We start from the raw sequence: 128,714 nt of genomic DNA on the forward strand, positions 1-128,714 counted from the left end.
TTTCTAGCGTTTCCACTCAGTTTATGTGAAAATGCACATACATATATGTAATTTTAGATTATTAGATTCCTTACATCACTCTGTGGCAGCGTGTCTGTATCTACATTTATGTTCAGACGGAGTGTTTTCCCTCCTTCACTTCAACATCATGTTTTATTACTAGCAGCTGTTCAGAGACCACAGAGCTGCAATAATGATGATGTGTGTGTGTGTCGCCATGGCAACCACAGTCCTGCACTGAGGAGGAGGAAACAACGCAACGTACAAACACTAAAGATGTGGTCGCTGTGTGTGTGTGTGTAATCTGATCCTGGAAAATGAGTTCATGAAGAAGAAGTTTGGTTGAGTCACTTGGTTTCCTCACACGGCAACATGCTAACGTCACATCTAACGTACTAACAGGGTGACTAAATGGGTACTGAGCTGTTTCATCATAAACCAGCTGAGTCATGGAGGAACATTGGGAACACTGGGAACATTGGGAACACTGGGAACATTGGGAACACTCGGGATATTGGGAACATTGGGAGCACTGGGAACACTGGGAGCACTGGGAACATTGGGAACACTGGGAACACTGGGAACACTGGGAACACTGGGAACATTGGGAACACTGGGAACATTGGGAACACTGGGAACATTGGGAACACTGGGAACACTGGGAACATTGAGAACACTGGGAACACTGGGAACACTGGGATACTCCGTTAGTTCAAGATAAAGCTCAACATTTATGGAAGTTTTTATTGGACTTTATTAGTTGTAACTCACAGAAGACATTCCACAAATGTGTACCATGATCTGCAAATATTTCACTATCCACAAACATGTATTTTTGTATTTGTGTTGTGTGAAGTCACATTCACAAAAATACAGGGCGATTTGCAAATACGCATAACTTACTCTGTAAATACGTATTTTAAGGTTTACATGTAAAGTGATATCTACACATTTGTGCATCTATTTTGCATTTGCAGATCGCTTCCTATGCATTTGTGGGCCACATGACATTTGTAACTTTCCTCCTGTTTGTTTACAGAATTTGTCTGATTGTTACCGCAAAAGATCTGTTGATAATAGTTGTAATCCACAGAAGATGATTCACAATATGTAATATGATTTGAATATATAATATAACTCAACAAATATGGAATATTTCATTAGATAAAAACATGTTGGAAACATCTTCTAACATTTAGTGTTGACTTTTGGATTTTACAACTCTCTGGAGTTATTGGAAATGTTTGGATCACAGAGTCTGAAACAATCCTACGCAGCCACCACTGGAATCTAATTCTACTAGTAGTATAAAACTAATAATGTTAGTCTGATCTTTATCTGACGCTGGACACAAATACCAGCTTCAACGGAATCTTTTTAGATAGTTTTGCTGTTAGCTAATAAAAAACAAAACGTAATTCAGACAGGCTAGTAGCTTTTCTTTGAGACTGACTACACACACACACACACACACACACACACACACACACACACTCTGGTCTGTGTTCCTGTTTATTGAGTTTCAGCGGCTACCTCACTTCCTTCCTGTCAGACTCCATTTCCTGACGACACACACACACATACAGATGTTTTCCTGTTCTTTATAAATGACCACAGTGTTCCCTCACACATACACACACACACACACACACACACACACACACACACACACACACACACACACATTTATATAATAAAGGTGTTTGCAGGTACCCAGAAGTGTGAAACACTCCCTGTGACAGAACACAGTAAATATGAAGCTACAGCCAGCAGCCAGTTAGCTTAGCTTAGCATAAATACTGGAAACAGAGGGAAACTGCTAGCCTAGCGCTGTCCAAAGGGAACACAAATCCACCAGCTCCATATTTATTGTACCGTTAGTCAGATAAACTCAGAGAGGTCAGAGGTCAAACAACTTCTTATAACATCACGTCTCCGTGGAAACCAACTCCACACTAATACCTCAGCATTTACGTTATATATTGTTCCTATTTTTAATGTTTGTCCTTGTTTATATTGTTCCTGTTTTTATATTTCCTTCTATTTCAATTGTTCATATTTTGTTTCACTTTTGTTTTGCTTTTGCACCGTGTTGTATCTTGCTTCTTGTTTTTTACTGATGCTTTTTGTTTTTTGTCCTATCCCCTTTGCTGCTGTACACTGCAACTTTTCCCACTGTGGGACAAATACAGGAATATCTGATCTTATCTTATCTTATGTTGAGTTTCTACAACTTCCAAGTAAAATGTTTTCACAAACATCGAACCTGAAGGAGGAGCTGGACAAACTGGATGTGGAATCAATTGATCGATCGATCAATCAATCAATCAATCAATCAAAGATTCACTGAGACACAAATCACCAGATAAAGATCAAAATTATTTTATTCAGCACCAAACAGATTTCACCTTTGACAAAAACAAAGTCATCTTTATCTCCTCAGCTAGCTACTTCAGCCTCTGTAACAATATACATGTATTAATCGCTTTGTGTTGCCAAAGTGTGAACAGATTGTAACGTGTAGCTAACGCAGCAAAATACTGTCAGAGAGGATAACGTCAGCTAATTCATCCAGACTCCAGGACGATCTGGATGGTAAATTAACTAGCTTGCCGTTTGCAAATGATTTTATCAGCTAACGTTACGAAGCAACCAACGCCAGATCCATGCAACGCAGCTAAGTCACAGCTAGCTGGCAAGCTTGCTCTTTGCAAATTACTTTATTAGCTAATGTTTCAGAAACCTTCGCCGGGTTTCAGAATCCATCAGCTTGAAGGGTTTTGATTTAAAATGATCCACCTTGTTGAAATGTCTTAAAACACTCTTATTCAACTTAAAAACATTAAAAGAAAAACCTTTAAAAGAAGAAAAACACTTTATGTGTAAAAAGAGTTCACAGATGAAATGAAGACACAATAACAGGAAGCTGATCTGAACACATTAATAAAGTTTGTTCAAGATGCACCGAGGAAACCAAAATCCAGATGAATGATCATTTATTATCTTCTGCACACGAGATAATAAAATATCTTTAGGACTCTACAGAGCCTCCATAGTGACGACATTAGTTCTCTAGATTGAGTGTCTCATATTTCATCTTCGCTATGGAGGGAAAATAAATGACTCTTTGAAGTGAAGTGATAACGTTTACACACAAATAAAGCAGTTTGAAATGTTGAACACCTGAAGAGAGAAGGACCAGCAGCACCACTAGCTGCTACCACCTGATGACAGGAGGCAGCGACATGTTAAATATCTGAAAGCCTCCAGCTGTTTTCACCCAGATGGGTTCACCTGGACCGGTTCTGGTCGTACCTGCAGGGAGCAGAAACCACATCAAGTTAATGTGATATGTTCCTTTCAGCGGTTAAACTGTGATACAGAACATTACAACACTTTTGTTAACATCAGATTATTCATTTTAGTGCAAAGAAATTCAAACGTCTTTCACGTTTTCACTGCAGTTTTCCACAGAACGGTCAACGACGTGTTTTCTGAGTGTTTTAAACGCCTCCTCTGTTACGTCTGAGGATCTTTCTCTTTGTTGATAAACGGTAACTTGAACACTCACTGTGTGACGCAGTCTGGGATCTGCACATGCTCGGTAGGGACGAAGTGAGAAAGATCCTGGAGGCTGTCGACAAACTGGAGCTTCCTGCTGAACTTAGAGCTGAGGGAGAGGAGGAGGAGGAAGAGGAGGAGGAGGAGGAGGAGGAGGAGGAGGAAGAGGAGGAGGAGGAGGAGGAGGAGGACGAGGAGGAGGAGGACGAAGAGGAGGAGGAGGAGGAAGATAGTTAGTTTGGCTTCTGGGTTTGTACCATAGACTGTAAATTAAGATGGCCAACATGATAGCTCCCCAAAAGTGAAGCTAGAACATCTGGATCGCCCCCTGGAGGCTGGTTGCAGTATAGCTCATAAACCCCGCCCCCCTCCATGTTAGTGGATGGGACAAACTAAAAAGTCAAAGTTTTTCTGTCATTTTAGATAGTTCTTATCATGCTGACGCTAACGTAGCAGACCTGATGAAAGGTTTGATGATGGTGATGAGGGCCTTGATGTACCAGGTGGGATGAACCACGTAGAAACCCTTCAGGTTCTTCCTCAACCTGCACACACACACAAACGGCCATTATCACACTGTAAGGGTTCAACCAGGCCGTCCCCCAGGGGCCAAACAGGAAGTGAGACAGGAAGTGATCTAGACGTGGTCAGGTGTGTGACAGAAGAACGTATATTGATAAGAAGTGAAAGTCGTTAGTTCGTTCCATATCAACATCGGCGCCCAGCAGCAGAGCTACGCTTCCGCCATTTTTGACTGAAAGCAACTACCAGACGCAGTAAAACGTCCGCCTACAAAGAGACGTACAAAAGTAAAACTAAATTATTTCTATTCTATTGTCACATTTTACTGAAATGACCTGAGTTGAACAATAAAATATTATAAATATACTAAGAGTTTTCAGTCCAAAATGACGGCAGCGGCTGTGGAGTTTCATCTCTTTGCTTCTAGCCAGATATCAGCTTCACTTCAAACAACACACCTTTCCTCCTTTCCTTGTTTCCTCCTTTCCTTCCTTCCTTCTTTCGTCCTTTCCGCCTTTCCTTCTTTCCTCATTTTCTTCTTTCCCTCTTTACTCCTTTTTTTCTTTCCTTCTTTCCTCATTTCCTCATTTCCTTCTTTCCTCCTTTACTTTTTCCTCATTTCCTCCGTTCCTTGTTCCCTAATCACTTCAACAACACACCTTTCCTCCTTTCCTCCTTCCCTTCTTTCCTCCGTTCCTCCTTTCCTCCTTTCCTTCTTTCCTCCTTTCCTTGTTTCCCTCCTCCTGAGCTCAGTGATGAAGATGAGTTCTTCCTGCGCTACACTCAGAAACGTTAAATAAACTGAACATATTAATATTCATTAATATTCATTAAGGGGTTAACCAGACATTGAACTGAGGTTTATAAACACTCAGTAACCACTTTATTAGGTACACCTGTACAATCTAATGAATCCAGAACTCATCATGAAGTTTAAATTCATTTCTCTGTTTCTTACTGAGGTCCTAGTTAGCGGAGCTGTTGTACTGTATACTGAGACGGTTCACAGTGAAGATCTGACGCCTCCTACAGGAAGACGACTGGAACAACACCTGACCACCGTGACTTCCTGTCAGAGAGTGAACAGAGAGTTTACCTGCGGTCGATGGTGGTGTAACACTCCCTCAGCCAGCCGATTCCTGGGAGTTTTTCTTTCTGACCTCCAGCACAGAGATACACCATCACATAGTTTTCTGCCACCATCAGATCCAGAGTTCCCACTGCGTACCTGCAGACAGACAGACAGACAGACATCACGACTTTTAATCATCTAGAACAACAGCTAGACGTCGTCAACAAGCAGCTCAGAGCCTGTTAGAGAGCTACGGAGCTAAAAGACTGAAGCTTACGCTAACAGGTTCCAGGTAACAAGTCAGATGTTGGCAAACCAAACGCTATCTCAGCTAACCAAAGCCTGAGCTCTGATAAAGCATCATCAAGGACACATGTGCTAACGTTAGCATGTAACCCCACAAGATAACGTAGCTAGAATAATGACATGCTAACACTAAAGGGTCAAAGGTCACAGATGATAAACTGTTTACCTGAACAGGTTATCCATCACATACTGGTAATTCTCCAGACTATTCTGCGGCAGGTAACAGGAAGAAAACACGATGATGTCATTCATACCGCCTCCATAGTAACCTGAGAGATGACAGACAGAGGAGGTACATCAGGTAACCGTGACCACCAGGTGAAGCGTCAGACAGGTGAGTGGGGAGAGGAAGGCCGAGGGGAAGTCGTCTGACACCGTCGACTCGCTGCGACCTGGAGAAGGTCAACGTTATTCACCGAAACACAACAACTACTACTATTATTATTATTATTATTATTAATGTGTTACCTAGAGACAGGCTGAGAGCCGGAGCCACCAGGACTTTCTTCTTCTTTGGTCGTGACAAGGCCAGACTGCTGGGAAGAGCTGCAGACAGGAAGTGAGGTCACACACATTCAGTCTGGCTACAGGAAGAGCAGCGGGCTTTGAAGCCGGTTTGACGTAGCGGTCAAACGGTGGAATTACAACTTCACATTTATACCTTACCTCCCAAACAAACACTGCACTACTAAACAGTGAGCCAACTCTTTTCCAATGACAGTAGCTCGCACTAGCTCCACCAGATGATGTCATACGCTAATTTGTGTATTGGTGACGTCATTGCGCATTCATTTGCGTAAAGCTTAGAGATTGTTTGGGTTACAATGAGGGACTGTGATTACTCTGAATCTTATATATAACAATATATATTTATATTATTATTGCAGACGGATAAACCCATAGATAAACTGTATCTATGGATAAACCAAGCATAGAATGAAAACTAGGTGCTCTTTTTAAAAGACTATTCTGGTTGTTTATCTTCATTCTGCTGTTCTACCACTTCTGAATCATCATGTTTCTTTCATAAAAAATCCTTATTGTTTTACTTTTTTGGTAATTTTAATATTTTATCCTTGTTTTAAAAAATATATATTTTTTAGTTTTTATCTGGATTTTTTTTAGCATTATTATATTTTACAATTTTGTATTTTTTTGTATTATTTGATCATTTCAAATTTTTTGTTGGATTGTATTATTTTTATTTATGTCATATTTTCATAATTATTTTTTAATGTATTTTTTATTTTAATATCTTATTCTTCAAATATTAGATTCCATTATTATTATTATTATTGTTATTATTTTTATTATTATTATTATTATTATTATTATTATTTTACCACCCACAATTCTGCCCACTGTGTACATCTGTCACAGGCTGATAGGACTAACTGAAATATGACATAACTATAAATTGTAATAGACAGCCTGTATCGATAAATTTGACTCTCAAAAATAAAATCATGTCATTAAACGATCCTGTTACAACTTTACATCACAGCAGAGTATAGAGTTCATTTAACCAAATTAAAGGGTTAATATTCAGTAGTAAACTCTCTCTCTGTACCTGGTCTGTCTCCGGGTTGGTGGTCTGTACCTGGTCTGTCTCCGGGGTGGTGGTCTGTACCTGGTCTGTCTCCGGGCTGGTGGTCTGTACCTGGTCTGTCTCCGGTCGGCGTCGAGGATTTCTGCTCTGAGACAAACTCGTCCTCAACAGCTCCTGAAGACAGGAAGTCAGAGAGGACACTGAGAGAGAAGAAGAAGAATAGGAGGAGGAGGAGGAGGAGGGGGAGCTGCTCTGGGTACATGAACACATTCATGTTTACAATAACCTGACAGATGTAGTTTAACTCTTTCTGTAGTTAAATGTGAAACAGAAGATCCATATGACGGAGATTTAAACTGCTGACTCATCATAACTACAAAAAATTAAAGACAAAAATATCTTAAACATACATTAAGAAAACATTATTATTTACTTACTTATTTTATTATTATGTATTATGTATTATTATTATGTATTATTTTGTATTATTATATCACATTTATTATTATCATGTAATATTTATTATTATTATTAATATGTATTATTATTATTATTATTATTAGACTGTAGCTCAGCAGGTGACAGCGTTACCTGTCTGGGGGTCAGACTCGTCCTCTGGTTGACCTGCTGGGAGACAAACAGAAGACATGAAGAAGACGGACGGAGTTTCACGTGAAGAAAAGATGACGATGGACTCGTCTTCCTCACCGTCCTCTTCTTCTTCTTCTGTCTCGTCCTTGTCTAACAGAAAGAGACGAGCGTCAACAGAAAGCTCCAGAAAGCAAAACTAACAAATAGAAACAGATAGAATACGATAGAAAATAGAATATTTAATAATGAATATCAGAAATCAGTTTAACCAACTAAACGCTGATAAAAGCAGCGATAATAAATGACTTCCTGTCTGGAGGGAACAGTTTGGTACCTCTCTGATCATCAGGAGCCGTGCTGGTAGTTAAAGTAGTACTAGCAGCTGCAGTAGTAGTCGTAGTCGTAGTATTAGCAGGACTGGTAGTATCAGTAGTAGTAGTTGGTGACCTGCACACAGAAACACTGTGAGACATTTACAGACTGAATGAATCCAGTGACACTATTTACTATTTAGTACTGCACTCAAGTACACGGTGGTCCGAGAGACTTCAGCGCGTGGGCTAGCGTAACGTAAGTTAAGTGCATTATGGGATAATGTACAGCGAGTCGGTCATTGTCGTTACTCCCTCGACAATACGTGCGTAAACGCGAGGTTGAAGTCCAATGAAAAAGCCCTGAGTAATAGATTTATCACAGCGTGCTGTTGATCTTTATCCAATCACAATCAACCGCCTAAGTCGCCTAATTCAGATGAAATCAAACATTGCGTCCTGAAAACATGTTATTTAGTAGCTTAAACAGTATGTGAGATATTTTAATATGTCTGAAACCTCAGTGTGAAACCAATAGTATTACATAGAAACATTACCGTATGCAACTGCACACTACGGCGGCATAAATATCCCACAATGCAATGCGGTAGTGACGACAACGTTCATAACAGACGTTGACGGACGGCTCTGTAACGTCAATAATGCATCGATTTAACTGTAAGTATCAGATTTCACTTTGCTGGGTGTAATATATATTTTATATTAATTCAGACATTTTGGTCACATGAGGTTGGTTACCATGGTTACATGTCTCCAACCTGCGAGGAGGCTCTCAGGAAGTGACGACGCAAATTTCTGCTGCTGCTGTTTATTCACACTAAAGTATGTTGAGCAATAGTACACATATTGAGTATTTAGTAGTACATAGTATGAGATTTGGTACGAAGTCCAAGTGATAAACTGTGAGTGGATGACCTCTTGACCTCTGACCTGGAGGTGTCTTCCTCTTGTTCTTCCTCTCTGGACTCCATGTTGGTCCTGCTGACAATATGCTGAAAGGTTATTATGGGATTTTTTCCCCCAATGATGCCAAAAACATTCTGCCTGCTGAAGGTTTAAGGGAAAATCTTTGAGATTATTAACTTTAAATAAACACAGAACATGATTTTTTTTTCACGTTAAATGAATTAATTCTATTAATGTATAACTTATATAACATGTAAAATGCAGCCTGCTGTTTACTTCTGTCAACGTTTTTCTGAAACATTTTAATTGGGTGAGTACTTCCCTTCATACATGAGGATTTATAGGTTGTTGTTGTTTTTTTTAATAATACTTTATTTCAAAAGTTCAATACAGTATATTCATATACATGTTCAGATTTTTCATTACAATTCTGCAAATATATTTTACAGTATAAAAATAAAATAAATTATACAAAAAATAAAATGAAAGGAAAAGATGAATAAAAAAAATCAGGGTCTGTTAAACAACTGGAATACATTTAAAATCATTTTTGAGTTTTAAGTTTTCAATCATAGTCAAATACGTTTTAAAATCTTTAAAAATAAAAAAAATAAAAAAATAAAATATAATTTTAGATAATAATCAAATTAATTATGTAAATCTCATCTGCCGAGAAAACTGGGTTTGTTGACAGTAATATCTCAATCTTTGTTAGTATGATATGTTTCTCAAAATGTTTTGAGAAGTTCTGTAAATTAAAGAATGAAAACAATCTACAAACACGTGTTCAATAATCTGATTTCTCGTATCAGACGGTCAAATAACTCCTAACTGAAGTCGACCGTCCACATATACGTTTGGCTCCGTGTGTTTAAACTTGAGTTAGTCGTGGTTGTGTATTCAGCTCTTATCTCAGAGAGTCGAGGTTACAGAAGGAGACGGAGACGTCGAACACAAACTGATCTCCGACGACACGATAAAGATTTAAAAAGAAAAGGTTAAAGACTCACAGCAGCTCTGCTCTCTCTGGAAGCTCGCTCACACTCAGCCAGGTGAGGTGAGACAGGTGAGACAGGTGAGACGAGTTCAGGACAAACAGCCGAGATCACTGCCGCTCACCTGGAGACTCGCCTGGTGACATCACAGCGACGTGTTAATGAGTTTACGAGAGGACTCTACCACCTCACCTGTCCGTCTCTCTCTCTCTGTGTGCTCTGAGACAACAGGACGGCAGAGGTGTGGCGTGTTACCGCGGCGAGGGCCCGACCCTGTTACCACGGCGATTATGACTGTACAAGCAGGGGTGGGAACAGCAGCGTGCATGCCCCTACCTGCCTGAGTACACACCTGTGTGATGAGTCTTTACTTCCCTGCTGTGTTTGTGTATTCGGAGGTTAACGGGTTAAAAACTCAGTTTGAGAGATTCTGATTGTTGCTGACGAGTTGAGTCGAGTTTTATTCCGACTGACTTTGGGCCCGACGGGGTTTGTGACTTCACAGAGCAACAGGATGAACATGTCTGCCGTCACGCTAGCAGCTCCGAGGCTGCACGTTAAGGGTTAATGTGTCAGATGTGGCCTGAAGTTTAATTTAAATCATTAAAATAAAAAACATTATCAGCAGGATGTGATGTTGTGTCACGGAATAAACAACTGTTTGTGTCAACGGTGTGTTGTGTTGCAGAGATTTCTACTGAAATGAGCATGCTAACCAGCTAGCATGCTAACCAGCTAGCCTCGGCCCGTCCTGTCTTGTAATACCATTTGTACCTCTGAGAGGTGATAGTGAGTCACTGTAGCGTCCAGTGTGACCTCAGTCCACCAAACATCAGACCGTCACATTTTAGTGAACTACCCGTTCACTAAAAGTCAAGCTCCGCCCCCTTTTGGGGGACAGAAAAATGAAGATCTCATAGTCTTCAATCTGACGTATGTTTGGATTGTCATTTTGTAATATATATATATATATATATATATATATATATATATATATATATATAAGTGTAACAGACCGCAGAGAGCGGATCCTCCCGGCCGTCCAATCAGAGCTGCTCTTCCTCCACGGCGTGCGTGTGCACGTGCGCGTTGAGCGCCGCCTTCCACCTGAAGCGGAGCTGGCACTGGGAGCACTGGTAGGGTTTCTCTCCAGTGTGGATCCTCATGTGCTCCACCATCTTGTCCTTCCTGCTGAAGCACTTACTGCAGTCGATGCAGCGGTGCGGCCGCTCGCCGCTGTGCGACTGCATGTGTCTCTGCAGGTGATTGGCCGACACCAGGCGCAGGCCGCAGAGCGCGCAGGCGTGGCGTTTACTGTCTCCCGTGTGCGTCCTCAGGTGTAGCACGAGGCGTCCTCGCTCCCTGTAGCTGCGGCCGCAATCCCTGCATTTGAAAGGACGCTCGCCGCTGTGGACGCGCATGTGGCTGCTCAGGTGCTCCTTCCTCTTGTAGCACTTCCCGCACTCCACGCACTGGTGGCGCCGCTCGCCCGTGTGCGTCAGCATGTGGCGCTGCAGGTGGCTCTTGGCGCAGAAGCTGAGGCTGCAGAGCTGACAGGTGAAGGGCCTCTCGCCCGTGTGCGTCCTCATGTGCTCCGCCAGCGCCTGCCGCTGCAGGAAACATTTCCCGCACTCGTGGCAGCAGAACGGCCGCTCGCCGCTGTGCGTCTTCAGGTGTGCCGACAGGATGGCTTTACTCTTAAAGCGTTTGTCGCAGTTGAAGCAGCCGAACGGTTTCTCACCCGTGTGCGTCCTCTGATGGATCCGCAGTCTACACGGCCGGTCGAAGCTCTTCGGACACTCGTCACACTGATGCTCCTTCTTCGCTTTAGCGTCCGGCGCCGGAGCTTTCGGCTCGTCGGACGGTTTTCTTCGTCTCCCTCTGCGGCTCCGTGGCGACGGCGGTTTTGGACCGGGTTCTGGATCCTGACGCGGGTCTTTATCACCATAGTCTCCATCCTCTTCCTCCACCTTCACCTTCGTCTTCTCGCAGAGCTGCTGCTCACAGGTGCCGCCCGCAAGGGATTCTGGGTGATCAACCCTCTGCTCCTCTGAATGGAAACAAAAGGAAACATGAAGTAAAGGATCTGAATACTGCTACTTCTTACTTGTAACAAAGTATTTTCACAGTGAGGTATTAGTACTTTTACTGAAGTAAGGGATCTGAGTACTTCTACTTCTTCCTTGTAAAGGAGTATTTTCATAATGAGGTACTAGCACTTTTACTGAAGTAAAGGATCTGAATACTTCTACTTCTACCTTATAACAGAGTATTTTCACAGTGTGGTAAGTTACTAGTACTTTTACAGAGGTGAATACATCTTCAACTGCTACTTATAACAGAGTATTTTCACAATGGGGTATTAGTACTTTTACTCAGGTAAAGGATCTGAATACTTCTACTTCTTACTTGTAACGAAGTATTTTCATAGTGAGGTATTAGTACTTTTACTGAAGTAAAGGATTAGAATACTTCTACTTCTTCCTTGTAACAGAGTATTTTATATATATATATATTATAAGTTACTAGTACTTATACTGCAGTAAAGGACCTGAGTACTTCAGTCTGGTATTTGATGACAGTAGTTTGAGGTACTTGTGGCTCCATCGTGTCATATTTAATGTACTGATGTACCTCGTTGTGATTCTGGAGGTATAAATACATGAATCCTGTGATCTCACCTGTCTCTGTCTCTGTCTCTGTCTGTCCTCCAGCTCGTCTCCTAGGCGACGGCTCCTGTCCAACATCTGGTTCGTGTTTCATGTTCTCAGTCGGTCACCAGGACAACCACCGGGAGGACCACCGACCGGCTGTCCGGAGAGACAACCGCTGACAACATGCTAACATGCTAACAAACATCCGTTTGTTTACTTCCGGGAAACACCTTCACAATAAAACGATGACCGACGTGTTTTGTGTTTGAAATTGACGTTTTAATAAAACATAGTAAACTAAATAAGGACTGAATTTCATAAACTATTCTGTAGAAAGAACACAAAACAAATACGATACATAAACAATTACAAAAACTATACGTTTTTAATGGAAAATGCCTTCTGTTGGATAAAAATAGAAAACAGTAGAATCTTATGTTTATAATATTTGTTGCAGTATTTTAATTATCAAAATGTTCCCTTTTTGTAGAGCAAAGACGAATTTTTCTTGTTTTCTTTTGACGCACAACACACTGCTAACCTTTTATTTTGGAGGGAACATTGTCTTCATATACTTCCGGTAATATTTCAAATTAAAACTGAACTTATTAAGACGTTTTTACTTCTTTAAAACTGAATTAATTCTGAATTATGGTGAATTTTTTTTCTCTTAAAAACCTCTTAAACTGTGGAGATAAACAATTATAACCCCCTATAGTCAGAACTACTAATTTATCCATTAATTAACCCCAAAGGTGCTCTGATAGTGATTCACTGTAACTGTCACATACAGTATATGTCATAAAATGTAGCAAACATAAAATTACAAATAAATGTAGCCATTAATTTATTGATAAAATATGACATAAATTGATATTTCTATGTTTAATTTGCTTCTTTATTTATTTTTGTATTAATTCCCTTATTTATTTACTCTTCTGTTTAATTTTCCCTTTTATTTATTTATGTATTTATTCATTTTATTAATTTTTAAATTAATTAATACATTTAAAAAAAATCTATTTTATATTATTTTTTCGGGTTTTGCCTTTATTTGACAGAGATAGTGATAGTCATGAAAAGGGGCCGTTGTTGCTGCATGGCCTGTTTCCGGTGGCATCAGAACCTAAATTAAAAATGTAATAAATATATAAATAAATAAAAGGGAAAATAAAACGGAAGAGTAAATAAAGAAGCAAATTAAAACAGAAATATCAATTTGTCACATTTTATCAATTAATTAATGGCTACATTTATTTTTAATATTATTTTTGTTGCATTTAATGACATATTTAATTATGTATTGGGTAATTTATTTAAAAAATGTTTTTATTTTGGCAGTTCCATCCTCCATACCCAGATATATGTAAAATTCATATTTCATATTTTAACTCCACAGAACCTTAGCATTTAATGTACAAATTCAACTTTAATCTGGGAAATTATCTTTAGACTGATCAGTGAGCTGAAGACTCAATACAAGAATGATGAACGATCAATTAAAAACATGAAAATTACATGATTTTATTAGTTTTACAATCACGTTGTTAAATATCAGAATCAATAAACTGATCAGCAGATGATTGTTTTGGTCGTCCAGAGGAGTTTTAATCTTCATCTCTTTGTCCGTTTCAACTGTCTGATAATAAAACAAAGAATCAAAACTAAAATCTGAAGAACATCAACAGATCATCTTCACTCAAGGGCCACTTACTAGTTCCTACCGGAGCTTCATGCTGTTTTTAATGTTTTATTAAAGCTCTGAATTGTTTTTGTGTATGAGATGTGATAAACCTTCCTCACCTTGAATCCTCTTCATCACCACGTTTTCTGGACGGCTGGGTGTTTCTCACTAGTGGAAAGTAACTAAGTACATTTACTCAATTACTATACCTTTTTTTCTTTTCTTCTTTTTTAAAAAATATTATTTCTTTTTTACTCAAGTATTATTTTGAGGCACTTGTACTTTACTTGAGTATTTCCATTTTCTGTTACCTCATACGTCTCCCCCACTACATCTCAGAGGGAAATGTTGTACTTTTTACTGCACTACATTTATCTGAGAGTAACTAGTTACTTTTCCGAACCAGATTTTACTTGATACATGATAATCCTATAAAATATAATACTTTTTAAAAACTGTAATCAGTGGCTCCCAACCTTGTGACCTCTTACTTGTGACCTCTTACAAAAGGCCCAAAGACGTCAAATGATCCAATATTTTAACAAAAAAAATCAATGATTTGTCCAAAACTATGAATCAGAACTTCGTTTCTTCTTCTTCTCTCCCTTTAATCATCTGACGACCCCTCAAGTTTCTCTGGTGACCCTGTGGAGGGGTCCGACCCCTAGGTTGGGAACCACTGGACTAGCTCTTTACTACTGCTCCTCCTCTCTACTGCTCCTGCTCCTCCTCCTCCTCCTCCTCCCGCTCCATCCTCCTGAACTTCTCCAGTAGCGCCTCCTGGTTGAAGCCACCGTCCAGCAGGCAGCCTTCCACCAAACAGTTCCTTGGTGCCGACGGCGTCATCCTGGAGTCCTCCTCCAGGTTCCCACAATCCTCTGCTCCCAGCTGCACCTGCAGCCGCCGGCGGTGGTGACGAGGGTCGTCTCTGCTGACAGGAAACGTGTCACAGGTCGTCACTTCCGATTGGTCGAGCTGCTCCTCTAACTCCCGCCTCTCAGACAGGAAGTGGTTGAGGACAGGAAGGAGCTTTCTGCGAGAGGCCAGAGCGTTGCCCTGGTGATAAGCCAGGATGTCCTTATATGGGCTGATGACAGGTGAGAGGCAGAGGGAGGGGCTCTGGCTGTTCAAGAGGGCGTGGCTAATCTGGAGGCGGAGCAGATGATGATTTATCAGAGTGATGACGACCATGCAATGCTAATCACAACCTTGATGCTAATGCTACATTTAAATCTAAAACACATTCTTAATTTTAATCTTAATCTTAGTCTCAATCCTAATCCAGTTCCAGTCCAAATATTAACCCCACATTTTTATACTTACTTTAAGCTTCTGTTCCTGATAAAAAACCTAATCCCCATTTTCAATCGAATTCCTATCCTAAATGTTATTGTAATCCAAACACTAATCCTAATCCCACTCAATCGTCATCCCAGTCCATCGTAAACCTAATCCTAGTCTTAATCCCTCTTTATTGGTACTTACAAAATGTATTCCAGTCCAACTATAAACCTAATCCAAATGTTTACCCTAATCTTAATTTTAATCCCAGTCCTTATCAAAATCTTGATCATAATTTTATTTTGAATACCAGATCCAAAATCGTATCCAGATCAAACATTCAAATCTCTTTCCGGATATCAATTATAATCCCAAATTTATTCCGAATCAAAATGCTAATCTTCATTTTAAATCTAATCCTAGTCCGAAATGATCGCAGCCACCACGCCTACCTCTTGCCTGTACTGCGAGCTGAAGCTGTAGACCGCCAACTGCCTGACGGGCTCGTCTGATTGGTCATTGAAGGAGATCGTCATGGCGACCACAGCGTCCAGCCTGCGCGCGTGACAGACGTGGCAGAGCTCCTGCTGCAGATCCGTCCTGCGTAAAAACAACTAGAGGCAGAGACGACAACTCGTGAAACTACAACTCCCAGCATGCACCACTGTCCTGCTCTATAGCTTCCTTTCCTGTTAGTAACCATGGTGACATGTTTAGTGGGCGGAGCGTTAAGTGGAGGCAGAACACGTTAGTTAACTCTGGCTAGCAAGTATTGTTGAGTTAGTTTATCTATGAAATGACTGAATATAAAGGAACAGGTCATGTTATTGAGTTAAAATTATGAGAATATAACTACACTATTGTGAGGTTGTATAGTTTTACACTACACATTATTAATACACTACAATTATGATTATACCACAGACACTGAGCTCATTAATATTAATGAGTTGATTTTTACATCCAGACTCATGTAGATGCTGCTGACAGCGACTCTCACGTCGCCGACGGCAACCAGCTTCATGTCCTTCAGGAGGATCTGCTCTGTGGACAGACCTGAGAGATACACACACACACACACACACACACACACACACACACACACACACACACACACACACAAACACTAGTTTTATTTCCATCATAAATAACACCTACACTGTCTGATGTGTTAACTCTCTGATTCGTCGTCTGTTTACCTGACAGGTCAAACTTGGCTGAGCGCAGGGAGGTGTGAAGAGCACTGCTGTGTGGCAGGTCAGGGAACTGCGTCTGCAGCAGTCGGACCATCTGACGGTCTTTGACCGTCCACGTACCGACACTGTCCATCACCATCACACCTGCAGGGGGGGATATACAGGACACATTCACACCTGCAGGGAGGACACATTTTGTATTTGTTTGATGACTGTGGGGTACTGCTGACTGTACAACAAATTGCCCCTAGGGGGATAATAAAGTTTTCCTTGACCTTGACCTTGACATACTGGAGACACATTCATACCTGTAGGGAGGACATACAGGAGACACATTCATACCTGTAGGGAGGACATACAGGAGACACATTCATACCTGCAGGGAGCACACACAGAAGACAGATTCACACCTGCAGGGAGAACATACAGGGGATAGATTCCCACCTGCAGGGAAGACATACAAGACAAACTTTCACACCTGCAGGGAGGACATACAAGACAAACATACACACCTGCAGGGAGGACATACATGAGACACGGTCACACCTGCAAGGAGGACACATAGAAGACAGATTCACACCTCACATTGTGTGAATGTGTCTCACCGTACAGCAGCAGAGCCAGTTGTCTGTCCAGGATATCAGGCGCTCTGGACAGAATCCGCTCCGTTACCAAGGTGGCGCAGCATCCCACCGTCTCCACGGCGACAGGACAGGAGAAGGAGGCGGTCCTCTGATGGTGGTCGATGACCTCCACCACCGCGCCCTGCAGGACGCTGTCGGTACTGAAGAACAGGAAGTAACCCTTCAGGTTAAAGTGATCGGTTCATGTTTAGATTGTGGTGTTGTGATGTTTCACACCTTGGCAGGACGTCCTGGTCCACCAGGGTCAGCGCCAGCCTCCTGTCACCATGGAGACGCGCCAGATCCACCTCGTCTCTGAACACCAGGGTCTCCGTGGCGACGCCGGACTCCCTCAGCAGCAGGAGGACATCGGCTCGCAGGTGGAGCTGAGACCGAGGAACGTTGAGAACCGGAAGAACCACAGAACCGCCTGGAAGACCAGACGACGTCTGAGAGAAAGAGGTATGATGTCACACTGTCTGTCCAATCACGGTGGTATCCTAGCAACCACTTTCTTCTTCTGTCTATATGAAAAGCTCTTACCCTGGACAGGAAGTAGGCCATCGCCAACGACGACACCACAGAGTCCAGGTCACATGACTCACTGCCCAGGACAACGTGGACTCTCTGGTTGCCACGGAAACTGGTCTTGAGGGAGGAGTTACATCAAAACCACTATCAGGTGACATTACAACTGCTATAAATACTGTGACTGTTTTAACGTTGTTCTGTCTTACTCTCGTAATCTGTGAAGCTCTTTGAACTGTATCTGTATGAAATATGCTATACTAATAAAGTTTGATTGATTGATTGATAGTAAAGATAAAGTTTTATTCGATTTGTTTCTATTCAGTTTATACCACGCATATTTACGTTGATATATTTACGTTGATATATTTACGTTTCATTTTACTTTGGAAATATTGCTTAATGTTTATTTAGAATAATAATAATACATGTTATTTGGTGGCGCCTTTCAGGACACCCAAGGACACCTTACAAAGATCAAATTAAACATAGACAGATAAAAACAACCGGACATGACAGAGACACATTTATGCAGACACGTATGATGAACTGATAGACACACTACAGAGAATAGGCCAGTTTGAACAGGTGAGTTTTGAGGAGGGATTTGAATGATGTAATAGTGTCAGACTGCCGGATGTGTGGGAAGGACACGACTCTTATTTTGTGGTTGAATGTGCAACCTGATATCAAGCTGTTCACTGTTTACCTGAAACCTGCAATCAGTTGAGGATAAACAGGACAGGAAGCAAATATTGACAGAGAGACGGACAGAGAGACGGACAGACAGGGTCTACGACTCTGTATGGAGAGTTTTAAATCTGTGTTTTCATTTTGTCACAAGCTGTTTCAGGCTGAATCATGAAGCGGACGTGAACTGTGTCAGCTGTCTCAGTGACCTTCAGACCTGCAGAACCAAAATCAAACGTTCAAATATTTGGATTTGATATGTGACATTAAAGTAAAGAGGACGCAGCTCTTCAGCCCGGTGTAAAGGTCTGTGACGACTCCCGAGAGCTCAGCATTAACACAGCTCTGGGGTGAAAAATGAAAGTCTCTTATGGATAAATAAATAATACTAGAAAATGCATTTCCTGCTGAAAATGCGTGGGAATGCTGACAGATGAAATTAATAGCAAAGCATTGCTGAAAATACAGAAATCAAAGGTGTTGCACTGATGAAAAACTGAGGAGCTGAAAGCTGAACTACATTACCCAAAAAAAAGCTGCCTGTATTCAGAAATTGTGCGTTTGAAACAAGCCGTCAGGATTTCTGTCCACTTGTGATGTCACAAATATACAATATTTACACCATTACACGGTTTTAAAAGTAAACATTGTAAATGTGTCCCAGTTTATTTCCTGTTGCAGTGTATGTGAATGACATCAGCTGACAGGAAGTAAACATGGACCCAAACGGTTGCCTAACTAATTCCGTTGAAATGCACTAAAACGGAGCGTATCAGACAGACGGTAAATACATGTATATTCAGACAGACAGTACGAGAAAAATAAAGTTTTTTTTTTTAACATTGCAGCATGTAAACATGTTCTAGTAGAAACACAAAATATAAGTATGAACCTGAAAATGAGCACGATATGGGACCTTTAAAAATATTAACATTAAAACAAACCGAGTCAACTTTCATATTCACTCTGACAATGTGAGTCTTTAGATTAGAAATACCATGTCAGTCTATTTATGTCTACTGTTGGAAATATATCATGAAGAATAATATGGCAATGCTTAAACTATTATGTTACGAGGTCATTGGGTTGAAGATGTTTAGACTAAGAATTATAATATGAATATTGTGGCGCCTGAGGGACTTCTCGTGCAGAGTCACAAGGGTGGGACGTCATAAACATATTTTTGTGTAGATAGAACAGTCTCAAGGATACAGCCTTAGGGAAGAAACAGATAGGGGGGGAGAGGACAGAATGATATGAACAGTAGACAGCGTTGTTTAAGGATGGAGTCAGATAAGAAGAAGGTCACATTGACATTGTGGAAAAGTACTAAGACTGATCAAAACTCTGCCCCTCCTTTCGAACAATGTTTATGGCTGTGTATAAAAGGCAAATGTGAAGAACAGCTCGGGGTTCATTCACTGCGAACTGATCACGGTATTACATGGTATCAGGGACACATTGATGAATCCAGAATTCTGTAATAACTCTGTGCAACTTTGATGAATATATATACGGAATAAATTGATACTAATTTTAACATAATTTGCAATCTTTTATGATTTTAACTCTGAGCTTGCAGCTGCCTAGAAGATAAACCAACACGCATGAAGGTGACGATTTCCCTGAGGGAAATTCCTTCAATTTGGTGACCCCGACGTGATCTTCGGAAAGAGCGAAGAGCGAGCCAGAGACCGGACAACTCAGTGAGAGAGAGATAAGGGTACCCTGACTACAAGGCAAAAAGGTAAGCAGAACCTGTTAAAACAAAATCTGCATATTGGCATAGGATCTAAATTTATCTCTCTGGCTGAGTTTGAAGCATCTCTGTTTGACTTTTGATAAATCAAGTTGCATAGTTATAAGGATCTGGGATCCGCTAATGATCTGGGATCTTAGTTAAAAGGATCTGGGATCCGCTAATGATCTGGGATCTTAGTTAAAAGGATCTGGGATACTATATAGTGTTTGGAACACTAATAAAAAGGATCTGGGATCCGCTAATGATCTGGGATCTTAGTTAAAAGGATCTGGGATCCTATATAGTGTTTGGAACACTAATAAAAAGGATCTGGGATCCGCTAATGATCTGGGATCTTAGTTAAAAGCGTTTGGAATGCTGCGCTTGGAGCGCTAGAGTAGTGCGCTTGGAGCGCTAGTTTAGTAACGTCTGGGACGTTAGAGTTTAGTAAAAATAGCGCTTGGAGCGCCTGTATGAGTGTACATTAATAACTAGTATTCAGAGGAAAATTAAAACTTACTGTTGATACTGGGCCAACATCGCTGGAACATCAAAGTGTCCAGTAGAAGCTTATGTTGGTAGAATCACAGCGAGGGGCATAGCGACCCATTTACTCTGAATCTAGTTACTGTCATAAACTGAATAAACCTGTGTGAAATAGTACTGGACAAGAATGGATGGAGAATTTGACAAAGATTGGGAGGAGAAAGGCGGTTGTAACAAAAGTGGGTTAACCTTCGGCCAACAGTGGGCGAAAGTAAGATTACATTCATACGGCATCTGTACAGGGGGATAGAGCGCTGTTGTGGGAATGAAGAAAGTGATTCTCCCACTTCGAGGGTGGTTGTGACAGACGTGGCAACAGGGCAGGTGTTAGACGACCACTGTAGAATCCACGGCTAGCACAATACGGTACCAAGGATGTTCAGGGAACTCAGAGGGATAACATCAATAATAATAATAATAATTATAATATTGCTATCTTTTTTCTTTTGATCCAGTGGACTGATCACCCACTGGAAGAAAAAGAAAAAAGAGGGGGGGAAAGAGTAACTAGAAGTAAGACCTTACTGGAGATAAAGGTACAACCACCTGTAGAAATCTCAAAGCAAAAATCTTGATAAAAAAGATTATTTCTTTCTTTTATTTATTTTTATTAAAAAATTATTTCCCTTCCTTAGTCCATGACCCCTAAATAAAAAGTACATTGATATTGAAGAGATCTTGAAAACTATTTTTTAAAATAGATGCAAATCATAGTAAACTCAAAGGATTGTGATAATCCACCTCAATTAATGTCGCCTAAACATCAAAGATATGACCACCAAATACAGTAAACAGTAAAAGGTATTTGACCAACTTGACGTGTGGGTTAACGAGTGTGGATTTCTAAGCACTGGCAGTTTTAGCATAAGACAGCTCCAAGCTTTAAAAAAAAAAAAAAAAAAAGTAGAAAAACGGTGGAACAAAGCGGTATTTTTACAAAAAAGAAAGCCCAAAAAGACGTTGAGAACCAAGCAAAAACTTTAGCTAAAATAAACGACATTTATCTTGCATCCGTAACTAAATTAGGACATCAATGGCCAGTAAAAAAAAAAAAAAGAGACTAAAAAAAAAAAGAACCAAATAAAACCCCGGACGGATGTTTTATTGTACAGTATGTTGATGACTTGCTCATAGCAGCACCCTCGGCCGAGGTGTGTCTGTCTCTGACGCATGCTCTTTTGTTAAGACTATATAGTTGTGGCTATAAGGTCTCTAAAGAAAAACTCCAGTGTTGCAGAGCGCAGGTATCATTCCTGGGAGGGATAATTACAGCCAAAGGCACTGCCATGTCACCTGCACACAGAGAGTCGATGTTGCACCACCCAAAACCACTAGTGAAACTCTCACCCAGTCCTAGCGCACCCCCACCACCAAACCCACATACTAGCCAGCCACCACATTACATGTCCCTCCATCAGCAGTACCCACCTGGCCCACATCCCAACCCCCCTCCTTATCCTCCTCCTACCCCTAGTCCGGTACCAACCCCACAGGACAGTGATTATACAAACAAAGTTATGGCACCATTGTTTCAAGTGTTAGGTGGTACTTTGGAACTTTAACCCCTACGCTACCTCCTTCGGTAATGATATTAGACAAAAGTATCCCATACCAGCGGGTAAGCTCCACAGCTTGGTGTTTAAGATTAAGAACGGGGAGAGTGGACGCACGTTCATAGAAAGAGCAAAGACAGAGTGGGTGGGGGCTACGAGGGTGAACCCAGATAAAGAATCACAGCAGCCTCTGTTCAGAATAGCTCTGTTAAAACATGCTCCGGAAGGAGTTAAAAGAAAGATACCCAGATGGCTCAAATTTTAACACCAGCTCCAGCCCCGCCACAGAATCCTTATCCACTGCAGGGCCCGCCACAGGCTATATATCAACCCCAGTATCATGTTCCTTACCAAGCTGCCCCATATCAGCAGCCCCCTTATCATGAAGGCCGGAATAGAAGCAGAGGGAGAGGAGGAGGCAGGGGGAGGGGGTATGCCCAACCAAGAGGAGGCAGTTGTTACATCTGCGGAAGCCCGGATCACTGGGCACGTGACTGTCCTCAGAAACAACAACAGAAGATAAGAGGGCCTCCACAGCAGTCATATCAGCCAACAATACAGACTCCACCAAACCAACAGCTAGCTCCAATGCAGGCATACAGCGGATACTCTGTGCAGGGACCTCCACCTGGTCCATATACACCAGGGATGTTCCCATAGGGGTGCCCGACGGAGATGGAGGGGCAGGGGCTGGCAGAGCCCTGTCTCCAGTTGACAGTGAACGGAAAGCGAAGATGGTTCATGGTGGATACGGGAGCACGTTACTCCACCTTAGCTGAACCTATGTGTTCCCTTTCCTCTCACTATGTTTCCGTTTTGGGATTTTCCGACACTGAACAAAGACTGCCTTTTACTGTTCCCCTTCCTGACCTCGGTTACAGACCATACTATTTGAAGGTTAATGCTCTTGTGTCAGCTCTCTCCTATACAGGTGACAAACCTGTCACCCCTGTCACAGAGGACGTTCCAGCACCTGAAGGCCCCCCGGAACACCTTTGGTTGAAGGTGTTAAAGAGGAAGTGGTCGGAGCCACGGTGGACGGGGCCTCATAGAGTGACAGCGAGGACAACAACGGCAGTACAACTTGAAGGGAAAGGCGGAGTTTGGTGGCACTTGACCCAGTGCAGCTCAACAAAACATCCAAAACCAACGGCAGACTTCATCAGCGGAGGGGTGGACAACCCAGATGAACCGGACCAAGGAACAGCACCAGGGGTAGATGCAAGCATCTCTGCAGGGACACCAGACAAGAGCGCAGAAGAAGACACGTAAACACGTAAACATTGAAGCGTGACTAATGACTGAATTTTTTGTTTTCTATACTGAATTTTTTGTTTTCTATATATATCACTGTAAAAAATATTTTTGAGCTGTATGAGACACAATTAAGGGACGGAAGGTTTCAAGGTCTTGCCTGTTTTACAGATAAAACACGGCTTAAAAGTAAGAAAAAGGTGACTCAGTGAAAGTCTTATATGTTATATGTTGTATTAATTATTGCTTTATATATCACGGTAACAATAGCTTATTTTTTATTCATCTTCGGGTAGAGGAGTAGGGTTATCAGGACATTAATCATGGGATGGGTAAATAAAGCCCTAGTGGTATTGGGCTCAATACTACTAGTGGGTCTTATTCTATATTTTCTAGACTTCTTACCAAGACAAGCGAGCAAACAGGTAACCAACCAGACACACCCCAATCACACTTTGACCAGAACAAAACGAGACATACCTCAACGTAGAACTAAAAGATCGAGTCAATGTACTTCTAAAGAATTAGAATTAACATATACATTTGGTAGCAACACCAGCTATCAGATAGATTTATGCGACATTATTGATTGCGGGGGGTCTGATAGGGGCCTTCAATGGCGTGGTTATGATTTGTACACATGCTCATTCCACAGCCGATACAGATGGTGTCCGACATGGGATACGGTGTGGGCCTATACAGGATCACACTGGAATCCTGGTAGGAAGTGTCCAGCTAATCGTCTCTGCATGTTCTCCCATTTTTCTGTTATGAGAGGTCAAATACAGTCTGGCCTACCGCGAGAGCATCGGGACACTCAATCAAACAACAAAAATAACCCTCTGCTGTTCACTATTAAAAATCTTAGACAAAACCCACTGAGGGGAGGGGATTGCGGATCCAACGACACAGGACGTATAATAATAGGGGTAGATCAATCAGGAACTGATAAAATGGGGGTAATTAGATTCAAATTCTTACCGGAACCAAAACCAAAACAAAGTCAAACGTCCACCGCAACCTCAGTAACCCCCACAGCACTCACCTCAACACAAACCCCAGAACAGACCGATCCACGAGTAATAAAAATAGATTTTTAACTACAAATGACATCATACGTATAGCCACGGGATATGGGGATAGAAACATCTGGCTTGATTGGATGACGTTTACTGCAAAGCAATACAATGCAGGTAATTGTTTTGCCTGCTCAACTGCACGACCCACTCTATTTATGGTACCCGGACCGATACATATGGACGACCCAGAGGGGTGGGAATGCATGCAACAACTTATAACATCCGGATCAAATATAACCGACACATGTACTAGACTAGACAAAATATATCCACCCCTAAGGAAAGACATCCAGCCACCAATGTTTACTATAAGAAAAGGGGACTATGTATGTTTTAATAGAACAGGCAAAATTAGTGTAACAAAGGGAACCGCTAAGTGGTGTAATGTATCCTACGATGTAACAGGAAATGAAATTTCCAATAACTGGACTCAGGGCCGAGGTGATCTTTTCTGGTATTGTGGAGATAAAATCTTAAGAGTCACGTTACCAGCCAATTGGTCGGGAGTGTGCTCATTAGTCCGGTTGGCAGTACCTATGACTATCATAGGATTAGATAAAAGACAAAATATACGCCAAAAGAGGAGTTTTGACACCTCTGCAAATAATCCCACATACATAGATGCTATTGGTGTACCTCGGGGAGTGCCAAATGAGTTTAAATTAGCTGATCAAATAGCTGCAGGATTTGAAAACTTGCCCCTGGTGTCCGCTTTGTTTCCTATCACACCCAGTAAAAATGTTGACCGCATTAACTACATCCACTATAATGTTCTCCGTTTGACTAATTTAACCCGTGATGCAATTGCCGGACTAGCTGAACAAATGGCTCCTACGTCACTGATGGTGATCCAAAATAGAATGGCATTAGATATGCTGCTGGCAGAGAAAGGCGGTGTATGCTCAATGTTCCAAGACTCATGTTGTATTTTCATCCCCAACAATACAGCACCTGACGGGACAGTGACCAAAGCATTAGAAGGACTTAGGACATTATCTGACAAAATGCATGAGGATTCTGGTATTGACAGCCCGATAAATGATTGGTTAGACCGTACTTTTGGGAAATGGAAGTCTATGATAGTTTCTCTGTTTTCCTCTATCCTCGTTGCCATTGCATGCCTGATATTATGTGGTTGTTGTTGCATTCCATGTATTCGTCATCTCAGCGAGAGAGTAATAATTACTGCTATAGAAAAGAGACAACCTGACAACCCACCTGCTTATCAGATGAGCATGCACACAGCGGAAGAAGGGGTAGAAAGGCTTAATTTAGAGTACCGTGACACAGACCCAGATTCAGAGGGTGGTAAGGGCTTGAACCTCATGTGATATATTTCTGTGAAGTGAACTTAGACAAGTTCAAAAGAGGGTCTGTTGGAAATATATCATGAAGAATAATATGGCAATGCTTAAACTATTATGTTACGAGGTCATTGGGTTGAAGATGTTTAGACTAAGAATTATAATATGAATATTGTGGCGCCTGAGGGACTTCTCGTGCAGAGTCACAAGGGTGGGACGTCATAAACATATTTTTGTGTAGATAGAACAGTCTCAAGGATACAGCCTTAGGGAAGAAACAGATAGGGGGGGAGAGGACAGAATGATATGAACAGTAGACAGCGTTGTTTAAGGATGGAGTCAGATAAGAAGAAGGTCACATTGACATTGTGGAAAAGTACTAAGACTGATCAAAACTCTGCCCCTCCTTTCGAACAATGTTTATGGCTGTGTATAAAAGGCAAATGTGAAGAACAGCTCGGGGTTCATTCACTGCGAACTGATCACGGTATTACATGGTATCAGGGACACATTGATGAATCCAGAATTCTGTAATAACTCTGTGCAACTTTGATGAATATATATACGGAATAAATTGATACTAATTTTAACATAATTTGCAATCTTTTATGATTTTAACTCTGAGCTTGCAGCTGCCTAGAAGATAAACCAACACGCATGAAGGTGACGATTTCCCTGAGGGAAATTCCTTCACTACACACACACACACACACACACACTTTTGCTGCAGCGCTGCTCGCCTTCAGGAATTCATCCATGTTTGTTTGTTGTTTGTTTGTTTTCCTCAAAGATCCACAGTCAGTCAGATCAGTAGAGTCTCAGCTGACTGATCTGAGGACAGTAACATCCACTGTCAAATTAAAACAACAGCATTTCATTGTTTGACCTATCAAAATAAAACCCTTGCAACAGGAGGTTGCCTTCTTTTAAGGAGGAACTTCTCTCAGCAGTCTTTAATGTGATGTTATGAGATGTTGTATCTGATAGAAACCACAAATTTTATGACAAATTCTACTATATTCTATTCTTTACTACAAATGTCTTTGTCATATAACAATTACACAGTCCACACATCAATTTAATTTAATTAAATTTAAAAGTCCTGCCAGACAGTTTATTGTCTTTTCTTAACAGCTGAGATATGTGACTTTCTGTACAAAAGATAAGAAAAGATACAACCTTTATTTATTTTGGAGGAAGTCTTTGTACCCATGATTCTATATATAAATATATTTATATTCATATGTATATATACTAAAATAAAATAGAAAATATAAAGGTAAAAGTAGCAAAAATTAAATAATGGAGTGTACAAACGATGATGCAATACATTACAGGCTATAGGACCTTTCTGAGATTTGTTTCAAATGTGAAGTGCATTACAAATAAAATGTATTATTATTATTATTATTACTAATATTATAGAAAGAATAAAACTGTGAGAAAGCTGCTACTGTTTTATATACTGTTAAAAGGATATTTTACTGTATTACAAATGTCACAAACTACAAGCATAAAAATATGTATTGTTATACAAATATAATATAAGTAGTAAAGGAAATAATATGATGATGAATATTATTATTATTATTATTAATAATAATAATGGTGTAATTATTGGTGTAATTATTATTATTATTAATAATAATAATAATAATAATAATAATAATAATAGATAAATAGGTTAAATGGAACATCTCATTTTAACAAAGACAATTCATTTTCTCAGCATTCAACAAAACAAAAGAAATCCAATGAGCCTCAGTCCATGTTGTTTTTTTGTCAGTACAACAAAATGGACAAAATGATTTATACAGACTGAAAATTAAACCCAGAGGACATTAAACGGTGTCATTAAACTGTCTTTAGAAGATTTAAATATTGAAGTCTGAATGTAGTGCACAAACCTTAATTAAATAAAAATGTATGAATAAATGCATTTTATTTATTAAATAAACGTATTCATTTAATTATTTCATTATTTATTATCCCAATAATATTCCTCATAAAATAACTTCTTTTGTCATTCATTTCTGCTCCCGTGTGATCAAATTTGTTGTAATAACGTTACAGATGTGAACGTATGCTCCTATTATAATCAGAATTATTAAAATTATTATTAATATTTTCATTGCACCTTACTGATCATCTTTATTGCTTGTATTTTGTTTTATTTGTACTCTATATAGTTGCACTCTTTCCCACTTTGTAACACAACTGCAGAACAATAACTTCTGTTGGGATAAATAAAGTTTTATCTTAACTTAAAAATAAGAACTTTTGTTGTAATTTTAAAATTATGTTAGTTTAGATCTTTCTTCCATTTTTGTTATTGTTTTTTTTCTCCTGGAGTTGTGGGGAGGTCCTTTATGTATAAGCCTGTGACTTATTGACCTCTCCTGACACATTTCTTGTTTTTTTTCATTGACTGGATTTTGAGCAGTTTTATATATGTGCAAATAAATCAATCAAATTAAATTAAAATTATTATACGTATTATTATAATTAATATAAGAAATGCAGTATGATAATTAAAGATGAATATTTAGTGTGAACTTCACAGTTCCTCCTTAAAAACTGTGTTTACTTTATATCTCACATTAAAAGGGTGTGTTTAATAATACCGCTCGCCCCGGGTAGGCGGGGACTACTGGCAGGCAGGACGGAGCGTAGAACCGCCCGTTAAAGTTGACCGCGGTGATTAAATCTAACACACCAGACTGTGCTGAAGGTGCAACAGAGATAAAGGTAAAGAAAGTTGTTTCCAACTCATTTAAACTATATTTCTGATCTAAATATGGCTTTTTCGTTCGATATAATAAATATATAAAAGTTATAAAGTAATTAGACAAAACTTGTCAGTAAATTAAACTCTCAAAATGTGATGAAAAGCACAAAATGCTGCACCTGATAATTATCTCTCACTGACGCCAAACTCCATTCAAATTACTGCTCATTCCTGTTGCAAAACAACGTTCTGTGGAGTAACGGCAAGACTAACAGCTGCTGACTAAACGTTACAAAAAGTTGATATTTATTATGCTTAAAATGCTCTGATTTTTATATAACATGTACGCCGAATTTATCCGTGTCCCATAACGAAGACGGAAAGTGAAAAAAGTAACGCTCCCGATGGTGTTTAATTGCGCTGGTAAGCAAATTCTTCTTAAATTGCCATATTTGTAATGGGAGTTCTGCGTGGTGGTGGTTACCGAACATTGTGGGTTCGCGTTAAGTAACTGACTGCACCTGATAATTATCCTGCACTAACGCCAAACTCCATTCAAATTACTGCTCATTTCTGTTGCTCGAATACTTCACGACTTATACCGCTTTTTGAACAAAACAACAAACTGTCGAGTAACTGCAGGGCTAACTGAGCTGCTGTCAAAACGTTACAAAAAGTTGATATTTGTGTTAAATACGCTCTGCTTTTTATATAACATGTACGCCGAAGTCATCAATGCCCCATAACGAGGACGAAAGGATAAAACAAAATAACGCAAACAATTGTTTAATTGTTCTGGTAAGCAGATTCTTCTTAAATTGTCATATTTGTGATGGGAGTTCTGCGTGGAACACAGTGTTGCTAGCTAGCTGTGTGTTAGCTAACGTAAACAACATAACAAACATATAAAGAACCACAGTGTCAACTCTAGTTGTTTATTTATCTTGTTTGTATAACACGTTTGTGATGTGACACGGCTGGAAAAGAGGTTGTATTTTATTGTGTTTTATTTGTAAAACAATAACTTCTGAGATAGCTAGCTAGCTAAGTTGCTAACGGCTAACACAATAGTGATGTGTCGGTTACGAACGAGCCGGTTCTTTGAGCCGGCTCTTTTAAGTGAACGGTAAGAGCCGGCTCTTTTGGCTGGCGGTCAGTCAGGGTGCAAATCAAATTAAGGCAAGATAAAAAAGAATAAGATAAAATAAAGTAAAATAAATATAAATAGGTAGATAGATAGAAGTAAAAGAATGATGGATAAAAAGATGATGTTTTAAAAGAGAATGATGGATAAAAAAGGATGATGTGGTTGTGTGTGGACTGTAACTGGAGTTAAATGTGATCATGGGTATATATTGGTGGTAACTTGATAGTTATGGTGGTTTGTTTTGGAGTATTATGGAGAGGGGTGTTCTGGTGACCGGATGTGACGTCGACGGGCTTGTTGTGTTCCGGTGGGCGTGGCCTCCTGATGCTCTGCTCATAGGATGTAAACAGCATGCTAGCAGCTAGCAGATAGCATGCTCCTTCAGCAGACTCACTCAGCGCAGATTACACACACACACCGGGGCCGGTAAGCTGCTTCTCATCCAACCGAATGTTTGCTCTGATGTGAAGGAGCAGGTCAGGGTCGTATCTCAGAGCGGAGTTTGTCTCTTTGTGGAACAACAGCTAAGTTACGTCAGGCTAGCTAGCTAGCTAGCTCAGTGAGTGTAAAGCTGCTTAATGCTGAGCTGTCAGCCATCAGCAGCTGCAGGTCTCTGTCCAGGTTTCTGCTGATGTGCATGTTGTTATGAAGGTCTGCTGTCGGCAGGAAGTAACACACAGTCACATTATGGAGTTATTATCACTGAGAAACATCTTTAATCAGACTGTGGTTTGTTATCTGACTGAAGGGGAAACTTGTTTAGCTGACTAATGACCGTCCTCAGTGACTCTCTGTGCTGTTTACTCCTCAGTGACTCTCTGTGCTGTTTACTCCTCAGTGACTCTCCGTGCTGTTTACTCCTCAGTGACTCTCTGGGCTGTTTACTCCTCAGTGACTCTCTGGGCTGTTTACTCCTCAGTGACTCTCTGGGCTGTTTACTCCTCAGTGACTGCTCTCTGGGCTGTTTACTCCTCAGTGACTCTCTGAGCTGTTTACTCCTCAGTGACTCTCTGTGCTGTTTACTCCTCAGTGACTCTCCGTGCTGTTTACTCCTCAGTGACTCTCCGTGCTGTTTACTCCTCAGTGACTCTCTGGGCTGTTTACTCCTCAGTGACTCTCTGGGCTGTTTACTCCTCAGTGACTCTCTGGGCTGTTTACTCCTCAGTGACTCTCTGGGCTGTTTACTCCTCAGTGACTGCTCTCTGGGCTGTTTAAGATAAGATAAGATGAACCTTTATTAATCCCTGGAGTGAAACACAGGAGAGGTAAAGGTATACAAAAATGATAAAAACAATAAATAGAGATGTAAAAGATACAGAGTGAATGGTGAACATAGTGTGTACAGTGACACTGAGTACAAATATAATATCAATATCATGTGCAATACTACTTTTTACATTCTCATGTGCAATATCACTGTTCATTGTGTGCAATACTACTTATTTTTCTGTTTGTTAGCTTACCTTAGCTTTTTTATTTTACTTATCTTATCTTTTTTACTCATTTTACTAAATGTATCTTGCTTAATTGTTATTCTATTAAATAGTACTTTTTATTTTATACACTTGAACTTGTTGTAATTGTTGTATTTTTGAGCAATCTCTGGCACAAGAATTTCCTTCGGGATTAATAAAGTTCTATCTTATCTTATGTACAATAAATAAATGTAATATGTACATATGTGCAGTCTATAAAGTGGTAAATAGGATGTATAGTGTAAAGTAAGTGTAAAGTGCGCCAGTGGTTAGAGTCCATGATGGTTGCAGATATAGTGCATGTTTAAAGTTCTTAAAGTCCTCATAGCTCTCATATGGGGGTCAGCCTTGGTTGTGGAGCCTGATGGCCTGATGGCTACCAGCATGAAGGACTGACCCAGGCGCTTTGTGTTGTTATTCCTCAGTCACTCCATCTGGTGAACTCTCACACATCTTCACACTTGTTTTCCCTCCCTGTGTTCTCATATTAATAGCTGAGATGAAGTTCTTGTTCTCCAGCAGTCAGATAAGGTGTGGCAAGGTCACCTGACAGCATCAGTATGACATCAGTCAGTCCTGATGTACTAATGATGATAACAACACTTATATTACACCCAGTGGAGGAATGTAAGGGAGGACATTTACTCAAGTACTCTGTACGTAGGAACACATTTGAGGTACTTGTACTGTGCTAGGGGTGTAAGAAAATATATATATATATCGTGATATTATGTTTTGTGATACTATATCGATTTTATATAGTTGTATATAAAAAGTTAGTTTATATAGTTTACATGCAAAGATGAACTCTCACTCAATACTTTATTTCAATGGCAAAGAGATGCACCATCTTAGTGTATGAGCCCTCTCAAAGTAGTCCTGATGATGTCATAGGGATGTTATAGTGATGTCATCTGAGACTACATGTGCCTCACATACCGTCTGTGTTACACACTGGAGGGAAAGAATATAGATGCAAAGAGACAAAACTGTTTTTTTTTTAACAACAGCTGCTGCCGCTATTTTGGACTGAAAAGGCTTATTACATTTATAACATTTTATTTTTCAACACAGGCCATTTCAGTAGAATATGACAATAGAATTGAAATAATTTAGTTTTACTTTTGTACATCACTTTGTAGGCGAACATTTTACTGTTGTCTGGTAGTCGCTTTCAGTCCAGAATGGCGGAAGCGTAGCTCTGCTGCTTGGCGCTGATGTTGTAATGGAACAAACTATTTCACTTCTTATCAATATACGTTCTTCGGTGGAGTTTGAAAGACGTGGCAGGGAAGCTCTAATTAAAGACACTCTCCAGGTGCATTAGGGGAAATGTAGGATCCAGTGTTTTTGGACTAAAAGTCTGTTTTTAAACTTTAGATATGAGCTCTGATCTGTGAGTAATGTTTTTAATATAAATCATTTCTGAAGTAATTGATTTTATTGATCTAGTTAATCACAGTATTGATTAGGATGACAAACATGATGTCACCTGACAGACGGACGCCATCTTTAATGACTCGTCCTTGTTTGTTTGTTTCTCCTCAGCTCTGACAGAAAGTCTGTTGACGCTCTGCTGACGGAAGAAGAAGAAGAGAAAATCCTCCGTCCCTGTCGCTCCTGCTGACGGACAGCAAAGACTTTCTATCTGACGGTTTGACTCTTCTTCCTCCTGCTCGCTACGTCTTGTCAGCAGGACAGAAGAAGAAGAAGGAGGAGTTTTTGCCTTTAAGTTTTCTCTTAATATATATTTAATTCATGACAACGGACTTATCTATACGTCATGTTCAGTCTCAGATAGATAGGTGCGTTTCAGTCGGTCCCCGTGGCGGCCATGTTGGGGCCAGGCCTCCGTCTTACATCAACACGTTGAAGTCTGTGACCACGGTGTTTTTCCCATGACAGCTTCAGTATCTTGATTTCTTTTTTCTACGCTTGTTATTCGTGTTTATAAGGAGTTTGTGACCTCGTTTCTTCATCGCCGACCGATTAGCCGATCATGGCGGAGTCCAGCTCGGCAGCGCCTGCAGCAGAAGATCTGCTGATCGAACCGTCTGTCCCCGTAGAGAGCATCTCCAAAGAACTGATCGTAACCACGGTGACGGAGGGGTCACCCGACGTCGGAGCTGAGGTCCCGAGCAGCAACGGCGCCTCCGACAGTCCTCTTCCCGCCAAAGTCCAGAAGGATGAGGAGGCCACGCCCACCCCGCCAGATTCGTCCTCGCTGTCGTCTGAAAACGGGACGATAACCGCCGTCACCACAGAAGAAGAATCTCTGTCGGTTCTACTCAGACACATCAAGACTGAAGGAGGAAGAAGAGAGCCAGGTAAGAGTCAGACCAGGTCCAAGATCAACTGGACCCCATCTCTGGTCTCTGGACCTGGAGGAGAGCTCCTCTGTGGTCTCTGGTCTCTGATGTGAGTCTGCAGGTCTAGACCTGGACCTGGAGGAGAGCTCCTCTGTGGTCTCTGATGTGATTTGTGTCTGCAGGTCTGGACCTGGACCTGGAGGAGAGCTCCTCCGTGGCGACGGCGGGCGGCTCAGACGACCAGCGGGAATCCTCCGACTCAGCGTCCTTCTCAATCCCCAGCCTGGAGCTCTCAGACGGGGTCACGGCCGCAGGAAACTCCCTGGACGTGGAGGACGGCCTGTCCTCGTCCTACTCCGCTCTGGGTGTGGAGGGCTGCTCGCCGTCCGTCGAGGTCCCGAGTCTGAAGGACGAGGAGACGCTGGGAGCTGCTGGTGAGTCTTTGGGTTCAGGGTGAAGCTAACAATCACACACACTCTGGTAAACATGTGAGGATGTTTTTAATCTCCCAACCAGAGTTCTGCTAGAAAAGAGTTGATTTATATGATGAAGCTGTTTCAGACGGTTATCTTTAAATCCAAACTGAACCTGCGACTCAACCTGTTATTAAACTCTGAACATTTAAGAAATAAATAGAAATAAATAAAGATAAATGTAAAGCAAAGCAGTGATACGACACACTGCTGATGTTTTCAATGAATTCTAGATTTTCTTTTCTAAACATTAACTAGCAGATCTCCATTTGTTATTTTTAAAGATATCGGGAAAGTTGACAGATTTAACATTTCATTCCGAACCTTCCTAAGCACAAAAGACAGCCTGTGATGGTATGGTAGATCCTTTACTGTAGTAAAGGATCTGAATACTTCTACTCTCTGTATCTGTATATGTGACTGTAGTTGTCCTCCTGTCCACAGGGGGCGCTGTGGCTGCAGCTGCTCCTCCTGCTGCTGCTGCCGCCTCCACCTCTACAGCTGCTGCTGCTGCTGCTGCTCCGGAGGCCGGGCCGTCCATGCCGGCGTACTACCTGGTCAAGTGGATCACCTGGAAGGAGAAGAAGACTCCCATCATCACTCAGAGTGAGAACGGACCCTGCCCCCTGCTGGCCATCATGAACACGCTGTTCCTCCGCTGGAAGGTAAAAAACACTGTCATGTGTATCTTTAAGGGGGGGGGAATCGATTCACTTATGCATCACAATTTTTTATTTTACGATATTGAAATTTATTTTTTTTAATGCCAGAGTTGACCTTTTTGCTTCATTTGAGTCTATGTGGAGGTAGAAGGAAGTTACCGCTTTTATTGTTGTAGTCTGAGTAATGTGACGTCATATCCGTTCCGTATCCGTCAACCAAAACAAACCAAAGTGAGCCGAAACTAGAAAAGTATAAAACGTTGGAGGGTCAGTGTGGATACGACCTGCACCCTCACATCTTAAATCCAGAGTGGTAAACACTACACATCCAGTAAAGGATGGAAACACTTTGGGTATTACTTGGTATTACTACCTTTACTGTAGTAAAAGTACTTCCTCCCCCGCTGTCAGAAACATGTTGTTGAGTGAAGGAGTCGTCCCCTTCCTGTTGTTTCAGGTTTTTATTTACTAAAATCTTTTTGTGTTTTCAGGCTAAACTTCCTGCTCAGACTGAAGTCGTCACCACGGAGGACCTGATGGCTCACCTGGGTAAGATCTGTCAGCCAATCAGCTGCTGACTTCACCGGTCAGTCAGACACACAGAGGAGTCTTTATTCTAAACAAATATCACATTTTATTTTGTCTTTTTAAATTTCATCATGAATGTCGATGCATTACAGATATCAATATGTAAATTATGAAAGTTAATTATTCTCAAGGTCCACTTATTGGCTTTTTGTGGAGCATTTCTGATATATCTCCAAAACACCTTTTATCTCCTTTTTTGATAACAATAAAAAACAATACATTAAAAAAACAGTATTTTTGACTAGATATGATTTCAGTAGGACTAGACTAGTTTTCTTCCTGTTAAAATTAAAGTTAAAGGTGCTATTTTCATAATCCTGTGTGTTTGTTGTGCAGGAGAGTGTGTGTTGTCTGTTACACCCAGAGAGAAGGCCGATGGGATGGAGCTCAACTTCCAACAGGTAAACACACACGCACACACACACACACACACACACACACACACACAGCCACACACACACACACAGCCTCACAGGAAACCAGGGGACTTTCAAAATAAATTTCAGGCAGGAAATCTGAAACGTGTTCACCTGCAGAGTCAAACTTCAGCATGAAAACTGACTGTGTGTGTGTGTGTGTGTGTGTGTGTGTGTGTGTGTGTGTGTGTGTGTGCGTTTCAGAACATGAGTGATGCCATGGCGGTGCTTCCCAAGCTGTCCACAGGTCTGGACGTTAACGTACGTTTCACCGGAGTGACAGACTTTGAATACACACCTGAGTGTATCGTGTTCGACCTGCTGGACATCCCGCTGTACCACGGCTGGCTGGTCGACCCACAGGTAAACTCCCCCACCCCCTTCTCTCCGTCTCTGAAACGTTTCTCCGATATTGTAGCTCGCGAGAGCCTCGACTCTCAGTTTGTCATCTCTAATGTCTGCGACATCTGGATTCTGGCATCCAACAACACAGCAAGATGACATTTTAGATGTGTAATTTTAGCCCACTGCTAGTGTTAGCCTCCAGTCTTTCCTTTGTTTAGCCTCTAGCTAACACCGTGACCTCATCATGACGTCATCACTAAAAGGGTCTATGTGGGATTGAATCAAAATAATGATGCAGCAGAGTTTTCTGTGAGAGCATTTTAAACGTCAATATCGCAGTTGATCATGTTCATTTAATTGTGGGAAACCAGTTCTAGGTAATGAAGTTGTTAGTTAATGTCTGCTGTTTGTTGAGTCGTCTTCTGTGCACTAGTTTGTCTTGCTCAAGCCACGATCAGGTTGTCAGTTAACCTGTAATTAAGTAGATCTGTTTTAATGTTTACTGTGTGGTCAGAGTCCAGAGATGGTGGCCTCGGTGGGGAAACTGAGTTACAACCAGCTGGTGGAGAAAATCATCGACTACAAACACTCAGCTGACAGCAGCCGAGTCAGTGAAGGTAACGCACGCATACAAACATACATATACACACATATATGAACACACTCTGCAGTATTTGAGGTAGTATTTGTGTGCATCCCCCGCAGGTCTGGTGGCGGAGCAGTTCCTGGAGTCGACGGCGACCCAGCTGTCGTATCATGGTCTGTGTGAACTCAACACGACGGCCAAAGAGGGAGAAATCTCTGTGTTCTTCAGAAACAACCACTTCAGTACCATGATCAAACACAAGGTGGAGCCACCCTCTCTAAAAACACCTTTAGTTCCCTTAATCAATACTAGACAACCTCTACCTGTTAATAAAGTTATGTTCTCTCTCTCTCTCAGGGTCACCTGTACCTGTTGTTAATAAAGTTATGTTCTCTCTCTCAGGGTCACCTGTACCTGTTGGTGACCGATCAGGGCTTCCTTCAGGAGGAGGGTCTGGTCTGGGAGTCTCTTCATAACGTCGAGGGAGACGGAAACTTCTGCGACTCCGACTTCAGACTGTGTCATCCTCCTCAGAGAGCTCCGCCCACCACCAACCTGCCGCCCAGCGCCCAGGAGCAGCAGAGACAGATAGACCAGGTGAGACAGGTAGACTCCTCCTCCATCTCCTCTCTCCTCCCTCCAACAATTTCCTATTGATAGAAAAGGGGCAGAAGCCCTGAGCTATCAAACCAAGCTCACGAATTTACGAGTACGAGTAGACCAGGTGAGACAGATAGACCAGGTGAGACGGGTAGATCAGGTTAGACGGGTAGACCAGGTTAGACGGGTAGACCAGGTTAGACGGGTAGACCAGGTTAGACGGGTAGACCAGGTGAGATTGGTGGTGATTGATCTTCTTCTTTGTTGGTGTTAGGACTACCTGGTGGCGGTGTCCCTGCAGCAGCAGCAGGGCGGGGCCCCGGGGCCCCTCAGTGACCTGGAGTTGGCCCGACAGCTCCAACAGGAGGAATACCAGCAACAGCAGCAACTCCAGCAACAGCAGCAACAACAGCAGCAACAGCAGCAACCAGGATCAGTGCCGGCAGCGCAGCAGGTACAACTACACAGTAGTAGTAGTAGTAGTAGTACTCAGAAGTACTAGTACCACACTGGACATGTTTCTGAAGCTCATGCTGTGGTGATGTCATTGTGTTGTTAAAGGTCAGAGGTCAGGGGTCACAGCAGGGCGGAGCCAGGAGAAGAGAGAAGGACTCAGACTGTGTTGTCCTATAGACTCTTCATCATCATCTACCAACCCCGAGTCGAGGAGGTCACACTCACGTGCACACACGCACACACGCACACGCACACGCACACGCACACACACTCAGCTCGATGCCAAACCCCAGTGCTTTGTTAAAAACAGTTTGTTTCAGACGTGATTCCAGGTTTTTGGAAAGTTTGTAAAAATGTAAGAAATTACTGTTGAGTCTGGTGGAACACGCCGGTACCGCTGTCTGGTACCGCCGTCCGGTACCGCCGTCTGGTACCGCTGTCTGGTACCGCCGTCCGGTACCGCCGTCCGGTACCGCCGTCCGGTACCGCCGTCTGGTAACGGGCTGTAACTAACGAGCTGTTACTAATGGCTTTATTAACGGTCAATAAATAACTTACTACATGCTTTATTGATCAGCTATAAACCATTAAATAATAACTTTTTGGATCACCAGGGTGTGAAAAATAGTCGAGTTTAGAGCTGAAACGATTTAGAAAAATAATCTGAATAATTGATTAAATCATTTCAATCGTTTTACAAGCAAAATTAGTGATAATTAGCAAGTAACCTATTTGAAATTTCTTTGGAATTACAGCCAAATTACCCCGATATTTACCTCAAAACATATAGAAAATTACTTAATTATAAACAAGCATTTAATAATCATATTACGCTATTTCCCAATAGCTGGTAATTTATTTAATACATTTAATAATATAATAATACATTTAAATTTATTCGGTAAATAACTTGTTTTAAATGTCTTACAAACCTCCCTGAATCATGACATTAGCTATCAGGTTAGAGCAGCGCACAGCCGCTTCTCAAGCTCTAAGGGCCCTATTTTAACCATTATATACTACTTTAGCATATAATTATTAAATAATGTTTAGAATAAAGTAATTTTCGATAAATGTTGAGGTAAATATCGGGGTAATTTGTCAGTAATTCCAAAGAAATGTCAAATAGGTTACTTGATAATTATCACCTAATTACTATGATATTTGCGTACCTGTGTTACCCTCCGTTTTCAGCTTCTTCAATGTGAAGATTTGATGCTTAAATAAGAAGTCATTCTTGAAATAATAAAGAGTTTGTTTTGTGGTTTTAAGTGATAATAAATATTTAAACAAAGGTCAAACTGTTTATTGGATTTCTATCTGATGAACTAAAGAGTTAAAATGACAAAGTAAATGTCATACTGGAGAACAAACTGCAGCCAAAAGCTGATTATGTCTTATAACGGATCTATTTATTGACCATTAATAAAGCTGTTTTTAGATGCAGCTGATTAGAGAGTGGTATATCTTAAAACAATGAAGGGAATCCGGTGGAAAGTCTGTTAATTTAATATGTATTTTATGTAAAATCTCTGTTCTGATGGGACGAGTTTCACCACAAGAGGTCACGTTACGGGTTCAGGACTGAGCTCCGCTGGTGAAATCGATCCTGTTTCAATAATCCGCTTCACTGCAGATGAAACTAAACTTTAAACCAGGAGGTCGGCAGGAGTTAAAATCCAGAAATGAGTCGATACAAAAGTCCGGTCAGATTTCCACTGATTTGTTTCCCAGAAGGATTTTTAATAAATGCAGAAAATTAGCTCTGAAACAATAAAGTTTTAATGTTTAATCCTCACCTGAAGGTTTTCAAGCTGTCGGCTGCTTATTGAAAATAATAATAACACTAATAGTAATAGGTAATGATACAAACAGCTGAGTAAATTTCCCTTTATTGAACTCTGTAGTACCGACAACAGGACGTTCTTGACAGAAAATCTCTGAAACAGACAGTTATCGTAGTTTTAGAAATAAACATGCAAATTTATGAGTGAAAACTTGGATATTCTCTGAGATTAACGTTGTAAATTTACGAGTAAAAACTCGGATAACTACTCGTTGTTGTAGTTTTAGACTACATGAACTTTTTACTTACACTACGATAATAATTACACGTCACTCCAAATCATTTAAATGTGTGTGTGTTAATTACAGCAAAGTATATTTCCTTCATTGTGACAGCAAAACAACACTTTTCTCTAAAGTTTTGCATCGCCGAAAGCATCAATATTTAATATCAAAATCCAACATCATCCACTAAAGAAATAAATTACAGAAATAAATGAACAAAGTGATGATTTAAGTCACCAAACATCTGATGACGGAAAGAAAATTGATGCATTCGCTGCCAACTTCTCCTCCTCTGTTCACTGCAGAGCTTATTCTCTGCATTTATCTCTTGTATGGAAGCCCGAACCTGACAGGAAAATAAAGAAAAAAGTAGATGAAATGACAAAAATAAAAATACTTTTTATTCTCCCCCCCCTCCTCAAGTCAACATTTTGACTCATTAAGTCACAAATATGAAATAAAAAAGTAAAAAATGTTGATATTTTTATTTTGTATTTATGACTGAGTGCCTCAAAATGATGATTGAGAAAGTTGAATTTACTCACTATCTCGTAATTTTGTCCTAAACAACCTTTTAACTCATATAGTCATAAATATGAAATAAAAAATGTTAAATTAAAAAGTTAAATTTACTGTCTCATAATTTTGATTTACTACGTCATAACTCTGACTCTGAATCTCTGATCATTTTTGATTTAATTACTCAAACATTTGTATTTACATCTCATATTTTTGACACAATAATTCAAAAGTTTGACTTCTTATCTCACATTTATGATTTAAGTATCTCGTCTTTTTCTGAGTAAGAGAAATAATAATTTAATTTTCACCAAATAACTCGAAATATAACTTTTTATTTTAGATTTCATTTAATTTTTGCCGTTCCTTACATCTATTTTAGTCTTTTCCGGGCGTTACTGGGCCTCCGTACATATTAAAACCTGTTGTGGGAACAAACCTGAGGAACTGTCTTGGATCACTTCGTCATTCTGGTCTGTCGGGATTTAAACAAGACAAACTGAACTAAAAGCACATTTTGGACTAAAACCATGTTGTAACTCTGCTGATGAGCAGAAGTTTAATTAATTCTGAGACCTGGTTTTAAGTTTTTTGGTTTCAAAGTGAATCAAAAACTTCTGTAAGATTCAGGATCACAGAGTCCTGATTTAAAGCCACGTTAACGTCTTAAACTGAGTAATGAAAGTGTTTTCTCTAATCAGACCGTGTTGCTGAGGAACATTTAGCACTTAAACTTTCCCATCATGCCTCTCTGAGTGTTTTTCGGGGCGTCGACGGTACTTCCTGTTGTCCTCCGGTGTTTTTAAACGTGTCTGGCTGTCGGACCGCTGCCACGCTCTGTTAAAGCTTTGTATTTAATTTGTCATGATGTCAAATTATCAGTAAAAACAAAATCAAACTCTGGTGTTGACTCATTTCTTTCCTTGTATATTTGTATATTTGTTTGTTGTTGTTGTTTACATAACATTTAAAACATTGTATGGAAGCAAAAAATTTATAAAATCTTTAAAAAATTGAAAAAACTAAAATAATCTTGTCAAAATTAGGAGATAGAGTTAAATGTTCATATTATATAATGTGTGTATATATATATATATGTATATTTAAGTCTTAGCATATCATTGATTTATACATTATTTATATTTAAATTAGATTCCTTAAGACTTACAAAAAATATAATTTTGAATTAGTCATTAGTCGAAGTCTGATTTAGTATCCTATAATTTATACGTTCAAAATAAAACTTTTTTAATTAGTGTTAATTTATAGTTTAAAAGTCACAAATTTGACTTAATATCTCATAAATTTACAGGATCTTGCAAACAACGATCTCCCGCAGCTGCCCGTGGGAGGTCCGTTATTAAAGGGTTAAAAAGTTGCAGTCTTACAAAGTCAGAATTATGTCTTAGTTTCTTAAAATGTACTTAAAAAGTCAACATTTATAATGAAGAAAAAAATCATATATTTTACAATGGCGTTAGGGCTATCGTAGGTAAAAAATTATAATATTGCGTTGGAGGGGGGTAAAATTCTGCGAAAAAAAACAGCACATTTTTTGAGATGTCGTAATTTTACGGGAAATTTTTTTTCAAATTTATGAGTAAAAACTTGGCTATTCCCTGAGATTAATGTCATAAATTTACGAGAAAAAACAAAAATTTACGATTAAAAACTTTGATATTCTCTGTGATTAAAGTCGTAAATTTACGAGTTTTTCGTGGAATATTACCTCTTATTGGTGTAAAGGCTTCTGTAATTGTGGTACATTTGTCTGAATAAAAGGTGTGAATAGTTCCTTCAGCATCCAGTCAGAAGATCATCCGTATGAAGTCACTCTGTCACACCTGCTGAGACTCACCTGTGTGGAAACACACCTGTATAAAAGGTAAATCTACACTTGTCTGGAACATTTGTCTTTATTCTGCCAACAGAATGACGTATAAACTGTGTTTTCACAGGCTGACGGATGATAACACACCTGAGGACGGAGAGACTCACCTAGATGACCTCAGACGCTGTGATGATGTCACAACTAATTCAACAGATAAATCTGTAAAAACTCTGATACATCCTCTGAAATTAAAGTCGTAATTTATGAGAAAAAACTCACAAATTTACAGGTAAAAACTTGGATATTATCTGTTATTGAAGTTGTAAATTTATGGGGAAAAAAACTCACAAATTGATGCGTTAACACTCTAATTTTCTCTGAGATTAAAGTGGTACATTTACGAGAAAAAACTCACAAATTTATGATTCCTCAGGTTTTTTAGTTTCATATGATACCAGTATCTTAACTCTAACTTTAAAAGCTGAGTCACTACGACCTAAAAATCACAAGTTGCGTTAACACGTTATCGTGTTAACTTTGACAGCCCTACACAAAATAGTTGCTTATAAATTTCCGGTTGATTTTCTGATTGATTAATTGACTGATTGATTAATTGACTGGTTGATTAATTGACTGGTTGATTAATTGACTGATTGATTAATTGACTGGTTGATTAATTGACTGATTGACTGATTGACTATTCGTTGCAGCTCCGTCCCAGAATTCTTCAAATCATGAAGCACAAACACTCAAACTGCAGCCGACATGAGAACCAGGTTTCAGGTTTATTGGATGAGTTTCATGCAGTTTAGTACGAACATGTGACGGTTTGTTTTATACACGAATGAAAGCTTGAGCAGACACATGAGCAACAACAACAACAACAACAACTGGTGCTGAATCTCCACGACGACGCTGACGGATCTGACCTCCGACCTTCAGCCGCCGGCGAGATTCAGCCGCCAGCGGCGAAACAGAGCGAGTGAATCTGAACAAAGTTTCTGCTTTTACCTTAAAGGGAGCAGATTTACATTCTGAGTCTATAGGAGGAGGAGGAGGAGCAGGAGGAGCAGACGGAGCAGACAACAGAGATGTTCATTAAGTTAAGTGACAATGTGTTCCTCTTCTCTTACTAAACAGGATATAAAGAAATAATAGTTTTATGGAGAAAACTCGATAGTTCAATTTGTTGTTTTTTCTGTGAGCAGGAAGTTTTTCACTTTATTCACCAGAGAAAACAAACTGGAGACATCTTGATATTATCACTTTTCTTATCTCGTTAGTACAAGATTCATATCTCAAAATTACAAAAAACTAATATTTCATCTCATGAGATTAAAGATATTAATTACAAAATCCTTATCTTAGATTTCTTTTAATTAACATCTAATTATGACAACCTCGTAATTGTGTGTCTTAGAATTAAAATAGAATATTAATTAAGTCTGAATTAATTATGAAATTAAATATAATTAAAAAGAAAGTTAACTCTCAAGAATGAAATTGTCATCTCATAATTATAAGTAATTATTATTAATTAACAGATCTTTATACAATGATATATATAAATAATCTTTTTTTTTCTTTATCTCATGATTACAGATATTTCATATTTCATCTCATAATAAAATTAAAAGATTAATTACAAAATCCTTCTCAGTTTTTTCCTCTTAATTATGTAATTATGACTTTCTTATGTTGTAATTATGACACTCATTAAGATTTCATAATGAATAAGATGTGTATCATTGAATTATGAAGAAAAGATCTCATAATTGCATAAAACAATCTTATAATTACGAGATCTATATCGTATTAATCTGAAAATATTTCATAACGACAGGATTCCTATTAATTATTTAATTGAAAATTACAGAATTTTTGTCTCATAATTATGAAGAAATAATCTTGTAATTACCAGATCTTTATCTCATTAGATATTTCATATTTCATCTCAAAAAATTAAATTAAAAGATATTAATTACAAAATCCTCATCTCAGATTTCTTTTACTGATCATGTAATTATGACTTTCTTATGTCGTAATTGTGAAATTCTCATATAATTGCGAGGAAATATATCTCATAATTACCAGATTTGTATCTCACAAGTACGCAAAAATGTCTCATAATTGTGGAATTATGTCACGATTCTGAGATTTGTATCTCATAATTACAAGACAAAAGATCTCATGATTGTTGTATAATTAATTACCCTCTAATTATGAAATTCAAACATAATCATGAGATGCTACCTCGTAATTACGAGTCTCCGTATTTTTTGTCTTTGGTGAATGCGCTTATGTTGAACTTTGACCTGCAATTTTCACTGTACTTCAAATTAGTAATTATTGATGTATTAAAAAACAGAGGAATCATTTATTTTAATTATTAATTTTGCGTTGCATTAATAGAAACGAGAGAGTAGTAGTAGAGGGTTTAGACTCCACCTCGATAAATAACTGATTTTAATCCTTTTCCTGCTCCAGCTTTAATTGAAATTCTTAATTGACTTATTGGTCGGCTCTGCGTCGTCGCCCTCCGGCCTCCTCGTGAGATGAAGCTGTTTATTAAACCCCAGAATTCACACTGAAATCCAAAGCGGGTCCATGTTGGTTATTTTTCTTCACACAGTGAAAAATAAAGTTTGTCTCACGTGACGTTAGCATCGTTAGCATCGTGAAGCCCCCCCCCCGTGCTGCTTTAATGGATTTAATGTTAAATGTTTGGTACCAACTAAAGTTAAAAACATGGAGGAATCTTTTACAAATGACAGAAAACATTTTCATTCAGAATAAATGCACTTTAAGAGTTTTTCACATTGAAATTCTTGAATGTGTTTCGAGCTGATGGAAGGAAGAAAGAAGGCAATGAAAGGTTTATAGTAGTAGAGACGAGTTTCAACAGACGCAGCGCTTTCCTCTCCGTGTTCACCAGACTTCACTCAGAAAAACAACCATTTTAGCAGCTATTATTATTTTAGAAGGCATTTTGGCCTTTTTTATTTAACGGTTAACGGTGGAAAACAAATAGAGACGATATCAAGCGATACTTGAATTTTAAAAAGTCAGTTTAGCTCTCCGAAATGTTTCTATTACGACTACTTGTAAATACAAATAAACGTGATTCCCATCTGGACTGATGCAGGAGAGGAAGACATTTAAAGTGTTAAAACTCGTCCCTGAAGCGGTTAAACGTCGGATATAAAAGCACTTCTCAGGTCCGAGACCCCTTCGGTTGCATTGATAAGAGTTTGTACCTTCTGTACATCTCAAGGCATCTATTTCCCTCACAGGAAAACTAACTCCTCGTTCATTTACATACGTACATATTCACAAATGAAAAGAACAAGAAAGAGTATTTGCTATTTAAGTTGCTTATCTGGTAAACATTAGTCACAGCTGCATCTTTGTCAAGCGCGATGGCGTATAAGGTAGCGGGCTACCGGGTAGCGGGCTACCGGGTAGCGGGCTACCGGGTAGCGGGCTATCGGGTAGCGGGCGGTAACATGATGCTGCTTTTACAATAACAGATCTGTGCTTCTCCTTCAATAGTGGTCAAAACACACAAAAACAACTGTACAGATGTTAATGACGTAACGCCAAATATTGGCTTTATCCCAGTGAGAAGCGTTAACAATATCTTTACAATTATATGGTATACTTTATGAAATTTAAATTTCCAACAAAACAAAACTAAAATTAAATTAAAATAAGCAAAAAGTTAAACGAAATTATGGTAGAAAAAATGATATAACAGTAAATGTTTTATGTAGCTAACTAGCTTGTTGACCTGACCTGTTTTAGTCTTAAATCCTCTAAAATGGAGTATTTTAATCCAAAGTGTGATTCCAAGTACACAAAAAATACCTGATCTCACTTCTCGAAGAGAAAAAAACAGCCGTATTTTCATGTAAAAGCTAAATATGTTCATACTCAGGTGTAATTCACTGGAATAAAGCCATTGGAAGTGTTACCAACATTAATTACAACATCATTATAAGTGTTAAAAGTACGGACAAGAAGCCATTTGCTCGTCAATACTGAGAAAAACATTTGTTTTAGTGGACTGTTATTATATAAAAAAAAAACATTCACATATTTAGGAAATTGATCTCCTCATAAAGAAAAATAAACTTTCCGTCAAACAGAAATTTAGAGTCTCTCGCTTCTCATTCAGCCAATCCGCCGAGCCGCCTCTCCTGATTGGCCGGAGTTAATCACAGGAATGTATCTCTGGGGGCCAATCGGGAAGGAAGAGCGCCGAGCGTTCGTTAAATATGCAAATATAATCGTTAACAGACACGTAACTGTAACACATTAATTCAGCTCAGAGTTATACACAGATGTCCAGTTAGTGGAACATGGATGAGGTCGTTGCATAAATCTGTTGCAAAGGAATCGTTTCGCTGCTCGGCAGCCATTTCGGCTCAAAAAGAGGGCAGGAAACCGTTCAAGTAAGGTGTCCGGAACAAAACGGCTAATCTAAACCGGTCCGTGTAAATGTTCCGTTTTAATTCAACACTGTAGAGTTTTGTTATCGTTAGCATCTTTAACGTGTAGTGAACGGAAACTCAACAACAAAATTACAGTTTTCTGAAATTCAACACGGACCGTTCTTAAAACTGAAACTACACAGAAGAAAATTCAAATTATTAAGTGACAAACATGCAGATTAAATAAAACTGATAAACTGACACGTCAAATTTTAATCGGTTTTCTTTTTTCACCAGACACTCATCACGTTTGCGAAACGTTTCAGACAGTTTGTGAAAGTCATAAGTCGTCATACATCCTGTTTTTAAAAGTCATGAAAAATCTGAAAATTTAGGAAAGCAGCGATTAGCACTACACAATAAATCTTATTAAAATAGCGATTTATAGGTCCATTAAATCACTTTCGACAAAAACATTGTTCTTGTTATAAAAACTAGAGATGTTCCAATACCATTTTTTCCTCCCCGATACAGATTCCGATACCTGAACTTGCGGTATCGGCCGATACCGAGTACCGATCCTATACTAGCGTAATAAAAAAATGTCTAGTTATTATTATTATTTATTACATGGCTTTGTTGAATACTCAATTCAGATTGGTCAATCATGGCGTTCTACGGTGGGTTATTTCTTTAACAGGCCGTTGCTATGTACAACAGACCGTTGCTATGTATAACAGACCGTTGCTATGGGCGCAGTTCTGATGTCGGACTCTGGCGGACCGTTTTTGTGTCAAATTATTGATTTCTTCAGTAAGTACCCGTGTAATAAGCGTGATAATGTACAGCTAGCGGGTCATTATTGTGGAATAAACCCCGACCGGCTCGCTGTACATTATCCCTGACTTAACAGTGGTGATAAACCACCTGCAATCGGTTCTTCTTCGCTGCTCTAAAACGGTAGTTGCCAGTGGAAACCATGATACCGCCAGGGCGACAGCGTAGTGAACGCTGCTGTTTTGGAGCGGTCGAGAAGAATTGGTTTCCGGTTAAACATTATTTTTTTCTGGGTTAATAAATTATGGTATCGGATCGGCACGTAGACTTGCGTACTCGCCGATAGCCGATCACGAATTTTGGGCAGTATTGGACGAATAATGGTATCGGCATCGGAACAACTCTACTTAAAATAGGATCACCTTTGTCTTTAGATTCAGAATTGTTGACGATAGCATGCTAACATTAGCATGCTAACACTCTTGTTAGCCGCTATTGGATGTTATCACGCAGACTATGTACGTAATATGTTTACCTTTTTAGGCTGGAATTATAGTTGTGTGAAAAGACCCTCCAACTCTGTGCAAAAAGTAAAAATGATATTCATGTTTGTACAAAAAGTCACACTAATGTTGACGAACACCGAGCACGTTGGCCTACATGCATGTTCCAGCATTTAGCATACCGTTAGCATGCACGCTGACAGTTAGCAAGTTGACGTGCTAATACTTAGCATGCTTTAACAGCTGAGGCTAACGAGGATTCAGCCGTCGGTTTCTCGTCATGAGAACAAAATATTGGATGGATTTTATTGGACATATCAAACCAATATTTTAGAAATATTTCACTTCCTCAGTCGTGTTGCTTTTTTAAAATCAGATACAGTCGTGATAAATGTCTGGTGAAAACAATTAAAACTAAACACGTCAAGGAATTCGTCGAGGAGTGATATTATCTCACTCTTTTCGTTCATTTTTTACCGTTTTGTCTTTTTCTCTGAACATCCAGAGAGTGAAGAGAACAACACGGAGTTCATGTTGTGCTTCTCTACGTAGTGTTTTCTGTTCTTTAAGAACAACCAAACGTACAGACGACAGAACCGACTGTCAAACACATTTTCTTCTTTCATCAAGAGAAGTATTGTGTATTGTAGGGTTGGACTGATTTTAATTTTATTAAAATATTCCAGCTGCTGTCAAACTTCAACCAAATTGATTTGAATTTTAAGATATAAATGTAATGGTATATATGCTTTTCTGATTTAACATTACAATTACAAAATAAAATGACTTGATTTGTTTAACTAACGGTGAACTCAAAATTATCACCTGGCATCCCATAGTTATGAGAAAATGCTCATAATAACAGAATCTCATAGTTATGTTCTGATCATTTCTGCAGTTTTCTGTGATTTTTTTTAAACGTTTTTAAATGTTTCACAAGAAAATTCAACAGAAAAGATCCGTAATTATGAGATGTTGTAGTTTTTATGGGCGTTTCTGTTAAATCTTCTTGTGAAAAACTTGATATTTTCTCATAATTATGAGGATTTTTTTTTTTTTAAATGCAATGTTCTTCCGTAGTCCCGAATAAAATTAATTAATCAACTTTAATTTTAGCTTTTTTTTTTTTCATGCTTTCAAATCTGGAGCTTATTAAAATCAAAATAATATTTGTCAATATTTCTGCGTGGCCAGATCAAGTGACGGAGCTTTCACCTTTAAAATTACTATAAAAAAATAATTTACTAAAAATTTAAAGACTGAAACTGCCGATCGAATATGAGGAAGAAGCTCTATATTCTATTGTTCAGTTAACTGATGAAGCTTTTGGTCTATAAAATGTCAAAATAATGATAAATAATTGTCACATCTTCAAGTGTTTTCGTCTGATCAGCAGCTGAAAATCCAAATTAAGTTTCACAGATGTGAAACTGTTCCCTGCAAAGTTTAACTCCATAAATGACTCGATTCATTTATCGACATCAAATTATAACTTCTGTCCTTCAACAAAAAGCTTGAAGAACAGCTGAGCTCGAGCGTGCTCTGGTTCAGAGTAGAATCCAGTAGAATCCAATAATAGAAGTCTGATAGTTATTTAATTAAATGTGTCTCAGGATGAACCAGATTCTGATGCTTCCAGCCTGTGTTTCTTCTTTCTGTGTTTCTCTTCCAGGTGGGATTTTTCAGAGGATGTAAAACGCTGAACTTTCCCAGCTGCCCATGAATGTAGCAGGACAAATCAGAGATCACGTAAAATCTAATCAGCTGATCGGCGCACCGATCACATTCAAAACTTAGAAACTTCGTTATGAAAACAGAACGGAGGTTGACGAGAGAATCCAGTAAATCACATCAGCGCCACGGTTGAACGAAATTTAAATCCTCCGACTCCTGCGAAGATACGAAGACGTCTGCCGGATCCAAACAAAAGCAGCTGGTTAACGTTCAAACATCGGCGTCGGTGGTCACATGATGCCGTTGGTGACGTACTGGAAGGAGTCGTAGAGTTTGGTGGTGATGGAGCGCATGGATCCGTCCACCAGCTGCTCCACCAACAGCTGCAGCTGCTCCTCCGTCAGAGACATGTGGAAACGCTCCTTCAGACCGCGGATGGTGCTGGAGCCGTGGAAGCAGGCGAGGTGGGAACCTGGAGGAGGACATAAAACATCTGTTTGAGGAGGAAACATCTGTACGAGGAGGAAACATCTGTACGAGGAGGAAACGTTGGTAAGTTGGTTGACATTTTTATGACATATACTGTGACTTTTTTAATGTCTTTTATGATGACAGGAAACGGCACGAGGAAAAATGTGGGTCTGAATAGGAAATGCTGTTACGTTTGTTGACATTTTCATTATAAACTACGCTACAACTTTTTTAATGTCTTATTTGATGACGGGAAATGTTGGTACGAGGAGGAAACAAAACAAACGAGAGAAAAAATCGGCACGAGAAAAAAGTGTCGGTCTGAAGAGGCAACGTTGGTAAGTTGGTTGACATTATATACTATGACTTTTTTTCATATTTTCGACATACTGACGTATTTTCGTGAAATTTTTCGACCCATTATAATACGATTTTTGTCATAAAAACTTTCAATGATTTGTTTTTGTATTTTTCGACAATTTTTCGTAAGTTGGTTAGCATTTTTATGACATACTATACTGTGACTTTTTTCATATTTTCGTAATACTAAACTGACTGATTTTCAGGAAATTTTACGACATAATATACTATGACTTTCTTTCGGCATAGCATATTATGTCGAAATATTTCAAGAAAAAAAAGTCATAGTATAGCATGTTGAAAGATTTAGAGAAAGTCATAGTATATGTCGAAAAATTCCACGAAAAAGTCACAGTATAGTATGTCATGAAGAAGAAAATAAGTCATAGTATAGTACGTCACAAAAACTAAAAACAGTCAGTGTGACAAGGAAAAGTCGGTACAAGGTGTGAACGTCAGTCTCTTACCTTGTTGCATGATCTCCACTATCTGCAGAACCTTCTCCATGTGTTTCCTGGCAGCGATGAGACCCTGAAGCATCAACATCTTATAGTAGATAAACATGTCTCCGTCCAGACCTCCCATCACCTGAAACACACATTCATTTCATTCAGTCATTTAACAGACAGACGGACATAATCATCATCATCAGACCCCGACGTTAGGAAGCAACAATTCAGAAGAAACCAAGAAACCAAACGTTTACTCACATCGACAAACTCTGATGTGAGTTTGAAGGCCGACGTCTCGAAGCCGAGGTTACGAGGAGAGCTGGAGAGGATGAAGCCGAAGTCGATGTGGATGATGTGACCTTCAGAGTCCAGCAGGATGTTCCCGTTATGTCTGCGGACATCAGGACTGTTAGGCTAGCTTAGCACAAAGACTGTTGGCCTAGGTCTATCAGAAGAGACAACATGAGCAGGTTTTTGGTCTGTAGCGTCTTCACACTGAAACTGGGACTAAATAAAGTTACTCAAAGACTAAATACTGTGTTTTTGTGTGTGTGTTTTGTTGATGAACTCTATTCTCCCTATTTGTATACTAACTGCTAAAAAATGGAGTGGACCGACAGACATCCCGGCGCTAACACGGCTAATAATCCACCTTCCAACAACTGCAGCATCAGGTGTGTCTCACCTGTCTTTGACCTGCAGCAGGTAACAGATGAGGCTGTATCCGGCGCAGCTCTGGACGAAGTTCCTCTGAGCGGTGAGGAAAGCTTCGGTGGTGAAGCTGCCGTGTTCCTGCAGGAAGTAGTCGAGCAGCGACAGCTGACTCTGTTTACGCACCTGACGGAGGAAACACAAAACGACATCATCAGCGCTCTGACGTATAACATGACGTGAAACTTTAATCATCTCCTGACTTTGTGTTTCAGTACGACAGTCATTTTTTGATGGAAAATATAAATAATGCCAGTGGTTTTAAATGCAGTATAAATAAAACTACTAAATAAACCATATGATGATTATTTTGTAAGCTGCTGTGAAGTCCTAAAATAAATGCATAAATACAGTAAAAAAAAATATAAAATAAAAAAAATACAAAAAATAAATAAATAAATACTAAATTAAATATATACATTTAAAAATAAATATAAAAGAAAATAAAAATGCAAAAATAAATAAATAAATGCATAAAAACATACTTTTATAAATATAAAATAAAATAAAATAAAAATGCAAAAATAAATAAATGCATAAACATAAAAAAAAAATATAAAAGAAATAAAAGAAAAATGCAAAAATAAATTAATATATAAATACATTTAAAAAAAAAAATACATAAATAAATAAGGGGATTAATACAAAGATAAATAAATAAAGAAGCAAATTAAAACAGAAATTTGTGTCACATTTTGTCAATTAATTATTTGCTACATTTAATGATATTTATTTATTTATCAAGTCATTTATTCATTTATTTTTTATTTTGGCAGGTTCCCGCCTCCATAGAGGAAGACCATGTGATATGGTTGAAAGCTCCAGGACAGCTACTAAATAATAATTTAGTAATAATTGTTCTACTAGTTGCTGCTTTCAACGGCAAGAATGAACTTTCAATCTAACTAATTTATTCAGATTAATTAATTAATTAAATAAATACAGGGGCACCAATACATCAAATTATGTCGTAAATTTTATTTATAAGTTATAAATATTATATTATAATATTATATACTTATAAGTTTTCTTTTTTGGATATTGGTTTGTAATTTACAGGACGGATATGCAAAAGCATAAAATATTTATTAATGATAATAATAGTAATTTTAATGAACTTTAGGTTTTATAAACTCTTCATATGTTCTGTCTGTAAAAATCGTAATTAAGCTCTCAGATAAATGTAGTGAAGTAAAAAGACTCAAGTAAAGTAACTCCCATTTGTACTCGAGTAAATGTACTTAGTTACCTGGTGCAGAGAGACGGCGTTCAGGACGGGCTCGATCATCCCGGTGTCTGATGACATCACCAGGATCTTATACGGTTTGATCCACAGAGGAACTCTCTCCTGCTGCCAGATCGACTGAAACACACAGCCAAGGTTCACTGATCAACTTCCTGTCATCAATACATTATCAATACATTATCAATTTCTTCCAGCTGTCTGATCCATTTGAACCAGTTTAAGAAAAGTACCTTTAGTTTGATTCTTATTTACTATCTGTCAGAGTATTAATAATTATATTGAAATCAATATATATATGAGATTCACTGGAGTCAAAAAATGAGATAACAGCTACTGAGATCTGCTCAGCTAGCTGACCTTTATGCTAAGATAGCTAACCTTATGCTAAGATGTGTGCGGGTACCTGCAGCTGTCGGAGGACCTGATAGGCCAGCAGCTCCTGTCTCAGGTCGTCTCCACACTTCACGATGACCGACAGCAGCCGCCAGTTCAGCATGTGACCGTACGGCGAGCCTTCTCTGATCCTCCTGGAGGGACACACATTACAGATACACGATCAGCCATAACATCAAGACCACTGAGAGGTGAAGAGAATAACATGGATTATCTCGTTACCATGGCACCTGGCGATGTATTAGACAGCAAGTGGACATTTTGAACTTTGTGTTGGAAGCAGAAAAAATGGGCCAGCGTAAGGATGTGAGCGACTTTGACAAGAGCCAGATTGTGATGGCTAGACGACTGGGTCAGAGCATCTCCAGAACTGCAGCTCTTGTGGGATGTTCCCGGTCTGCAGTGGTCAGACTAAAGCACCAAAAGTGGTCCAAGGAAGGAAAACCGGTGTACCGGCGACAGGGTCAGACCCGGACTCATATAAAAAACACAGCTGACGGACATCTGACTGGTTCTGGACTCACCTGACTTTCTCCTCCCAGGGTTCTTTGAGAGCGACGGCTGACGGGTCCTCTGGGTCTCTCCTGAACGAGGTCGGAGTGTGAGCGAGGTTCTCCGACAGACGACGTCTGGAGAACCAAAAACACAGAGAATCAGTTTTTGAAAGGCTAAATGACAACATATACGGACTGAGGCAGAATATTTCGTTGGATAAAAACATGTCGTGACTTTGGGAAATAATTAAAATCTGTAACCGTGTACCTGATGTCTCCGGCCGCGATGAAAACCGGCTCTTTGCTCTCCAGACTTGTGATGCTGTCAACTGAAAACTGACTGATGTTGTCAGAGCTGCTGGTCTGAGTCTCCACCTGCAACACAAACATTAACACTTTAGATTTCACACTACTGTATATCATGTTAATATATTACGGTATCATATTTCCATATATCATCATTTTCCTACATTCTCTCCGTCTCACCCCCACCTGCAGCTGTCCGATGTCGTCGGTGGCCCACGCCTCGTCGTCGTTGTCGTAGTTCGGGACGGTGGAGAAACTTCCTGCTCTGTGCTCCGATGTCATCCCGCTGCCGCCGTTAGCGTTAGCCGCGGTGACGCCGCCGCCACAGTCCAGGTTCTCCGCGGAGCGAGCCGTGCGGATCCTCGTCTCCGGGATCCGAACGGGAACCGGAGAAGTCTCGAAGCTCTCGCACTCCAAAACTTCCACGTAGATGATGTACGGAGCCTGAGGAGGAAGGGGTTAAATTGTCAGAATAACAACTAGTACTGCTGCCAGGCGTTGTGCTAAGCTAGGGTAACCACGTCCTGGACCTGTCTATGTACTGGACACAGAGATTTGAAACATCTGGGACTAACTGGATGTCATTAAACGCCTCACTGCTCCTGTAGTAGTGACGTGTTCGGCCCAGCTGTGGTTACCTGTCTCAGGTGTGTTGGGTGTTACCTTGTCTTTGGAGTTGAGCACCACAGCCTGAGTGTGTGGGATCCTGCAGACGTGGTGCTGGTGCTCGGCGGTGGGCAGCCACACTCGGGCCGGCAGCTTGTGGTTGAGCAGCGACAGCTCCGAGATCAGCCGCTGGGTCTTCTGCTCTTTGGTGGGCAGCGTCGCCAAACGCTTCCCGATGCAGAGCAGAGACTTCACCAGCTCCCTCTGAGGACGCAGACGATCCGGCTGAAACACAAAGAAACAGAACATCAGAATATTATAAAAAGTATAAAGCCGTTCACATCTAGAGCTGCAACAATCAGTCGATCAACAGAAGATTTATTTATTTTGATAATCGATTAGTTTCATCAATTTTTCAAGCAAAAATAGGCTAACAATTTCCACCTGCTTCCAGTCTTTGTGCTAAGCTAGGCTAACAGTTTCCACCTGCTTCCAGTCTTTGTGCTAAGCTAGGCTAACAGTTTCCACCTGCTTCCAGTCTTTGTGCTAAGCTAGGCTAACAGTTTCCACCTGCTTCCAGTCTTTGTGCTAAGCTAGGCTAACAGTGATTAAAGACTCATTTTCATGTCGTCACATGAGCGAGCAGCTTTCAGCATCACATGGTTTAAATCCTCCTCCTGGTCCCTCCTGGTCCCTACTGGTCCTACTGGTCCCTACTGGTCCCTACCGGTCCCTCCCGGTCCCTACCGGTCCCTCCTCGTCCCTCCCCGCCCCAGAACCAGGTCTAGGGAGAAGGAGGGACACATGGAAACGCTTCAGAGACGTTTTGGAAGGATATCAAAGACAGGACAGATGTTTACATGACCCAGATTCTGCAGAACCCTCCAGATGTTACAGTTTAAATCCAGCTGAGTCAGACGACAGTTTAATAATCAGATTCACTTTTAATATTCTAAACAACATTTTAACTCTGAAACAGACCGACGGGTGAAAGACAGGAGATTAATCTGCAATGATATTAATACATTTGAATAATTGTTTTAGTCATTTCTTTGTTACATGATATTAAACTGAATATATTTCAGCTTCAGATCGCCGATCAGACAGAACAACGTGTTTAAAAGACGTCACATTGAACTGTGGTTCATTATAAAGGACAGTTTCACTGTTTTATGACATTTTACAGACAAAACAACTGATCCTCCCTTCTTCCCTTCCCTCCTCCTCCTCCTGCTGCTGCTGCTTCCTCCCTCCTTGTCCTCCTCCTCCTTCCTTCCTTCCTTCTTCCCTTCCCTCCTGCTGCTTCCTCCCTCCTTGTCCTTCTCCTCCTTCCTTCCTTCCTCCCTTCCCTCCTCCTCTTGCTTCCTCCCTCCTTTTCTTCTCCCTTCCCTCCTCCTCCTGCTTCCTTCTTCCTTTCTCCCTTCCTGCTTCCTCCCTCCTTGTTCTCCTCCTCCTTCCTTCCTTCCTCCATTCCCTCTTCCTATATCTCCTTTACTTTCTCCCTTTCCTCCTCCTCCTGCCTTCTTTCCTTCCTCCTCCTCCTCCCTTCCGCACTTCTTTCCTCCTCCTGCTTCCTTCTTTCTTCCCTTCCTCCTCCTCCTCCTCCTCTTTCCTTCCTTCTTTCCTTCCTCCTCCTCTTTCCTTACTCTTCCTCCCTCTCCTTCCTCATCATCTTACTTCCTCCATTCCTTCCTCCCTCTTCCTCCTCCTTCCTTCCTTCTTTCCTTCCTCCTCCCTCTCTTCCTTCTTTCCTCCCTCCACCTCCTCCTTGAGATACACTTTTATTATCTCAAACTGAATTTTTCTGAGCTGCATATTCAGCGTTATCAGTCTTTCTCTGGATAATAACTAAACTTAACATCACAGCTTTTCTTTTCATGGTTGGAGAGATTTGGTTTATCGGGAGGTCAGAAGTTCAGCATCATAAAATAACTTTTATTATCGTCTCCGTCTTCAGTCGCTCTGCTGTGTTATAGTTTTTCCAGAGGAGGATCTCTGACTTCTACTAAAATAGAATTAAGTGGAAAATATGAGGAACAGGAAAAGAATAAAAACAGAAGAGAGGATTGCAGTTTTCTCTCTCCTCCATCTCTCCCTCCATCTCTCCTCCATCTCTCTCTCTCTTCTTTTTCATTGTCTGTTTCAGAGTTTTCTGTTTTTGCGCAGGAGGAACCAAACGTGGCTCTCAGCCAATCACATCGCACTGTGCCTCTGGCTCCCGGCCAATGGAGAGCCTCTGCTGCATGTGACCGGACCGCCGGCCAAGAATGTGAAAACACACACTCAGAAAAACACACTCAGAAAGTAGGTTAAGATTTCTCTTTTTCACAAAACAAATAATCTCCAGCCGTCTTCCAGACTCACAAACTGGGAACCGGTTTACACTCCGCCTCTCTTCTCAAACTACAACAACTAAACAACAACAACAACAACAACAACAACCAGTTCTGTTTGGTTCTGTTTGGTTCTGTTTGGTTCTGTTTGGTTCTGTTCAGCCGTGACAGATCAGACTACAGACAAACCAACATAAAGATGTTTTAGGGCCCTTTCACACCTGCTTTGTTTGGTCCGAACCAAAATTACAGATATCAGACGTGAACCAAACATCCGAATTTTGGTCCGACGAAAAGAGGTGGTCTTGGTCCGGATCAAACTGAACCATGGTTCGGTTCGGTTTGGTTCTGTTCTAGTGTGGAAACATTTCTTTTGGATGGTTCTGAATTTCAGACCAATTACAGGAAGTTCTGTCAGGGTGGGTGACGACGACAATGACAACAGGACTTAAGCGATGACGACAACGACAACAGGACGTAGGCGACGACGACAACAACATGACATAGGCAACGACGACAACGACGATAGGAGGTAGGTGACGACGACAATGATGACAAGACTTAAGCAATGACGACAACGACAACAGCACATAGGCGACGACGACAACAACGATAGGAGGTAGGCGACGACAGTACGTAGGTGACGACGACAAGACGTAGGCGATGACGACAATGATGACAAGACTTAGGCGGCCATGACAGGACGCAGACGATGACGACAGTACGTAGGCAGCAACAACGTAGGCGTAGGAATGTCATGTAGAGTTGTTTGGTGCAGTTCCATCATTGCAACGTGAAACCAAAACTAACCAGATCAAATGAATTCAGTTTAAGAAAAACGTGAACCTTGGTTCAGAGTGTTTGACAGTAAGGAAGGAGCTTTAACCTGACGACTAAGTAAATACACCAGACAACACACTGAACCACTGCTCAGTAACCACTGGAGCTCTGGAGGGAGACGACCGCACAAATCCAACCAGAACCGCAACCGTCACGTGTTTGTGTACCAAAACAAACATGGATGCCAACCAGCAGCTTGTTTATGCAAAAACATTTGTGCTGAAAAGGAGGTAAAACTGTGATCACGATGGTAACCAGCTGATGTTCAGCAGGTATAATGTTCACCAGGTTAGTTTAGCGTGCTAGCATGCTAACATTTTCTTGAACTAATTAACTAACTAATTAGCAGTAAACACAAAGTACAGCCGGAGTCAGAGCATCACCACGGTCATTACAGTTCATCCTGAGGTGATAACAGCGAGCAGAGGCTCTGCTGTAAACAGGTTTTTTCTGTGTTTAAACAGGTGATGAATGCAGACAGATCAGGAGTCTCATCTCGTGTAACGAACAGACGTCAAAACAGATTCAGTTTCTGACAGAATGACGTAATAAAGAAAAGAAACGCAACGTGACCGAAAGAAAACAAAGAGGCAAACCGAAGGTACGATGAGATAAGATCAGAAAGAAAAGGAGGCTTCAGAGAAAAACATCCTCCAATAATGTGGTCACCAAGAGTATTTAAATACACTTTACACTATATATATATATATATATTTAAATACACTTTACACTATATATATATATATATAGTGTAAAGTGTATTTAAATATATATATATATATATATATATATATATATATATATATATACACACACATACACACACTTTACACTATATATATATATATATATATATATATATATATATAAATACACTTTACACTATATATATATATATATATATATATATATATATATATATATATATATATATATATATATATTTAAATACACTTTACACTATATATATATATATATATATATATATATATATATAAATACACTTTACACTATATATACATATATATAGTGTAAAGTGTATTTAAATATATATATACTGTATATACTAGGGCTGTCAATTGATTAAAATATTTAATCGTGATTAATCGTTGAATCACGATTAATCATTGTTATAACACCCAACTCTTCCCTTTTTTGGCGTCATCACACCAATGAGACAAATAACAAAATAAAAGTCTGGTCCTTACCTCCTCATGGAGAGCTTCCACTTTGGGGTTACTTCCTGTCCGCCGGAGGCCGGAGCCGGGGCCGCTGCTTGCCGTGGTGGCATCTGACTTGGATCTCTGGTGGGTCCTCCTGGACGGGGAAACAAACACCTCGGCCTCCCCCGGTACGGGGCTGTCCGGGGCGGGCGTGGAAAAGGAGGGGGCGGACTCCATGTTGCTACTGTTGTGCCTCCGATGGCAGCGGCGGTGGGACGGCGAGGACACGGGGCTGTCGGAAACAGAAACTGCTCTGTGAGCGTCCGACGGAGGAGCGGAAGGTTTGAGTTCGTCGGACAGGATGAGTTTTCGGAGTTTGCTTCCTCTGGAGTGACGCTGGGTGGAGATGTGCATGTCGGAGGAGTACGCGCCCAACAGCCACGCCGTCAGCAGAGAGAAGGTTATACCGCCTCTACACCGGTGGATCTGAGACACACAGAGACTTTAGATTAAAGATCAATACACAAAATGTCACAAACGTTTTCAGATAGGGCTGGGCGATATCACCAAAATATAAATTCTCCAACGCACCAACATGGTGGCGGCTTTACGTTTCCTTTAAGGGCCAGACCCCCAATGATACAAACACAGTCAACTAGCGTTACCCAGAAGACCTCAGACTCACCAGGTATGGTCTGATGGCGTCCCCCACCTCCGTGTCCATGTGCACGTACATGTTGAGCAGCTGCGGCAGGTAGAAGTCCACCTCGCTGTCGGGGAAGCTGAAGAGGCGGTTCCCGATGTACGCCTGCACCCCCGGCTCCTTGGACTTGTACAGGTAGGAGATCGCCATGGAAACGTCAAACAGCTTGGACTCGAACAGGCGCAGCAACCACGACTGTTTAGATGATGACGATGATGACGCCGACAGCAGCGAAGAAGGCTCCGGCCGGGCTGAGGGAGGCGGGTCACGCTGGGAAGTACCGCCTTGTTTTTCTTCATCCTTCCCAGAACTCCCCTCCTCCTCATCCTCATCTTCTTCTTTGATGGAGCTGGTGTCCGGGCTGATCCACGCTGGACTGGAGGACTCCGTTACGTCTGGGTAGTGTTGTAGCTGTTGCTGTTGTTGTTGTTGTTGTTGGTTGTCAACTTGTTGTTCAGGCACTTCCCTGTTCTGCAGCTTGACCTTAAGAAGAACTTCCTGGCAGGCCTTCAGAGCGACTTCTGGGTCGATCACTGGAAACAGAAAACAAGGAGAGGTCAGATTAATCGAAGCCAGAAAAATTACAAAAGATAAAGCAAAAACGTCCTGCTGGCGTCCCGTAGAAGATGCAGTGTTCACTACAACCCATAACGCCAACAAACAACAAACTGACTTAGCTATTCATAAGGTCTTTGCACACCAAGTCAATATGATATAGCGTAAACGACGTCACGTAAAACAACGTTACACAAAACGTCACATAAAACAAGGTCACGTAAAACAATGAAAACAACCCGTCTGGTTACCTTGGTCGACGCCCAAGTCCATCTCCATGGCGTCCTCAGAGATGACGTCCAGCAGGGGGCTGGGGCCTCGCGGGTCGCCGCCGCACGACGTGCCGCTGCTGCCGATGCCCTCGCTGCTGCCGAGGCTGCCGGTGCTGCCGATGCTGCCGCTGGGGCTGGAGCTGCGGGGGCTGGCGCTGGGGGAGGACGGCTGCTCGCTGTGGGGGGGCGGGGGCAGCTGCAGCTGGGGGCGGGGGTGATGATGATGGTGATGATGATGATGATGGTGGTGGTGGACGGGGCAGTCAGAGGAGCTCTCAGAACAAGAGGAAGATGATGAAGAGGAGGAGGAAGAGGAGGCACTGGAGGGGGAGGAGGGGCAGGAGAAGGTGGTGGGGGAGGAGGAGGCAGGTGGGGGGGGCGCGGCTGCATGGGAGGGGCTATGGTGGAGCGGCAGCAGAGCCGGGGACAAGGACACCTCGGCGTCGGCCATTTTGGAAGAGCAGGCCTACAGAAAGAGAACATTTTGCATCAGTTACGTGCTAAGCTAACAGTTTCCACCTGCTTCCAGTCTTTATGCTAAGCTAAGCTAACAGTTTCCACCTGCTTCCAGTCTTTATGCTAAGCTAAGCTAACAGTTTCCACCTGCTTCCAGTCTTTGTGCTAAGCTAGGCTAACAGTTTCCACCTGCTTCGTCTTTATGCTAAGCTAGGCTAACAGTTTCCACCTGCTTCCAGTCTTTATGCTAAGCTAGGCTAACAGTTTCCACCTGCTTCGTCTTTATGCTAAGCTAGGCTAACAGTTTCCACCTGCTTCCAGTCTTTATGCTAAGCTAGGCTAACAGTTTCCACCTGCTTCGTCTTTATGCTAAGCTAGGCTAACAGTTTCCACCTGCTTCCAGTCTTTATGCTAAGCTAGGCTAACAGTTTCCACCTGCTTCGTCTTTATGCTAAGCTAAGCTAACAGTTTCCACCTGCTTCCAGTCTTTATGCTAAGCTAAGCTAACAGTTTCCACCTGCTTCGTCTTTATGCTAAGCTAAGCTAACAGTTTCCACCTGCTTCCAGTCTTTATGCTAAGCTAGGCTAACAGTTTCCACCTGCTTCCAGTCTTTATGCTAAGCTAGGCTAACAGTTTCCACCTGCTTCGTCTTTATGCTAAGCTAAGCTAACAGTTTCCACCTGCTTCCAGTCTTTATGCTAAGCTAAGCTAACAGTTTCCACCTGCTTCGTCTTTATGCTAAGCTAAGCTAACAGTTTCCACCTGCTTCCAGTCTTTATGCTAAGCTAGGCTAACAGTTTCCACCTGCTTCCAGTCTTTATGCTAAGCTAGGCTAACAGTTTCCACCTGCTTCGTCTTTATGCTAAGCTAAGCTAACAGTTTCCACCTGCTTCCAGTCTTTATGCTAAGCTAAGCTAACAGTTTCCACCTGCTTCCAGTCTTTATGCTAAGCTAGGCTAACAGTTTCCACCTGCTTCCAGTCTTTATGCTAAGCTAGGCTAACAGTTTCCACCTGCTTCGTCTTTATGCTAAGCTAGGCTAACAGACAGTTATGTGATGAAGGTCCGTCTTTACTCGTGTTTCATTCCTGATGTTTGAAAACACTAATGTGTGTTGTTGTTGTTTGTGCGTCTGCATCATCCGAGCGTGTTAGAATGATCATGTGACTTGGCCTCCCACACACACGCGCACACACACACACACACACGCACGCACGCACACACACCAGTGTGTTATGTAATGTCCTCCTGCTGCACACCAACCTGTCATCATCACAGCGTTTGTATATCCGACGTCTCCAATCACAAACCTTCAACACTAACGTACATTTGTTATCTGTTGATGCCACTGGAGGAGCGCTTGTTTTGTTGTAACGCACGTCCCTGCTGATGCAAACGCATCCGAATCACTGCCTGCGTCCAGGTCCTGATATTAACACAAACAATCCGGCAGCCCTGCTGTAGTTTTACTATTAATCTTTCATATGAGGTGTGAATGAGGCTCATTCTGAGACGAGGGAAACCTCCTGTTGTGTTCGTGACATTAGTGTTCGTGACGCAGGTGATCTGCATCATCAGTGTGAGGAGGAAGAGGAGGAAGAGGAGGCGTCTGTGCTTCTGTTTCTATTTTTATTTCCCCATCAGGATCAGCCTCTCCTCCTCACAGAGTCCACGTTTCCTCTGGTTTCACCGACCAGCAGCTGATCCGGTTTCTGTCTGACCTCCTGACACTGAACTCTTGTTTCCATGACGATGCTTTTAAAAAATGATGCTGCGTTTCCGTGACGATGCCTCCTCACTCATCTCTCTTATTCCAAACAAAATAAACTGCTTCCAGTCTTTGTGCTAAGCTAGGCTAAACAGGACAGGAAGGTGATGAAAAATTGTAATCTGAAAAGTAACTAAAGCTGTCAGATAAATGTAGTGTAGTAAAAAGTACAATATTACCTCTGAGGTGTAGTGGAGTAGAAGTATAAAGTAGCATGGAAAGAAAACAATCAAGTAAAGTACAAGTACCTTGAATGTGTACCCGAGTACAGTACTTGAGTAAATGTACTAATATGAATTGTGAGAAAAACTTCAGATCATGAACGTGTTTTACTCCTGATGACATCATCATCAGCTACATGTGATCTGATCACACACAGCTGAGCATGATGTCATCACGCAGCAGTGTGTGTGTGTGTGTGTGTGTGTGATGTTTTCCAGATGTGAGGCGTGGGCGGAGGACGACTTAACTCTCCTCCTCGACGCACTTTAGTATTTCCATTTTATACTACTATATACTTCTACCGTACTCAGAGGTAAATATTGTACTTTTTACTCCACGCCATTTATTTAATAACTTTAGTTACTTTACAGATTCGGATTATTTAAACTAAATATAATCAACTAATAAATTCTTTACATCAGTAACATTTTGAATGCAGGACTTTGAGTATTTGTACACTGTTGCATTGATAACCAAGGACTTCTTCCACCTCTGATCAGCTGTTTGACCTTTGACCCTTCTGATCAGTGATGATCAATAGAAACAAACAGATGATTAAGTGTTTGACCTTTAACCTGTTGATCACTGATGATCAATAGAAACAAACGGCTGATAAAGTATTTGACCTTCAACCCAGTTTTATTAACACAGGAACAGGAAGTGATTTACAGCGGAGCGACTCCGGTCCACTCGGTGGTGGTGATGCACTGAACCAAACAAACACAGGTTTCACACCGGTTTCGTACACCGAACCGGACCAGACTGATAAAAACAGAAATCCACCCCGAACTCTGCTGGGGATCAATAAAGACTCATTTTTATCTCATCTCTAATCTCACAGTAACACACCCGAATCTCACACCCAGCTGTCAGGAGGGGGAGTTGCATTGTGGGTAAAGTAGGCACCAGGTTAAGATGATATATCTGGTTCTGCTGCGTCGATTTACATCTTTTTATTCATAACAGTTTTATTTGTTTTGGTGCAACAAATGAAAAAAACATGAAGTAAAGAGACGCATGCACTCGCACAGGTTCAGATTTCAGTTGATTAAAAGTTTCCCTAAAGTCGAGACTGTTTGTTCCTCTTCTGTTGAACCTGATCGCTCTGTAAAACAAACTTTTCTTTATATTATTATTATCAGTAGTATTATGTTATTATTAGCATTTGTGTTTTATTATTATTATTATTATTATTATTATTATTAATAATAATAATATTAATAATAATAATTAAAATACTATTGATATTATTACTATTATTATTATTATTATCTATATCATATATTTCTCTCACAGAATTTTGTTTTTGGGAGTGTGGAGGAGATTTTAGTTCAAATCAAACAGTTAGAGACTCAGTATATCTAAAATCCTGTCTACAAATTGTCCTCCCATTTTAATGTTTTTACTTTAGTTACTATTATTTATTTATTTATATTAACTCCTGGCATGTTTTGTGTTTTATGTTACTTTTTTTTTTACTTTCATTTTATGATTGTTTCGTTTTATTTATCCTTTTATTTCCTTCATATGTACTGTTTACCAATTTAAATAAAGTCTATTATTAAAAAAAATTCAAAGAAATATGAAAACAACAAATGTTTGTAATATCTTCAACGTTTAAGTGAAATTTAGACTTATTAATGCCTATTTTTTATTGTACATTTAGTTATTAATCAATTAAATGCTCTATTACTATTTACGTGACTCTTGTGGTCCTCCATACTAATGTCACTCTGAATACTGACACTTTTGACAAAACTATTAAAATATCTATATATACATATATATTTATATATATGTATATATATATATATATATATATATACACACATATATATATATATATATATATAGATAGATAAATATATATGTATATATATACATATATACATATATATATAGATAAATATATGTATATATATGTATATATATAAAATTAATAAAAAGCAGTAGTATTATAAAATACTTCAGTACAAGAGGAGTTAACTGTCAGTGTGAGTGAGTGTGATTTAAGAGTATATTCTCTAGTGAGCAGCAGAGCCGCTCCCTCCTGATGAAAACAAGCCGGAGGAAGGAGGAGGAGAGCCGGACTGCAGCAGGCCCTCAGCCCGCACCCCGCAGCCCGGCTCTCAGCTCCGGAACACCCGGAGGACAACACGGCCGGCTAACAGATACCTTAGCCGGGTACAAACAAACAGAAGCCCGGAGCAGAAGCAGCCCTACCCTAACCCTACCCGGTCCACCTACCCGGTCTCTGAAGCGGCTTCACTCCGGTTTAAAGGTCCCGAGTCTCGGGCTCTGATCCGGGTCTGGTCCCGGGAGTTTCCGGGTTGAATCGAGGCCTCTGATCCAGGGTTCAGTCCGGGTCTGTAGTCCTGGTTCTGGTCCAGGGGTTCAGGCTGTGGAGTGGTCCATCAGGTCCTGGTTCTGAGGCCTGGTGGTTCGGCTCGGCTTGGTTCGGTTGGGCTCGACTCTAACTCCTCTACAGCAGCTGTGACGCAACATCCGTCAAGACAGCCGCAGTCCAGAACGACGACACATCCGGTTCATACTTACACAATAAAAGCATGACGACAACGGAAATAATATGAATTTGAAACGGTTTGCATCATATGAATATATGTAAATGGATGAATTTTTTTTTTTATTCTTTTAATTCTTTTAATAATTATAAAATATTATAAAATGTAAGTACAATTAAAATTATTTTAATTATTTAAAAATAACACATTTAAATACATTTAAAAGACAAAAGAAAATATGAGATTAATATTATATATGTATATATATATATACACATGAATGAAAATGAAAGCAGAAAATAATATGAATTTGAAGGCGTATTTTATGTTTTATTATTTATGTTAAAAAATAAATTTAAAAAAGCAAGCAAGTATGAGATTCATATTATATATACACACACACACACACACACACATATATAAATATACATACATATATTTATATGCATGCATATATATATGTATGTAAAATACAAACGGAAATTAATATGAATTGTTTGCACAATATAACTAAATGGATTTTTTAAAGAATTATTTATTATTTTTTTCAGTTTGTTATTTATGTTTAAAAATACATTTAAAAAAGACAAGAAAATATGAGATTCATATTATATATATATATATTCACATATATAAATAAACATACATATACATAAATAATTTATAAATGGTAAATTGACTGAATTGTTAATTCAACTTTAATATTTATTTTAATGTTTACAAACAACTAAATAATAGTTAATTATGTTAACTAATTATTAGAAATGATATAACTTATTGTTGCACACATACAATTTTATATACTATGTTATCAGTATTTTTGAATGATTAGGAAATTATTTGTAAACTTTAAAGAATTGTCTGTAAAACATATATAAACATCATATAGATGTTTATTTGTAACACTTTGTTAATGGTTAATATTTGGTTTGTAAATTCTCTTGCATTTTAACCTCACTAATTTCACATTTTCACTAAGCTTTTATTTTGAAGACGGTAACTCGTCATTTCCGGTTTCACTTCAGTTAACTTGATGGGAGCAGCTGGTTTTGGTTCTGTTTCCGTTTGGACCAAAATATTTGGATGGTCCACCCACTCGTTTCTTCATTGGAATGATTTCCTGAACAAATACTTGATATTAGAATAAGTTTAACTTCCTCCTTCAGTAAATAAACACTGCGTTTCCTTTAAAAACATTTTCTGTTTAATCTTAATTCTGAAATATTTACCTCATCTTGTGGATTTAGTAAATATTTTTATTATAAAACTGTGTACTCTTCCATAACTGACTCTCATTCAAAACAAACTACAATATAGATTATTATAGACAACTGTGACTTCATGTCTCTGTTACTATGTGTATTTATGTTTATATTATCATCTTATTTGCTGATTGTTTATGTATGTTTGAAAATACATATTTATATATGTATTATTTATATTATTTTGCCCATACTGTGGTTTATGTGATAATTCTGCTCTTCATTTTACTCTTCATTTATTCATGTTTTAACTTTATTCTTTATTTGTTTTGAAAATGTGTCTTTGTTTGTCTTGTTTCGAGGTTATGAAAATGGATGATATGCACACTTCTGTATTCGGTATTTCACACTGAATGGATTGCTGAAGTTATGTTGTTGATGAAAAAGGAAAATTAATTAAACTATTTTTTTATCATTTGTAATTTCCTCAGTTTGTGAAGCCTTCCGTTTTCTTTGAACCCAAACCAGTAAAAATACTCTAAAATACGACGGAGTATTAGGGTCACATTGAATTTGAGATTTCGAGAATAAAGTCATAACTTTACAACTTTTTCCTCTTAAACTTATGACTTTATTCTCATAATATTACGACTTTTTTCTTGTAAACTTATGACTTTATTCTCGTAATATTACGATTTCATTTTCGAAATCCCCCGATTTTTTTTTTTCCCTCAATGTGGCCCTATAATACTCTGTCCTAACTAAATGAAAAGAAAACAAGAAAAGAAAAATGGAAAGAGAAAGACAGTGGAAAAAATGAAAGAAAGGGAAAAGAAAGCAAAAAAAAAATACAGGAAGTGAAAGACAGAAATGAAAATAAAAGCAGAGGAGGAAGGAAAAGTAAAAGGGGAAACTGAGAGAAAAGAAGCGTTTTGAACTGATTCTGTTTTCTGCCAGTGAACGTCACGTCCTTTATTCCAGTCAGTCAGCGTAGGAAAATAGATTCACATTAATGTTCTGGCTTCTGTCCTCCGTCACTTTTCTGTTTCTCTTCACAACAAACAAACAAAAAACAAAAAAATAAAGAAAACAGGCTCCATGAAAACAGAGTGGGGTCGGAGCAAAACTCACACAGGTAAAGTAAAGGTGCATTTCACTGATTATTATTGTGGCTTTCAAACCAAAGGGCGAACATTTTGGACCGAAGTCGACTCCCCCACCTTCCATATTTAATATAAAGGAGTAAAGTGCAAAAAACACAAAAGCCAGCCGATTACAAGGAAATAAAAATAAACGTTAATAATATACAAAAACAGACAGTCACAGGAGAAACCATGCAGGAAGCCGACCGCGTCTTCCACAAAGCAAAGATACTTTTAAAAGATCTTCATAGCAACAGTAATAATAATAATAATAATAAAATCTGCACATCAACAAGCTGTACAACTGTAAGAAATAGCAAAGACAGACGTCAACAACAAGAACAAAAAGGACAAATCAACAACAAGAAAGACTTTTTAGATTTAGAAACTTGATTGTGATTCTCTCATTTGTAAACAGAAAATGGCAGCATGAAGCTCTAAATGTTTGATGTCAGAAAGCCACTCAGGTTCTCGACCGGTGAGGACTTCATTACCCAGAGTTCTTGAATTCAGGAAATGAAATCATAAAAACTCTGAGTGGGTCTAGAAGGAAGGGCACAAACCGCGAAATCTGATTTGAGATTTGCAAAATCTGTCACGAGACTCGCTACGCGATGATCTATCCTAACCTTAACTATGTCGCGAGAGTTTTCCTGGTTTGGGGGCTCCCTTCTAGCCACTACCCTCTGAGTGGGTCTCTGACAGGAAAATGGGCTACTTTCAGGTTAGACTGGGAGTTAACCATCATCATCATCATCATCATCATCATCATCACAATAACTGCAGTGTTTGACAAGGATCAGCTCGTTCGTACAAACGTCTCGTCATCTCGTCACTTTAACTGTCGATTCACCTTCAAAACAACTCATCAGACTGCACCAACTAATTTAATTAAACTTTCTTTTAAGAGGTTTTCTTTGTTACTTTGAGAAGAAATAATCGTTATCTAGTGATCATTAATCAACGGAAACAGAATTGAGTCTTCTTTCTTTATATGTTGGCGAGTCTTCTGTATTTTGAACTCTTCAGTCGTTCACACGTTGGCGTCACCTGAGGGTCTCTACAGCCAAATCAATCAAGTTGATTTGATTAATTTGTCTGTAACGACTATCTCTTGGCCTCAGTGACCCTCAACCCAAAGGAGGTTCAAATGTCTGACACTCCCAACCTTAAGAACAGAGGATTTAAGGTGTCTTAAGCTCCGTTTCCACCGCAGGAACTTTCCCCCAGGACTAGCAACCTTTCGTTGCGTTTCCACCGCAGTTTCAGGGACATTTTCCAGGGACCTTTTACCCCCCAAAAAGGCTCATTGTGGTGTAGTACTTTCTGAAAGTACCAGAACTTTGGAGTTTGCGGAGATGACCGCTGCTGATTGGGAAAACACACAGCGTCGCTGCTTCAACAGCTTTAACTTGTGCACCGCTTCATTCATAAACAAGGAAGTACTCTAATATCGATTTAGTAAAAGACAAAACCTAACGTCTCATGTCATGTCGTTTTTTCAAAGGGGGGTTTTCATATTAGATACGATTGATTCGTACCGTGCCCGAGTACGGTTGCCCCCCCTCGCCACTCCCCTGCGGCTCAGCTTTCACATTAGTAAACTTGTTCCGTACCCGAGTACACTTGCGTCATCATCCACGTGTATTTGTTTATGTCGAGATCAGCTGTTTTCGGGGCGGGGCATCGTAAGACACGTGACGGAAACAAAAAAAAACCCACCAAAACCATCGTCGTTAGTCTTTCCAACAATCACCAACTCTGTTTTGGTTGAAATAAACTCTTATTTCACAGTTTGATGTGAAAATATACCGAGTACATAAAACTTACCGAGTATATAATTATAACCGTACCCGAGTACACATGAACCATACTCCATACCACCTTTCAATTGGACTCGAGTACGGATCGACAAACCGTGCCCGAGTACGGTACGGAGCGTTCACACTAATCAAACAAACTGGACTTTGGGGTTAAGTATACCCGGCTTGAGTCCCTTATGTGAAAGCACCCTAAAAGTCCCAGGAACTTTTGGTGGAAACCCGGCTTTATAGAATAAAACAACAAGTCTTAGTACCTCTAGAGGTCTCTTGACCTGGACGACTGGCACTCACTGTACTTGTACTACCTGTATACTTCTTCTAAGCTGAGAATAAAAAACTTTCAGTAAACTATTTTGTTGGATAAAATCTTTGATGAGTCTTGTGGTTGAACTGAAAGTGAAAGAGCGACACTTAAAATCTGGTCTGTGCGTCATTTTAACTTAAATCATGTTAATGTAACTTCATGATGACGTGAGATCAAACAAAGGTACAACAATTGAATCAGTAAGTTCAAAGTGACGTATAAACACCACCAGCAAATCCAGTACAGGAAGTGACATCAGAGGACGTTGTGTCATTGAGTCTGATCCTTCGAGGTCAACGCACCGCTACCCGAATCCCGATCCTTTAATCTTTGATTATCTGACCCGTTTCTGTTTTGTTTATTTGAGCCACAGGGCTTCACAGTGAAAGATTCCCACAACCACCTCCACCTCCAAACCCGGATTCCTAATGCAGGTCAAAACTGGACCAAACTGGACTTTTCCTGCTGTCACTCACTGGTTCTGAACCATTTCTCAAACTCCTTTTAGATCTGAACTGTCACAGTTCTTTTAAACATCTGGATTTTTTTACTCAGATTCTGCAGGGAACTCCAGCCAAGTCAGCCCGGGAGGTGGACCAAACTGGGGCTTCATAACATCCTTGACTTCCCATAAACGATCGTTCTGATTCCTTTTGGATCTTCAGCTGTACTGCAGATCTTCCAGGCGTCTTCCATAAATACATGTCCAGTTCACCCAGTTAAAAGGCCAAACTGGAACTCCGTGGGGCTTCATGCCGTCTCTGTCTTCCCATGAACAATTTCTTGGTCTCTTTTTGGATTATGACTTCCAGAGTGCTGCCGACCTTCCAGGCTTTTTCCACACATATTCCGAAGAAAACTCCACCTGGCCCAGTCATTCCAGTTTAATGGCCACTGGAGAATCTTGCGTTCATGGACTTCCTCTAATCTCCAATTTATTTTAGCACTTATCTTTCACGGTGCAGCTGAACTTCCAGACTTTTCCCAAACTTCCCCGTGGGTATGGAACTCCACACGTCCAGTTAGCTGTCCAAAGTCCCATCTTTGACTTCCACAGAGCGGCTCATCTTTCAGGCTCCTTCCAAACATCTACACGGTCCAGGTATATATCCAGGTAGCCCAGTTCACCCAGATAAAGAGCAAAACTGGGCCTCACCGGGGTTTCATGTCATTCATGACTTCCCTTGAGGCTTTCTTCAAACTCCTATATGATGCAGATTTCCACAAAGCTGCTGGACTTCAAGTCACTTTCCAACCAGTGTCCACAGGAATCATTACATGTCCAGTTGGCCCAGTTAGTGGACCAAACTGAGGCTTCCTCCAATCCCTGACTTGCATTGAACCATTTCTTGAACTCCTTTTAGTTCTCTTTCACATCTTTTCATGTCCGGAACGTTTCCAAACTTATTTCATATTTCCAGTTTGCCCAGTTTAGCCCAGCAGGTCCTGCAGAGGGAACCTCAGGTTTCACTCTGAACCTTTGACATAAACTCTAGATTCCCAACAAGACGTTAAACGCATTACTTCACTTGGATCTCGGGGCTGAGAAACATCAGGTTTCTGTAATGTCACACCTCACTGTAACTTTTCAAACAAATTGTGGATATTTGTTTGAAATTATAAATCCAGTTGATGACAGGGCAACTTGTTGCACAACCAGGCAGGCAACTTTGCCCCAAGAGTTACTCTCCCTCCTTTGCCCCTGCAGTGGTAAGGCCTCAGTATGCTTCAAACTAAGTTCTTATTGGCTGTTCAAGGTCAACAAGTTTCATGTAAAGACCTGAGTCAATATCAACAAGTCCCAAGTCAAGAACAAGTCTCAAGTCAAGACCCGAATCAAGAGCAACAAGTTCCACGTCAAGTACAAGTTACAAGTCAAAACCAACAAGTCAAGATTCAAAGTCAAGAGTCAAGTTCAAACAAAGTGCTAGTCTTATCATCCAACAGCACCTTAGACCATCTTTTCAATATTGGAATTAATAATAAATTTAACTCCCAAGTCAAAAACAAGTCCCTTACCAAATACCAAGTCAAGACAAAAAGTCCAACATCAAGAGATCCAAGAAGTCCAAGTGAAGTCACCAGTCATGACTTGAGTCCACCCTTATGCTATTGCCTTTTGACGAGGTCACAGGTCATACGAATATTTGAGGGATACTGATGCCTTTACAGAAATGTTTCCTGTTGCTGTCGCCCATCAAGTGAAATGTTGCTTTAAACGTCTAGTTTAGTATAATCTCTTCACATCCCTCCAGTTACTGCAACCGTAATATAACAGTGTTTCCCTCTGTATTCACACTGCTAAACAATTTAAACAAGGATTATTATTCTGACCAGTAAAAAATAAATCTGACGCCGCTCAGAGCAAGTGCAAGCATGAAGCAGAAAGTTACAGAAATACTTGTCAATGTATTGTCTCAATGCATATAACAATAAATTCATAATATACAACGACTTTCTGTTGTTTTTAACTTTTTAACAGTGCAACTTTTCATTTGTTTCAGTCCTGTCTGTAAAAGGCTGAGATCGAGATAGTCTAAATGTTTTTCTACATGTTGGCACTTCACTTTAGTGATAAAAAAAATTACATATTAGCATCATTAGTGCTTCTTCTAATTATAAACTATGGGTGAGTGCTGTAAGCTAGGCTGCACTCACTTCATGGCAAAGGACAAGTGCTTACTTTCCCATCATGCAACAGGTATCGTTTTAACAGTCAGAAATCTTTTCGGCGTCCCTTTAAACGACCTGAAGCTCTCGTTGCCACAGGACGGAGGGAGACACACTCACACCTGTATTCACACCTTGATGTGTGAGCGTCGACACAAAAACTGCTTTTTTTTTTTTTTTTTTACAAATCTGTGATCACAGGATGGCAAACAGCGAGGGGTGGACGGCAGCGCCGCCAAGCCCTGCGGTTTGTAGCACCAACGATGAAGAAAAAGACGCCCTCACACGGAGCGAGAGGCAGTTTGGCAAAAAGGTGAAGAACCAATGTCAGCAATGTGGCGTTACCATGACGACGGAGGGTCAAACTCCTCCACCAACAAAGAAGAAAAGGAGGTTCAACAGGTTTGAATCGTAAAGGGTTTAGAAGCAAAGAGACAAAACTCTGGTGTCTTTTGACAACAGCTGCTGCCGCCATTTTGGACTGATCACATTTATTATATTTAATATATTTTATTGTTCAACACATACATTTCAGTAGAATATGACAATAGAATAGAACTAATTTTGTTTTATTTTTGTACGGCACTTTGTAGGCGGACGTTTAACTGGCATCTAGTAGTCGCTTTCAGTCCAAAATGGCGGAATTTTCTGGAAGAGCCCGGAATTAGATTTAGATAGAAAAACGCATTAAATTCATAAAAAACAGCTTGTGTTTGGACTACGGCTGTCAAAATTAACGCAAATTCGTTTTAACTTCACTAATGTCTTTAACACATTACCGCAACTTGTGATTTTTAGGTTGTAACCATGTCGTACTAGCCTGTCGCGAAGGAGGTTAAATAACGCTCCAAACTAAATTTTGGCGAGGAAAAACTGTCATGTCCATTTTCAAAGGGGTCCCTTGACCTCTGACCTCCAGATATGTGAATGAAAATGGGTTCCATGGGTACCCACGAGTCTCCCCTTTACAGACATGACCACTTTATGATAATCACATGCAGTTTGGGGCAAGTCATAGTCAAGTCAACACACTGACACACTGACAGCTGTTGTTGCCTGTTGGGCTTCAGTTTACCATGTTATGATTTGAGCATATTGTTTTATGCTAAATGCAGTACCTGTGAGGGTTTCTGGACAATATCTGTCATTGTTTTGTGTTGTTAATTGATTTGCAATAATAAATATATACATAAATTTGCATAAAGCAGCATATTTTTCCACTCCCAAGTTGATACGAGTATTAAATACTTATACCATAAAAAACAGCTTGTGTTTGGACATCAGGTTGTCTAAGCACTCTTTCCTACAGCGAAAAGAAGTGTTGAGTTCTACTTTGAAGAAGAAAACCCGTCAACCTCATCTCAAAAACATCTCCAAGCTTGAACTCAAGCGTCACTTCCCAAAAACCTTCAAGGCAACGAGAAAGTCAACGATAGAGATAAAAGAATATCTGAGATCAGGACTTCAGACGTGGTAACGTCACATTGCTGACAGACGGTGCTTCAGTGGTGATCGAGAGGAGGTGGTCGAAGAGTTAGTGCAAAGGGCGCATGGCAACATACAACAACAGCTAAGCTAAGCTAGCAGGCTAATCATATAGACTCAGTGCTACAGAAGCTAACTTTCTGCAAATATCCCTCATTAATACATCATCTCTTACTGCATTTCCTACTGCATGTCTCCGTGGCAGGTAACTTTGTGCTTTGCTCTTTGTGCCTGAGCTGTAGCCGTTTTGTTCAACAGGAAAGGACAAACTTCTACCTGTAATTCTGTGGCCGTGAAGGCTGCGTTCAGACGCCGCATATCATCGTTTCTTCACTGACATTTGTGTCCCGGAGGCGAATGAAGCGGGAGACTTTTTTTTTTTGGCCAAGTACGTGCTAATGTCAGTCACATAGGTTTGGTTTTTCACTCTCAAGTCGAGGGCAGATGACAAAAATGAAAAATCTTAAAAACACCGTCGGGTCTCGTTGTGGTCGGTCGGGCTGCGTCTTCGCGGCACTGACTCACTGACGAGTGTTGAATGCCGTCAAAGTTGTCAGCTTGTTGACTTATTCTTTGACTCCTGATTTAAGTAATCGTTTATCAGTTTTATGCTGTATTTCATTAGATAAAGTCCTTGTGCTGCTGTTTGTATTCGGACAAATTCAACGTTTGAGTAGTTTGGCTTCTTTAGGGGCGGCGATATCATGATATACATTTTTCTATCAGAGATTTTGTGGGAAATGTTTAAGATATTACTGAGCAAGATTTATTTATGCATCAGGTATTTTAGAACAAACATGCCCGTCTGGTTTGTTTGTAAGTCCATTCATTTAAGTGTATTATATCAAAATATATACTGATATTTTGATATATGAAATTATAAAAATGACAAAGGATTGTCACTCATCCCCATTTGTATAGAAATATGTCATAAAAAGTTTAGTTTCAGTACACATTGGTACCTCTCAAATGTATATGTATGAATTTGCAGACTCAAATTAGTTTTTGTGTTTTCTTAAATCTTTGAATAATCTTCCATATTTCTGATCCTACAGTGTTGTTACAGAGGAGCTTCTTCCGCTAACAAACTAAGATTTAATCTGTCAAGTTTCTCTGAATTAATTATTTACATCTGATCATCTAAAATGGCTTCTGCACTAGTATAGAAATATTTAAAATGACAACCGACGGGAAAACAGGCCTTTAAATTACAAACATAGCTGCCGCCCACCACAGACTTTGACCCGACATAAAGTGTTTTTGATCCATTTTAAACAATTTCATTAATAAACTCAGTGAATTATAATGAAACGAGTTTCAGACCGAATGATAGATGTTCTGATATTGAACCTCGACTAAAATAAATAATTGAATTTCATGTGAACGCGGCTCGTTTTACACAATATTTCTGGGCGATGGGGTAGTTAATGAGGGCATTGATATTTGTCACACACACACACACACACACACACACAATCAGAAATATCTACGAAACCAACACGAACACAACAAACCAAAGAACAGAGGAACTCTTTAAAGAGCAGAGCAGAGCCGAGCTTCGATTCAGGACTTCATCTTCACCTCCACAACACTCTTACAGGCTTCAAAACATCCTGTTTTATTGCTACGATGGAGTATTAGGGCCACACTGAGGAACAATAAATAAACCTGAGATTTCTAGAAAAAAGTCGTAATATTATGGGAATAAAGTCATAATCTTATAAAGTAGTAATTTGACGTGTTATTTTAGAGGGGAAATAGCGTGAAAATGAGGAACGTGGAGCATCTTGTAAAGTTATACTTTAGTTTAGGTTTAGGCTTTGGCTTTATACTTCATCTTTCGCACATCAGCACCACATTATCATCAGTATCAGGACCTTGAAAAGATTGAGCAAAAACTGTTTATTCTGAAGAAAGAATCACACGGACCTGATGAGGAAACTGCCTCTTTTGTGGAGGAGGAAATTAATTTGTATTCTCGAAATCTCAGATATTTTCTTCCCTTAACGTGCCTAATACTATATAGTCTATATATAGTCATACTATATAGTCGTATTTTGCCCTACAGTTGCAAATGTTTTTTTTTTTCTACATCTACATGGCGTGAAGTGAAGGTGAATCGAGGCTGAGCTCCGTTAAAGAGGTCATTTGTTTCATATTTAGCACAAAGAGCCTTTACAAGGCTCTGACCCGTAGTACCTTCTGTATCCATCCACCAGGCTGAAGTCCGTCTGGAGCCTGATTCCGTACTGTGTACATGTCTCCTTCCCCTCTTCCTCTTTTCTTACCCTCCTTCCTTTACATCACGCTTTTCTTTTATCTGTTTATATTCTACGATAAATTGACTGATCCCGAAGCAGCGGAAGCGACGCAGTAGACGACCAAACCTCAGCACAGTAAATGAGAAGTCTGGAGATGAAGGATGCGAGGAGGCGAGGAAGGATGGATGGAAGGAAGGAAGGAAGGAAGGAAGGAAGGAAGGAAGGAAGGAAGGAAGGAAGGAAGAGGTTTGATTTGAGGCCCGGCCACCTGAGGAGTCGTTCTTCTGGTTTCCAGTCGACACACAGACAGACGGACGGACATGCAGATAAAGAATCGCTGGTTTCTAACAGCGTCTGTTAACAAGTGCAATGAGAGCCGATGGAAGGACGGCGCGTCGAGGTTCTGGCTTCATTTATCCTCCTCGATTGGCTCTCTGCTGGCGCCAATCTGGGATTTCCACCAATAAGGAAGAGGAAAGGTAAAGGGGGCGGGGCTTTGTTGCAGGTGAGGTAAAAGCTGAGTGATAAAAAAGACGAGGAGGAAGAAAGCTAGTGTCCCTCTCTCTTTGAGGAGGAAGTGCTCTCTCCCGTCTCCTCCTCCTCGCCCTTCATCACGGTGATGGAGCAGACAGAGGAGGAGGAGGTGCTCTCTCCCACCTCCTCCTCCTCCTCTCGCTTCGCCACGGTGATGGAGCAGATGGAGGAGGAGGCAGGAGCAGCGGAGGTGGAAGGCAGCGGCGGGTTGACGTGCAGCTCTACCGGCGTCAACGTGATCTCCACCTCACCCCGCTCCTCGTGCAGCGTGGGCAGAGGAAGAGGTGGAGGGTGGAGGTGCGGCGCCGGCGGAGGAGCGGCGTTGCTGTTGTTATTGCTCGGCCGCGGAGCTTTCTGGATGACTTCCACCATCGGGGTCCGTCCCGCCGCCGCCGCCAGCTCCCAGCTGGGGTTGCCTGGGCTCTGGAACAGCAGCAGCGGCCTGCCGTGGCGGTCCGGCTCCACCGCCCCGCCTGGCTGACAATGCACCACCACCCCGCGGTGCTCCATCAGCCGGTGACCCGGGTCCGACACCGCCGGCAGCTGACTCAGAACCAGCCCCGGCTGGTCCTGGATCACCAGCTCCAGCACCGGCTGCGAGGAGGACGAGGAAGAAGCTTTCTGGATGACGCCGCCGGTCAAGGAGGTGATGATGGAAGGGTGGGAGGGCGGCGCAGGAGGCGGGGGCTTGGGAGAAAGAGCAGCAGGAGGAGGAGGAGGAAGGGCATCCTCCGGCCGAGGTTTTCTTGGTCGTCCACGTTTCCGTTTCACCGGAGGAGCAGCAGACACGCCCACAGAGCCGCCGCCTGGCGCCACCACCTCCAGGGGGCGCTTGATGGCGTTCCCTCGTGCTTTCTGGACCACCGAGGTGGGGGCCGCAAGGGCGTGCTGCTGCTGCTGAGGAGGAGGAGGTTGAGGTGGCTGCAGCGGGGCGATCTTCTCCCGCTCGTACGACAGACAGCCCTGAGGCAAGATCATCACCGGAACAGGCCCGCCCTGCTGCTGGGGCAGCGTCGCCATGGCAATGACCTTCACCCCACCGCCGCTGGCGGCGGCGGCGGCAGCTGGGCCTCCGGGTCCAGACGCCACACCGACACCTGAGGCGTCTTTGGGAGCCAGCGAGGGCGGAGAGGAGCGGACGGAGAGCTGGGTCTTATCAGGGATGGAGCTCCGAGGGAGGATTCTGGGTAACTGCTTCATGAAGGCTTCCACCTGCAGCACAGGTAGTCACGTTACTGATTGATCTGATCAATAGCCCTCTTTTCTGTTAGTAGTGGAGGCAGACTAATTCTCTGAACACGTTAGTTAATGCTGGCTAGCAAGTATTGTTGGCTTGTTTTTTTAACAATGGCTGAAGAAAATACTAGTTTCTCTCAATATGTGCCGTCACTCACTCTCCAGGATCACCAGTGTTAGTTGAGAAAGTTAACATTAACCAACGGGACCAGATTAGCCGACCCCTACGCCGCTGGAGACTACTTCAGGAGTAGTAGACGGCTGGCTAACGTTAGTTAGCTAGCTAGCTTGTCCTTAGACTGACATGCATGACAGCATGACGGAATTAGCAGGCTAAGCTAGCTAAGTAGTCAGCCGGGCAGGTGGCCAACGGCAGCGCTGTAAAGATAAATTGAGGGTGTATAAATCTTTGGATGCCTATAGTTAACTATCCTTCAGTAAAGTCAGTCAAAAAGAGAGTCGTACAATATCGGCGAAGCGTTTCAGAGATGGAGAGAAAGGGTTGCTAATAGTTTAGTCTTCTGCTAACAGCAGCTAACGGCTCACGGCTGCGGTTAGCAGACCGCTAAATATTAGCAACATTTACTCTCCATCTCTGAAACGTTTATCTGATATTGTAGCTCGCTAGATCCTCAAATCACAGTTTGTCATCTCAAATGTCTGTGATATCTGGATTCTGGCACCCAACAACACAGCAAGATGTCATTTTAGATGTGTAACTTTAGCCCACTGCTAGTGTTAGCCTCCAGTCTTCCCTTTGTTTAGCCTCCAGCTAACACCGTGACCTCATCATGACGTCATCAATAAAAGGGTCTATTAAAAATAAAACACATTTAATCCTAAAAAAAACAGTAAATAAAGTCTGACTGCAGAAACAGAAACCTGACTGATGATTATAAACAGGTGTGAACCCACCGCAGGACGCAGCGAGGAGGAGGAGGGAGGAGGAGGAGCGTCCAGGGAGGAAGGCTTGGCTGCTGATTTGTCTCCAGACGGCGGCTTCAGTGAAGACGAGGACGAAGAGTCTCCGAGATCCTTCTGCAGACAGACAGGAAGTAGTGAGCGGTAGTGACAGATTATCAGTGAGTGATCAGTGATTGATCATTGTGATCACCTTCTGGTCGGCAGCTCCGTCGCTGCCAGCTTTAGAGATGACGGGCGTTTTCTTGATGACCTTGTGCGGTTTGGCGGGACCTCCTGCAGACAGACAGACAGACGACACAGCTGTCAATCATCTTTCAACAAACATCAGGGTTACCGTCGCCGTTACATCACTCTCAAACCTTCACGCCTGGATTACATCATGTGTTACATCACAACGACTCAGATAACAATCTGCTTTATCTGCCAAGTATGTGAAGACTCCCAAGGAATAACACAGAAATAAACATACAGCTTAGAACAAGAACAAGTAGGGACCTCTCCCACGCCGAACGGCCGTCTCCGACCCGCCAAGTTGAGAAAAAAAGAACCGTGGGAGTTTTCCTTTTGTATCAGGCACCAAAAAAGCTGTTGAGTTAATTTGCTTTACTGCTGTCAAAGTTAACACAATAACGCGTCATCTTTTCCTTCCCTACCTCCTTATAAGGAGGCGTTTTCTCATAATCCATCCATGACTTTAGATAGAGGAGCCTGAGAATAACAGCAAAGGGGAGGGAAACATCATCCTGACGACATTTTAAAGACATTTCCATGCGTCATGATGCGTCATTTTAGGCTTTTCGTGTGTCATTTAACTCCACGTCGTTATCGTGAAACGGTCGTGTTTGCGTTAAGGCAACAAAACCACTCAGAGATAGATGTTATTATTTTTAAGCAGTGGCCCCACCAAAGTACCTTTTTGGTGGCGCAGATGTTAACGTTGTGTAAAAACAATACAGAAAACGCAATTTAACATAATTTAACACAGCCTTCATTAACTGTGACACTAACAGAATAAAAATATCGAATTATTTATTCAAATGAAAACTAAAGGTCTTTGTTCTCTCACAGTCAAAAGTTATCATGATAATAACGCGTTAACGCAAATTTGTTTTAAAGCCACTAATTTCTTTGACGCATTAACGTAACTTGTGGTTTTTAGGTTGTAGCGGCTCAGTTTTAAGATAAGATAAGATATTCCTTTATTAGTCCCGCAGTGGGGAAATTTGCAGTGTACAGCAGCAAAGGGGATAGTGCAAAAAAACAAGGTGCATCAGCTAACACAGTAAAAAAGAGCTAAACAAAGTGTAACAAAATATGAAGGAAGGAAGTATAAAAATAGGAGCAGTATATACAGTATTGACAATAAACAGACTATTAACAAAATTGCACAAGTGGAAAATGATATTGCACAGTTCATATGAAGCTAGAAAACCTAATGAATCCATTGATACCAACCATGTCATACTAGCTTGTAATGAAGGAGGTTAAATAATGCTCCAAACTTACTCTAAATTTTGGCGAGGAAAAACTGGCATGGCCATTTTCAAAGGGGTCCCTTGACCTCTGACCTCCAGATATGTGAATGTAAATGGGTTCTATGGGTACCCACGAGTCTCCCCTTTACAGACATGACCACTTTATGATAATCACATGCAGTTTGGGGGCAAGTCATAGTCAAGTCAGCACACTGACACACTGACTGCAGTTTGTTATGTTATGATTTGAGCATATTTGTTATGCTAAATGCAGTACCTGTGAGGGTTTCTGGACAATATTTGTCATTGTTTTGTGTTTTTAATTGATTTCCAATAATAAATATATACATACATTTGCATAAAGCAGCATATTTGTCCACTCCCATGTTGATAAGAGTATTAAATACTTGACAAATCTCCCTTCAAGGTACATTTAGAACAGATACAAAATGTGTGATTAATTTGGGATTTATCGCGAGTATTACAAAGACAATGACAGAATGTAAACACACACACACACACACACACAGACCTGCGAGGGCGGCGGAGGTCACCAGCTCGGCCTGGCTGCAGCGAGGGTTGACGATGTGCTCCTGGATCAGGTGACGAGCGATCTCCACCACCGTGTCGAACGAACGCTTCAGGATCTTCTGCGCCCAGTCACAGATCAGCTCGCACGCCGCCTCCGTCACTTCCTGTTTGTATGTCTGGACCAGCTCAGTCAGCTCAGCCTGGAGGCGAAGAGGAGGAAGAGGAGGAAACGCTGACGGGACTCATTCTTCTTCATTTGGGGACTAATCTATTTCACATGTATAATAAAACATCTGGTGTCTGAATTGAACTGTTTTTATCCGTTAGAGGAGTTATTGAAGGAGAGAAGATCAATATACCAGCTGATTAATAACTTTTCACACAGTACTGTAGTGTGTGTTAATAAACTATCAGAGTGAGTGTGTGTGTGTGTGTGTGTGTGTGTGTGTGTACGTACCGGGTCGTTCTTCAGGTCCAGGTTGGGCAGCAGAGGCATGTTGAGAACAGTCTTCCTCCTGATGCCGCTGTAACAGTACGTACCAGCCGGGCAGGTTAGGGAATTCAACCAGCAACCCTGATAGTCTGACTCATCAGAGGTCTCAGATAATTCTATATTAATACAGTCAACATGTTACTTAATAAAATTTTCGTCTCGGCGACGAGCTGTATTCACACATACTGCCATTGCACTGTACACACAATCCCATTTTTTCTCTAAAATACAGTTTGCAGGCAGTCGTTTTTTTTAAAAATTATCATTCATTTGATTTATTATTTCATATTTATTCATTTTGTTTTATTATACAGACAGACTGACTTATGGAATAAATGTGAAATTACGTTCACCGGCAGGTTGCTTTTATTTTGAAGTCAGTTCTTAGACGCTCTTACCATAATGCCTAAGGAGGACAGAACGTACCACAATCAATAATAAATGAATAAATATGTCATTAAATGTATCAAAAATAATATTAAAAATAAATGTAGTCATTAATTAATTGACTTATGTATTTATTGTTTTCTTTACACATTTCTTTATGCATTTCTGCCTCATTATGCAAATGAGAGGGCTGTCACCCACGTGTGTCAATAAATAAATAATAAATGCAAAAATTAATAAATACATTTAAAAATAAATACATAAATAAATAAAAGGTACAATTAAACGGAAGAGTAAATGAATAAGGGAATTAATACAAATATAAAATAAATAAAGAAGCAAATTCAAACAGAACTATCAATTTATGTCACATTTTATCAATTAATTAATGGCTACATTTATTTTTAATTTTATTTTTGCTATATTTAATGATATATTTATCGAGTCATTTATTTAGTCATTTATTTTTAAATGTATGTATTGTATGTTTACGTATTTGATTTTGGCAGGTTCCGTCCTCCATATATGCCGAGCAGACACAAGTACCGCCGTTTTCTGAACTGAGAAGCAAAACGCCAAAGCGAGTCTCATGCTGGCGGCATAAAAAATGATGTGACCATATGTAATCGATGTTCGTGATATACTCATTCACTACATCCCACGTAGAACAAGCTGCAACATATATATGCGACGGCAGGTGAAAGGTCGGTAAAAGGATATTTGGACTGTCCTCTGCCGCCGAGCCGTCGGGCCTTGATATTGGGGAAGATGTCTCTGATGATCTTCCCGAAGTTGGCGGCGCTCAGAGGGCGATGCTGCAGGTTCTCGCAGTATCTCCTGGAGGGACAGAGACAGGAAAACGGTCAGGCATCACATGACCCCACAGATGACCTCAGAGGAGATTAATGTGTGAGTGTTTACTGACTTGTAAGTCTCGTAGACGTCCTGTTTGGGCAGACAGGTGTCTGAATGCTCCTCCAGGTGACTGCGGATCCAGTTACAGGTGTGAAGCTGGTCGGCTGTGTTGAACGAACTGGAGTCGCCGCCGCTACACAAACACACACAGACAGTCAGTGAGTAGGACACCTCAGTATTCCTGTCCTCTAACCAAACAGCAGCAGGTCTGACCTCTTTTTTTTTTTTTAAAGTTATTTTTTTGGGGGCATTTTCCATTTTTTTTATTGACAGGACAGTGGATAGAGTCTTGAAAGGGGGGAGAGAGAGAGTGGATTCGAACCCGGGCCGCCGCGGTCAGGACCAAGCCTTAATACATGGACGCCCGCTCTACCAACTGAGCTAACCCAGGCGCCCAGGTCTGACCTCTTTTCTCCGGAGCTGGGTCCAGAGGGCAGCTGGAGGTACAGGTACAGCTTGTCGTTGTCGGAGAAACGCTGAACGTCTTGCTGTATAAGAAGAACAGAACAAATCACAACTGAGCTCTGAGGTGAGCTACACTCATCACTGATCTCATGCTGCATCATCAACGTTTGGTTCTTACCAGGATCTGATCCACTTTGGTCTGAACACTCTTACTGCAAGACAGAGAACATAATCATGATCCACACAGGGAGCTGCTATTAAACTTCACATCTGCCACACACTTCGGGATGGGATGGAGTCTGCAGATGTGGTGACGCTGTATCGTAATCAGCATAGTGAACCGGGAAAAAGCGCTGCCAAAACTGCCAAAGAGGAATAAAAGAGGAGTGGACTTACGAGATGTTGCTCTTGAGTTTCTGCAGCAGCATGCTGGGCTCTGTGTCGCCCTCCCCCGCCTCCAGACTGCCATCCCCCCGCCGGGAGGCGTCGGCCCGCTGGTGCCGTTGGTCCTCTGACATCTGGACCAACTAACCAGTGCTGAGTTCCACCATCTGAAGAGGACACACAGACAAAAACACTCATTCAACTGTGTTGTTGTTGTTCCAAATACACTAGCAGTATTATTATTATTATATTATTTTTATTAACTGTCATCCAACTAACTCATGTAATTAAGTTAATAACTGTTTTCAGCATTGACATATTTTTACTTGTTGGATGATTAGACTCAACACAGGGAGAGTTATTAATAATATAATAATAATAATAATAATAATATAATAATAATACTGCTGTCAGATGACAGACAGCCAGCCACCTGTCTCCTGTCACTGAACCACACTGTATTTTATCATCATTCACGTTTTAAAGCTCTGGTTTCAGGCCGGTTCTATGCTGACATCCGGTGACACTAAAATAACTCCACACATCAATGATCTCCTCATGGTTGTACTACAACACTTAGTTTGGAAAAACATGCTTTTGCATAATTTTGGTGAATTTTTAAATGGGAAAATATTAAATATCTGGAAAAAATATTATTTGGTATTTTGAATGGATAAATATTCAATAACTTCAGTATTATACAGTGTAGTATCACCAAAATTACTTCACACATCAATGATCTCCTCATGGTTGTACTACAACACTTAGTTTGGAAAAATATGCTTTTGCATAATTTTGAATGGGAAAAATCTTAAATATTGGAAAAAATATGATATTGCATAATTCTTTTGAATTTTTAATGGGAAAAATATTCAATAACTTCAGTATTATACAGTGTAGCACCACCAACATTACTTCCCACGTCAATGATCTCCTCATAGTTGTACTACAACACTGGTGACACTAAAAGGCCCCGCTGGCTGCCGGGTAGTGGTGACACATGCCGGCTGTCACGGTGCCGTTACACGTTACTACTAGCTACTACCGGAGCGGGAGGCATGTTTCTGTTTCTGTGGAGCAAAACACAGCAGCCCACCGCCGGCCACAGATAGCCGGACTGTGACAGCCTGTGTACCCCCCCTCCACCACCATGTCATGTCTGACTGCCGTGTTTACAGAGGGGCGGTGGTGGTCATGTGCTGCCATTTACTACTAGTACAACACACACACACGCGCGCGCACGCACGCACACGCACGCACGCACACACACGCTCTCTGACCCAGCTCAACATGTTACTGTTGAGCTAACAGGCTAGCTAGCGGACAGCCTCTGCGTTAGCCGAGCGAGGCAACACGTTAGCTGGATTCAAAACAAACACATTCAACAACGACTCAATAACGTATAAACCGAGAGCTTCTCGTGGAGGAACGTCTCGTTAGTTTGGCGAACATGTGCCGCGTTCCTACGGTGGCTACTAGCGAGCCGCAGACTAGCCTAGCTTGGTTGCTAACAGATAGCACTAGCTAGCTGCTAACCGGCTAACTAGCCTAGCTTGATGCTAACAGCTAGCACTAGCTAGCCAGCACGGAAACACCCCTTAAACGTGTTTTTACACACCATTTATAATTTCAAAATAATCCCCGTTAATAGTTTATTGATCCTGTTATTAATGTATGATGGGTTCGGTGAGTCCCATTTGAGTATTTATTTTAAAAAAGAAAAAAGAAAGTACCTGAGCCAAGATACAGCAAAAATCCCCCTTTCAGATTTTTTTGTGATTGGACGACTTTGTTATGTCTGCCTGACTACAAAGCCAGCGTCTATTCCGATTGGTCAGCTGTCAGAAAGCTACCCGGATACCAAAAGTAGGTGAAATCCCATTGGTCGAGCGGAATTATTCTTCTGACAGGGATTATTCTGATTGGGCGCGTTTTCCTGGTCTGCCCAGTTACAAATCAGATGAATTTATCTCGCGAAATCTGCATAGCAACAGGCGCCTGAAAGCGAAAGTACGTCAAAATAAACATTTTATAAACACGTCTGTATGTTGAATATTAGACACCACAGAGGAGTGCATATATATATTAGATATCTATGTATAGATATTTTATCAATATGAAGACAATTTATTGGATCTTATGTTCTTAAAGAAATTTTTGATAGTTTTGTTGTTTATTATTTTATGGAATAATTTGACCAAATATCCACTTTATCAGGGGAAATTAAACTATTTTTGACAGGAAAACAATGACAATTTATTGTGGATTGCAGTTAAATACCAACAAATTCAATATGTCAATAATACTGCATTTACACTGTACATTTCAAGAAATACTCTTATTTATACCATTCTGACATTTATATTTAACACACTTAATAGAACCCACTTCTCAGCATTTTGTATTTACTTATAAGCATTTTGTATTGTATTCACTTATTTGCACTGTAGTTATAGGTTATACATCACATGTCTTGATGCAAATATTTGTACATATTTTATATTTCTTATATTCTCATTTAAAATTTTATTACTTAATTATATTTCTTAACATAATGAGGGGCGTCCCACATTATGCACATAATTTACTTATTTATATTTCTTTATATTTATAAAAGAGCAACTGATCCCCACGGGAATCAATAAAATATTTCTGATTCTGAACTAAAACGAAAATTGACTAAATGTTCATTATAAAAAAATAAAATAATGTCCAGTTCTGAAAAGACATGATCATAGTGAAACAGTGAAAAATCTTGACAAAAGTAGGTAATATATAAATCAGTGATGTACGTCATTTACTGGGCAGAAACATAAACGTTTTATCAGGGATAAAAGTGACTTTTTCATTTACAGTTCGTTTTCAAGCGTTAACCACATCCATCTGTACAAACCACACAAATAAAACCAGAAGAACAATTCCTTTTTGGATTTATCACATTTATTTTCCATTATACAAAAGATACAATGAACATCAGAAAAAAGTAAACTGGGATAGATAAGTTGCAGCTGTTTTTTTTGATGCAGCGAGGCTTCATCAGTCGCCGCTCGTCTTCATTCAAACCCGCTGCAGAGAAGAAATATTATTACATCTATATGATCTCAAGAAGCAACGTTTACCGTCTAAAAATTAATCATGAACACAGAAATATTTTATAATTAAATTATAAATGAAATAAAAAATATATAAATATTTTAATTAAATTAAAATTAAACATTTCCCTGCTGTGGGACTAGTAAAGATTTATCTTATTTTTTAAAATTGATTTTATAACAAATAAATATTTTTATTTATTTATTTTTTTCTGACTGAACTATTTCACATTGTATGACCTTTGACCTTACCTGACCATGTTAGCGATGTCCCAGTTGGTTTCAGAAGACAGAGGACCAATAATCTCCACGCCCTCTTCTGTTACTATGGCGATCTCGTGCTAAAATAAAAACATTAAACGTTTGAATGGTAGTTTATGTGTGAAAAGGAGGAGACTGAAAAACATTTCATAACACAGTAAAACCAGTAAAATATAAACTATATTGCAATTATAAAGTAAATGGCGTTTCATTAAAACAGCTGACTATCTACCAAAATCAAAAATCAATCAATAAATGACTCGATCAATAAATAAATATGTCATTAAATGTAGCAAAAATAATAATAAAAATAAAAGTAGCCATTCATTAATTGATAAAATGTGAAAAAATTGATGTTTTAATTTGCTTCTTTATTTATTTTTCTTTGCATTATTTCCCTTATTTACTCTTCCGTCAATTTTTCCCTTTTATTTATATATTTTTATTATTTTTTAAAATGTATTTATTTTTGCATTAATTTTTTATTTATTTTATATTTTATTAGTGTATTTTTTTATGATGATTTATTTTTTATTTTGACAGGTTCCGTCCTCCATAACTGTGGCCCAGTGAACTCACCCTGTTGTAGGAGCGAGCGTCTCTGTAGTAAAGCACTTTGAGGCAACGCTCCACCAGCTCACGAGCCTCCTGCTTGGTGATCTCCACCTTGTTCTCCACCACCTCCCTCATCAGAGGCTACAAGCACAAAAACACACAGTCAGCAGGTTAAACACACACACACAGCAGGTTAAACACACACACAGCAGGTTGGTTTTGTTCACACTGCAGATATTTTCAGATTTCAGAGGTCGAATGAAAGCTTTTAAAGCCGATGAAAATATATGAAAGTGAAATTTACCAAAATAAACAATTTAAATTAGCAAATTATATATTATTATTTTTTTGCATCTCTCCAAAACACACTATTTTGAATTTTGTTTTGTTAATATTCTATATTTACATGTAATGATATTTAAATTCACATGATATAATAAGAGGGGAAGTTAGAAAATAAATAAATAAGTATATAAAATAGGACTGTCAATTGCATCATTGTCCCTAGTTAATCATGGTTAATCGCAAATTAATCACATTTTATCTGTTGAAAATGTACCTGAAAAGAGATTTGTCAAGTATTTAATACTCTTATCAACATGGTAGTGGACTAATATGTGCTGCTTTATGCAAATACTGTATATGTATATATTTATTATTGTAACTAAATTAACAACACAAAACAATGACAGATATTGTCCAGAAACCCTCACAGGTACTGCATTAAGCATAAAACAATATGCTCAAATCATAACATGGCAAACTGCAGCCCAACAGGCAACAACAGCTGTCAGTGTGTCAGTGTGCTGACTTGACTATGACTTGCCCCAAACTGCATGTGATTATCATAAAGTGGGCATGTCTGTAAAGGGGAGACTCGTGAATACCCAGAGAACCCATTTTCATTCACATACCTGGAGGTCAGAGGTCAAGGGACCCCTTTGAAAATGGACAAGACAGTTTTTCCTCACCAAAATTTTACATTTTTAGAGTAAGTTTGGAGCGTTATTTAGCCTCCTTCATGACTAGCTAGTATGACATGGTTGGTACTGATGGATTCATCAGGTTTTATAGTTTCATATGAAACCAGTATCTTCACTTTAGCTTTAAAACTGAGCCGCTTCAACCTAACAAGTTGCGTCAATGTGTTAAAGACATTAGTGGCGTTAGAACGAATTTGCGTAAACTTTGACAGCCTTGGTCAGAATACAAACTTTCAGTTAACAGAGCTTTAGATCACTGACTCACTCACCTGAGCCAGGTACGCTCCGAAGCCAGTGGCCACTGTGGGTGCCTCATAGGCCACGCCAAGCTTGTCCACGTAACCTAGGAAACTAGACGGAGGCGAGAAGGCCGACTGGTTAGTTGTAACAAAGAGTATAAAAGCAAAGACACAAAACTTCTGTGTTTCTTAGACAACAGCTGCTGCCGCCATTTTGGACTGAAAACACTTATTATGTTTTTCTTTTATTGTTGAACACAGCTCATTTCAGTAGAATATGACAATACAATAGAAATAATTTAGTTTTACTTTTGTACGGCTCTTTGTAGGCGGATGTTTTAGTGGTGTCTGGTGGTCGCTTTCAGTTCAAAATGGCTGAAGCGTAGCTCTGCTGCTGATGTAGTAATGGAACGAACTATTGACTTTCACTTCTTAGCAAAATACGTTCTTTAATGGACCTCACACAATGCTGTTTTTATAATTAAAATAATAATAAAACTTTATTTATACAAAACAAAGTTACAAAAGGCGGTTGAGACAAGAACAAAAACATTTTCATGAAATATTATCAAATTAAAGTGGAAATAAAATAAAAATAATATATTAAAAAAATCTAAAGCTGCAACTATTAATCGATTAGTTGTCAACTATTAAACTAATCGGCAACTATTTTGATAATCAATTTATCAGTTTGAGTATTTTTCGCCATCTTGGTTTTTGGAAAAAAAAAGTCTACATTCTCTGACAGCAGCTTCTTAAATGTGAATATTTTCTGGCTTCTTTCCTCTATGACAGTAAACTGAATATCTGCGACATTTGAGGACGTCATCGTGGGGTTTGGGAAACACTGATCCACATTTTTCACTATTTTATAGACCAAACAGCTAATCGATTAATGGAGAAAATAATCTACAGATTAATCAACTATGAAAATAATTGTTAGTTGCAGCCCTAGTAAAATCAATACTATTAAACTGATAGAATAAACAGATACATTTTGTCACTGATTCTGCAGGTCAAGTTCAGGAAAGCCGCTCCGTAAAGCCGCCTAGTTAAACAGAGTAGAAGAAGAGTAAACAGGAAACAGGCGCTCACCTCTCTCCGTTGTAGAAACCTCCGATCACCACGGTGTTCCACAGAGGATTCATTTTGCTGCGGCGGTTGTACATCACTCTGGTCAGCCAGGAGTGGACCGCCTTCGGACTGTAGCTGTGACCGTCGCCCAGCAGCTCCTCGTCGATGCTGACGCAAACAAAACCAAGAGGTAACACGTCAACAACACCTGGAAGATAATTGTGCTACTATAATGCATAGAGTTGGTGGTTTGCAGGTTGACCACGCATCACTAATGAGCGCCTTCAGGACTGGAACTAACTGCAAAGCTGCATTCTGAATCCTTCAACCTGTGTTTGTCATCAGATAATAAGATAATATTTTATGTGAAATAAATTTGACTAACATGGCAGAAATGTTCAATATAATCTGATGACTAAACAGGACTAAGATTAAATAATAAAATTAGCTGACAAAATTAAAAGAGAAAACGATAAAAACGACTAAAATGTGACCAAAACGAATCAACATTTTCGTTTTAAGATTTATATCTAAATTAGCTGCCAAAATGAACACTGTCCACACGGACTGTTTACCTGCATCCAACCAAAGCCTGCTAGAACGTGATTGGTCAATGCTACTCACACTACTATTATTATTTTATATTATTATGATTATATTTCTGTCAGCTTACACCATCTGTTCGATGATGTGTTTGAGATGCTGGTAGTCGGCGTAGTCTCCTGAAGCTCCCAGGATGGTGTTGTCGTTCACCTGAAACAGAAACACATAAAAAATTGACCGTCGAGGAAGTATTCGTTTCATTCACTCGGATTTTTATAATAAATAAATATACAGGTGTTAAATGTCAGGTTGAAATAATGTCCCTTAATCCTGTTTAGTTCAAGTGTTTCTGAATGTGTTCTTTCTGTGGGCCAGCCTTTATCACAGCAGTACAACTGTTATGGAAGCATCCCGGAGCACTTTGTCAAGACGGCAGCGTAGTCTTGTTTACTAGCATGATATATTATGAATACCAACACGCAGAATGTGTTTCTGTTAGTAGTAGTCACTTAAAATAGATTTTTGTTTCTTCTTCACGTTAAAAGTAATTTCTGCACCCCTGCTGTTATAGCAACGTTACACTATGCATCATTTAACGTTGTTACTATTATTATTATTAACGGCCATGAATGAGGGTGAAAATGGCTTAAATTAAGGTTACAAACTGTTACAGTCTGCATTACTGCAGTGATGAAATCAATCCATGTCATAACCATTTTAAGTTTGATGTCAAGTATTTAAATAAAAGTACTGATTCTTCAGTTCAGAGAAAGTGCTGCTGTGACATCCAGCGATTCAATTTATTTATGTGTTAAAGGAATCAGTATTTTTCTGATCAGGTATCTGACAAACAGGGTCTGTTATCTTCTTTGTTTTAAGATAAGATGATTGAATGAAACATTGAAATATTAATGAGCCATTTGATATTTACTTTTGGTAAATTAAAAAAAAAGTTATCTTTAGAATAATCTATAAATGATTCGCTCGATTAATCCAAAAAATAATCAATAAATAATTAATCGTTAGCTGCAGCCTTATTTACAACGACAACTGATGTTCAGTTAGCAGCGAGCGTCACCTTCATGAGGCGGGAGATGTTCCTGAAGCGAGCCAGAGAGCCGTACGAGCCCAACATGTCCGCCGCAATGATGACGCCGCCGGTGAACTTCACGCCGAGCACCGACGTCCCGGTTACCATGGGGTTACTGCAGGGAGACAGAAAGGAGGTTAATTCTCATTAACGTGTCATCGATGTCATGAACTTACAGAGACGAGGTCGTGAGAATGCCGCCGTGACTACGTCGGTGTCTTCTTCTGGAGATTTAAGGAGGTTTAATGACCTGAAGAGGAGTTTACTGGAGAATTTAATTTATTTATAATTTTATATATGCTTTAATTGAACGACTGCTTCTCTTAATTGTTATGCACATGTCAAATAAACAACTTGAAACTATTTAATGTTTCTGATGATTAACTATTAATTTACTCGGTGCAAGTACATTCTCCTAAACAGTCAGCTGGTTTAGTGATTAAATAAAACCTTACAAATAAATAAACTGTCCCTTCCTGCTCTCATCACTAAATAAATAAAATAAATAAGAGATTTAACAAACTTATTTTGATGAAACTGGAGCCTTCATAAATAAAACGCCTAAAATAAAACATTTTAAATAAAAGTAATGAACAATATTATATAATAAATATAAAAAATAATTAAATTTAAAATATATTAAACAGAACACTAAAGGTGTTCAGGTATTTTCAGGTTTCAAGTAAATCTACAAAATAATTCATCTGTTGAACTCAAATCACATGTAGATGTACTGTTAGGACTATATCACAATTATCATAATTGCTAATTATTATATGCACAGACACACATTTAAAGCTTTTTGTAATAATTAATGTTGATTACGTTGTTAAAAAACAGAAATATATGAATGTAAAACCTGCAGAAGAGCTGCTAACAGGTGTAATATTGTTCAACTTTAACAGCTTAAATGTACGAACCAATTCTATGTAAAGTTACTGGTATTTATTATAGTGTTTATTTTATATTATTTACAATGTATTTACTTAAATTTATCTTGTTTGTTTTTTTACTGTAGATATATTTAATGTTTTCCTACGCGGACAACATATTTTAATAACGTGCCTTAATGTTTATAATTTGTTGTTCAATAATAAATATAAATCTGTGTTAGCTGACGGCGGCTAGCTAACACAGCTAACAGTTATAGAATAGAATAGAAAGCTTTATTGTCATCGTATTAAATACAACGAGATTCACAGTTGCCACTTCTGGTCACTTCTGCTTTAAAACAAATTCTTGACAAGACTAAACGAGGCAGATAAATCTAAGGTAAAACACACACAGTTATAAAGCAAAAAAACAGGTAAAGTAGAAGTAATAAATAAATATAAAACAGAAGTGTTACACTAGAAGTATAAAATATAAAAAATAGATGTAATGTAAACAGTGATAATTGCACTTGTAAAACAGGTAGGGTAGATGGTGTTTTTAAAATAAAAATATAACTATTGATTTATAAGACCGTTAAATAAGATATGCATGAGATCTAATGATATTTGTATGAATTGGCATGGGTCTCTTACATATATATATATATATTTAAATTTATATTGATATATACATTTTAAAAATGTATATTAATATATATGTATATTAAAATAAATTAAAATATATATATTTATTTTAATATACATTTTAACAAATAAATATTTAATAAAAATAAATTATATATAATATATATATATATATATATATAATATATATAGGGGGCCAGTGGGGTGTAATAAAGTGTAAACAAAGGTAGTTGCACTTGAGGTGTATATTGCATCAAGGATATATTGCACATAAAATAAAATAAATAAATAAAATAAATAAAATAAATAAAATAAATAAAATAAATAAATAAAAAGTATCTAATTAAATAAATAAGTTAGTCAGCAAAACAGAAAGAAATAGAACAAACTATAATATCTGCCGCTCCAGATGATCAATATGGATTGTGTTTTGTTGTTCTAGTTAACTAGATGAGTCTCAGAGTGTTTATGTTGAGCTGTAAACGCGTTAAAACGGATATAAACTACCAGTTAGCTTAGCATCAGTTAGCTTAGCATCAGTTAGCTCCAAGATGATGCAGCACCGCAGCGGAGCTCAAACCGAAACCGAGCGCGCAGCTTCGAGTTGAGTTTACCGGTACACGGTCCCGGTTCTGTCGGATTCTAGCGGGTTTACTCACAGTGTGTGTCGGACCGGTCCGCATGATGTGCCGGTGCTGCTGCTGCCGGGGAAAGAGTAGAACTGCCCGGGTTTTGGTCCGTTCTCCCAGAAACTCAGCTTCAATCCGCTCGACTCCATGTTGAAAATAATCTACAGGAAGTGACGACACAGCGTCTTCTTGGAGTGAACCGGTTTGACGTCACGGAGCGGCGCTGTGTACCGCCGCCTGCTGGTGGGATGAATTAAAGACAGTAAAATATAACCGTATTGATTTATTATAAAACCGTTAAATAAGCTATGCATCTAGTGATATTTTTATAGATTGGCATGGGTATCTATAAATATATTTATATTTATATAAATATATATATATGTATATATACATATATATATATGTATATATGTATATATCAATTAAAAAAATCTTAAATATTTATTTATTAGAATTTATATTAAAATAAATATATGTATTTTAATTTATATTAATATCTTCGATCTTAGCTTCACCGAAGACTATGTATGTGTCTGATGCAGGGCTCTTGTAGACGTCTGGTTTGGTGATGACAAACAAGATGTTCTTTGACTTGTGAATGGTGACCCTGGTATATATATATATATATATATATATATATATATATATATATAGGGGGCCAGTAGGGTGTAATATTTAGCCTGGACCCCCTCTGGCAAATACTTTTGTACATTTTTCACCCCACATTTATCCTTAGAGAGGGGAATTGTAATTTTTCATATCAATGATAAAATGTACATGAATGAGTATTATTGTGTTTAGTGTTAAAGGTGTATCGTTAATGTTCTGCATTTATATAACACTTTTCTAGTATTAACGACTACTCAAAGCGCTTAACAACATTCACACACACACATACGTACCCTGATGACAGAGGATACCACACAAGGTGCCAGCTGCTCATCAGGAGCGATAAACATTCACACGCACACTTTCAGCTATTCTGGGTTCAGCATCTTGCCCAACGACACATTCTGACATGTAGACTGCAGGGGCTGGGGATTGAACCACCGACCCTCCAATTAGTGGACGTCCACTCTACCTTCTGAGGTATGCAAAAGCCTAGTTGTGCTTTGTATTGTTGGAACCCCTAAAATGGCCGAGCACTAGAGAGCTGAAATTTACAAAAAGCTGTCACTGCAGGCTGCAACAATGATCAAACACAAGCACCTGTTTTACACTAGCTAAAATTTGGTAGGTATATTTAACAGGTTGAGACGTAAAAAAGAAAAAACCACTCGGAGGTATCCCGTAAACCCAACAGGAAGTCGACCATTTTGAATTTGAGATCGTTTTTTTTTTTTTTATCATTTCCAGGCACTGTACTTGAACAAACTCATCCTAGAGATTTAACCCGATCGACTTTATATTTGGTCAGTAGTATCTTTAGTATCTAGTACCGTTGTGATGAAAAGTTGTTCGAAGATATGGAAAGTTATGGAACTATGTTGCCGTGGCGTGACGGCGTAAAAGCGCCTTTCGTCAAAAAAATTAAAAAAAGTGCTTGTATCTTCGGGGTACATTGTCCAAACTGCTCCAAATTTCTCATGCCTGACAAAAGTCCCTGTCTGACGACATCCACATGCAGATTTTGGCTCACAGTCATAGCGCCACCTAGTGGTAACAAGAAATATCATGTTTTACACGTTGATGTACTCCCCAGTACCCCGACTTGCGGGAAGGTGCGAGGGCCCGATCATCGCTGCTTGCAGCCTTAATCTGTTATTGTTTTTAGTTCCCAATGGTTAAACCTGCAGTGCGGACATGTGTCTACTCTAACATCAGCGCTAATTGGAAATCTAAATGGTTACTTTCTCACCTGAAAAACATTAAAACTTAATAACCGCTTTTTGGCAAGTAAAGGATGATAACCAAGGATGCATTAACACTGGCGTTGGGCAACAATTATTGTTAAATAATAAAATAATTACACTTGAAGTGGGAACACAACACGATGCAGTGTGGAAGCGCCCTAGTTCAGGAGAATTATAAGATGAATAGTCCACGTGTCTCCTGTGAAGTGATGTCTAAGTTAGTCCCATGACTCGGACAGACCATGTTGACGAATCGGAAACTGTTGGATGGCAACAGCAACAGACTGACGAGCACAGAGAAGTGGAGAAAAGATTTATATAATAATATAATAATGAAATATAACAAGCAGGCCTCCAGGACTGTCTGTCCTCATTAGTGAATGTAGAACATGTAGATATTAGACTGGATGTTTAGGCACGTGAAGTCTGTTTGGCAGGAAACAATAAAAAACACACAAACACACATCAAGGTTTTAGTATTTTCTAATAATTTATTGGTGAATGACATATCGGATATATGTTGACACTCATTGAGCAGGCATGTCAGTCGGTACGACCTCAATCTTTTTCTCAACTTCTTAGACCTTCACCTCTATCACCTCTATCACCTCTATCACCTCTGTCACAGCTGGTTCGACCGTTGCTTCTCTTTACGCAGGTGGATCACTCGTATCTTTCACAGCTGGTTGGATCGTCGACCCTATCACCTCTGTCACAGCTGGTTGGATCGTCGACCCTATCACCTCTGTCACAGCTGGTTCGGCCGTCGCTTCTATTTCTGCAGGTGGATCACTTGTATCGTTCACAGCTGGATCGGCCGTCGCCTCTACCTCAGCAGAGGAATTCTTATGACAGAAATCTGTGAGGGGACGAGAGGATAAATCATTTATGTTTTTCACTTATCTCTGTTTATTAGACGTATGTACTCGTTTTATAAAATGATCAGACTGACCTGCAGCTCCGTCGTAGATGAAGGGATTGTCCTGAGGGAATCCCAGACACTTTGCGTGTTTCTGGTGACCGGCCTGGTTCGCTTTCATCTGCTCTACGTCCTGATGATGCCCCTCACTCCCTGAAACACACACACACACACACACACGTTTATTTACCTGAATGTTTGTGATCTAATGTAAAGATAATGGTGTGAACGTGTGTGTGTGTGTGTGTGTGTGTGTGTGTGTGTGTGTGTGTGTGTGTGTGTGTGTGTGTGTGTTGTAGTTTTACTGTAGTTGAGCAGGTATCGTCCAGCTGCGCTGTTGTAGACCATCATCAGACAGTCGGGGCAGGTCTCGTAGAAATCCACGTCTCCTGATTCGTTGTACGTACTGAAATTGCCGTCCTTCTCCACCACTAACACACACACACACACACACACAACCCACACAACACACACACACACACACACACACACACACACACACACACACACACACACACACACACACACACACACACACACACACACACACACACACACAACCCACACAACACACACACACACACACACACACACGCACACACACAACACACACACACACACACACACACACACACACACACACAAACAGCACACATTGTCAACAACAACAATACAATAATAGTAACAATAAGAAACATCAACATCAACAATATTATACTACACTATACTATACTATACTATACTATACTAGACTTTACCACACTACACTATGCTATGCTATACTATATTACGCCATACTCTACTATATTTCACTTTCCTACTACACACTATACCTATGTCTATACTATACTGTACTATACCTATACTATACTATGCAATAATATACTTTATTATACTATACTATAATTACACTATTACTATTACTACTCTTCTATACTATAACTAAGTTTATACTATATTATATTATACATATGCTATACATCTACAATATTATACTACACTTACACTACACTATACCTGATGCCTTTAACATACCATATTATGTCAATGAGGGTCCTCACAAGTATAGAAGGACAAATGTGTGTATGTGTGTGAATGTGACTCACTGGCATCGTTGGTGTGCACGGTGTGGTTGTCGGAGTCGTCCATCGACATGTTGATGAAGTAGTTAACACACGTCTTGTCTCTGAAAATGACGCAAACCAGTCAGACAACTCAACATGAAGACACGTACTTCTGTTTGGAGGATATCAAACTATAAAACTGTGTATCAGGTCTGTGTGTCCAGATTTAACTGAGTGATGACTCCATCTACACTGTGAGCACTCACAAGAACAGGTTCCTCTCAGTGAACATGACGGTGTTGTTGTCAGGAAGGAGATGGAGCTCGACGAAGGAGCTGGAGACGTTTGGCAGCAGGTCCGAGCCTTCTTGATGGTCGGCGGCGGCCCAGACCAGAACCCAGTGCCCGTAACTCTGCAGGAGGAGGAGGAGGAGAGTCAGACAGAGCTAAAGCTAAAGCTACCACTGAGGACGTGTCTGTTCTAGTCTTTAACACTTACTCATGGTGGGAATGTTTTAGGCTGATTGTTAAACATTTCCCAATAGTGATGTCACAGCGTCCTGGAGTTCACCTGCGCTTCACCACAGCGAGGTGAGAACCACTGGAGGTGATTCGTCGGTGCTGAATATTTAGTTATATCTCAACGACTATTGGATTGATTATCATGAGATCTGGTTCGGACATCGATGCTCCTCAGGACTGTTTGTTTATATCTCGTTTCACTTGGTAACAAACGGACACAAATACCAGCCCAGTCGCACAGCACTTCATGAAATAGTCACGAAATTTAATGTGTTGATTCGTTTACATAGACACGAATTTCACATTATTTTTCGTGATGGTCAGCACGGAATCAATTTCTATGTAATCCATGTAATTGTGAACCAAGAACCAGGACTTTCACCTGGATACCGGTATTGGTGCCCCGTGTGAGGCCAGAAGTCAACGTTTTTTTTGTCATGTAACTTCCGTACTTTAGTTACAGCACTTCTGTAGTTATTTAAATCCAAATCACCATCTTATAAGTCTAACCAAGTAGTTTTGTTGTCAAGGGGCAAAAGAGGGTTGTTTGACCACTCAGGGCCACCGTACACACACACACACGTTATTATCCAAAATGGCATCTGATATACATTCACTTCATCTCCCAGCACAAAGCATTTAACGATAAGGAAATAAAAGAATACAGAGATGCAGAATTTAAAGATAGATTGTGGCAGAACAGCTTGGAATCGAGGATGATCACAAAAGAAATGTTGTATAAAGATCGATGAAGCCAGATAACGAGAAGATACCCTGGGTATGTTGAACTCGCTTCGTAGTACAGGCCTCAGGTCTCAGGAGCCAGACTCACCTTGTGCAGGTCTTCCTTTGCCACCATTTTCAGATCATCACAGCCTTCCTGGTGATCTGCGTTGGTGCCGATCGCCGCCAGCAGCAGCAGCAGCATCACTGTTTTCACAACACCCATCGTACTTTGAGACTATAATCAAACACACACTGATCTGTGATCTGTGATCTGTGAGGAGAAGAAGCAGTACAGTGAGAGGAGGAAAGCTGGTCGGTTTATAACGGCCTCAAGAGCCCCCGGGACCCCGAGCCGGTCCAAAGTGTGTGTGTGCTCAGTGTGTTACTGAACTCTGATTCACCCTTTGATTCACTCTGTCTATGTCCAGTTATTTATGCGTAGGAGGTCAAAAGAAGACGAGGTCACTGCTGGTGTGTTTTAACAGTACATCATCCCATTCAAGACGCCTCCGCTTCGCGTCAGGGTGCCACATTACCCTGTCGGGGTTTATTTCACAACAATGACAGATAATTACATTATTCCTTAATTATGAGAGCTTATGACTATAATTATACAGTGCTATAAGCAGGTTATAACACATAAGTATGTTTATAAAGCATTTAGACATGGGTGTCATAGAAAGTGTTACCACAAACAACAATACAAACAATTTAAAAACAGTCTAAAAGTTATACAACATTGAGCAAAAGAAGCTACATTTGAGAAATAATCAAATCAAACAATATAAAATAAATATTAAGAGAATGTCTTCGTATATAATCAGGTTTTAAGAAGTGCATTAACAGACAAAAGAGTGAGAGCACACCTTTAGAAATATGTTTTTAATTGTTTTCTCAAAATGTCCTAATACTCTGAGCCAGAAATCTCCACTTCAGCAACACTTACATCCACCAATCTTTCCAGTTTCCTATCTGTATTCTGAAGGTTCTTACAGAGGGGTTTGTTCATATATCATTAATAGCCTGATTTATACAACATTTTATTCCTAAAAACATGGTTAAAATGGCTTTTTTGACAATATTTTCTGATTTATGGAGTGATAAAAAGAGATATCATACAAATCCTCTTTGTAAAAACCTATGTCAACAAAATGAAACAAGAATTGTGATCCTGGCTTTATCCAATGTTCAGATATCTGTTCTTGAAATGTATGAAAATTAGCACATATTTAATAAGATAATGCCTTATTTGCATATTTAAACATGGAATTTCAGAAAACTCGTTATACAAAAAACAATTGTCTTAATGTAAGTAATCAACTGGGGAAGTTTTATGGTCATATCTAGTAGTTAACATTTTTCTTTACCATTTTCACTTGTAGTGTCTTCAAAATGTATGAAATATTACAATCCATATCTTTAAAGGCCATTTTCTCAAAAACAAGCAAAGCATTATTGGAACGGTAGTTCTAATCCCTCAAATACAAAAATAATAGCAGTTTTGTTTTGTTGTATTTTTGCATTACTAGGGATCAGAATGACCCATCGACTTCTGGGGGGGCGTTCCAGGTACCAGTACAAAGTCCACAGGTGATCAATAATCAAGTTCAAATATATGTGTCACTCCAAATCTTACAAACAACAGCAAACTTTATTCACCAGTAACAATAAAGAGCAAATGTCATTCAAGGCTCTTCTTCGGTGTGTTTATCAGGAGAACATGTCAGAGTCCGTCTGTGTGGGTCGACTGAGGTCATTATTATCGGGCCTGTCAGAGTTAATGCTTGTACTTAGAAAAGCCGGCTGCACAAAACAACTCAATTTTTTCCCCTTATTTTGGTTGCTATGGTTTTTTTGTGCAACGGTTTAACTAACTTTAAGGGATTCCTAAGTATAAGGCCAAGATAAGGAGAAAACCTTTAATACTTAAGTGAGCATTAAAAAGGAAACCTTGCAACCAATTTTATTCTAAGGAAACCTTAACTCTGGTTTTTATAAAGTGTTACCAAAGCCGGTATTTCTGCACAGTGTTAGATAAAGATCAGGCTACAATAATATTATTAGTATTATACTATTTGTAGAATTAGATTCCAGTCTTTAGATTAAAGTCCAAAAGTCACAATGTATTGAAAAAAGATGGATTTAATCACTTCCAAAATTCACAATGTTTTATTTAACAAAATATTCTGCTTCAATCCACATTTGTTGGCGTTTAGCCTTTCAAAAACTACATTTTCACAGTGTTCACACAGTTAATGCTTGTACTTCAAAAGCCGGCTGCATAAAACACCATAATTTTTTCCACTTACTTTGGTTGCTAAAGTTTTTTGTGCAACGGTTTAACTAACTTTAAGGGATTCTTAAGTATAAGGCCAAGATAACGAGAAAACCATAAATACTTAAGTGAGCATTTTAAGGAAACCTTAAGGCAAATACTTAAAGGTCACCTATAATGCAAAATGCACTTTTCCATGTCTTTTAAACATGAATATCTGTCCCCAGTGTGTCTACAGGTCACCATAGTATCATAAAACACCATCCTCTCTCTTTTTCTCTTCGACGTCATTAGAGAATTGCAAGCCATGTAAGGGTTTCCTGGTGGAAGCAGAGAGAAGTCAAGCTAGCTGACCCCGCCCCACACTCTCAACCGAACTATGAGCAAAGTAGCTCCTACTGTTAGTCTGCAAGAACCAGCAGAGTGACGCTGTGTTGAGGAAATTTGATTGACAGAAACGCTGACCAATCAGAGCAGAGTGGGAGGAGACAGGCTGTAAATCTGGGTCTCTCAGACAGAGGCTAAATGCAGGCTGAGTGAGAGAGACAGTATGAGAAGAATAAAGGGTTTTTGAACATTGCAGCATGTAAACATGTTCTAGTGCAACATTAAAATACATCTATGAACCTGGAAATGAGCATAATATGAGACGTTTAATGGTATTTTCTGCCACCAATTGTATTTTAAGGAGCTCTGACTTCAAGTAAAAATCTTAACTGAAGGTGTTTTGTGCAGCCGACCACTGAGCTGTCTGTCCCAGAATAGAGCCCAAAACTGTGAATGTCGTTTGAACTAAACTCTTTCTACACATGTCTGAGTCAACAGAGTTTACACAAATTACAGCTTGTTTAAAACACAGCAGCCAGACTCCTCACCAAAACCAATGATTTTAAGATATTATTGATCACTTTTCAGGAGAGACACAACAGGTAAAAACATAATTATTTTTAATGCACTGGTCAATTTTATGATTTTGGGCTATTGGGAAATGTTTTTATCTAACAAAATATTCTGCTTCAATCCACATTTGTTGGCGTTTAGCCTTTCAAAAACTACATTTTCACTGCAGAATATCGCTCGCCTCTCCAATTTGCCAAATCCTAAATATAAATTTAAATAGGAATGACACTGATTGGTTTAATTCATGTTACACCCAAAACACACCTGTGATAATTAAGAGATTTGTTAAGGAAACCTTAAATGTTCACTCAAGTATTAAAGGTTTATACTTAATGTTTTTTTGTGCAACCAATTATATTTTAAGGAAACCTTAACTCTGACTTGAAGGAAAATCTTAACTTAAGGTGTTATGTGCAGCCAACCACTAAGCTCAAAACTGTAAACGTCTGGTGTCGCCTTTGACAATAACTTCAGCTTGAACATGTTAACAGAGTTGTCCAGTCCTGTTTTCTGCAGCTGAGGAGACTCTCCAAGATCAGTTCAATTATATCCAGTAGAAATTTAGAGACTGTTTTACATGCTTTTATTGCTTTTATTACTATTATAAACCAAATTGATTTAAAGATATTATTGATACATTTTAAGGATTGTAATCCTCTTTTAAATCCCTCTTAAAAACATGTTTCTAAAAGTGTGCTCTCAGTCTTTTGTCTGTTAAGGCACTTCTTAAAACCTGATTATATACGAAGACATTCTCTTAATTTTTATTTTATATTGTTTGATTTGATTATTTCTCATTTGTAGCTTCTTTTGTTCAATGTTGTATAACTTTTAGACTGTTTTTAAATTGTTTGTATTGTTGTTTGTGGTAACACTTTCTATGACGCCCATGTCTAAATGCTTTATAAACATACTTATGTGTTATAACCTGCTTATAGCACTGTATAATTATAGTCATAAGCTCTCATAAGTAAGGAATAATGTAATTATCTGTCATTGTTGTGAAATAAACCCTGACAGGGTAATGTGGCACCCTGACGCGAAGCGGAGGCGTCTTGAATGGGATGATGTACTGTTAAAACACACCAGCAGTGACCTTGTCTTCTTTTGACCTCCTACGCATAAATAACTGGACATAGACAGAGTGAATCAAAGGGTGAATCAGAGTTCAGTAACACACTGAGCACACACACACTTTGGACCGGCTCGGGGTCCCGGGGGCTCTTGAGGCCGTTATAAACCGACCAGCTTTCCTCCTCTCACTGTACTGCTTCTTCTCCTCACAGATCACAGATCACAGATCAGTGTGTGTTTGATTATAGTCTCAAAGCACGATGGGTGTTGTGAAAACAGTGATGCTGCTGCTGCTGCTGGCGGCGATCGGCACCAACGCAGATCACCAGGAAGGCTGTGATGATCTGAAAATGGTGGCAAAGGAAGACCTGCACAAGGTGAGTCTGGCTCCTGAGACCTGAGGCCTGTACTACGAAGCGAGTTCAACATACCCAGGGTATCTTCTCGTTATCTGGCTTCATCGATCTTTATACAACATTTCTTTTGTGATCATCCTCGATTCCAAGCTGTTCTGCCACAATCTATCTTTAAATTCTGCATCTCTGTATTCTTTTATTTCCTTATCGTTAAATGCTTTGTGCTGGGAGATGAAGTGAATGTATATCAGATGCCATTTTGGATAATAACGTGTGTGTGTGTACGGTGGCCCTGAGTGGTCAAACAACCCTCTTTTGCCCCTTGACAACAAAACTACTTGGTTAGACTTATAAGATGGTGATTTGGATTTAAATAACTACAGAAGTGCTGTAACTAAAGTACGGAAGTTACATGACAAATAAAATGTTGACTTCTGGCCTCACACGGGGCACCAATACCGGTATCCAGGTGAAAGTCCTGGTTCTTGGTTCACAATTACATGGATTACATAGAAATTGATTCCGTGCTGACCATCACGAAAAATAATGTGAAATTCGTGTCTATGTAAACGAATCAACACATTCAATTTCGTGACTATTTCATGAAGTGCTGTGCGACTGGGCTGGTATTTGTGTCCGTTTGTTACCAAGTGAAACGAGATATAAACAAACAGTCCTGAGGAGCATCGATGTCTGAACCAGATCTCATGATAATCAATCCAATAGTCGTTGAGATATAACTAAATATTCAGCACCGACGAATCACCTCCAGTGGTTCTCACCTCGCTGTGGTGATGCGCAGGTGAACTCCAGGACGCTGTGACATCACTGTTGGGAAATGTTTAACAATCAGCCTAAAACATTCCCACCATGAGTAAGTGTTAAAGACTAGAACAGACACGTCCTCAGTGGTAGCTTTAGCTTTAGCTCTGTCTGACTCTCCTCCTCCTCCTCCTGCAGAGTTACGGGGACTGGGTTCTGGTCTGGGCCGCCGCCGACCATCAAGAAGGCTCGGACCTGCTGCCAAACGTCTCCAGCTCCTTTGTCGAGCTCCGTCTCCTCCCTGACAACAACACCGTCATGTTCACTGAGAGGAACCTGTTCTTGTGAGTGCTCACAGTGTAGATGGAGTCATCACTCAGTTAAATCTGGACACACAGACCTGATACACAGTTTTATAGTTTGATATCCTCCAAACAGAAGTACGTGTCTTCATGTTGAGTTGTCTGACTGGTTTGCGTCATTTTCAGAGACAAGACGTGTGTTAACTACTTCATCAACATGTTGATGGAGGACTCCGACAACCACACCGTGCACACCAACGATGCCAGTGAGTCACATTCACACACATACACACATTTGTCCTTCTATACTTGTGAGGACCCTCATTGACATAATATGGTATGTTAAAGGCATCAGGTATAGTGTAGTGTAAGTGTAGTATAATATTGTAGATGTATAGCATATGTATAATATAATATAGTATAAACTTAGTTATAGTATAGAAGAGTAGTAATAGTAATAGTGTAATTATAGTATAGTGTAGTATAAGCATAGGGTAGTATAGTAGAGCATAGCATTGTATAAGTATGAGTATAGTATAGTATAGAAGAGTATAGCATAGTATAGGTATAGTATAGCATAGAATATTAAAGTATAGTATAGGTATAGTATAGCATAGCGTAGTGTACTAAAGTGTAGTGTAGTGTAGTATAGTATAGTATAATATAGTATGAGTATAAGTGTAGTATAATATTGTTGATGTTGATGTTTCTTATTGTTACTATTATTGTATTACTATTGTTGTTGTTGTTTTTGTTGACGATGTGTGTTGTTTGTGTGTGTGTTGTGTGTGTGTGTGTGTGTGTGTGTGTGTGTATGTGTTGTGTGGGTTGTGTGTGTGTGTGTTAGTGGTGGAGAAGGACGGCAATTTCAGTACGTACAACGAATCAGGAGACGTGGATTTCTACGAGACCTGCCCCGACTGTCTGATGATGGTGTACAAGATCACAGCTGGACGATACCTGCTCAACTACAGTAAAACTACAACACACACACACACACACACACACACACACACACACACACACACACACACACACACACACACACACACACGTTCACACCACTATCTTTACATTAGATCACAAACATTCAGGTAAATAAACGTGTGTGTGTGTGTGTGTGTGTTTCAGGGAGTGAGGGGCATCATCAGGACGTAGAGCAGATGAAAGCGAACCAGGCCGGTCACCAGAAACACGCAAAGTGTCTGGGATTCCCTCAGGACAATCCCTTCATCTACGACGGAGCTGCAGGTCAGTCTGATCATTTTATAAAACGAGTACATACGTCTAATAAACAGAGATAAGTGAAAAACATAAATGATTTATCCTCTCGTCCCCTCACAGATTTCTGTCATAAGAATTCCTCTGCTGAGGTAGAGGCGACGGCCGATCCAGCTGTGAACGATACAAGTGATCCACCTGCAGAAATAGAAGCGACGGCCGAACCAGCTGTGAACGATACGAGTGATCCACCTGCGTAAAAAGAAGCAACGGTCGAACCAGCTGTGACAGAGGTGATAGAGGTGATAGAGGTGATAGAGGTGAAGGTCTAAGAAGTTGAGAAAAAGATTGAGGTCGTACCGACTGACATGCCTGCTCAATGAGTGTCAACATATATCCGATATGTCATTCACCAATAAATTATTAGAAAATACTAAAACCTTGATGTGTGTTTGTGTGTTTTTTATTGTTTCCTGCCAAACAGACTTCACGTGCCTAAACATCCAGTCTAATATCTACATGTTCTACATTCACTAATGAGGACAGACAGTCCTGGAGGCCTGCTTGTTATATTTCATTATTATATTATTATATCAATCTTTTCTCCCCTTCTCTGTGCTCGTCAGTCTGTTGCTGTTGCCATCCAACAGTTTCCGATTCGTCAACATGGTCTGTCCGAGCCATGGGACTAACTTAGACATCACTTTACAGGAGACACGTGGACTATTCACCTTATAATTCTCCTGAACTAGGGCGCTTCCACACTGCATCGTGTTGTGTTCCCACTTCAAGTGCAATTATTTTATTATTTAACAATAATTGTTGCCCAACGCCAGTGTTAATGCATCCTTGGTTATCATCCTTTACTTGCCAAAAAGCGGTTATTAAGCGGTTATTAAGTTTTAATGTTTTAAACTCTTTCTACACATGTCTGAGTCAACAGAGTTTATACAAATAACAGCATATTTAAAACACAGCAGCCAGACTCCTCACCAAAACCAATGATTTTAAGATATTATTGATCACTTTTCAGGAGAGACACAATAGGTAAAAACATAATTATTTTTAATGCACTGGTCAATTTTATGATTTTGGGCTATTGGGAAATGTTTTTATCTAATGAAATATTCTGCTTCAATCCACAGTTATTGGCGTTTAGCCTTTCAAAAACTACATTTTCACTTTAGAATATTGCTCGCCTCTCCAATTTGCCAAATCCTAAATATAAATTTAAATAGAAATGACACTGATTGGTTTAATTCATGTTATACCCAAAACACACCTGTGAATAATTAAGAGATTTGTTAAGGTAACCTTAAATGTTCACTCAAGTATTAAAGGTTTATACTTAATGGTGTTTTGTGCAACCAATTATATTTTAAGGAAACCTTAACTCTGACTTGAAGGAAAATCTTAACTTAAGGTGTAGCCAACCACTAAGCTCAAAACTGTAAACGTCTTGGTGTCGCCTTTGACAATAACTTCAGCTTGAACATGTTAACAGAGTTGTCCAGTCCTGTTTTCTGCAGCTGAGGAGAGACTCTCCAAGATCAGTTCAATTATGTCCAGTAGAAATCTAGAGACTGTTTTACATGCTTTTATTGCTTTTGTTACTATTATAAACCAAATTGATTTAAAGATATTATTGATACATTTTAAGGATTGTAATCCTCTTTTAAATCCCTCTTAAGTTAAATTTCATACATTTTAAAGAAAAAAGAAATTAACTAATAGATATCACCATAAAACTTCCCATTTGTCAGTAAATGTCAGTATTAATGGATTTTGTCACTTCTGCTATTATTATTGTATTTGAGGGATGAAAAAACTACAGTTCCCATAATGCTTTGGTTGTTGTGTTGTGCAAGTTCACTCTTCACTAGCTCAAGGTTCAGTTCACACAGAGTAAAATTAACTAGTTCACGTTCATTTCTTCTGTTTTTTTCTTTCCAGCTGGTTGGATGCTGTGGCATATTTTTAAGTGCAATCCAACCCCTGTACAATTTGCAAGCTCTTTTTTTTTTTTTCTTAAATGGATTTTTGTAACACTTCATTTTACAGGTCCGCAAATTTCTTGGTAATTAGGTGATAATGAGCAAGTAACCTATTTGAAATATCTTTGGAATTTCTGCCAAATAACCCCAATATTTACCTCAAAATGTATCAAAAATTACTTTATTATAAACATTATTTAATATTTATATTTCGCTGTTTCCTAATAGCTGGTAATTTATTTAATGCATTTAATTTATTAGCAAATAACTTGTTTCAAATGTCTTAAAAACCTCCCTGAATCGTGACATTAACCAGGTTACATTTGTGTAGACAATAAGTCACACAATGGTGATCAAGCTAGCTCAAGCCTAAGGAATCTCTTTTAACTATTTGCTATTTCAGCATATAATTATCAAACAATGTTTATGATAAAGTAATAAAGTAATTTTAGAAAGATTTTGAGGTAAATATTGGGGTAATTTGGCAGTAATTCCAAAGGAATTTCAAATAGGTTGCTAATTATCACCTTATTACCTGTAAAATGAAGTGTTACAGGATATTTATACTGCTTCATATATTTTGGTATTATATTATATCATATTTAACATGTTAAATTACTATTTATTTTCTTTCTTTTATGGAGCCTCCCAACAAAAGCATTTCACACGATTGTACTTGTGTAACCGGAGTGATCTTGAAAACGCTGTCATGGAGTGAGTCAGTTAGCTGTGGGCTACAACTTGTTGTTTTTTAGCCAATATTTGTTTATATTTTATCAAATAGTTTCCATCAAAAGTAAACAAATATATTAAATAAATTACCAGCTATTGGGAAATAGTGGAATATAATTATTAAATAATGTTTATAAAGTCATTTTTGATAAATTTTGAGGTAAATATTGGGGTAATTTGACAGTAATTCCAAAGAAATTTCAAATAGGTTACTTGCTAATTATCACTTAATTACCATGAAATTTGCGGACCTGTAAAGAAGTGTTACCCTTGTTGTTTTTTTAGCCAATATTTGTTCATATTTTGTCAAATAGTCTCCATTAAAGTAAGCTGAATTATCAAATAGCATCTCCTGTTAGCAGTGCACCCATGGATGTACAGACAACTATCACTGGATTACTGTGACACTGAAGAAAACTAAACAATGTGAAGATTCTCAGACAAGTTCTGAAGTGTCTTTTTTCTTTGATTTCTAAGTGGATTTATGGACGTTTAATCACGATGGACATCAGATATAATGATATTCTCGGTAAATGTAAGTAGGTCACAATCTAAAAATATGTGTTTCATGTCTGTGTGTTCAGATTTGACGAGTTATGACTCCAAGAAGGAGTGACATTTTTTGCAAATTGAATTCTCCCTGATGTGTGTCACCGCTGCAGCTCCAACTGCTGACAAACTACAATAACCAACTTCCTGTTGTTAGAATACCTGCATGCACCTCCAGTATCTTTACCTCACCTTTCTACCTCCACACTTCCCTGAGGAGGCACCTCACAGTCTCAAAACCTTGGTGTTACACAATTTTATTAGATTATGAATAAAAAATACGGACCACACTTTTGATGTTTTGAGTCACTTTTTGTCTCTTTATTTCCTCAGTTTCAGTTTGAAATATTCATGAAAGTATGGCAAGCCATTTTAACATTTCATAGCTAAGCTTGACTATCCAGAATTAACATTAGAGTTTTGACTAGTCAAAATGACGATGCAGATATCTCTAATGAATATCCTGTCTAGATATTAAATGTTAAAACGACTTGCCATATGAAAGTTGTTCTTAATTTAACAATACTGACAAATCAATGCCCTCGCCTTCAGCACAGAAACCTGCAGAGAGAAAGACAGAGATAAAGAAATCATTTCAGTTTGACATCTTGATTACATTATTTAATCATTTAATAATAGTTTAATTTAAGCTTTAAAAGGTGAATCACCGTTCTTGGGGTCGTAGAGGAAGTCTGGTTCTTTGGAGAAGCCGAGGCAGCTCGCCTGCTGCTTGAAACGTTCCATGTCCGAGTCCTTCACGGTCGACTCTCTGGCTGGAAACAAAACAACAAAAATGGACGAATGTTTCAGATATAAAATGTGTTATTTTCTCTCAGGCTTGTTCCTTCTTACCCATCAGATAAAGAGCATAAGCGTGGAACTCCTCCCCTGTAACGTTGATTTTGAATTTCATCTTCTGAAGTACCTTATCGAAGTTTCTGGCGGTGCTGTTGACGCTCAACAGCAGACAGCCGTCACAACTCGGCAGCAGGTGGAACACCGAGGTGACGTTGGCGACTGAGGACAGAAAGAAAGTCCGAAAAATCTGTTCATAGCCATGCTAGCAACTGAGGCTACACTAAATGCTACCATCAACAACAACATGCTCACAATGACAATGCTAACATGCTGATGTTTAGCAGGTATTTCGTTTACAATGTTGATCATCTTAGCATAGCGTGTTAGCATGCTAACATTAGCCAATTAGCAGTAAACTCAAGGTACAACTGATGGGAATGACATTAATTCTGCAGGTATTTGGTCATAAACTAAAGTATTGTACACTAAAATGTTGACCTGATGATGGCGCTAGATGATCGTCTTCATTTACTAGCTAAATACTTGTAGCCCACTTTTTAGTTTACGAAAGTACACTTTAAAGTATTCTCTCTGTAAACTACTAGTTTAATAGTTTTTTCACTGTATATAGTATAGTCTACCATTCTCTAGAACTAACAAACACGTAGAAACTCCAGTATCGGGTCAGATCAGGTAACTTACATGATGCTGATAAAGTGTTGCCGTCAATAGTTACGTTGACATTTGAGGCATAGCAGGTTCCATTCCTGAGAAAAAAAGATGAGAGGAAGAGGTGAGTTCAGATTCCTTCCACTGATGAAGACTACAGTTGTTTGAAAGCTCTGAAAAAGGCTAGCAAGTGGAGCTTGACTGTTTTCTACTACCCCTTAAGTCAAGATGCTTGACCTTTAAACCATCACAAACTATCGGCCCGTTTTAAATGATCTATATTGCCTGGTCTAATGGCGCAAGTGCATTTAGGACGTGTCCAACTCCACTTTTGCTAGTTAAATGGTGCATAATCTGGGCGCAAAGTAGATGAGATGATGCCATGACTCACTTGATCAAAATGACTAAAGTGTGCAAGTTGAGGGATACCAACAACTAGTCCTATAGAACAATTCTCTTAATTATTCACAGGTGTGTTTTGGGTGTAACATGAATTAAACCAATCAGAGTGTCACAAGTGTCATTCCAGGCGCACCTGGCACATTTCTATTCAAACGGCGGATTTGGCAGATTGGAGAAGCGAGAGGTTTTCTGCAGTGAAAATATAGTTTTTAAAAGGCTAAATGCCAACAAATATGGATTTAAGCAGAATATTTTGTTAGATAAAAACATTGTGAATTTTGGAAGCGATCTATCTTTTTTTCAAAACATTGTGACTTATAGACTTTACAACGCTCTGAAGTTACTGGAAACATTCGGATCACATGAGTCAGATACAATCCTACGCAGCCACCACTGGAATCTAATTCTACAAATACTATAATACTAATAATATTAGTGTAGCCTGATCTTTATCTGACACTGTGCAGAAATACCGGCTTTGGTAACACTTAATAATTACCATCCTTTATAAATGGTAAATTGATAGTTAATTTAACTTAGTACTACTGCGTCCGTGTGAAACTAGCAATGACAGTTTGCGCCGGGTGTAAGATAGGGCACAAGCAGTCATTAATTTACTATGAATAAATATGTAACTTTAATTGAGATTGTTTTGGTTTAACTACTCAGCTGTCGTATGTTACACTTAAGTTGATTCAAGAGGTTTTAGAGAGCAAACGGAGTATCATCTGCATAGCGGTGGAACTGGATGTTACGATGAGGAAATCAGTCAGCCTGGAGCAGGTTATAGACAGAAAAAGGAAGGAAAATGGGCCTAAGAAGGGAGAGTGGTCACCTTTAGCAGATTTTTTAGATAATATAAAATAAGATAATCATTTATTAATCAGTCAATTAAAAGGTTTTAACAATGTTTTCTAACCTCAAATATTTTCTTAATTATAAAACTATACTTTACAGAAGTTGTGTATTTGTGCAGTTGTACTGTTATCAACTCACATCTTGTCCTCCTGAGATATAACAACTTCATTGGGGCTGGATGGTGACGCGGTGATATTCATCCAGGAGCTCTGGCTTACCTTCCCCATGGCGTTATATGCTTCATTATCAGTGTAAAGCACAATGGAGTTCCACCTGCCATACATCTGCACACAAACATGAAGTCAGTTAGTGACGGCAGACAAAAACATCTTTCAATAATGGAAGTAAACTTTATAAACTTTATAACGACTTTACTGTTATGCTAATTATTTAATTTCCCAAAAAGATGAATACTGCTTCAACGGCTAATAAAGAAACCCAAAGACCCAGTCAGGAGTCAGACGAGGACTTACCATGGAGGGGTCAGCCAGAGACAAAGGCGTGACCAAGGGCTGGCATTCTTCAGGTGTCAGAGCCGAGCTGCTCAGAAACAGTCCCGCTACCAGGAAATGACTGCTGATCCACAGATTCATGATGCTACAGCTGATCAGATTCAGGATATAACTGGAATAAACACCAAGACCTCAGATGGTAGCTGCATGTCACGGAACAACTGAGCTTCACTGAGTCGATCAGCCTTTATAGAAGCTGATGGTGGCACAGTTGCAATATTCTGGGATTTCCATTATTTAAAAGCACTTTTTGTCCCTAGTTTCATTTGTTTTTGCCCAGAATTACGCAAGTCATATTTCACTGCCAGCGTACCTCTCTGCAGGTTCAAAGGGGACTTCAGGATTTACTGTGGGTGTAGGATTTCATAAGGACACTGTTGGGTTTTTATGTATTAATCATTCACTGATTTGTTGAATTGTCCTTGGCCACCAACGCTTACAAATACACTGAGTATATTTGCCGGCCTGTGGCCTAGGAGGACCTGGGCCAGCAGCAAACAAGCTGTTGAGCAATGAAGAAAGAAACACAAGAAAAAAGAGATTAATACTTCCTTCATGCTGATGGTACCACCTTCTGTTCAGATGATGTACAGTGCCTTCAGAAAGTATTCAGACCCCTTCACTTTTTTCACATTTTGTTATGTTGCAGCCTTATGCTAAAATCGATAAAATTACTTTTTTTCCTCATCAATCTACACTCAATACACCACAATGACAAAGTGGAAACAGAATTTTAGAAATTTTTGCAAATTTATTAAAAAGGAAAAACTGAAATATCACATTGATATAAGTATTCAGACCCTTTGCTATGACACTTGAAATTTAGCTCAGGTGCCTCCCATTTCCCTCGATCATCTTTGAGATGTTTCTCCACCTTGACTGGAGTCCACTTGTGGTAAATTCAATTGATTGGACATGATTTGGAAAGGCACACACTTGTTTATATAAGGTCTCACAGCTGATAATGCATATCAGAGCAAAAACCAATCCATGAGGTCGAAGGAACTGCCTGAAGAGCTCAGAGACAGGATTGTGTCGAGGCACAGATCTGGGGAAGGCTACAAAAAAATTCTGCAGCATTGAAGGTCCCCAAGAGCACAGTGGCCTCCGTAATTCTTAAATGGCAGAAGTTTGGAACAACCAGGACTCTCACTAGAGCTGGCCGCCTGGCCAATCTGAGCATCGGGGGGAGAAGGGCCTTGGTAAGAGAGGTGACCAAGAGGTATTTTTCAGCGGCAGGGAAAGGCGACTAGTCAGGGTTGAGGGAAAGCTGAATAGAGCAAAGTACAGAAATGTTCTTAATGAAAACCTGGTCCAGAGTGCTCAGGACCTCAGACTGGGCCGAAGGTTCACCCTCCAACAGGACAATGACCCTAAGCACACAGCCAAGATAACGCAGGAGTGGCTTAGGGACAACTCTGTGAATGTCCTTCAGTGGCTCAGCCAGAGCCCTGACTTGAACCCAATCGAACATCTCTGGAGAGATCTGAAAATGTCAGTAGTATAGAGGGGGTGCGTTTGCGCGTGCATGTGAAATGCGCGTGCACGTGAGCGTGCGTGTGTGTGTGTGCGCGCGCGCGCGCGCGTGCGTGTGTGTGTGTGGGGATACAGGTGAACCCTTGGTGACCCTGTTGACCTTTTTGTAACCCTAGGGCTGATGTTAATTATTGGTAGTTGTCCAAAGGTGTCTGCTGTATGTGTTATCAGTTGCTCCACAACAAAAAAGAAGACCCCATCCTGTGGATCCTGATGCAGATAAAAAATACAGGTGTATACCAATATGTGTCTTTATTACCGTATCATTAAAAGTTCAAACAAACCCCTGGTCCCTGTGACCAAATGTTTTTGCTTTTTGGTGTTTCCACAGAAGACCCATACTGTTGATCCTGAGTCAGATAAAAAAAAAAAGTCGGTTGTATCCAAGATGTTATCAGTTGCTCAGTAAACAAAAGAAGACCCCCTCCTGTGGATACTGGTTCAGTGAACAAAACACAGTTGTATCCCTATATGTGAACTCCGTTGTATCCAAGAGGTGTCTTTTTTATTACAGTATCATTAAAAGTTCAAACAAAGCCTAGTGTGCTGTGGTCAAAATGTTTATGGCTTTTGATGCTGTGGTGGTTGGTACTGTTTGCAGGCTATAGCAGCATGGATCCTGTAACCATATGTTTGTTTGTGAGAGGGTGTATGGATTAGCGTTGTTCGTAGTCGATATTAACATGTATCCAGGACAAATGGTGTGAGAAGGGAAGTATGTCATCTCCTTCATGTCATCTCCTAAAATTCTTTATGAGATGTATCTGTGAGAGGGGGTGGGGTATGGGGTGGTATTGTTTGTAATAGATATCAGCATGTATCCAGGGACAAATGGGGTGGATGTGAGCGGGATGGGGGTCATCTCTTGTATGCCATCTCCTAAAATTCTTTAGGAGATGTATCTGTGCTGTAATGATTTGTTAACATTTTAAATTGGTAGATGTGTGTTAGTACACCACTAATTTTGCTTGTAGTCATCTCCCAAAAAAAAAAAAGCGGTGCAATGTCGGTAGAGTTACAATATAGTGGGTTTTTAAAAAAAAAAAAAAAAATGTATGTAGTGTGAATGGGGCAACCTCAAGGCCTGTCAACCATGCGTATTCATGAGATGTCACTAGCTCCATCTTTTACCTACACTTTGTGTATATAGTCAGCATTCAGCTGAGGTCGTGTTTACCAAACTTCACAACTTTTGAAGAGGACGCTTTTCCTAACGCCACTCTTGCATTTTGCACATTAGGTACAGTGTTCTTTTCTTTGGATGCTTCATTTTTGGCGTCTGTGAACATAGAGCTGATGTGACTTGCCAAAAAGCCCCAGTTTTGTTTCATCTGTCCAAAAGACATTCTCCAAGAAGCTTTGTGGCTTGTCAATATGCATTTTGGCATATTCCAGTCTCACTTTTTTATGATTTGGTGTCCTCCGGGGTTGTCTGCCATTAAGTCCACTTTGGCTCAAACAGGAGAAAATGGCTCATGGACTACTACTAAAACACTATGAATACTATAGAACTAACTAGCATTGTTAGAAAAATAATTATTAATGGGACAAATTTCTTGGGTATTTTAGCGTGCGATCAACTGCCTAAACACATCAGGCTGCTTGGAGATGGTCTTATAGCTTTTACCTTTAACATGCTTGTCTATAATTTTCTTTCTAATCTCCTGAGACAACTCTCTCCTTAGCTTTCTGTGGTCCATGTTCAGTGTGGTACACACCATGATACCAATGTTTAATGTGCCCCTATGGTCAAATTATTTTCAATCTTTTCTAGGGGTACCATCATTTTGTCCAGGCCAGCTTCATTAGTTTTTTTTTTTTAAATGATTCTGAACCAAAATTCAAAAACATTAGCTGATTTTCATTAGTTCATTTTCAATACATTTTTATTTATTATTACTTTTTTGTCAGTTTCAAGTTATTTCGGTGACCATTGTTTTTTTTATTCTTTCTTTAACGGAAGGGTACCAACAATTTTGACTATGTGTGTAGATACACACACACACACACACACACACACACACACACACATACAGTATATACATATGTCTATATCCACACCCGCTTACATATAGATAGCCACTTAGACACAGCCAATGTTTAATGTGCCCCTATGGTCAAATTATTTTCAATCTTTTCTAGGGGTACCATCATTTTGTCCAGGCCAGCTTCATTAGTTTGTTTTTTTAAATGATTCTGAACCAAAATTCAAAAACATTAGCTGATTTTCATTAGTTCATTTTCAATAAATTTTTATTATTACTTTTTGTCAGTTTCAAGTTATTTCAGTGACCATTTTTTTTTTTTTATTCTTTCTTTTAACGGAAGGGTACCAACAATTTTGACTATGTGTGTAGATACACACACACACACATATAGTATATACATATGTCTATATCCACACCCGCTTACATATAGATATCCACTTAGACACATTCGCTTACACAGTTATCTATTCTATTTTACAGACAAAAAAAAAAAAAAGGACATATTTACATCCCTTTAGTTGACCTTTTTGTCGACATTACTTATTAATTAATTTTGTTTAACTCCAATCCTCACCCTGACTCAAAGTAGCCCACCCATGATCAAAAATGATATTCTGTTCTTTTATTTCTATTAACATCCCTCTCAAGAACCCACTGATGTTTCAAAAACATTTTGAAATGTTCAGTGTTTAACTGTTGTCTTTTTATAGCTTTAAATATAAATGCTTTCCCCATCGTAATGATGATGTTGTTCAGGTCTTTTCCTTTTTTTTTTTTCATCACCCCTTAAATCACCAAACATTATAGATAAAGGACAACTATAGAAATTTGATTTTGTAGACTGAGATCCACTTTTTTCAACGTTAATCCAAAATAATGCAACTTCCTTACAATACCAAAAATAAATGAATGTCTGACTCCTCTTCCTCCTCACACAATCTACATATGTCACCTTGTTGGATGCCCCATTTTAATTTTTTTTAGCATTCTCTTAGTAGGCAAGAATTTGTAGATTAGTTTTAGTTGTAAAATTCTAATGGAGACATCAAAAGAAGTTGTGTAAATACATGCATATACTTTCCTCCATGGGATACATTTGTCTAACAAATATCCCCATTTTTGACTGGATAGCTACTGGTGTAGCAGAAATGTGTTTAAGTTGCATGTATAACTGATATATTTTCTTGTTTATTTTTGTCTTATTCATCCATGTTGTGTCCTTAATGTAGGGGTAACATGCCACTTGTTTTGTACATAATAATAGCTTCCTTTTCCAGATCTGAGGTATAGCTGCACAGAGTTGATTAAATGTAAAAAGGTCACAAACATTACCGTATACTATTTTAAATTCATCATAAGTCTTGATTTCGCCCCCACTATTCAAGAGGTCATTTATAAATAATATTCCTTTTTTCAAACATTGATTCAATAAAGATACGGTGATCATTAATCAAAATATTTCTATTATACCACAACACTTGGCTCTGGATTTCATAACTTCACACTGGTTGATGATATTGGTATTGAAACCAACTGACTATGGCCTCGTCCAAAAAGCCGGATAAGTATGGAAATGACTTTCTCTTTAATATAGTGAACTGAAAAGCAGTTAACTGGAGGTAAGGATAGAGTTCTTTGTGGAACAGAGGATGAGCAGACCTCAATCATTTTGCTGAAAACCACTGCAGATTTAAGATACATTTTGGTATAAGGGATGCTTTTAGTGCAAAGTTGAGTGCCTTAAGGTTTAACAATTTAAGTCCACAGTGTTTGTAATCATTATACAGATAAGCTCTTTTAATTTTGTCAGGCTTCCAACCCCATATGAAATTGAACACATTTTGCTCATATTTTTTAAACAGCTCCTCTCCTGGGGTAGGTAATGACATGAGGATATAGATAAACTGAGGAATCACTAAGGAATTTATCACGGTTATTTTTTTCCATATAAAGTTAAGTTAGTCATTCCCCAAACTTTTTAATTTTCTGTCTAATGTATGTAGCTTTCTATCAAAGTTTTCCTTCGTGATAAGGTCCATGTCTTTAGGGATATGTATACCAATGACATCTATTGGGCCATCTGACCATTTTAGTGGGCAGATTACTATAGATATTAAAATTTGTACCTTTCAGAGATCCAATTCGCAGCACAGTACATTTATCATAGTTAGGTTTTAGTCAGGAAATTACTGAGAAGTTATTCAACTCTTTAACTAATGCAGTAAAGGATGCAACATTTGGTTGATTTTGAAAGTTTACATCGTCCGCATACATTGATATTTTTGATTCCAAACTATTTATTCTCAAACCTTCTATGTTGTTATTCATTCTTACTTTTTGTGCTAAGATTTCTATAGCTATAATAAATAGATACGCAGACAGTGGACATCCTTCTTTCAATCTTCTATATTGCTTAATTGTTTCAGAAAAAAAACATTGTTTATTATTTTACACTTTGGATTACTATACATTACTTTTTATCCAACTAATTAAAGAGTCTCCAAAGTTAAAATATTCTAAACATTTATAAATAAAATCCAAACGTACTTTATCGAAAGCTTTCTCAAAGGCAGCAAAAAAAAAAAAAAAAATGAAAGCAGAGGTTTTTGTTGAGTCATAATAATCAATTATTTCAATTATTTGTCTAATACTGTCACTGATAGATCGACACTGTAAGAAGCCACACTGATCTGGATGAATAATATTGGGCAGTACTAGTTTTAATCTGTTTGCAAGACATTTGGCTAATATTTTAGCATCGTTACATTGTAGTGTGATTGGCCTCCAATTCTTTAGAGTAGTGGGATCTTTATACCTTCCACCTGAATCTTGTTTCAATAATAGTGAGATTAAACCTTCCTGTTGAGTTTCTGTAAGTTGTTTTTTGCTATATGACCAGTTGAAGGTGTTCAGCAAAGGTGTTTTAACAGACTCATAGAAGGTTTGATAAAAGTTTACAGGTATGCCATCGGCTCCTGGACTTTTTACCTTTTTCAAAGGAGTTAATAGCTGGATGTAATTCCATCCAGCGTAATAAGTCCCTCACAAGATTTTTTTCTTTCTCTGTTAACTTTACGGTATTATCGTCTTGAGAATTGGGGCTAGTATTTTGAGGCAATAAATCCTCTGGTGGGCTCTGTAAGGAGTACAATTTTGAAAAATAATTATGTTGTACCAGCAAAATTTCCCTTGGTTTTTTCAATGATTTTATTTCCTACTATAAGCTTCAAAACATTTTTCTTTACAGTGTTTTTATACTGCAGATTTAAAAAATATTTGGTTGATCTCTCCCGATTTTTCCAGCCATTCTATTCTATTTCTCAAATATGATACGTTGGCTTTCTCTGCACATAGTCTTTCTAACTCTCTTTCCTTGTGCTCAAGATTGTCCAGTAGAGCTTGTGACACATTTGTATTATTGTCTACCCGTTCTGTTAAATCTTCTATCTCAGCTATCAATATTTTTTCTGTCTCCAAACGATTTTTATTTTTCCTTGAGCTGTATTGAATGCAGTGTCCCCTTAAGGTGTATTTTAAAAGCATCCCATATAATCAAAGGATCCGCTGTATCATTATTCACTACAAAGAAATCTTTTATGAATTTGTTTGTTGTATCTATAAACTCTTTATCCTTCAATAGCTTCTGATTTAATTTCCAGTATCCTGGACCCCTATGAAACGTTGTGGTACAAATGCTCAAGGTTATAAGATGATGATCTGACCTAAATCTCTCTTTAATCTCGACTTTATTCATTTTTGGAGTCAAAGAAAATGATGTTAAGAAATAATCTATTCTGCTAGCCTGATTTCCTCGTCTCCATGTATATCTTGTTTGCTTTGGATTTCGCAATCGCCATATGTCAATTAAATCTAGTGAGGTCATGAGGCCAGAAATAGCATTATATGCTCTAGAATGATAATTCTTAGTTTGTATGCCTTTTCGATCCAGATCTACATCCAACACAGTGTTGTAGTCTCCTGTCATTATCAAATTTTTTATCATGTAGTTTTTCTTTTCTTGCAACATGTTGAATATATCTTGAAAGAAGAGTGGATCATCAGAATGAGGTGCATACAGATTTACTAATACAAATTCTAGGCTATCCACCAATATATCTTGTATAATATATCTACCTGCTTGATGTATTATTGTATCTTTGACCACAATATCTACTTCCTTTTTATACATTATCATTACAACTTTAGAATTTGAGCATCCGTGTGAAAAGTATATGTTATCCCCTCCACTCTGTTTTCCATTTAATCTCATACAGTTGGGTAGAGTGAGTCTCTTGTAAACAAAATATATCATAGTTTTTATCCGTAAGCCAACTAATAAAGTGTCCCCTTTTCTTCCTATCAGCTAAACCATTACAGTTGAAGCTTGATATTACTAACTTAGACATATTTGATCTTCAGTGGATTCTATACTTTCATGATTCTTGATAAAAAAAAAGGATGGAAATAATAATAGTGACACCAAAACAACGGGAAGGGGCTGAAAATATTTCCTGTTTCTTCCATCCTCTGATGATATATTTTCTATTGTCATATTTCTCTCCCTTTTTAAATAGCGTCTAAGAGAAACATTTTACTATAACAAAACATCCAATCCCAATTTATGAGCGCAAAACTAAGAACAAAAGATCATCAATGCAGAAAATAAAAAAATGATGATCTTTTGTTCTTAGTTTTGCGCTCATAAATTGGGATTGGATGTTTTGTTATAGTAAAATGTTTCTCTTAGACGCTATTTAAAAAGGGAGAGAAATATGACAATAGAAAATATATCATCAGAGGATGGAAGAAACAGGAAATATTTTCAGCCCCTTCCCGTTGTTTTGGTGTCACTATTATTATTTCCATCCTTTTTTTTTTTCAAGAATCATGAAAGTATAGAATCCACTGAAGATCAAATATGTCTAAGTTAGTAATATCAAGCTTCAACTGTAATGGTTTAGCTGATAGGAAGAAAAGGGGACACTTTATTAGTTGGCTTACGGATAAAAACTATGATATATTTTGTTTACAAGAGACTCACTCTACCCAACTGTATGAGATTAAATGGAAAACAGAGTGGAGGGGATAACATATACTTTTCACACGGATGCTCAAATTCTAAAGTTGTAATGATAATGTATAAAAAGGAAGTAGATATTGTGGTCAAAGATACAATAATACATCAAGCAGGTAGATATATTATACAAGATATATTGGTGGATAGCCTAGAATTTGTATTAGTAAATCTGTATGCACCTCATTCTGATGATCCACTCTTCTTTCAAGATATATTCAACATGTTGCAAGAAAAGAAAAACTACATGATAAAAAATTTGATAATGACAGGAGACTACAACACTGTGTTGGATGTAGATCTGGATCGAAAAGGCATACAAACTAAGAATTATCATTCTAGAGCATATAATGCTATTTCTGGCCTCATGACCTCACTAGATTTAATTGACATATGGCGATTGCGAAATCCAAAGCAAACAAGATATACATGGAGACGAGGAAATCAGGCTAGCAGAATAGATTATTTCTTAACATCATTTTCTTTGACTCCAAAAATGAATAAAGTCGAGATTAAAGAGAGATTTAGGTCAGATCATCATCTTATAACCTTGAGCATTTGTACCACAACGTTTCATAGGGGTCCAGGATACTGGAAATTAAATCAGAAGCTATTGAAGGATAAAGAGTTTATAGATACAACAAACAAATTCATAAAAGATTTCTTTGTAGTGAATAATGATACAGCGGATCCTTTGATTATATGGGATGCTTTTAAAATACACCTTAAGGGGACACTGCATTCAATACAGCTCAAGGAAAAATAAAAATCGTTTGGAGACAGAAAAAATATTGATAGCTGAGATAGAAGATTTAACAGAACGGGTAGACAATAATACAAATGTGTCACAAGCTCTACTGGACAATCTTGAGCACAAGGAAAGAGAGTTAGAAAGACTATGTGCAGAGAAAGCCAACGTATCATATTTGAGAAATAGAATAGAATGGCTGGAAAAATCGGGAGAGATCAACCAAATATTTTTTAAATCTGCAGTATAAAAACACTGTAAAGAAAAATGTTTTGAAGCTTATAGTAGGAAATAAAATCATTGAAAAAACCAAGGGAAATTTTGCTGGTACAACATAATTATTTTTCAAAATTGTACTCCTTACAGAGCCCACCAGAGGATTTATTGCCTCAAAATACTAGCCCCAATTCTCAAGACGATAATACCGTAAAGTTAACAGAGAAAGAAAAAAATCTTGTGAGGGACTTATTACGCTGGATGGAATTACATCCAGCTATTAACTCCTTTGAAAAAGGTAAAAAGTCCAGGAGCCGATGGCATACCTGTAAACTTTTATCAAACCTTCTATGAGTCTGTTAAAACACCTTTGCTGAACACCTTCAACTGGTCATATAGCAAAAAACAACTTACAGAAACTCAACAGGAAGGTTTAATCTCACTATTATTGAAACAAGATTCAGGTGGAAGGTATAAAGATCCCACTACTCTAAAGAATTGGAGGCCAATCACACTACAATGTAACGATGCTAAAATATTAGCCAAATGTCTTGCAAACAGATTAAAACTAGTACTGCCCAATATTATTCATCCAGATCAGTGTGGCTTCTTACAGTGTCGATCTATCAGTGACAGTATTAGACAAATAATTGAAATAATTGATTATTATGACTCAACAAAAACCTCTGCTTTCATTTTTTTTTTTTTTTTTGCTGCCTTTGAGAAAGCTTTCGATAAAGTACGTTTGGATTTTATTTATAAATGTTTAGAATATTTTAACTTTGGAGACTCTTTAATTAGTTGGATAAAAAGTAATGTATAGTAATCCAAAGTGTAAAATAATAAACAATGTTTTTTTTCTGAAACAATTAAGCAATATAGAAGATTGAAAGAAGGATGTCCACTGTCTGCGTATCTATTTATTATAGCTATAGAAATCTTAGCACAAAAAGTAAGAATGAATAACAACATAGAAGGTTTGAGAATAAATAGTTTGGAATCAAAAATATCAATGTATGCGGACGATGTAAACTTTCAAAATCAACCAAATGTTGCATCCTTTACTGCATTAGTTAAAGAGTTGAATAACTTCTCAGTAATTTCCTGACTAAAACCTAACTATGATAAATGTACTGTGCTGCGAATTGGATCTCTGAAAGGTACAAATTTTAATATCTATAGTAATCTGCCCACTAAAATGGTCAGATGGCCCAATAGATGTCATTGGTATACATATCCCTAAAGACATGGACCTTATCACGAAGGAAAACTTTGATAGAAAGCTACATACATTAGACAGAAAATTAAAAAGTTTGGGGAATGACTAACTTAACTTTATATGGAAAAAAATAACCGTGATAAATTCCTTAGTGATTCCTCAGTTTATCTATATCCTCATGTCATTACCTACCCCAGGAGAGGAGCTGTTTAAAAAATATGAGCAAAATGTGTTCAATTTCATATGGGGTTGGAAGCCTGACAAAATTAAAAGAGCTTATCTGTATAATGATTACAAACACTGTGGACTTAAATTGTTAAACCTTAAGGCACTCAACTTTGCACTAAAAGCATCCCTTATACCAAAATGTATCTTAAATCTGCAGTGGTTTTCAGCAAAATGATTGAGGTCTGCTCATCCTCTGTTCCACAAAGAACTCTATCCTTACCTCCAGTTAACTGCTTTTCAGTTCACTATATTAAAGAGAAAGTCATTTCCATACTTATCCGGCTTTTTGGACGAGGCCATAGTCAGTTGGTTTCAATACCAATATCATCAACCAGTGTGAAGTTATGAAATCCAGAGCCAAGTGTTGTGGTATAATAGAAATATTTTGATTAATGATCACCGTATCTTTATTGAATCAATGTTTGAAAAAAGGAATATTATTTATAAATGACCTCTTGAATAGTGGGGGCGAAATCAAGACTTATGATGAATTTAAAATAGTATACGGTAATGTTTGTGACCTTTTTACATTTAATCAACTCTGTGCAGCTATACCTCAGATCTGGAAAAGGAAGCTATTATTATGTACAAAACAAGTGGCATGTTACCCCTACATTAAGGACACAACATGGATGAATAAGACAAAAATAAACAAGAAAATATATCAGTTATACATGCAACTTAAACACATTTCTGCTACACCAGTAGCTATCCAGTCAAAAATGGGGATATTTGTTAGACAAATGTATCCCATGGAGGAAAGTATATGCATGTATTTACACAACTTCTTTTGATGTCTCCATTAGAATTTTACAACTAAAACTAATCTACAAATTCTTGCCTACTAAGAGAATGCTAAAAAAAATTAAAATGGGGCATCCAACAAGGTGACATATGTAGATTGTGTGAGGAGGAAGAGGAGTCAGACATTCATTTATTTTTGGTATTGTAAGGAAGTTGCATTATTTTGGATTAACGTTGAAAAAAGTGGATCTCAGTCTACAAAATCAAATTTCTATAGTTGTCCTTTATCTATAATGTTTGGTGATTTAAGGGGTGATGAAAAAAAAAAAAGGAAAAGACCTGAACAACATCATCATTACGATGGGGAAAGCATTTATATTTAAAGCTATAAAAAGACAACAGTTAAACACTGAACATTTCAAAATGTTTTTGAAACATCAGTGGGTTCTTGAGAGGGATGTTAATAGAAATAAAAGAACAGAATATCATTTTTGATCATGGGTGGGCTACTTTGAGTCAGGGTGAGGATTGGAGTTAAACAAAATTAATTAATAAGTAATGTCGACAAAAAGGTCAACTAAAGGGATGTAAATATGTCCTTTTTTTTTTTTTTGTCTGTAAAATAGAATAGATAACTGTGTAAGCGAATGTGTCTAAGTGGATATCTATATGTAAGCGGGTGTGGATATAGACATATGTATATACTATATGTGTGTGTGTGTGTATCTACACACATAGTCAAAATTGTTGGTACCCTTCCGTTAAAAGAAAGAATAAAAAAAAAAAAATGGTCACTGAAATAACTTGAAACTGACAAAAAGTAATAATAAAAATTTATTGAAAATGAACTAATGAAAATCAGCTAATGTTTTTGAATTTTGGTTCAGAATCATTTAAAAAAACAAACTAATGAAGCTGGCCTGGACAAAATGATGGTACCCCTAGAAAAGATTGAAAATAATTTGACCATAGGGGCACATTAAACATTGGCTGTGTCTAAGTGGCTATCTATATGTAAGCGGGTGTGGATATAGACATATGTATATACTGTATGTGTGTGTGTGTGTGTGTGTGTGTGTGTGTGTGTGTATCTACACACATAGTCAAAATTGTTGGTACCCTTCCGTTAAAGAAAGAATAAAAAAAACAATGGTCACCGAAATAACTTGAAACTGACAAAAAAGTAATAATAAATAAAAATGTATTGAAAATGAACTAATGAAAATCAGCTAATGTTTTTGAATTTTGGTTCAGAATCATTTAAAAAAAAAAAACTAATGAAGCTGGCCTGGACAAAATGATGGTACCCCTAGAAAAGATTGAAAATAATTTGACCATAGGGGCACATTAAACATTGGTATCATGGTGTGTACCACACTGAACATGGACCACAGAAAGCTAAGGAGAGAGTTGTCTCAGGAGATTAGAAAGAAAATTATAGACAAGCATGTTAAAGGTAAAAGCTATAAGACCATCTCCAAGCAGCCTGATGTGTTTAGGCAGTTGATCGCACGCTAAAATACCCAAGAAATTTGTCCCATTAATAATTATTTTTCTAACAATGCTAGTTAGTTCTATAGTATTCATAGTGTTTTAGTAGTAGTCCATGAGCCATTTTCTCCTGTTTGAGCCAAAGTGGACTTAATGGCAGACAACCCCGGAGGACACCAAATCATAAAAAAGTGAGACTGGAATATGCCAAAATGCATATTGACAAGCCACAAAGCTTCTTGGAGAATGTCTTTTGGACAGATGAAACAAAACTGGGGCTTTTTGGCAAGTCACATCAGCTCTATGTTCACAGACGCCAAAAATGAAGCATCCAAAGAAAAGAACACTGTACCTAATGTGCAAAATGCAAGAGTGGCGTTAGGAAAAGCGTCCTCTTCAAAAGTTGTGAAGTTTGGTAAACACGACCTCAGCTGAATGCTGACTATATACACAAAGTGTAGGTAAAAGATGGAGCTAGTGACATCTCATGAATACGCATGGTTGACAGGCCTTGAGGTTGCCCCATTCACACTACATACATTTTTTTTTTTTTTTTTAAAAACCCACTATATTGTAACTCTACCGACATTGCACCGCTTTTTTTTTTTTGGGAGATGACTACAAGCAAAATTAGTGGTGTACTAACACACATCTACCAATTTAAAATGTTAACAAATCATTACAGCACAGATACATCTCCTAAAGAATTTTAGGAGATGGCATACAAGAGATGACCCCCATCCCGCTCACATCCACCCCATTTGTCCCTGGATACATGCTGATATCTATTACAAACAATACCACCCCATACCCCACCCCCTCTCACAGATACATCTCATAAAGAATTTTAGGAGATGACATGAAGGAGATGACATACTTCCCTTCTCACACCATTTGTCCTGGATACATGTTAATATCGACTACGAACAACGCTAATCCATACACCCTCTCACAAACAAACATATGGTTACAGGATCCATGCTGCTATAGCCTGCAAACAGTACCAACCACCACAGCATCAAAAGCCATAAACATTTTGACCACAGCACACTAGGCTTTGTTTGAACTTTTAATGATACTGTAATAAAAAAGACACCTCTTGGATACAACGGAGTTCACATATAGGGATACAACTGTGTTTTGTTCACTGAACCAGTATCCACAGGAGGGGGTCTTCTTTTGTTTACTGAGCAACTGATAACATCTTGGATACAACCGACTTTTTTTTTTTATCTGACTCAGGATCAACAGTATGGGTCTTCTGTGGAAACACCAAAAAGCAAAAACATTTGGTCACAGGGACCAGGGGTTTGTTTGAACTTTTAATGATACGGTAATAAAGACACATATTGGTATACACCTGTATTTTTTATCTGCATCAGGATCCACAGGATGGGGTCTTCTTTTTTGTTGTGGAGCAACTGATAACACATACAGCAGACACCTTTGGACAACTACCAATAATTAACATCAGCCCTAGGGTTACAAAAAGGTCAACAGGGTCACCAAGGGTTCACCTGTATCCCCACACACACACACGCACGCGCGCGCGCGCACACACGCACGCGCATTTCACATGCACGCGCAAACGCACCCCCTCTATACTACTAATGTCTGTCAACCGACGGTCCCCATCACACCCGACAGAGCTGGAGAGGATCTGCAGAGAAGAATGGCAGAAACTCCCCAAATCCAGGTGTGCAAAGCTTGTCATGTTATACCCAAGAAGACTCGATGCTGTAATCGCTGCCAAAGGTGCTTCAACTAAGTACTGAGTAAAGGGTCTGAATACTTATGTCAATGTGATATTTCAGTTTTTCCTTTTTAATAAATTTGCAAAAATTTCTAAAATTCTGTTTCCACTTTGTCATTGTGGTGTATTGCGTGTAGATTGATGAGGGAAACAAGTAATTTTATTGATTTTAGCATAAGGCTGCAACATAACAAAATGTGAAAAAAGTGAAGGGGTCTGAATACTTTCTGAAGGCACTGTATAGGTTCTTGATAAAAAAAATAACATATAAAAAATGTGTTAATTAAGCACAGCATTCTCAAAAAAAATCAGGTTGTCTGTTTTCCATAGAACTAAAAATAGACTTTGGGTGTCTCAGGTATGAAAATACAAATAAATTCTGCTCTGAGGAGTTCATGCCTAATGTTGTCCTGTCTGCTGTTCGTTTGGTCGCATGCCCGAGACCTGCATCAATATCACTCATTGAAAAAACTGGACTACTTAAATCAATCGATTTAGCTTTATTTGTCACATGAAATCGAACAAGCTAATGTTACAACTCCAGCGAAATGCAATCCTGTCAGTTCTTCAATTTGCGCATTAACGTTATTCACCATAAAGCACTTGCCTCACGGTTGAATGGCGGTATTCCAGGAATTAGCCAGGTTTCACGGACATGACAGTTCCCGATATCTGGTTGAAAACTGATATGGGTGACACGGTGGTCATAGAGCGGCAGCACATCATCCAACGCCCGCACTTTGGCCAGCAGGATGCCCGGTGTACAATTAACCTCACAACAAGCCATATTATTTGTCCGATATGTGCATGAAAATATCTCCAAAAGGCGCCAACATCATAAACGAAGAGGTTAAATAACTGAAAATATCAGCTAATGGCTGTGATAGCACCCACCTGTCACTCAAAAGGACCACGCCCTTAAAGGTACTATATGTAATATTTTACATGTATCAATCACTTTATATTGCCAATGTGTGAACAGATTGTAACGTAACTTAAAAACTGAGACCTTCCTCGACTTTCTCGGATGCCTTTAACAACCTGTGGACTAATTTTATGTAAAGGACTTGAGACTGAAATCCAAAGAAGTCATTGGTTTCTTCGTAACGTTAGCTGATGAAGTAATTTGCAAACTACAAGCTAATTAGTATCATGGAGCCAATGGTCCAAATAAAATATAGGAACATTACAGGACATTATGTAAGTGATAACGCCTGATGAGGGGTCCATTATCAGGAATTAATGGACGATGTGGTGGCATGTCGGGATGCTGACTACAGTTCACTAAACGGCCACAGGTGTCATTAATAACAAGGATTTTCTGAAAGTTACAAACAGTACCTTTAATTATGCATAACTTTAAGCCTTGATATAATTTTAAACGGGTCAGTTATATAAAAATTCACCCTCCATACAGTTGTCACGATTGGAGAAATTAGCTATAGAGACCAAAACCGTTTTTTGTACCAGACTGTAAACATGTTTATTTCTGCTGTTAAGTTCGGCATTTTAACATGGATGTCTATGAGGATTGACTCCCTTCTGGAGCCAGCCTCAAGTTCCCTCATTTTTCCCCACCTCTTCCTTTCTGTATTTTACTTATTTATTTTCTTAAAATGTTCTTTTATTGTCTTAGTAATG

The 128,714-nt window shown here is 39.2% G+C and overlaps 10 protein-coding genes and 1 long non-coding RNA gene across 26 annotated transcripts; 3 read left to right on the forward strand and 8 right to left on the reverse strand.

Annotated features, from left to right (window-relative positions):
• Window positions 1–2,370: 2,370 nt before the first annotated feature.
• On the reverse strand, window positions 2,371–5,789 carry LOC141754170 (BCL2/adenovirus E1B 19 kDa protein-interacting protein 2-like). The gene is made up of 5 exons (XM_074613075.1): window positions 5,628–5,789; window positions 5,180–5,311; window positions 4,020–4,106; window positions 3,572–3,670; window positions 2,371–3,315 (listed from the first exon to the last, which is right to left on the reverse strand). Exons 1-5 carry the CDS (start codon window positions 5,711–5,713, stop codon window positions 3,291–3,293), a joined length of 429 nt encoding a protein of 142 aa, XP_074469176.1. The 5' UTR covers window positions 5,714–5,789; the 3' UTR covers window positions 2,371–3,290.
• Window positions 5,790–9,472: 3,683 nt separating this feature from the next.
• LOC141754149 (uncharacterized) lies at window positions 9,473–12,655 on the reverse strand. Its single transcript, XM_074613045.1, has 2 exons — window positions 12,516–12,655; window positions 9,473–11,884 (listed from the first exon to the last, which is right to left on the reverse strand). The coding sequence occupies exons 1-2, from the start codon at window positions 12,595–12,597 to the stop codon at window positions 10,881–10,883; spliced, it is 1,086 nt and encodes a 361-aa protein (XP_074469146.1). The 5' UTR covers window positions 12,598–12,655; the 3' UTR covers window positions 9,473–10,880.
• LOC141754178 (uncharacterized) lies at window positions 11,771–12,796 on the forward strand. The gene is made up of 2 exons (XR_012590571.1): window positions 11,771–11,911; window positions 12,549–12,796. It is a non-coding gene; the product is annotated as an uncharacterized LOC141754178 (long non-coding RNA).
• Window positions 12,797–14,427: 1,631 nt separating this feature from the next.
• On the reverse strand, window positions 14,428–26,845 carry LOC141754591 (exopolyphosphatase PRUNE1-like). Of its 2 annotated transcripts, none has more exons than XM_074613741.1 (8): window positions 26,687–26,845; window positions 17,816–17,920; window positions 17,510–17,721; window positions 17,255–17,433; window positions 16,653–16,793; window positions 16,415–16,509; window positions 15,906–16,067; window positions 14,428–15,318 (listed from the first exon to the last, which is right to left on the reverse strand). In XM_074613741.1, exons 1-8 carry the CDS (start codon window positions 26,723–26,725, stop codon window positions 14,884–14,886), a joined length of 1,368 nt encoding a protein of 455 aa, XP_074469842.1. In that variant the 5' UTR covers window positions 26,726–26,845; the 3' UTR covers window positions 14,428–14,883. The 2 variants fall into 2 exon arrangements, with proteins under 2 accessions (XP_074469842.1, XP_074469843.1); XM_074613742.1 differs by having other exon boundaries at window positions 17,816–17,915; window positions 26,687–26,824.
• Window positions 26,846–28,750: 1,905 nt separating this feature from the next.
• Window positions 28,751–41,239, forward strand: mindy1 (MINDY lysine 48 deubiquitinase 1). 8 transcript variants are annotated; one of them, XM_074612976.1, is made up of 12 exons: window positions 28,751–29,118; window positions 32,866–33,644; window positions 33,809–34,060; window positions 34,544–34,764; window positions 35,253–35,310; window positions 35,686–35,750; window positions 35,970–36,128; window positions 36,625–36,727; window positions 36,816–36,958; window positions 37,099–37,302; window positions 37,571–37,750; window positions 37,858–41,239. In XM_074612976.1, the coding sequence occupies exons 2-12, from the start codon at window positions 33,317–33,319 to the stop codon at window positions 37,927–37,929; spliced, it is 1,785 nt and encodes a 594-aa protein (XP_074469077.1). In that variant the 5' UTR covers window positions 28,751–29,118; window positions 32,866–33,316; the 3' UTR covers window positions 37,930–41,239. The 8 variants fall into 8 exon arrangements, with proteins under 8 accessions (XP_074469077.1, XP_074469080.1, XP_074469074.1 ...); XM_074612979.1 differs by having other exon boundaries at window positions 28,760–29,118; window positions 37,099–37,293; XM_074612973.1 differs by having other exon boundaries at window positions 28,763–29,118; window positions 32,866–33,650.
• Window positions 41,240–48,177: 6,938 nt separating this feature from the next.
• LOC141754102 (phosphatidylinositol 4-kinase beta-like) lies at window positions 48,178–65,468 on the reverse strand. Of its 2 annotated transcripts, none has more exons than XM_074612940.1 (14): window positions 65,158–65,468; window positions 60,444–60,930; window positions 59,620–60,170; window positions 58,980–59,420; window positions 54,656–54,883; window positions 54,173–54,436; window positions 53,955–54,061; window positions 53,717–53,821; window positions 53,203–53,326; window positions 52,803–52,916; window positions 51,528–51,679; window positions 51,101–51,233; window positions 50,858–50,978; window positions 48,178–50,031 (listed from the first exon to the last, which is right to left on the reverse strand). In XM_074612940.1, exons 2-14 carry the CDS (start codon window positions 60,913–60,915, stop codon window positions 49,850–49,852), a joined length of 2,994 nt encoding a protein of 997 aa, XP_074469041.1. In that variant the 5' UTR covers window positions 60,916–60,930; window positions 65,158–65,468; the 3' UTR covers window positions 48,178–49,849. The 2 variants fall into 2 exon arrangements, with proteins under 2 accessions (XP_074469041.1, XP_074469042.1); XM_074612941.1 differs by lacking the exon at window positions 65,158–65,468 and adding an exon at window positions 62,184–64,006.
• A 2,107-nt stretch (window positions 65,469–67,575) lies between these two features.
• Window positions 67,576–85,494, reverse strand: rfx5 (regulatory factor X, 5). 2 transcript variants are annotated; one of them, XM_074612964.1, is made up of 11 exons: window positions 85,337–85,494; window positions 83,616–83,770; window positions 83,398–83,431; window positions 83,220–83,302; window positions 82,825–82,947; window positions 82,620–82,736; window positions 81,477–81,555; window positions 81,021–81,219; window positions 79,204–79,286; window positions 79,005–79,127; window positions 67,576–78,065 (listed from the first exon to the last, which is right to left on the reverse strand). In XM_074612964.1, exons 2-11 carry the CDS (start codon window positions 83,735–83,737, stop codon window positions 76,869–76,871), a joined length of 2,160 nt encoding a protein of 719 aa, XP_074469065.1. In that variant the 5' UTR covers window positions 83,738–83,770; window positions 85,337–85,494; the 3' UTR covers window positions 67,576–76,868. The 2 variants fall into 2 exon arrangements, with proteins under 2 accessions (XP_074469065.1, XP_074469066.1); XM_074612965.1 differs by lacking the exon at window positions 85,337–85,494 and adding an exon at window positions 85,222–85,312.
• Window positions 85,495–86,525: 1,031 nt separating this feature from the next.
• On the reverse strand, window positions 86,526–93,776 carry psmb4 (proteasome 20S subunit beta 4). The gene is made up of 8 exons (XM_074613056.1): window positions 93,617–93,776; window positions 91,429–91,555; window positions 90,481–90,560; window positions 89,829–89,975; window positions 88,764–88,845; window positions 87,536–87,652; window positions 86,948–87,036; window positions 86,526–86,669 (listed from the first exon to the last, which is right to left on the reverse strand). Exons 1-8 carry the CDS (start codon window positions 93,733–93,735, stop codon window positions 86,657–86,659), a joined length of 774 nt encoding a protein of 257 aa, XP_074469157.1. The 5' UTR covers window positions 93,736–93,776; the 3' UTR covers window positions 86,526–86,656.
• A 2,133-nt stretch (window positions 93,777–95,909) lies between these two features.
• Window positions 95,910–98,973, reverse strand: LOC141754154 (saxitoxin and tetrodotoxin-binding protein 1-like). Of its 5 annotated transcripts, none has more exons than XM_074613054.1 (7): window positions 98,779–98,973; window positions 97,692–97,837; window positions 97,468–97,547; window positions 96,667–96,792; window positions 96,395–96,514; window positions 96,186–96,301; window positions 95,910–96,041 (listed from the first exon to the last, which is right to left on the reverse strand). In XM_074613054.1, the coding sequence occupies exons 1-7, from the start codon at window positions 98,893–98,895 to the stop codon at window positions 96,021–96,023; spliced, it is 726 nt and encodes a 241-aa protein (XP_074469155.1). In that variant the 5' UTR covers window positions 98,896–98,973; the 3' UTR covers window positions 95,910–96,020. The 5 variants fall into 5 exon arrangements, with proteins under 5 accessions (XP_074469155.1, XP_074469152.1, XP_074469156.1 ...); XM_074613051.1 differs by having other exon boundaries at window positions 95,910–96,149; XM_074613055.1 differs by having other exon boundaries at window positions 96,178–96,301.
• Window positions 98,974–103,066: 4,093 nt separating this feature from the next.
• On the forward strand, window positions 103,067–106,005 carry LOC141754662 (saxitoxin and tetrodotoxin-binding protein 1-like). 2 transcript variants are annotated; one of them, XM_074613897.1, is made up of 7 exons: window positions 103,067–103,298; window positions 104,238–104,383; window positions 104,528–104,607; window positions 105,189–105,314; window positions 105,473–105,592; window positions 105,686–105,792; window positions 105,865–106,005. In XM_074613897.1, exons 1-7 carry the CDS (start codon window positions 103,182–103,184, stop codon window positions 105,892–105,894), a joined length of 726 nt encoding a protein of 241 aa, XP_074469998.1. In that variant the 5' UTR covers window positions 103,067–103,181; the 3' UTR covers window positions 105,895–106,005. The 2 variants fall into 2 exon arrangements, with proteins under 2 accessions (XP_074469998.1, XP_074469999.1); XM_074613898.1 differs by having other exon boundaries at window positions 105,686–106,005.
• Window positions 106,006–109,128: 3,123 nt separating this feature from the next.
• On the reverse strand, window positions 109,129–112,251 carry LOC141754156 (uncharacterized). The gene is made up of 6 exons (XM_074613057.1): window positions 112,038–112,251; window positions 111,703–111,848; window positions 110,338–110,402; window positions 109,690–109,854; window positions 109,506–109,610; window positions 109,129–109,398 (listed from the first exon to the last, which is right to left on the reverse strand). The coding sequence occupies exons 1-6, from the start codon at window positions 112,155–112,157 to the stop codon at window positions 109,349–109,351; spliced, it is 651 nt and encodes a 216-aa protein (XP_074469158.1). The 5' UTR covers window positions 112,158–112,251; the 3' UTR covers window positions 109,129–109,348.
• Between the last annotated feature and the right edge of the window lie 16,463 nt (window positions 112,252–128,714).

This window comes from Sebastes fasciatus, chromosome 17 (genome assembly GCF_043250625.1).
Source record: "Sebastes fasciatus isolate fSebFas1 chromosome 17, fSebFas1.pri, whole genome shotgun sequence".
NCBI lineage: Eukaryota > Metazoa > Chordata > Actinopteri > Perciformes > Sebastidae > Sebastes > Sebastes fasciatus.

What these genes read in the sequence shown, in the direction of transcription:
- LOC141754170 (XM_074613075.1), bottom strand. Translation starts at nt 5,713, where the DNA reads ATGAATGACATCATCGTGTTTTCTTCCTGTTACCTGCCGCAGAATAGT. An exon ending in GTGATGGATAACCTGTTCAG is followed by an intron (nt 5,312 to 5,627) that starts GTAAACAGTTTA and finishes GTCTGTCTGCAG; the next exon opens with GTACGCAGTGGGAACTCTGG. An exon ending in ATCATCAAACCTTTCATCAG is followed by an intron (nt 3,671 to 4,019) that starts GTCTGCTACGTT and finishes CCTCTCCCTCAG; the next exon opens with CTCTAAGTTCAGCAGGAAGC.
- LOC141754149 (XM_074613045.1), bottom strand. Translation starts at nt 12,597, where the DNA reads ATGAAACACGAACCAGATGTTGGACAGGAGCCGTCGCCTAGGAGACGA. An exon ending in AGAGACAGAGACAGAGACAG is followed by an intron (nt 11,885 to 12,515) that starts GTGAGATCACAG and finishes GTTTCCATTCAG; the next exon opens with AGGAGCAGAGGGTTGATCAC.
- LOC141754591 (XM_074613741.1), bottom strand. Translation starts at nt 26,725, where the DNA reads ATGGATGAATTCCTGAAGGCGAGCAGCGCTGCAGCAAAA. An exon ending in GACCAGGACGTCCTGCCAAG is followed by an intron (nt 17,434 to 17,509) that starts GTGTGAAACATC and finishes CCTGTTCTTCAG; the next exon opens with TACCGACAGCGTCCTGCAGG. An exon ending in GCATCTACATGAGTCTGGAT is followed by an intron (nt 16,068 to 16,414) that starts GTAAAAATCAAC and finishes CTCTGCCTCTAG; the next exon opens with TTGTTTTTACGCAGGACGGA.
- mindy1 (XM_074612973.1), top strand. Translation starts at nt 33,317, where the DNA reads ATGGCGGAGTCCAGCTCGGCAGCGCCTGCAGCAGAAGATCTGCTGATC. An exon ending in GGAGACGCTGGGAGCTGCTG is followed by an intron (nt 34,061 to 34,543) that starts GTGAGTCTTTGG and finishes TCCTGTCCACAG; the next exon opens with GGGGCGCTGTGGCTGCAGCT. An exon ending in GTACCATGATCAAACACAAG is followed by an intron (nt 36,959 to 37,098) that starts GTGGAGCCACCC and finishes TCTCTCTCTCAG; the next exon opens with GGTCACCTGTACCTGTTGGT.
- LOC141754102 (XM_074612940.1), bottom strand. Translation starts at nt 60,915, where the DNA reads ATGGCCGACGCCGAGGTGTCCTTGTCCCCGGCTCTGCTGCCGCTCCAC. An exon ending in ACGCCATCAGACCATACCTG is followed by an intron (nt 59,421 to 59,619) that starts GTGAGTCTGAGG and finishes TGTGTGTCTCAG; the next exon opens with ATCCACCGGTGTAGAGGCGG. An exon ending in CTGCTGCAGGTCAAAGACAG is followed by an intron (nt 51,234 to 51,527) that starts GTGAGACACACC and finishes TGATGTCCGCAG; the next exon opens with ACATAACGGGAACATCCTGC.
- rfx5 (XM_074612964.1), bottom strand. Translation starts at nt 83,737, where the DNA reads ATGTCAGAGGACCAACGGCACCAGCGGGCCGACGCCTCCCGGCGGGGG. An exon ending in AAACTCAAGAGCAACATCTC is followed by an intron (nt 83,432 to 83,615) that starts GTAAGTCCACTC and finishes TCTGTCTTGCAG; the next exon opens with TAAGAGTGTTCAGACCAAAG. An exon ending in GGCGGCAGAGGACAGTCCAA is followed by an intron (nt 81,556 to 82,619) that starts ATATCCTTTTAC and finishes CCCGGCTGGTAC; the next exon opens with GTACTGTTACAGCGGCATCA.
- psmb4 (XM_074613056.1), bottom strand. Translation starts at nt 93,735, where the DNA reads ATGGAGTCGAGCGGATTGAAGCTGAGTTTCTGGGAGAACGGACCAAAA. An exon ending in GGACCGGTCCGACACACACT is followed by an intron (nt 91,556 to 93,616) that starts GTGAGTAAACCC and finishes GTCTCCCTGCAG; the next exon opens with TAACCCCATGGTAACCGGGA. An exon ending in ACGCTCGCTCCTACAACAGG is followed by an intron (nt 87,037 to 87,535) that starts GTGAGTTCACTG and finishes TTTTTATTTTAG; the next exon opens with CACGAGATCGCCATAGTAAC.
- LOC141754154 (XM_074613050.1), bottom strand. Translation starts at nt 98,895, where the DNA reads ATGGGTGTTGTGAAAACAGTGATGCTGCTGCTGCTGCTGGCGGCGATC. An exon ending in ACTGAGAGGAACCTGTTCTT is followed by an intron (nt 97,548 to 97,691) that starts GTGAGTGCTCAC and finishes CGTCATTTTCAG; the next exon opens with AGACAAGACGTGTGTTAACT. An exon ending in ACGATACCTGCTCAACTACA is followed by an intron (nt 96,515 to 96,666) that starts GTAAAACTACAA and finishes TGTGTGTTTCAG; the next exon opens with GGAGTGAGGGGCATCATCAG.
- LOC141754662 (XM_074613898.1), top strand. Translation starts at nt 103,182, where the DNA reads ATGGGTGTTGTGAAAACAGTGATGCTGCTGCTGCTGCTGGCGGCGATC. An exon ending in ACTGAGAGGAACCTGTTCTT is followed by an intron (nt 104,384 to 104,527) that starts GTGAGTGCTCAC and finishes CGTCATTTTCAG; the next exon opens with AGACAAGACGTGTGTTAACT. An exon ending in CATCTACGACGGAGCTGCAG is followed by an intron (nt 105,593 to 105,685) that starts GTCAGTCTGATC and finishes GTCCCCTCACAG; the next exon opens with ATTTCTGTCATAAGAATTCC.
- LOC141754156 (XM_074613057.1), bottom strand. Translation starts at nt 112,157, where the DNA reads ATGAATCTGTGGATCAGCAGTCATTTCCTGGTAGCGGGACTGTTTCTG. An exon ending in CAACACTTTATCAGCATCAT is followed by an intron (nt 109,855 to 110,337) that starts GTAAGTTACCTG and finishes TTCTGTCCTCAG; the next exon opens with TCGCCAACGTCACCTCGGTG. An exon ending in CCTCTACGACCCCAAGAACG is followed by an intron (nt 109,399 to 109,505) that starts GTGATTCACCTT and finishes TTCTCTCTGCAG; the next exon opens with GTTTCTGTGCTGAAGGCGAG.